The sequence below is a fragment of the Anser brachyrhynchus genome (assembly GCF_964034855.1).
Source record: "Anser brachyrhynchus genome assembly, chromosome: Z".
Taxonomy (NCBI): domain Eukaryota; kingdom Metazoa; phylum Chordata; class Aves; order Anseriformes; family Anatidae; genus Anser; species Anser brachyrhynchus.
Window position 1 is genome coordinate 68381909 of NC_137697.1, and position 144179 is coordinate 68526087.

The 144179-nt window shown below is 42.0% G+C and overlaps 4 protein-coding genes across 13 annotated transcripts; 1 reads left to right on the forward strand and 3 right to left on the reverse strand.

Annotated features, from left to right (window-relative positions):
• The first annotated feature begins 18632 nt into the window (after nucleotides 1-18632).
• On the forward strand, nucleotides 18633-61733 carry TMEM215 (transmembrane protein 215). Of its 5 annotated transcripts, XM_080573942.1 has the most exons (3): nucleotides 46406-46615; nucleotides 46756-46858; nucleotides 47056-61733. In XM_080573942.1, exon 3 carries the CDS (start codon nucleotides 54103-54105, stop codon nucleotides 54820-54822), a length of 720 nt encoding a protein of 239 aa, XP_080430068.1. In that variant the 5' UTR covers nucleotides 46406-46615; nucleotides 46756-46858; nucleotides 47056-54102; the 3' UTR covers nucleotides 54823-61733. The 5 variants fall into 5 exon arrangements, with proteins under 5 accessions (XP_080430070.1, XP_080430068.1, XP_080430067.1 ...); XM_080573944.1 differs by lacking the exons at nucleotides 46406-46615; nucleotides 46756-46858 and adding an exon at nucleotides 18633-18640 and having other exon boundaries at nucleotides 53970-61733; XM_080573941.1 differs by having other exon boundaries at nucleotides 46756-61733.
• On the reverse strand, nucleotides 19695-25433 carry LOC308185602 (E3 ubiquitin-protein ligase Topors-like). 2 transcript variants are annotated; one of them, XM_080573935.1, is made up of 2 exons: nucleotides 25186-25433; nucleotides 19695-23473 (listed from the first exon to the last, which is right to left on the reverse strand). In XM_080573935.1, exon 2 carries the CDS (start codon nucleotides 23390-23392, stop codon nucleotides 20471-20473), a length of 2922 nt encoding a protein of 973 aa, XP_080430061.1. In that variant the 5' UTR covers nucleotides 23393-23473; nucleotides 25186-25433; the 3' UTR covers nucleotides 19695-20470. The 2 variants fall into 2 exon arrangements, with proteins under 2 accessions (XP_080430061.1, XP_080430060.1); XM_080573934.1 differs by lacking the exon at nucleotides 25186-25433 and adding an exon at nucleotides 23656-24057.
• Nucleotides 25851-42662, reverse strand: LOC308185605 (uncharacterized protein). 2 transcript variants are annotated; one of them, XM_080573945.1, is made up of 4 exons: nucleotides 36395-42662; nucleotides 31024-31267; nucleotides 30511-30688; nucleotides 25851-28815 (listed from the first exon to the last, which is right to left on the reverse strand). In XM_080573945.1, exons 1-4 carry the CDS (start codon nucleotides 36411-36413, stop codon nucleotides 28798-28800), a joined length of 459 nt encoding a protein of 152 aa, XP_080430071.1. In that variant the 5' UTR covers nucleotides 36414-42662; the 3' UTR covers nucleotides 25851-28797. The 2 variants fall into 2 exon arrangements, 1 of the variants encoding a protein (XP_080430071.1); XR_013943503.1 differs by having other exon boundaries at nucleotides 25851-30688; nucleotides 31068-42662.
• An 83-nt stretch (nucleotides 61734-61816) lies between the features above and the next one.
• On the reverse strand, nucleotides 61817-102776 carry LOC308185603 (atrial natriuretic peptide receptor 1-like). Of its 4 annotated transcripts, XM_080573937.1 has the most exons (24): nucleotides 102265-102776; nucleotides 99850-99946; nucleotides 95629-95761; nucleotides 93438-93553; nucleotides 93000-93123; nucleotides 90291-90395; nucleotides 89565-89667; nucleotides 88039-88184; nucleotides 85372-85444; nucleotides 82836-82983; nucleotides 81839-81925; nucleotides 81436-81579; nucleotides 80403-80524; nucleotides 78637-78778; nucleotides 75190-75238; nucleotides 74151-74255; nucleotides 73104-73223; nucleotides 72077-72170; nucleotides 71282-71369; nucleotides 70395-70534; nucleotides 69164-69316; nucleotides 68129-68227; nucleotides 66038-66129; nucleotides 61817-65504 (listed from the first exon to the last, which is right to left on the reverse strand). In XM_080573937.1, exons 3-24 carry the CDS (start codon nucleotides 95746-95748, stop codon nucleotides 65340-65342), a joined length of 2535 nt encoding a protein of 844 aa, XP_080430063.1. In that variant the 5' UTR covers nucleotides 95749-95761; nucleotides 99850-99946; nucleotides 102265-102776; the 3' UTR covers nucleotides 61817-65339. The 4 variants fall into 4 exon arrangements, with proteins under 4 accessions (XP_080430063.1, XP_080430062.1, XP_080430064.1 ...); XM_080573936.1 differs by lacking the exons at nucleotides 93438-93553; nucleotides 102265-102776 and adding an exon at nucleotides 100849-101172; XM_080573938.1 differs by lacking the exons at nucleotides 68129-68227; nucleotides 93438-93553; nucleotides 102265-102776 and adding an exon at nucleotides 100849-101172.
• Between the last annotated feature and the right edge of the window lie 41403 nt (nucleotides 102777-144179).

Consider the following 144179-nt stretch of genomic DNA (forward strand, 5'->3'; position numbering starts at 1 on the left):
ACGAAAATACTCGTTCTGTAAATTTCTAAGCATTTCCCAACACCATCAAAACACTTTGTTCTGAAAAGAGAACATTTTATTATAAAAATTTAAAGGTGGAATATTAAGCATATGCTACTATACCTTACTAAATATATATATATACATATAGTACATCAAAATACTATATAAATTGAAGTAAACCAAACCATCTCTTTTGACATTTTAAATGTTCTGACATAACAAAAACATAAAATAAAATAATTGTTAGCATTTATTTATTTTCCTGTATCTTTGGACAAAATTGGACATATTCCTACAAAGCTGCATTTTATTGTGGATTTCTTTTTCCAAAAAGTTTCAGCATGTGCTAAAAATGGAGAAGTACTCACAGAATGTCCTTTGTCAGGTCGTCAATTCAAAATGTACAATATTTCAGATCAACATATGACATCTCTAAAAAGTGATAATACTTCAAAGATACATCATGATAAAATAAAAATAGTTTTCCTTGTTGTTGCATCTTTCAAAATGTGCATGATCACACATATTTTCCAGGCCACGCAGGGGAAAGACAATTTTTTCCTGTTTATTTCAAGGATAACAGTTCCAGTCTAATGGGTTGTCTGCCCCCTCACCTGATGCAAGAGTTATTTGTTGTACACAAGATATGAAATAGTGTCATTTTGGTTTGTATTATGTGATGCATTTCTGCACTTGATGAGTGTTCCAGATGTACTGATATGTCTTGAACCCTTACACACTGTGTTCTGATGGGGTGCTTGCAGTGATTTTCTTTTGTGACAAAAGTTTACTTTGTTTCAATAACCAGCACCCTTGTTTGTTTGTTTTTCCTTTTTGTAATACTATTGCTTTTCCCATCTTATCAGGATGCCACTGAATGCAGGGATATTTTTCTTTCTGTAACCTGAGATGGGACATCCAAGTCCTTTAAAGAGAAGAGAGAACCCCTTCTGAAGTCCGAGCAGGAAATTCACAAATATATTATTTCTCTTCCCTGCTCCTGCAGCTGAGAAAACCAGGATTTTCAAGACCATAAAAGTTAAATAACCTTGAGATGAATTAGCTTGTGGGAGAGAAACATGTAGGAATGAATGGGTAATCAAGCAGTGCTTGATGCAGCTTAACTGATTGCCAAGATACATAGGGGCACATGCTACCATGTGGATTTCAGAACAATAAAGACAATGTCCAGAGCACTGTCTTTGAAATGAGTATGACCATACTGAGCAGGGAGAAAAGCCATGAATTAATGCTACTTTAGAGTTACCAGGAAGACCTGCCAACGCATAAATTATTTCCTATAATTTATGGAATTGTAGGAGAAAGAGCCCTTGTCACTCCAGTTGCAATACTGACCTTCAACAGGATGTTTGAAACCATATTCCAGTCATCTTTCAGTACATATTGTGCTAGCTAAAAAAAATGACGTATTTGGATGACATACCCGAATGACTGTAGTTGTGATGGACAGTCATAACCATGTGGTATTAAGTGTCACCCACTTGGAGGGAGGCCACTCTCATTGTTAACCTGGAATAGTTAGGTTATCTAACCTTCTTTAATATTCACACACGTATTCATTTAAAAAATAAAATAAAATAAAATGAAGTTTGAAAGTCAAAGAAAGGAAAAAGCAACAACATAAAAAGCATAATAACCAAACATAAAATGCAACTATATATTTTAGTTAGAAAAAGTTTTTTTTACACTTCTTTGAAGTTTCACCCCCCATCTGGAAAGTTGATGTTTTGCTCAGGTTTGTAAGGTTTCACAAATGGTGTGAAAACATTTCCTGCCCAGCTCCAATTTTTTTTTTTTTTTTTTTTCAGAGCAGCACTAAGGAGACAAGAACAGTCCCGGGCAATCCACAATATAACTTCAAACTGCTTTGGAAACCATTCAGAACTATAGAGCTGTTCCTCAGCCTGGGTTGCACCCACATGAAAAAATGAGGTCACCTTCAGGCTGTAGGGCCTGTTTCCATATTCCTGGGCTGCTGGCTGGGATATGGCAAGCCAATGTCCAAGGTGGCTTTGCTCCCAAGGAAGACACCAGGACAACATATTGAATCTGGAGGGAGCAAGGGGTGAGACACCTATCCTTAGATAAAAGCTGCTCTCTTGCATGCAGGGAGTTCCCAGGGACAGAGAGCTGAGTCAGCTTACTGAAGACTCTCACAGCAGGAGGTAGGTCTCTACAGCACAGGACAGGTGGATGAGAAAGTCATCATCAAGACCTTCTCTTGGTGTTAATAGCAAGGATTGATCAGCTCAGACATTTTATGCAATTTCACATTTCCAGTCTGGGTTCCAGTTGGCCTGGACGTTGGGAGATACTTGAAAGGTTTCATGCTGTTTGTGAAAGGAAAGATTTTCGGGGAGTTCCACCAGTCTTCTTAAATGCATTCTCCTGATTTAGGTATGCATCAAAAATTGACATAATAAGCAAAGGTTTCTGGTCGTTTGAATACTTTGGCTTCTGCTGCAAGTTGAACTGAAACTGCAGAAATGTTGCAAGCAGTCTGTGGTGTTGCTATATATTTTTCTTTGTTTTTCCTTTTATAGGTCCAGACTCAACAGTGTTGTCTGGTTGGCTGGCTCTCCTCAAATGTCCTCAACTCAGGTTAACTGATTTGAAAGTCTAGATTTATTGTACCAAAATACCAGGATTTATAGCGTTATTGGATACAGCAGATCCTGTCGTCATGTGATGTAGTCATGCTTAACATGCAACAAGTGGAGAAGTGTTTCCAGTAGATGCACAGAGAGCATTTCATTCCATGGCCCTTTATCCTTGCAATGTATTGTGTCTCACTGAAGCCACAGCCTTCCACCACTTGCCTGCTGTCCTTCATGAGCAGAAGTGAGTTTTCAGCAGTACATAGAGCATTTTGCTAGCTAGCTCATCCACTTTGCAGACAACAACCTCTCCCCTGGCTGAATCAGAAGCTGATTTAAGTCAAAAGATGGCATTCGAAACCTTATGGTTGCTGTGCCTGGTGGCTCCTGAAAGTGAGCTGCATGGAGAGCAGCACTAGAGGTTGTATGATTTCTGAACTCTCTGCCATGAACACACTGGACAAAGCAGCCAGGAAGCTGGTGGATAGAGTATGATTTGAGCAAGCTCAAAGATAAGGCAAGACAGTGAACAGGCAATGCAACAGCATCTTGGGATCCCCCATGTGCTTTCGGGTCTTGAATTACACCATTTAGTACATGGTCCCATTGCTCCTGAACAGATCTGAGAAGGAATTAGTAGTTCCTCATTGCACAAGATATCTTTAAGATTAAAAATAATAATAATAATAATAACAAAAAATCTTTCTTACTTTGCACTGTGACCAATTTAAAAGTTTTCTGTATGTGTTTAGCAATAGGATCAGAAAAATGAGGAAACAGGCACTAGCATCTGATTCCCTCATCCATCTTCTTTCAAACTCTTCCCAAATGGCACTTACAGTCACTTTCTTTTTTGTCCCACTGGCTATTTATATATACAATATGGAAAGTCTTCAGGAATGTGCTTCTTGTATAGAGCTTCAGTTTTTGATAAACTGTTGCTTCTTGGGACTAGGAAAAATAAAATAAAATAAAAATAAATCATCTTTTATTTGGAAAATTGCCCAACCCTTCTTACTGTGTCAGAAATAGAAGTGAGGAGAGAAAGAACAGGATCAGATGATTTCTTTGCATTTTGCAATCCAAACTTTTCTCTGAGCTCTCTAACAATATTCAACATTGGAAAGGAAAAGAGTGTTCCACAACTAAGTCCACATGTCAGGAATTGGGCATTTGGAAAAAAAAAAAAAAAAGGAGGGGGAACTGTGCTAAATATGAGACTTGCAGATCTCAAAATATGAGGTGTCAGTCTAGTCCTGTTAAAACATCTGCTTAGAATAGCTTACAGACTAGCTGTAGCATATCATAGAAAGGAATCATGAATATGCAATCAGAAAACAGTTCCAGAGCCTGATCACCATCTCTGTCAATTACAGCAGTCACTCTCTGTGATGCTGGCTTGTCATTTTGACAGTGATAATACCTTTACATGATGCATTGCAGATATTATGCTTCAGTTGTTTACAAATAGAGCTGTATCCTGCACTTTCACTGGAAGAGTAGGACGTTTGAAGTAAGGAAACACTCGTCATGATAATTCTCCTGCCTACATCAGTCATGCATGAATGCGAAAGTTGTAACAAAGAGAATGATTCTCTTCCACTGCTAAGTGACACGATCAAACATTTTAACCACTTTTAAGATACAAAAGTTCAGTCATTCTGGACTTCTGCAGCCAGCATCCAAAATCATTGTGGGGGACTTTTCAGTTCCTACTGGTCACAGAAGAACATCTTTCCCAAGCTAAGCAAGGCGCTTTTATAAACACCGCTAAAATTATAAACTAGTAAAATCAAGGGTTTACAAATAGGATAGAAGCTCTGGTTGTCAAAGTGAACATTATAAATATGTAGAACATTATTGTATTTATAAACAGAAGTGTATATAATACTATACATTAACTATTCAATATTTCACAATAATCTAAAAGTCCACAAGATTTCTACTTTACAGAACACTGAAGAAAATTGCTGAATCATCATAATGAACATTTTTGTAGTGTTTGTTCAATAACTACTTACAAGACTGTCATATGTTTTAACAGAAAATGTTGTATGACCCCACTACTTACTCTGTTTGGGGTGGAGGCTGGAGAATATGAAGGCTAAGTATCTCAGCTATCAACAATGATCATGGCATAAATATCCTCCCAAATTCTAATTAAAACATAGTTTCAGAGATTAGATTGTAGTTCCTGTCAGATAATAAAAACTAAATACAATAAAAGTTTGAGATCCTTTTTCATGTATTTGTTAGAAACTCCTATATTTTATTTATTTATTTATTTATTTATTTATTTATTTATTTATTTATTTGGCTTTTGTTGTCTTTTTGGTATTAAATTGTGAATCTTGATTATGGCTTTAGAGAGAGGCTTCCAGGAACCAAATTCATTTACTGTAGATAAAGTGCCAGGTATATTCCAGGTATTATGTTTTGAATCAGGTGCTTCGTATATTGGTCTGGTAACAATGTATTGCAGACAATATGTGTACCTATATGACCAGCATTTCAGTGAGAAATGCACATCATTCCAGATATTCAGATATCCAAATATTCAGATATCCAAATATTCGAATATTCAAATATCCAAATATCTCAAATCCAAATATTTTTCCATTCAGTGATAGATGTAGTCTCCAAAGTTAACCCCAGAGAAGTTCAGAAAGCAATTAGAACTTCTAAATAATCTCCTAAATAACTAATTTATTAACTAGCTGGTAAAAGACAGGAGCATTTCCCCTTAGAATTTTTAACCTCTTCTCATTTTTTTTTTCATCAGCCCAGCTAAACAGCAACAGTGGAGCCCATGGAGGAAAACAAACTCAGAATGAAACACAAATTTACAAAACCTTCTGGGAGTCTCTATGGACAGTGAAAGAAATCTGCCCATACAGACCCAATGCAGAACAAATCAATTCAGTACTTGTCATCTCTACAAGTTTCTTCCATGTGGCACGAGTTGCCCTGATACCATTTTAACTATCAGCAGTCAGAAGGAAGCACAAAACCACTCTGAATGGTGGACTCCAGAGCACCAATAGTTCATGGAATTTTTCTGCATTTATTGAGGCTAAAATATTCCTGCCCACAAGGACGCTTCTGCATCACTAGGAAGTTTCGTGCTGGTGGTGCTGCCGGTACTCAGGCTTGTTTGTGCCGGCACTTTTCTGCACCTGGTGAAGCAATCACTGGAAAGCCTGACATCTGTAATGTTACTGTGCCTCACCAAAGTATCCCTTGTACCATGACTAGGTGTGACATACAGATGGGTGGAAAGACTTGCTAGCCTCTTATTGCCATCTTCTGGGTCAGTCTGATCTGGAATTGTTAGCCGTGCGGTCAGAGCACTGCCAGCTTAAAGCACAAAGAGGCAGGTGGTGCCTGTCGTGCAGCACGGGCACACAGAGGGAAGGACACCGTGCTCCTTCCAGCCTCTCTTGACCCGAAGCAAATGAAGTGCAGAATTACAGGGCGGTATTGGAGAGATTCAGAGGAAGCAGCACAGCGCCGATGTAGTTGTCATAGATGGCAAAATTCTTCCAAGATATGTCAAGAGGAACTTCTTTACCATGGCACTGCTCTACCAGCTGGAATAATTTTTGCATGCACTTTCCATGGAAAACAACTCTTAAGATTACTTCAGATTCTTAAGAGTTCTTTTACCAAAGGTCATTTTCGGGCAACTTTGCATTTAATTTCTAGAGATGTAGTCATGACAAATTGGCTCAAGGAAATATTTTTTTCCAGAATTTGTTTTCCTCTCTGTGAGGGGCTTATTACTGACCTCTTCTGGGTCAGTTTGTGCAGCTGCTTTAAGCTGTTCACACAAAGGCTTTGCACTTAAGAACTGAGAAGCAAAAAGTGATTATTTAATGCCTCGCCACACACAGAAGGGGGCTAGGATTTAACAGGCTAATAGGGGAGGTGTCAGCTTCCTCAGCACCCCCAGAGGAGCCCCAAAATGTCCTTGCTGGCAGGGAAGACATCAGGCCTGGAGAATATTCCCCAGGGAGCAGCCCCATCTCCACCAGCACCAGCAGGCTGGTGAACTGATGTCCTCACCACCTGCAAAAACCACAGGGAAGGGAAGGGAAGGGAAGGGAAGGGAAGGGAAGGGAAGGGAAGGGAAGGGAAGGGAAGGGAAGGGAAGGGAAGGGAAGGGAAGGGAAGGGAAGGGAAGGGAAGGGAAGGGAAGGGAAGGGAAGGGAAGGGAAGGGAAGGGAAGGGAAGGGAAGGGAAGGGAAGGGAAGGGAAGGGAAGGGAAGGGAAGGGAAGGGAAGGGAAGGGAAGGGAAGGGAAGGGAAGGGAAGGGAAGGGAAGGGAAGGGAAGGGAAGGGAAGGGAAGGGAAGGGAAGGGAAGGGAAGGGAAGGGAAGGGAAGGGAAGGGAAGGGAAGGGAAGGGAAGGGAAGGGAAGGGAAGGGAAGGGAAGGGAAGGGAAGGGAAGGGAAGGGAAGGGAAGGGAAGGGAAGGGAAGGGAAGGGAAGGGAAGGGAAGGGAAGGGAAGGGAAGGGAAGGGAAGGGACAGATAATACATTTTAGACTAACAGATGGAATTGCATTTTGTTACTGATAATTAACTTGTGAAACTCATTGCCAAGAATATTGCTGAGATCAGAAGCTCTGTAACACTTAAAGGCAGTCATCTGCTGGGCTGTAAGAGCACTCACCATTTCGAGAATGACAAAGGGAACAATCTGTCATCCTTTTGTCCATATCAAATCAGATCTGATGAAAGAAATACTTTTTGATGTAGTCCTGCATTTCTCCAGGAAGATCGGTTTTTACACTCCTCTGGTGCAGGTGGTAGTGCCCAGGTCTGGAAATGTGTTGCTGAGCCAGAAGGGTCATGGTATCTACTGTGTGTAGCAGATAAACTATTGGCTCTGAAAACTTTGAGTGAGTTTCAGAAAACAGAGATATATTCTGCAGAAAATCTTAGTTGATTCACAAGGCATATCCAAATACAATTTGTCCTGCCAGTTTAAATTTTAATCTCAAAAAAGTGTAGCCTGGTAGATATTACAAGCAGGTTAACGATGAGGATTTCCAGTAACAGCGATTAGATATTTGTTAAATGTTTTTCTAGTTGTGAAAAGGCACTAGGATTTTCTTAAATAATGAAATAAGTTAATTAGAATATGATTTTGTAAATATTAACTAACCATATGATAACACTTAGAGTGTGAAAAATGAAAATATTGTTACTGTTATCACTTCAAAGAGTTTCTCCCACAAACACAATGTTTTTGCTGGAATGTTTGTTTCAGATTTGTCTCTGGGATGTGCATTCATCAAGCAAAGGCTTCCGCATGTTGCTTAAGGGCATGAAACACCTACTCAAAGAGCTTCAAAGAATGCTCTCTTCCCCCTTAGGAAACCGAAATCTCTCTAGGACCCGTCCTCAGCTCAGGTAAATTGTTTAGCTCCAGAACCGAGTGGAATCATTGCAGCTGATACAAAACATGTCCGTTCTGAATGCTTTTGCTCCCCCTGTGCCTCCTTCACATCTATTCAGGCAAGAAAAGACCATAACTTCGCCCAGTTTGACTTCCACCATAATACAGAGGTACAGTGCGGTTGCAACCTCAGCTCCAGAACCCATCTGTAGCACCCTTATACACATGTGATGCTCTCATACATCAAAGCAGTGTAAAAATCCAGCTTAGCAAGGCAACAAGGAAAGCTATAGATGGTTGGAGGTAAAAGTTTTGTGCTGTACCTGCTTGTAAAGAAGGGAAAAAAAAAAAAGAAAGTGGGACCCAGGGAAAATTTAAAGCATAGTAAAGCAAGCAAAACATAGAAAGAGATACCTACTGGCAGCATATACTTACAAAGCAGCATTAATTCAATGTGTTACAATGCCAGATGACTGATACTGAAACATTTGTCTGTACAGTCAAGGCGAAATGGTTCCAGCTGATCCACGACAATATGAAGCATAAAGAAGTACAGAAAAGGGACTTCTAGTGGTCAGAAGGAGAATATAGACCGACAGCTACTGTGGGTGTAAGTAGCCAAGCAACGAGGTCAGCTTTAACGTCCAAACATTCCCCAAGGCTTCCATTTACTCCTATTGTCAGCAAGGCTCAGTCCTGGTGCAGGACATGCAGGGCTGCTGTGGTCCCTGTGTCATTTCCATCACCAGTGCTGTACCACTTGCTAAGGCAAGGAGCACAGCTTCAGCAGAAAGTGCTTCTCAGTGGGCATGACTTGAAAAGGCCAAACTTGGCAGAAGCAGAATTCTCTGCAAAACAAACCACACGGAAATTGCTGGGTTGTGCAAAGGGCGTTTTTGACCCCAAGGCTTGATAGAAATGGAGAAAAGTCAGCAAGCACAATGAGGGGGACTCCTGTCAGGGCATAAGCATATCATCTCCACAGAGATCTGAGGGACAGAGTTAACTGTGGGGAATCCAGAAGAGTCTCTCCTGGGTCAGCTTTCACTAGGGATGCACCAAAAGCCAGCAGTTGGTGTGTTTTAGGACCTGCTGTACATCTCCAGTGGTGAAACAAGAGATGACATTGCAGTTGCTAATTCAGACTGTTTACCTCATTTAATCTCCAATAAAATAATTGCTACTTGAGTATAACTACAAAAAAAAGTTTGGCCAGTAGACAAGAGATGCCATTTATTCCTCCCTGAACAGCTCTCATGAGGCTGATGCTGCACATCTCACATGAAAACACAACATATTAGGCTGAAGTCGACACCTGTCCAGACCCAGGCTTTTTGCTGTTACAAGCCTGTTGTAGACCCATTGCTTTTGGGGAACAGCTAGTTCCACTCTCGTGCATACAGAACAAGCTTGTGCTAGGCAGGTTTAGCCCAAGATAGCAAACGCTCTGGACCAGATCCTTACTGAGACCCAGGGAGGCCTAAAAGTAATGTTAGGTGGAAGGCTAGCTGTGTGTGGGGGGACAGCCTTCCTTCCTTTCCCTCAACAAGAGAGGCGAGGTGAAGCAAAGTCTTCCCCCACAGCTGGCACGCATGCTGACGCACAAAGATAGGTACATGTGAGTCAGAGCAGTGTTACATGAAGATAAGCCACCAAATGGTCCAGGAGCTGGCACTGGAGAATTATCAGTTGTTTTCCTTTGTAATAGTAATTGTAATTGGGGGTGGGGTGGGGGATGACAGTACGTATTTCCTATATCCATAATAAATCATCTTCCATGTACTGTCTACAATTTCTGAAACTTACAAAAGTGTGTTTTCACTTTTCTAATTGAGGTGGAATAAAAATTTATATGTATTTCAGCGCTGCTTTTTAAACCACGCACTGATATCGCAGCAGGATATTTGTTCCCTTATTTAAATAAGAAAACAAAATGCCAGGTGCTGAAAAGAAAAAGCTTTCCACCCCTGAAATGGCATGCAGCCTGGCACCTGTGAAATGTAAGGTCTTCGGGATATGACATAGGATGACCATATCCTCCAAGAACACTTCTCCAGTTGTATCAGAGTTGCAAACTGTTTGTATCTCTTCCCTCTGTCTAACCTTCAGACTTTACATGGGAGGCATGGGCAGTGATGGCCCTTCTAACCCTAACCCATGCTGAGAAGCTGACATTTAGGGGAGCAGTTAAACACCTGGGTGAGCTTTCAGTGACCCTTCTCTCAGGAAATGTTCTGCTATTCTGACAATCTGTATTTTTGTCACTCTCTCGGCTGCAAGTCTTGCCCACGTCCTGTTGTAGGTCCACCAGTGTCTGGAAGAGGAGTGAGAACTGAAAGCAAATGAACACCTCTGCTTAGAGAGAACTGCAGGCTGTAAAGAAAGGAGAAAGAGAAACATGACAGGCATGTGTGGAAAATCAGACAGAAGAGGAATACTTAATGAAAAATGTACTAATGTTTAGACTGCACAAGCTTAACTTCAAAAGAGCAGCAATCTACAGTTAAATCTATTGAATAAGCAAATTAAATCTTCACCTTCCTTGTTGACTGGTTTTCAGAGCACGATATCCTAACCAATATTTATTTGCTTAGCATTCACCGCTGGAACCAACGGTGACAATTTAGTCAGCCCAAGAAACCAAAACCAACAAATGGAAAACCATATTTCATTCCAATTAAACTGCTATAGTAATTCTTCCCTCTTTGGGTATATTTTTGCTATATTTTAATTATGCTTCCATATAAAAAATGTACCTAAAACTATTTCATATGAAGGCCACACAAAACAACATCCTAAACTAGGGCTCTTTATGGTGACAGTCTGACACATTTTTGTGACTCTTGTGACATTGGGCAGCAAAAGCTGAACAGCAGAGGCTGGCTGTGAGACTTTTCATTCCGCATCCTCTTGCTCACTTACGTGTTCAGGAGGGACAAGAACCAGCAAGACCATTTTCAGGTGAATTAAAACACTGTCACAACTGCACTGTAACAGTGCTGCAGGCCTGGGGAAGGCAGCAAAGCCACAGCTCTGCAGCCCAAGGGAAGGCCCTACAGGAGACGAGACGTGATCTTTCCTGGTGTGGAAGAAACCTGGGGTGAGGATTTCCTCCTGACTCACAGCAGGCTGATCAGGAGCTGGAGTCTGGGCTGAGCTGGAGATGATGCCACTGGGCTCAGCTAAGAAAACACCTTGCCCTCCTTCTTCCTTGTGCTATGAGGTGTGGATTTGGAAGTCCTTATCCATCTCTGCCGCCACTTCTCTGTTCGGGTTGGGAATGGCCTTGCTGTTTCCTTGCTCTTTCTCCTACCTCAGGAGCACCCCAGAAGGCAGCACCTCAGCACCTCTCTCTTGTGGTCCAGGCAAAGCCCTAGCTGCTCACAGGGGAGGCTTAGATACACCAGAGAGAACTGGTACTAGAGACGCACCTGTCTGGGAAAAGAAGAGGTGTTGTCTGCATCAGCTGAAGTGCTCAGGTACACCAAGGCCCTGCAAACATCACTCTCTTGCTTAAACCTACAGCAATGCCAAGGTTGGAAACATCTTGCTGAGAAATAGAACTGCCAGCCTCTGTGTCACCTTCTATCACGGGATTCTCAGGCAGCCCCCACCTGCACACAGAAACACAAGGCAGCAGAAAACAACACAGTTTTCACACAGAAGCCTGAATTAATGCTATATGCTTTTAAGAACACACAGCAGAAGGAAAATGTGGCTCTTGATAAGGCCTCCAAAGACACTGCCATCTGTGTAGAGTTCTCACCGTATCTCCCATGAGCAAATATACCTGTACCTTTTGCTTTTGAAAAGAACAGCAGCAACATGAAAGACTAAATATGGTGTTATATTAAAGGTGCTGAAAAATGATACCATGTCAGCTTTGATGAAAATTATCCAGAGTTTCAAAGAAACTTCTAAAGAATCAAAAATGCTCTAATGTCACTAACTCACCTTACCATGAACTCACCACAAGATGGTAGCACAGACAGCATTAATCAGCAGCAGGTAGGAAATGATACCTCCCTAAGGAAAGATGTCTTATAAAGCAATGATTTGGTTTTAGGGTCGACCATGCATTTTTTATCAGTTTGCTGGCTTGACAGGCCTGCCTTTTCCTTTAATTCTTGGGACCTAGAGCAAGAGATGTGTGATGCTTTCCCAAGATCACCACAACTCTCACTATTTTATGTGTGTAGCTTAAAAGCCAACCAAGTATGTTATTGCAAAGTGCTGATGGAACTAAAATTACTTCATCAATTCAAAGTATCTGGAATTAGAGGGAAGCATCCAAAATATCACTTCTCTCTTATGTCTGTGTCCTGGAAGAGAGAGAAGTAATTCCTTTGGGAAAATAAAATCTGCATCCCCAGGAAAGCTCAACTAAACAGATAGATTCAGAGGAAGCTTGCCAGTCACACTGGAAATTTTAGCAAGTTTCACTCCTGTTCAAAGTACACATTGCAGACATGGTTGCAATGGTGGTCCAAGGTCCCCAAGAGCACTGGAAGAGCAGGACATGTGACAGCATGTGGCAAAAATCTTAATACAAGGTCTTGCAGATTTTCTGAGGAGAAATTACCTTTAAAACTTTGAAAATTTGCCAGATGGAGTATATAGTTCTTCTGACTGGCTATTTATGTAAGGGCAGCCAGTCAATGTAATCTTTTTGGATTTCCGCAAAGCTTTCGATACTTTTCTCACAGTTTGTTCTCAAAAATGTACAGCACATAATAGGATGCAGACCACATGGCGGCCTGCAGCTCCCTCATGAGGGGAGCAGAGGGAGCAGAGGGGCAGGCGCTGAGCTGTGCTGCCCTGGCTGCATTGGGAGCTGTCCATCATCTACAGGGCGCACTGGTGGCCAGCAATGGTAGCAGAGAGCACAATCCTGCAGACCCCGTGCCATGCCGGGCCGGAAAGGAATGTCCTAGTCCAGCAGCTGCTGAGATGCCTGGGGAACAGGACAGAAGCTTTCGTGAATGGACTGGTCAACACCATCGTGTGCCTGTGCAGTGAGGAGGCCCAGAGGCTGCTGGGCCTGCAGGAGCCCCACGTCGACAGGGAGCAGGAGAACAGCCCTGTGGCCATCCCGTGTCCCCCTGGGGAGGAACTCCCACCTCCAGCCCTGGACCTGCCAGCAGCACTGCATCCACAAGTTCCCCAGCACATCCCGTGCTGCTCCTCATTGGGGTACCGGCCACCTCACTGCCTCACACGTCCTCAAGGAACAGGAGTAGCCCCAACAGAACTGGGGCACATGGCAGCAACAGGTCCCTCTGTTAGTGCTGGTGTCCTCACTTAGTTCCCCTTGAAAGTGACACAAGAGCTTGCAAAAGTCACTGGACGGATTCTGTGACATACAAAGAGCTGAGCACAGCAAGGAAGGTGCTGCCATTTCTGAGGTTTCTAAAGTTAGGAGTCCTAGCTCTTTGTTTTAAGGAAAGATACTGCAGAGCACGCAGAGGTGTGGGACGTTTCTAACACCAGGTGTGTCAGAAGTACTTGAGGAGGGACTGTGGGCTGTGCTGAGCCCTGACGTGGACACACCTGGAGATGCACAAGGGGACAGAAATCTTGCAGGGGTCACCTGGCTCCATTTTGTCCATTTTAGGCAAGACGACTTCCACCAGCAATGATGCTGGATGAAGCAGCCCACACAGAGTTAGCTGGGGCCCTTTGATAGTCCCTGTGTGCTCTTTCCGGAGTCCAGGTGCCTTCCAAGGAAGAAGGCTGTGAGCGTCCCGCAGGTCCTGTGCCTTCTCTGCCAGGCTTCAGAGGACCCTTGCAGGACCCAGAAATCTCAGAAGTTTCTGGGCAAAGAAATCTCACTTGAAGGCCGCGTGGTGGCAACTCTGCAGCCCTTTCTTCTCTTAGCAGAGAACCTCTCTTGCCTTACGCACAGCACAGGGCAACAGGACAAATGCAGGAACCTGCCTTAAATGTCGCCTAGGGAGCCACGCCTGTCAGAGTTTCAGTGCCTTCAGGAGGAGTGATGATGGCCTTGGGTCCAACGCACTGCCATGGCCTATTTCCCCTGTCTGAGGGAGGGCTCACCACCTGCCCGCTGGGCTCTTTGCTGCGATCCCAGGTGGATGCAGGGGATGGAGCAGCGACAGGGGTAACCTGGTGGAGCCGCACCAAGCTGTGAGAGAAAATGTCTGCCAGGCACAGACAGGAGAAAATGTCTGCCTGCCTGAAGCCTCCGCTGGGTTGGCCTAGGAACAGGGAGGGGGAGACAGGGCCACCCCTGACGTGTGCAGAGCACCTCACAGCGGTGCAGATGGACGATGGCAGTCATAAAGATGGAGCAGGACACTGGCAAATGGCTTCATCCCGCTTCAGGAAGGGGGAGACAGCTCGAGAAATTAAGCCCTTGCTTTCAGGGAGCAGCAGAAAGCAAGAAACATCCCGTCTGGGCCTTCTCAGGAAGAAGACTGGCATTAACAGCACCCCCTGGTGGCCCCAGTGCCAATGTCCTACACCCCTGGTCATCTCAGTGGTCTCAAAAGGGCCTGATTTTCGCCCGGGATGCAGTTGCTTGCTCTCAGAAACTGCCCATGCTGCATGTCCTCCTGTCTCTCTTCTGTGTCTGTGTTTTTTCTCGCTCCTGAAACAGGATGAAGCTTTGCTGAAATGTCGAGTTACTTAAAAACTATATGATTAATATCTAGATATTCATACAACTCAAAATGTATTTTTATATTCATAAAATTCACAAATTAATGAATAAATAGATATATATATATACGTTATCCTATAAATAGTACTGGAAAATATGACCTCTTGTAAGTCTGACTACTGTTTGAGTATGGAGGGTTTTTTTGCTTTTCAGACAAACCATCCCATTTTCAGGTGGGATAGAGTTAATTTTATTCCAACTCGCACGTATGGTGTTGTGTTATAGATTTAGGATGAGAACAATGCTGATAGCACACCGAGGTTTAGTTGTTGCAGAGGAGCAACAGGGGTAACCTGGTGGGGCTGCGCCAAGCTGAGAGAAAATGTCTGCCAGACACCAACAGGAGAAAATGTCTGCCTGCCTGAAACCTCCCCTGGGTGCCTGGGCCGTTGGCCTAGTGTAGTGGGTTTACATGGCAAGGTTTTGGTAGCTGGGGGCTGCATGTGCTGGCATGTGAGAAGAATCCAGAAACTGCCCCATGTTAGATTAGAGCCAGTTTCAAACGGCTCCAAAGGGAGCTGGTCAAAGCCAAGCCAATAATTGATTATGTTTGTGCTTCTGTGTGAGTATATTTAAGAAAGGGGAAAAAATAAAATAAAACCCTGCTATTCAACAGCAGCTGAGAGAGAAGACTGAGAAATGTGAGAGAGCCAGCCCTGCAGCCCCCCAGGTGAGTGCAGCAGGAGGGCAGGAGGTGCTCCAGGCACACAGCAGCAGTTCCCCTGCGGCCTGTGGAGAGGCCCCTGGTGGAGCAGGCTGTCCCCCTGCAGCCCATGGGTCCCACACGGAGCAGATCTCCACGCTGCAGCCCGTGGAGGAGCCCCCGGTGGAGCAGGTGGATGTGGCCTGGAGGAGGCTGCGGCCCATGGAGAGCCCCCGCAGGAGCAGGCCCCGGGCCGGAGCTGCAGCCCGTGGAGAGGAGCCCACGCAGGAGCAGGGGGTCTGGGGGGAGCTGCAGCCTGTGGGGGGCCCGTGCTGGGGCATTTTGCTCCTGGGGGATGGATGGACCCCGTGGTACAGAGCCGTGTGGGAGTAGCTCTTGGAGAGCTGCTGCCTGTGGGCAGCCCCCGCAGGCTCAGTTCGGGAAGGACGGCATCCCGTGGGAGGGACCCCACGTGGAGCAGGGGCAGAGAGGGACCGTGAAGAAGAGGTGGAGACGAAGTGTCATGGACTGACCACAGCCCCCATTCCCCCTTTTCCCTGCACCAGTCAGGGAGAGGAGGTGGAAGAGAGTGGATGGAGGGAAAGTGTTTGTAGTTCGTTTCCTTTGTTTCTCACTTCTCTAGCTTGCTAGTAATAAGCAATACATTTTACTAATCTCCCTACTCTGAGTCTGTTTTGCCCGTCACAATAATTGTTGAGTGATCCCCCTGCCCTTGTCTCAACCCTTGAGCCCTTTCCATCATATTTTCTCCCCTTTTCCTTTTGAGGAGGGGGAGTGAGAAAGCGGTTGTGGTGGAGCTCGGCTGCCCAGCTGAGTAAAAGCACCACACCGAGGAACATGGAAAGGGAGACAGAGCCACCCCGACATGTGATGAGCAACCCCTGATGTGCGGTAAACCTCCTGTGCTGCACGTCCTCCTTTCTCTCTTCTGTGTCTTTGTGTTTTTTCTTGCTCCTGAAACAGGCTGTAGCTTCGCTGAAATGTCAGGTAATTTTATGTATATGTAGATAGACGCATACCCTATCCTAAACATAGGACTGATATGTATGACCTCTCATAAGTCAGATTGCTGTTAGAGCATTGATAATTTTGTAATCCATAAGTATTTGCCATGCCAGAGTATTCTTGACAGTTTTTTGGAATGTACAGTGATCCCCAAACCCTGTCTGCTGTTATCTTGCTGATGTCCTCACTTCAAATTGCCTTTCTACTACCACCAATTGCTACTGCTGTGACTTTTAAACTATTTCCTGTTCCGTGTTTCCTGGTACTGTCTGTAATAGCGGTTAAATATATATAGCTGTATATTTGCCTTATAATGAAAGTATATTTGCTAGTGGTGATTTGTTTTGATTTGCAACAAACAGGAATCTCTAGTGAACAACACCTTTGTGTCCATGTGTATCATGGAATCCTTTGAGCTCTGTTGTGATCTCTGTAGGCCTGCAGGACAGGTGGCTCCCATCCTTTTTGGATGATGACTGTAGGTGTTTCGGCTTTCAGCCAAGGGGAAGTTACAGTATCTTGGAAGTTCTGGGCTTCTTCATGACAAGAAGTGACTTGCTACAGCCTGGAGTCTCAATTCATCGTTTTGACTTCCAGAGGGTGGAATAAAGAATGCAGACCAGCAGCAGAGTCCCCCACAGATTCTCAGCTGTTTCTCCAACCTAGTTAGAAAAGCAGAGGGGTGTTCCTCTGCTTCTTGCTGACAGTCTTTTACCTTTGTCCAATTTACCATCATTTGCCCTGCTGCGTCTATTGCAGATACTAACCCATTTTAACTGCATCCACCCCTGCCCAAGTCTGGTAATTCTGGTAAACCTGGTTCTTGCTCTAGGCATGCAGTTCTGTCTTGCTGGGCTGCAGCCCTGTCCCTTTGTCAAAATTAAGTTTTGTTTTTTTTTTTCATCCAGAGTAAACAAAGCATCTAACAACTGATAAACATCTGTCCATACTGGATCATATGCCCTAACTATACCTCTAAACATCCATAACACCTTTCCTGGATCTTCCTGTAACTGCAGCATCTGTTGCTGACACCCCATTCTATCTGCCATGCCACAGGCACATGCACACTATGCCCTGCCTTCACAGCACATGAGGTGGGCGGAGACAGTGTGAGCTCCTCTAACAGACCTGGCAGAGCACGATAAGCAGCCAGGGGTGCAGAAAGGGACAGAGAAGAAGAAACCAAGGCCATAGCAGCACAACAGGAGCACTGTCAGCATTAGCAATTGCTTGAGTTTGCAGAGACAAAACCTTTTTCCTGCCACTGTTTGACTTATTTAAATTGACTATTTTGGTTCTCCAAATTGTCCATATTCACCAATAGACCAGCTAGGTCAGGAAACTGGTCCTCCAATAATAATCACAAAAAGTTTAGGTGATGGACATTAAAACTGCCAACTTGTGTCCACCTTTGTTCTGCAGCACCAAATGTGGTTGTAGCGGGCCAAGATGTTTGACACAGTTCCACTGCCTGTCTCTTAGATAACCCCATAGGTGCCACCAGTTTTATGACAGGTTTTTGAAACCTTCACTAGTGGAGTACCTCTCACTATACCTTGTCCCATTTCCAAATTTCAGGATTTATGTGGAATTACAGTAATTTCAATTTGCCACCATGTCATTTCTTTACGGTCAGCTCTGGTGCCCCATGAGAGCCAGAAAACAGGTGAACTCACCCAGCCCCAAAGACTGATCTTCTTCAATAATTAACTTCACAACCTCTGCAAAAATCTCCTATTCTCTGGACAGGACAAGACGGCACCTTTGAAAGTGTGGAAAGCCTTACAAACTGTGGTGTCACCTCGTTAATCCAGAACGGTAATGAAATCTCCGTGCATTGCACATAATGGAGCCTGAAACATATTTTCAGTACCATGCTAAAATGAATCATGTTAGGATTTAGGTACTAAGCTGGAGTTTATCATGCAGTCAGATGCCTCATCGCCATCTTTGCAGACACAACCAACTAGCAATTGACCTGGAGGATCCATATCTGCCAGGCCAAGGCATACTGGGTGTACGTGGCAAGGTTTTGGTTATGGTGGGGCTGCAGGAGCTGCCCCATGCCAGACACAGAGAGTTCTATCTGACTCTAATGCACCTGCTACTGCCCAAAGATGGGTCCAGCAGAAATGATGATGGTACCTCAAGGGAAAACTTTTAAGAAAGGGTAAAAAACACTGTGTAGTAGCTGGGAGATGATTAAGAAAAATCAGAGAGAGACAGCCCTGCAGCCCCCAAGGGCAGTGCAGCAGGAGGCAGGAGGTGCTCCAGGCACACAGCAGCAGTTCCCCTGCTGCCTGTGGAGAGGCCCCTGGTGGAGCAGGCTGTCCCCCTGCAGCCCATGGGTCCCACATGGAGCAGATCTCCACGCTGCAGCCCGTGGAGGAGCCCCTGGTGTTGGAGGTGGATGTGGCCTGGAGGAGGCTGCGGCCCGTGGAGAGCCCCCCGTAGGAGCTGCAGCCAGTGCAGAAGCAGGTTTCCTGGCAGGAGCTGCCGCCCATGGAGAACACACGCTGGATCACCATGTTCCCAAAGGACTGCACCCTGTAGGAAGGACCCATGCTGGAGCAGGTCTTGAAGTGGGTCGTGTTGGAGCAAAGAGAAAGCATGAGGAGGAAGGAGCTGTAAAGACAAAAATCATTACGGACTGACTTCAACCTCCACTCACCATCCCCCTGCACTACTTGGGGGGAAGGAGGTAGAATGATCAGGAATGAAGTTGAGCCTGTGGAGAGTGGGAGTTAGGGAAGGTGGTTTCAGTTTTTTGTCACTCACTATCCTACTCTATTTTTAACTGAGAGTAAATTAAGTTAATCTTCCCCAAGCTGAGGCTGTTTTGCCCATGACAGTAACTGGCAAGTGATCTCCCTGTCCTTATCTCAACCCAGGAACTCTCCCATGCTATTTTCTCAGGCTGTCTTGTTGAGAAGGGGGTGTGAGAGAGCAGCTGGTGGGCCTCTGGAAGCCAGCCAAGGCCAAACCCACCACACAGGAAGGCCCTTACACAGAAGAGACAGCAGGCAACTTCGTATCAGCACCGGGGAACTACTCCTGTGCCCAACCGAGAGACCATGACCCCGCCTGGCCCCATGCACTGTACATACACACAGCAGGACATGTATTGTGAAGGGAGCTGGGGGAGATGCTTTATGCAGCAAGCTCAGGAGGAGCTACAGACAGCTATAACCCCAGGCTCTTCTGGGGTTGCACAGCAATAGGATGCAAGTCAATAGACGCAGGCTGCAACAAGAGAAATACAAAAAGGACATTTGAAACAACAACAGCAACAAATCCCAAGGAAATACTCGGACATTAAAAGAGGTATCATAGAGAGGCTGTGCGATCTCCAGTTTGGGGAACATTCCAAACTGCACAGACCCTGAGCAATCTGACCAAAGGTGTTTCTGCTTTCAGTGAGGGCTAGGATCTGACAACTTCCCAACCTGGAGTACCACCAACAGCACAAATGTTGGATGGTCCGTAAACCCAAAACTGAAAGAGAAATGTTTTGCTGGCAAAGTACACCGTCTATGGATTTAAATTCTTTATAAAAAAAAAAAAAAGTCTTATTGCTTTATTCAGATTTTGACGTAACTCAATTTATGTTACTGGAAGTGTTGTTCAAGATCTATGTAGAAATTGCCAACTGCTTTTCAGCAGAGATCAGCTTAAACCCCACAAATCAAAATACAACACATCAAGAAACATTTTTTTATGAACTAAGCAAGTTTTTCAAGGTACAAGAAGAACAATCCCCATAAAATGTATTTTCTGTCTTTTGGTATGCTTTTGCTGTGTGTTTTGTTTTTAAACACAGCTTTGAAATAACACTGTGGATATATTTTACATACCATGAGAAAATACGATGGCTTTATGAAATTATAGCTTTCAAGCAGTCCTTTAGGAAACCCCAGAAGTTACATACTAACAATGCTCTATCTTCTCCAGTGTAAAAGTGCATACACATTCAAGGGGTTTCCACAGTTCCCAAATATCTTTTAACACACACAAGTTACACCACGTGCTTTGTTCTCACGGGTGAAAAAAAGTTATTGAATTCAGAATTTTAAGAATTATTCAGTGTAAAATACGCTACATGTTTTTTTCTGGGGACTCAGACCAACAGGATCTGTTGACAAATCTCTTTGGCAGCCTTAGTATCAGCGGTGGTCTCTCTGGACACTCTAGTAAGGAAGACTGGGGTAAAGACAGTTGACTGGAAGGCATTGCTTGTGCTCCTTGACCATGGCTAATTACAGTTTCTGTGTGAGTGGTGTTGCTGCTTGTCGTATCCGCTACCAGACTCTTCCCGGCTGCTTCTTGAGGCTCAGCATCAGCATTTCTCATGTCAATGTCACCATCGAAGTCTCTTGCAGTAGGAATACTGTATTTTTCTTCTGCTTCTCCAGTTTCCTCGCTCACTCTGTAAACATCTTCAAAACCTGTCGTTCCCGGAAGGTATGATGGAGACTCATTTTCCCTCTCGTTTAACCTGGTTGCGCCTGTCCAAGTAACGCTGCTGTCACATTCGGTACTTTCTGGCTCCTTGCCACTGTCACTATCAATTGTAATCACCACTGGTGAGGAATGTACGTGATGTTTCCGGTGTTTCTTCTTATGCTTTTTCTTCTTCTTTTTCGTGTGCTTTGTCGGGTCTGTCACTTTTCCTTCATAGACTATCTCCACACTTGGGCTTCTCATTTTCTTCCTCTTTTTCTTAGGCTTTGTCTCACTACTTGCTTGATTGTCTGAAAGGCTATCTTCGTTTTTGTAGCAGTCGCTGTATTTCGAGAAACTTTTCTTGCGGTCGTTTTCTCTCTCTAGACTTGTGCTCTCCTTCACTGCACTCTCCAAGTGCCGAGTTTTGTACTTCCTTTTCCCACCGGGCTTTTCGCTTTTCGTTCTGTCAGTCCCTCCAGACGGGGTCCCTGACCTATCGCTTGACCGACTCCTTGATCTGCGTCGTTCATAATAGTAATAATGTCTCTCATGGACTCCCTTCTGGCTGTGCGGATCTGTCTTTTCAGTAGAAGACTGTAACCTGTACTCTGGACTAGCAGACTGCCTTGAACAGTGAGCACTGGACTGAGTCCTCCTCCTGCAGGAGGAGCCCTCTCCAGGTGTCTTTCGACTGTAGAAAGCATAACCCCGGTGGTATCTACTTTGGTAACTGTCTCTTACATGACACTGGTCACTGTCTCTGCTCCTCGATCTCCTTTTGCCACGGCTACGCGACCGCGATCTGCTTACTTCCCTGGATGTAGTGCTCTCACGACTAAGGGAGCCTCTCTGGCTTTTTTGGGAGACACTAGTGAAAGGAGATCTCGACCTCCTCCTGCTTCTTTTGTTCCTATGTTTGCTCCTATCTCTGCTTCTTGATCGCCTCTTTTGAAGCTGGCGTTTGCTGTGATGCTCCCTCCTATACAGATGGTCATGACTGCCTTGACTGTTCTGTGAACAGGACGGCGGACTCCTGGACTTTCTCCTTCTAGACAATCTGTGATTACAAGGAGAGTACATTGTGTCCCTCTCCGAAGAGGGGCTCCAGATCGAGTCCTGTGGAGACAGAGCTTTTGCTTTACCCTTGTTTTTCTCCTCATCCTTCAACTCTGTTTTCTCGACTGCAGGGGATAAGGAGCTCCTGCAGCTTCCTACATTCTCTTTATACATGGGGGAGCGTGGTGATGAGCTCCTGCTTTGTTCGCTGTCACTCCAGCTACGATGCTGGACTGACTGCTCTTTTTTCACATCCTCCCTTTTCTCCTCCCTGATGGACTCCTCAGAGTCTGAGGACAGCTCAACCAGTTCTGGTGTCCTCTCAGCTAGTGGCTTAACATACCCAACGATAACACAATTGTCCAAAGAAGAATCACTGTCATTTGAGTCAGCATTTGCCTGTAACTGAGTCTGTCGTTCGGTTCTCCTTGCAGCAGAGTCTTCATCAGAACTTTCTGATGTCTCCAGAGGAGAAGCTATGGTTGTACGGACATCATCTGAAATGGAATAGGAAGGCCCTGGAGTTTCATCATCCCAGGGGGCCTGGCCAATACCAGTCATGGATGAACGGTGGTCTGGCCTGTGAGAATCTGCCGCATCGGGAGATATAGTAATGATTGATGACTCTGAGTGACTTCCTTCATCATACGACGGTGCAGGACAGTCATAATTGGCATTGTAATCGTATGCTTCTAAGTTAAAAGGACAACGGGCAAAACTGATGAATTCATGGAGGAAGTGTTCGGTCCGATTCAGCAAAAATGGCTTCAAACTATCAGCGAAGGCCTGGCTCTCCATATCGTACCTGATGATATTCCTGGCGATGACACGGTGCACGATGGTAGCCAGAGCCCCGTGGGAACCGAACAAGACCACAAGCTCTCGCCTCAGCCAGGGAACCAACCTGTGAAAGCAAGCGGCGTTGTGGAGGAAAAACTCTGCTGAAATGTCTCGGTAGCGGCCGCCATCCTGAATGCTACGGACACGCATCCCCGCACGGTACAGGGCCCTGCGGAAGTTGATCATCTCCTGCTCCAACATCGGTACCACATATCCGCCCTCTGCACTCTCCTGTCTCCTCAAGGCCAGCCTCCTTATCATCTGCTGAATCTCCCCATCTCTCTGCTGAACCGGCTGGCTTGACAAATCTTCAAACAAAATCCCAGTATCCGGAGGGGACTGTGTCCTTAGAGATGAGGAACTGCCTTGGTCGTAAGAGGAGGCGTCATGTTGCCTTGTTAAGGTGGTCCGGTAACGAAACCTCTGGCCATCAGGGCTGGCAAAAGAGCCATTTTCTGTAGGCCTGAGTATGTATTCCTCAAAGTCATCCTCGGCACGAACCGTATGGAAAATGGAAAAGAAGGGCTGCTTGCAGAGCGGGCATTCTGCTTTGTTCTTCGACCACTCCTGGACGCAACGGAAACAGAACTTGTGCAAGCAACGATCTAGATAGGCGACATTGTCAAATCTGTCCAAGCAAATGGGGCACTTGGAGTCAGGGGACGCATCGGTTGGCATGGTCTGGTGCAGCTTGCTGGTGCTGGCTTTTGGCAGGAAATTGCTATCCCCTGGGAACTCCTTGGCGGCGGGGGCTGTGCTCTAGAAAAGGAGGAGACAAAGGGGTCAGCGAGGACAGACGGCGCACCAGGCACGGGAACTGACAACAGGTGCTCGTGAGCCTCGGGCTGCCCGAACAAAGGGGCTCCCGGTGATGGGGGGGCACCGCCACCGGACGGACAGACGGACGGACGGACAGACGGAGGGTCCAGGCCCGCACTCACCGCCGCCGTGGCCTCGCTCCGGGCCCGGCCCGGCTCCGCGGCCGCCTTCCCCCTGTGCCGAGCCCGGCAGCGGCCGAAGCCATTCCCGTTCCCGGCCCCGTCCCCAGCGCGTTCCCGGTCCCGGTCGCGGTCGCGGTCCCGGTCCCGATCCCGGTCCCGGCGCTCCTCCCGCCCCGGGCGGCGGCGGCCGCGCTCCGCCAGGCCCCGCCGCGGCTCCGACATCGGCGGCGGAAGTGCCGTTGCCACGGAAACCGGGTTCCAATCCCCCCGCCGCCGCCGCCGCTTCCCCGGCAGCGGGGCAACGGGCCGGTCGCCGCCTCATGGCGTCACTTCCGCTCCCCGCCCCGCCATCTTAGTGTCGGGCAGGCGCCGCCATGACGCCGAGGGACCCGCGGCCGCTGTGCCGCCTGGTGCGTGAGGGGGGGACCGTCTCCCGATATCCCCGTATCGCGATATCCCCGTATCACGCCCTCTTGTCGCTTCCCCCCCCAGGTGCTGGCCGCCGTGGTGCTGCTGTCGTGGGGCTACGTGCTGTACGGGGCGCGGGAGGCAGCGAAGCGGCTGCTGCAGAGCGGGACCGCGGTGCCCTGAGGGGAGGAGGAAGAGGAGGAGAGAGGCCGAAGGACGCCGCCCGAGGAGCTCTGAGGGGAGGATAAAGCGCACGGTGCTCCCTGAGGGAGGGCAACGAGGTGAAGGGTCGCCGCGCTGTTTTGTTACAGGGAGCCGCGGGAGGGGGGGGCGGTGGGGCAGGGCTGGTCTAGCTTGGTGCTCGTTGCTAAGCGGCGTGCACCCGCAGGCACCCGTGGGTCTTCCAAATCGTAGAATAATTAAGGTTGGAAGAGACCCCCAAGGTCATCTGGTCCAGCCATCCCCGTGCCACCAGTATCACCCACTAAACCATGCCCCTAAGCACTACGTGCAACCTATCCTTGAACACCCCCAGGGACGGTGACTCCACCACCTCCCTGGGCAACCTATCCCAATGCCTGACTGCTCTTTCTGAGAAGAAATGTCTCCTCATTTCCAACCTGAACCTCCTCTGGAGCAACTTGAGGCCATTCCCTCTTGTCCTATCACTGTTTATCTGTGAGAAGAGGCCGACCCCCAGCTCCGCACACCTTCTTTTCAGGTAGCTGTAGAGATTAATGAGGTCTCTCCTGAGCCTCCTCTTCTCCAGACTAAACAACCCCAGTGCCCTCAGCCGCTCCTCACAGGACATCAGCACAGGCCTCTGTGCACCTGATAGCCCTGTCTGTTCCCAGGGCAGGCTGGAAGTTTGCTAGCAAATTACATCCATCTGCACACCCACAGTTACCTGTGGGGTTTGGAGGAAGATGCAAACACTTTCGCTCAGCAATACCAGGCACACATGCTGTGATCAGCAGTCCTGGTGCTGGCACTCCCTTTGGGTTTACTCACTCCAGTTATCCCAGTAGCTGCACCTGGGACACACGCACCATTCCTGTCCCGGGGACTGGGGCTGAGCCCTTCCCCATCACCTACCTTCATCGCTGCCACCAGGACTCTTACCTGCTCCCGCGTTTGGCATATCTGAGAGACTGCTGTCCACAAGGGTCCTCTTCAGTTCACTTCCTAAATGCTGCATGCACGTGTCAGCTTTTAGGCAAGGTCAGATCCACCTGGAGAGACCATTTGCAACTCCACAGTCTCCAAAACAGGCAGCTGGAAGCGTCTTTTCCTCACTGTGAGCTGCTTGTGCCTGCTACCTGGTGCTCACTCAAAAACGCCTGGCTCAGGCGAGGACACCAATCGCCTTCATGGGGGGCGATTCACCTGTGAGCTAGGAATAAAGTTCTGAAAGTTAGTGAGATCACAATGTGGGGCGTGGCAGCCCGTTTCTGAGCAACTGGCAGGAGCAGAAGCCTGGTGGCTCCTCGCCCAGAACCAGCCCCAACCTATGCCACCCCCTTAGACCCACAGACCTCCTCAGGCTGGGGAGCAGCCTTCCCCTGCGAGGCTGGGCGCTGCTCCCAGAGCCTCTCGGAGCCTCTGCCAGCAGCAGAGCTTCACCCACCTAGCGGGGGACTTGCTCCCATGCCCCGAGCAGCAGCCGCAGCCCTAGGACTGCCAGCGGGGCTGCTCACAAATACATAAAAATTGCCACAGGCTGCCGCGGTGCCCCTTGCAAAGGTCTCTGTGCAGACAGACAACTCTCTCTGCCTCTCTTTCTCCAGGGAGCCTTGTGCCTTCAGGGTAGCTGAGCTGCTGTGACCACCCTGAACCGCTTTACTCATAAGCGGCCACCAGATGGAGAAGCGCACCGCAGCACCGCTCCCCAGCCCCGGCAGCGCTTCCCTGCCTGCCCCGCGGGTCTCCAGCAGCCTCCGGAGGCCCTCGGCTGCTCCCTAGAGTGCGAAGCAGAGCCCACAGCTCTGTGGAGCTCCAAGTAACCAGAGAAATCCCAGAAACTTGAGGTTTAGAATCAGCTCAGTTTCTCACGCTGGAGAAGATCTTCACTCTGGCTCTTGTGCCCGACGGCTGTGCGTTGTTTTGATGCTGAGGCCATAGGGATCAGTGTCCAGGATTAAGATCCTGAGACCTGGATTGAAAGTAATTTAAGAAATTATTCAGCAGATACCTAGTCTCAGGAGAAAAGAGAATACGAGCTCAGTATATCAGCAGTAACAGTGTTAAAAATTCAGTTCCTATGCAGTTTTGATGCTAGTTGTCTCATTTCTTTACATGCTGACCTCTCCCCTCTAGAGAAGCTCCCTCTGAAGCTGCCCACTTTCAGTGCTACCACCTATGTTGTCTGTTCCATCTCCCCTTCCCTTTCAAACTGTGCTTGGCTTGCTCTCCTGTCCTTGCCTGTGGAAGTCAAGGAGCAGCACGTGCAAAACCCCTCAGCTTGCACTGGGGGTGTTGCAGGAAGGGCCAGGACTCTCCTGACCCACAAAAATGCAGTGAAGATCAGAAAATGTTTCCTGTCCAAAATGGTATAGCAAATAAAAACCCTGCTTTAAGCAGCATTAACCATTCAGATGCAATCACCAGGGACGGCTGTTTTGCTAATGCCTATCATCCCTAAAGGAACATATTCATAATGCTGATGAAATCCCTTTCAGATCTTATTATTATTATGATTATGTTAAATAAAGCTTAGCCTATTTATGACAGCAAAGCTTGTTTGTTGGTCACAAAGTGTTTTGTTTGTTGGTTTAGGTTTCGGGGGTTGTTTGGGAAAATTGTGAACAGCGTGCTTTTGATTAGCATCGCTAAGAGGCACTTTAGCTTAATGAAATGATTAATTGATTCATCCAGGTATGCAGCCACAATAACAGCTGCTTCAACCAATACAAAAGATTCTCCTTCAGATACGACCTTGCTTCACTAACGTGAGGCAGTACCCATGGATACATGTTAATTATAAGGTTGACAGGAATATGTAAGGATAGCTGTAGCTGAATTATTGAATGAAGACTAATGGAAGAAAGTCAAGAAATGGAAACGAAATAATCAGCCAAACAGGAAACTGTGGGCTGAATTCTACCTCAAATCACCTTAATCTACCAATGATAATCAATTTCTCTCGAATTACAGCAGCAAGGAAGCTGGAATGTAATGGCTTAATTCCTGCATTATAGATTGTTTGAAAATGGAGGAATTACACAAGTTCAAGCCACAGTTTAACAGATCCCTGTTGTCTTAATAATAAGTATTTGCTTTCTATTTTCTTGCCTACTTTTTATGCAACACTACCTGTAGCCTAAAAACTGTATAAATAAAGATTTTGGTAAATATACACAAGCTTATAGCATGGTAAATGGAAGCCTAAAAACTTTGTAAAATCCCAGTGGTGACTATATATAAAATGCCTGTAGTCCTAAAGACAGAACTTCAGATTTTTGTGGTGTTAGAGAAAAAATAATTGTATGCATGGTATACCATAAGACACAGAATAAGGACAGGAGAGAGGAACAGCAAATGGAAGACAACACTGAGACCAGCGGAGGGTGGCATGTCAGAGGACCCTGTCTGAGAACAGAAGCCCATGTTATGATGCCCCAGCCACTACAGGTGGCTCCGTAATGCTGCCTCGCATATGAATGTGATCAGCTAGAATGAAGCAACAGCATGCAACAACCTCTGCAGAAGCTAGACGGCAGTGTTGGCATATGCTCCGAGGCACAGGCAAGCTACTGCCTGTATTTTACACAGTGGGTTCCAGTTGTGAGTCCTCCATTTAGAGGAATCAGGTTTGGACCTCCTCTTTTGTCATCTGAAATAAAACTTGTTTAGGATCGGTGAAACTTTAGACTGAAGACCAGCAAACACTCAGCTAGAGAGTGAAAGCAACAGCCAAAAAGTTTTAACCAGTGTTCCCCAAGCATAAAGAATTTATCATTCACGCTAACAGTATAAAGTTGGTTTTTTTGTGTGTGTGTTTTTTGTTTGTTTTTTTGCTATTCACATTTCTGTATGTTGGCAGATTGTCTGATTTACCAGTGACGCACTGTCAAATGAGTTTGTCAATAAAGGAAATGTGCATTATTGGAAATGAGTATTTACATTCAAATGAAATAAAAAGAGAGGTGGAGGGCTTTGCCACAGATGCTGGAAGAGATGAATAGTTAAAAAGATAAAGACCTTCAAAGACCGTATGTTGCCCAAAGCAAGCTTTAATGAATTTTGTTGTGGTTCAGTGAACCTGGTTTTCTTTTAATGGTTCATTTGGCAAGTCGTTGCTGCAGCTATTTCTAATAATAATGTCACAATAATCTTTTAACTGAGTACAGTTTTGTGACCGTACAGGACTGCTCTGAAAGGGATTTCTGGACTTGGTAGGACAAGAGAACACATGCAGTGAGTTCCTTCAGCTTCTTCCTCTGTGATAGGCATCACATGGAAGAACAAGCTGACAGCACCCATGCTGAGGTGCAGCACAAGGAATTCTCTTCCACTCAGATGAGGATTATTTTGAAATGATAACAGCAGCTGAAAGCAGAACATTGCCAGCAGACAGGGAGTGTTTACTTCTTCTTTTGGTGTGACTTCAGTCTTAAAATCTTTTGGTGTTATTGATTGCAATCAATATGTCCACATGTTTTTGGCCAGCATGCTAATTTTTTGGTAGAATTATTTTCCTAGTCCTCTGTTCCAAATGATACTTTGACTCCATACTTACGCTGATTCAAGTAGCTTCATAATAAAAAAAAAAAACCACAACAGTATTTAAGAAGTGATTACATGTAGTTAAGCCTAAATATATGTTGGTTTTCATCATAAAGCATGAGTTCAGTGCCAGCAGTATAACCCAAATGTAGGCAAATATATATATATAAATATACAAATATATATATATATATAAACCCATGCAATTTAAATAATTTGTTAGGCAGCTTCATAACCATACCAGTTTCAGTCATCCTGCTGTAGCTCTATAAAGGCTCTCAAGCACAGGATAAGCACTGTGATTTTTCAGCTGTAACTGTGAGTGGACAACACATTTTGCAGCAGGTTTGAGTACACCTAATGCATGAAGGTGAAATCTGTAGTACAGGGATAGGGGGAGGAATGGGAACAGAGGCTTCTGCTAGCAGATCAAAGCCCAGACCCACACATAATGGCCCACCATGCACTAAACTGGGGCAAATAATCCTATCAAAGTCAACAAAAGCACGCAATCTGAAAAACCAAGCTCTGGGCAAACATCTGCAGTAGGCTTCAGATCAGCGGCAGATGCAAACGTTGCTTTGACCTTGGTAGTTAATCCCAGTGATTTCAACGGGACTGTTCACATACAAAAAAAAGAACTTCATGAACTTCCAGACTGGGACTAAAACCCCATTAATTCTGTCTCCTTAGAAGCAAGTGATCCTTGCAGGGCTGCTATTTATTAAGTAGCACTTATATTTAGCTCTCAGGTGCCTTGTATTCTGGTTGATTCTGCATGCTGTACCTGTTTGCAGAATCAGACCCCAGGGATACGAGCACCCAAGACCAGTATCTATCTCAAAAGAGAGGCTGCACTCCGCCACGCACAGCTGCAGGCAGCAGTGGTCCTGATGGGTTCAGCTGGTCTCATTGCTTCCAGCAAGCCCCCTTCTGGTGGGATTTATACAGAATGTGTGTTCCAGAGGCTTGCATTAGCAGACTTGTGTGAAATTTGTGAGTGAACACATTTGTCCTCAATCATCCCATCACTGATTAAAAGTAAGTCCATAAGGTCAAACCAACACCTCCCACCTTGGTAGATGCTGAGTTCTTTGCCAGGCAGAGGAGCTGCTTGGTTATTTCACCTGGACAGAAATACACAAAGCAACACAAACAGTTCTGGTTTCCATTGTTATGCTGACTGGTGGCACCTGTTAGGTGTTAAGCACCAACCCAAAAGGTTAAACCATTAAAGCACTATGCTTTGCCTCACACAGGCTGCACGGGGCCACAGCCTGCAGATTTTATTAATTGCAGCCAGGAGGGTTCTGCCTCTGTAAAGAGCCAAGGGTCTAGTGATTAAGGTGTCGGCTCCAAAAGGAAACCCTCCTCAGATAATTGCAGTTCACTAGGCCTCGATCCAAAGCACCGTGCAGGTAATGACTTCGGGGATGTCTGCCAGCACCCTTGTACTGGGGGCATATATAATCATAATGGTGAGGTAAACCAAATTTTTGTGAGAGAGTGAAAGGCAGCATGTGGCCCTGTACAGCCTGATGCAGAAAACAGGTGGAAGGAAATATGTGCCTGTTTCCCTGCATGTGGGCCGAGAGGAGAGGAGCTGGTCAGAAAGCTGGCTGGGCTCACAGAGACAACACAGGTGGTGCCTGTGCCCCTCCTGGGGGCCCCGGCACACTCAGGGCTTTAAAAAGGTGTTAAAAAAAAAAAAAAAAGGTATACCTTGCTAAGTCTTGCCAGAACAGTTTGGGCCGTGGCTGTGATGGGACTGCTCACATTAGTTTCACTCCTGAACCAGCTGTCGCAGCAGGGACGCTGCCCCAAGACCAGCCTGTGCATCTTCTCAGACCCTTCTGTTTTCCTCAGAAACTTCCGATTTTCCTTACAACAGACAGCTAACCTGACAAACAGTGAAAAGAGCAAATTTAATCTGCTGCAGATAGTTGTTCCTCACTGATTTTAAGTAATAACCACCCCAGGTGGTTATTTCTGCCAGGGACATTTCTGTTAGTCCCTGCTCTCTCCAGATACTCTGCACCCAGCCAGAATTCTCCTTAATATCTTTCTTGTCTTTCTTCCTGGGCATGGAATATGCTGGAGAAGGTGGGCAGAGGGACAGAATATGCTGGAGAAGGTGGGCAGAGGGACAATCCTGGTCTGAGGTGTGGGACAGGAGAGAGGATGAGGCCTTAGAGGCCTCAGAGGTCTTAAAAGACTTTAGAGGTCTTTTCCAACCTGAATGTTTCTGTGACTGTACCCAGCAGAGAACAGCAAATCACCTTCCTCAGGATGAAGCAGCTCTGTCCAAGCCAAACCAGCGAGAGGTCCTCTTCCACCCTCTCGGTACCCATCACAAGGGGCTGTGCAGGGACAGCAGCCCCCCACAGGGGATGGATCTGTCTCTTCCCCTGCAGAGTGCCTTTCTGTTTGAATGGTCCATTAATTCTTCCTTCCAGCGGCGAAAAAAGTGAAAAGACAGCTGCACAGGAAATGTTGGTTTGGGATAAAAAGAAAGGTTTCACAACAAATGTTAGCAGAGTTGAGAATTCAGAAACAACTGTTTTGTTACTTTTCCGGATACGATAGGGTATATTAATATGTATTAGCACGAAGTCCACGTACAAATATTTAACTTAGTGTGCTTCATAAAGTGGTTGTATATTAGATCACTAATTTTTCATTTGAATGAATAATAACCATAATTTTCAATATTCTCAAAATAGTAAAAAGTTCAGAAAACTGCAATTTCTTAGCAGGGATTTCAGTAGACTTAGTTTCCTGATTGTGCTGTCTGCACAAGATCCACCCACAGCTAATTTATGAATAAGTGAGTTGAATGTTTTGTCATTTTTTTCTTTAGATAAACTGAAATTAGGAAGTCTTTATCCAACAGGAAGAAAGACACATAACTACATCTCAACACGACTTTGATCATAGTGCAGTCTGTCATTGGCCAGCATACCTCTCACAGGCACATTAATGCGTTAATGTTGACAATAAATACTACGTAGTTTGTTCTAGGGAAAGACTACCCAATACATATGTGAGGAATGCACACTCCCAGTTTGGCAAGCAATTTTAGAAATAGCCTAGTAGGATTCTTTTGTTACTGCTTAATGGGCATATGTTCTGTTATTACTGCTTTAGAGTTAAATGGTAGCTCACCTATGCTGTTGTTTTTTTTTGTTTTTTTTTTTTTGCTACTGAAGGCAGACAATGAAAGTGTAAGTGATGCTTTAGAAACCTTTCTAAAACTTCAGTGCTGAATTAAATGGACAATGTCAAGTGCTAAATAAAAGTGAGCTACAATTAACGTTAGGGGAGAGTAAGCTATGCCTGCAGCCTGCAAATAATTTACATTTCCACAGTCACATTTTTCACTAAAATAAATGCTTCTTTCCCTACTGGTGGTATGTGAAAGGCCCAAATGAACAAACAATAAGACTGGTGATATGCATATGAATGTAGAAAGCTGCCAGCATTAAATCAGGCACGTCTCTACCTCTCTGCTAGGGGACAAAGTGCACCAGCAGAGACTTGTGAAACCACCTGCCCCCAACAAAATGAGGCCACCCCCAGCAGCTGAAGGTTGACTCCATTTGCTGACATGATCAGACCAGCACACACACAGTCACCCCTTTGAAAAGAACTAAAAAAATGAAAAAGTTCCTTCCTTTGCTGCATTTATACTAAGTTTAAGCATATGTTGCCACAAATTTAAATCAAAATTTCAAGCTGAATTTGGGGTTTTGGTATTATTAGTATTTGGTATTATTCTCCTCCCACATGAATTGCTGTGGCATTAAGTTGATTTTGCCAACAAAGACAGGATGAATGCCTCATAATATACACCATGCAAAATTTAGGTATCTAGCCTAAATTAGTCAGGTTTCTCACCATACCCTGGGCCATCTAATTTTTACTGGATGATTGTGTGTCCTGTTATTCACTCAAATGTCAGTATCAGCTGGCTTATGGAAGCCAGATCAATGAATTATAGTCTTCTTCTCTAACTTCTTGAAAGCACTTTCAAAGTGTGTATCAGTCATGACTCTTAACTGCATTGATGCCTGTACTCTCATTGAGGCAAGGACATCTCTCATCCAAGGACATACAAGGGGATTCTGCTATGCCAGAACAACGCTAACTCCAAAATCTATTGGTGATTTCAGCTTAAGCAGTGGAAGCAGCGGAGGGGAGGAGGAGGGGAATATGTTTTAACCTGTATGGGAGATCATCTCTACTTTTACTCTCAGAAAACTGCCCAGCGTTGTATATACAAAAGCTGTAACGCAAGAGGGTTGTATTGTGACAGACAAAGGCCAGAGATTTCTCTATACACATGCTCAATGCAGAGGTTTTTATGTCTTCTGAGGCAACAGTTCTGCCAAAAAAAAAAAAAGATCTGAATTAAAGTATTTTTCAAGAGGATCATAGGGCAGAGAGATGCCACTGACTGAGACGGAGCAACCACACTGACAGAAATAGAAGGTGGGGATCTCCTGAGCACCTCATATGTTTGCTGCTCTTCATCGTAATCTATTCATTGATGAAAATAACCTTAAACGATGGCATTTATTAAACTGAATGTGTGAAGAGGATGAAAGCGACACAGAAGTTAACCTGTGCATAGTGTGAGAGTACAGACATTTTTCCTGTTCGTGACTAATAGCTCTCTGAAAAAGGTCAATCACGAGAAATTGGACAGGAGTTCACCTCCTCATTCTGTGTGGATAAGGAAAATAAAATGTAATTTCCAGGAAAAACCTAGACAAGTTTTCCCTCTGTTTTGGAGAGATTAAGATTAAGAAGATTAAGAAAGAAAGCATATGTAAGTGTCTCTCTATATCTGTGAAGACCTACATGGATACAGACTGCCTCCACTCTGCATGTGCCAAACTTCCATATACTGCCAACTTTCCTAAATTTCTTGCAGTATATAACCTTGCAAATTTTTCTTTTTTTTTTTCTTTTTTTTTTCCTGGTAATCTGAAAACTGCTACATGGTTTTCCTTACAGTCCACATCAAAAATCATAACATGCTCTTTCCATGTCCAACTGTTTCCTGGATTGCCTTTAGTTTTTGAGAACACTTAACACATGGAATAAAATCAGCAATTTAGATCTCCAGTTTGCCTTCTTGACTTGCCTCACCCTGAGTTATATATCAGTCTATGTACCTTTTATCCTTCTATTGCGCTTGAAAAAAAGACAACCATCAAGAAAGCCACCTAAATGCTGCAAAATGATAGATGAGCTTCATTGTTCAAATACAAACTCTTCAATTACTTTGTAATGAGAACAAAGGTAACAGAGAATCAAAAGGGTATTTTTTAGCACTAAGCAAACCTAACATACTCCAACACGCTTAAGTACCTACACAGGCATATATTATAAAATAACCAACACTGAAGAACAAATAAAGCCAAAAGCAACATGTGGCATTGTGCAGCAAACTAAGCATGCTGAAAAGCAAAAGTCTCCCTCTGAGTTTTTCTATAAATTCATGCAGCGATATTCTGGCTTTAGAGTTATGGCAATGATGAATTAGCAAGATATAAACAGTCACAGACAAAAAGAAACTGGTCTACCGCTGCACTCTTCACCTATCAATGAACCTGCAGTGCTGGCAGGGAAGGAAAATACCTATTTTATAGATGGCAATCTCAGTCAGAGCTAGGATTAGCTTCAGAGGGGTCATCTAAAGCAACAGAAAACACTCATCATACCCTTCATGCCAGACATTTCCAATGTCTTAGCACACTCCCACATCTAAATCCATTTCAGAAAAATCCGGTCAAGAACAGCAGAAGGCATCTGGTCTTAACAGGACCACGCTGAACTCCTGCCCCAGCCCACTGCATGTTGCAACGCAGCTGACACTGTGCACCACCAGACATTTGTTCCCAGGTTCATGGGGATGCTTCCATTTTAGATGCTTCAAAAGGAAATAAAAATTAAATAACTTCACTTCTCTCTGGGCCACAAATGCAGCATGTGTGCCATATAAATGTCTGTTCTTGCTCTGGTAGTGAGATGGAGCTGGTTAGAAAAGAGACTCTGATTCTCGGTGTGCACAGCACAAAGCCTGTGCCATACATAGAGTGGGATGGTGACCCAACATGCCTTTACTCTTACTGATACAGACACAGCTGTCACAGCTTCTTGACCTCTCTTCCACCCAAGCCAAGCCACTGCCTTATCCCTGAGCATCAGCTCCTGCTCTCACAGGCCATAAAATGGAACCTGGTGATCTATGAGCAAGACTTTCTGAAGGCCATCCTACCTGGGGTGCGAGCAAGAATCACCTACATCTCGTGTTAATCATTAACACCACCTGCCTCTAAGGGAGTTTCCTGCCCAGGGTCTGGACTGACAGTGCAAACATTGGAACTTGCTTGAAAGGGTAGCTTCATTGGAACTTGATGAAAGGGTAAGGAACTTGTTTTCCTTACCCTTTCATCAGGCTCTGCTGATAGTACAGCAGAACGGTGAGTCGAGCACAATCAGACGTCCTTGGCTTCATCGCCCTGCCCCACACCTCTTCTTCCCAACACCGACTGTGGATCCGTCCACTCCCACATCCTCCTGTGCAGCCCAGGCAGGAGGCGTGCCAAGTTCAGATCTTCCTGTGTGAGGACAGGGCTCACATAAGAAGGAAATATCAGGAGTGCTTATCTGGGGTGAGCTGCATTTGCCACTCACCATTCACAGGGGACAGCTGGCATGTGAATTGTGTATCTCTAAATAAAACTTGTGAGGACATAGCGGTGAGGAGATGGGCAAATGCCATGTGAGCTCGGCTTTTCTGCTCTGTTTTTTCACCCAGAGCAGATTGACACTGTGGCAAACTCTGAGTTTGTTTGCCTCTGAAAGCTAGGCAGCATCCCCTAATACCCTCATGCGTTGGAGAGGGAATGAGTAGATTGGTGTTTACGTAGCCGGCAGAACCACATCTTTGCCTAAGAAAAGATGCAGCGCGCTCCAGTCATGCCACAAAGATGTTAACTAACATCAGTTACAACACCTGTGTAAGCATCTCATTAAATTGGCCCAGGTTGTGCCATCCAGCATACCTGATGGGCTTAATCTGGTGTCTTGCCCTGGCCCTTGGGTTATCACTGGGCAGAGAGGCTGTAAGTGACAGAGAAGGCATTTTCCCAGAGGAGCTTGTTTCCCGGAGCTCAGGCATTGCTGATTATTTTCCCTGTGTTGCCCATTCCAGTCTTTCCAATCTTCTTACCCCCTAGAGGGCCTGTGTAGCTTTTTAGTAACTTCAAATCAAAGCATGAAATCAGCAATAGACTGATTACGGACCAGCTCTGAGGACAACACGTGGGCTTATAATAGCACAGTATCAAGCCACAGACGTGGCGGTGCCCCTGCAAATGAGGGAGCTGATTTATCTAAGAGGCCAGATTTTGTTTCCTTATTGCTGCAAAGCCTCAAAATGCGTTACGTGGGGAGGCCATGAGGAGTTTCAGTAATGTGATTGGAATTGCATGTATTTTTACAGAAATTACAGAACTTAATTAACTGTCTTTTCAAAGAAAAGTGAGCCAGCAGGTACACACCCCTCAAGTAACAGAAAGCAGCCAGCACATACCACATCTCCAGATCGCCATTTTGCTAGTCAGGTCACAGCTGATGAGATGCACCTTGCAGCGTGGGTCACATCCTGAGCTGAGAAGGAAGGTGAGTTTGCTCACTGAGGTAAAGGTGCTTTCCAGGCAGAGGGCATCATCGGTACACCTCCCATCTCTGTTCCTGGCACTCCACCAGGAGCGCCCACACAGTCCCAACCTGCGGGAGAAATTAGATTTATTATTATTATTTTTTTAATTCTCTTTGGTTTCCCTTAAGCCTGAAGCACTGGACTCAAACCACCATCTCATTCTGAAGTGAGCTGCAGGCAGCTGTCAGATGGCAACGCTGCGCTCTAGCACGTGAGTGCAAACTGAGTCAGACTTGGAAAGTAAAGGCTTAGCTTCTGTACCTGCTCCTTTAAGCCAGACAAGAAATTTAAAAAAAAAAAAAAAGGAATAAAGGAGTAAGAATAAGGAAAAATAATAAAATTAAATGCTTTTTAAAGTAGAATGATTCTCCAAATTTTAAAATTATTCTTCTCTAAGCACAACCACACACGTTCTGTCTCCTGGACATGAAAGAACATGTAGGATCTAAACCAGCACCATGATGAAAAAGACAAGATGTGTATGGCATGCAGTCCCTCTCAGGAAGGACTGAATGCTTGCAAAATCACACGCTGGCCTTGAGGAGTCCTCTGGGTAACAGCTGGAGGGAAAGTCACAAACAAATACCCTTCAGCATGACAGTATCTGCAGAATATAATCTCTGTTCATGGAGTAGTATTCCCTGACACAGGCTCCCCCCTGCAAGCTCTTCAGGCTCTCCAAGACCCACAGCCTTCGACCAGCAAGCTGCTCACCCTCTGGTCATGCCTCGCACTACCACAGGGATGCACAGGCATCGATTCTGCAGCCTGCTGCCTCAAACAGGCTTCTGCTCAGCACCTGCCCTTTGGCTGGCTGAGGGCAAAGCAGCAAGAGAAACTGGAAAGGTCAAGTGGAAAATGCTGAGCAGAAAGAGCCACGCAGCAGGCACCCAGTAAAGCAGGCAACGAGCTCTCAAGTCCTGGAAACCCTGGGTAGAAAGTGTCAGAAACAGAGGTTGTTAAGCAAAGTGAGAAACCGAGACTGTTATTTCCAAGCTGCTCCACCGGGCAATATTGCCTGTGCTTTGCTTTTCGTGGTGCTCTGCTGAAGACAGAAGGCAGTTTTGAAACTGCAGCACAGCAGGGGTTGTATAAAGGAGGTACAAGTTGCACTGAGAGCAGCATTTGTACACAAAAACAGGCAGGTGAGGAGGAAAAAGCAGGAGCAACCATACTGATAAGGGGAAAGCATTAAATCACATGCTTTTAAAGACAGGCGAGGACAGCAGTGAAAACCTCCCACGCCTGCTAATAGGTAGAACCAGGTGTGCAGAACTTCTCACCTTCCAAATACTCCATGAAAATTGTCCTTGCAGGTCCCTCAGCTTCCATCTGAGGAATGAAAGCAGTGATGACCCCATCCTCCTCACAGCAGGACGCTAGCAGGACAGCCCTTGCAATGCCCTTTAGAGGGCATTTCCAAGCTCACAGGGCACCACTGTGCCATCCCGAGCAGCCTCTGCATGACTGCAATGTGCCCTGAGCGCAGAGGGGAAGAGGTTTGGGATAGGATCCACACAGCAGGCGTGAACAGTGCCGAGACACCTGTGCTTTCCATGGTGGGATGGAGGCAGAAAAAGCATCCCAGCTCCTGGGCTGCGGAAACCGGAGTAAGATGCTGAAGCACGAGCGGAGCCTTGCACTGAAGAGCTCACCTGGACATTTGCATGGAAATACCAAGGGTACAGTGATTTTACTGGAAGCTATAGCCAGACTCATCCTAAAATTCCCCCAACGTACACAGAGCTGGGGCCCATGTGCTTGCCCCCAGACACCTATGGACACCCCCAGCCAGTTCAGCTGGGCTCAAACACCTCCTCAGCACTCCTGTCAAAGGGTGCTTCACCATCTCCCCTAGAAAAAGCCAGCACATGCAGCTCCTGCTCCCTACTACAAGCCAGCACAGGTTTTAACCCCATCCCATGCTCTGCAGGGATGGGCCTCACCTCTTTTTTTTTTTTTTTCCTATTAAATAAATTACGCTTTATATGTCTAAGCAGCCAATATCAAACATTCTGATTGTGGGAGCCTGCATGCTCCACAGCAGAGGCAACTTCTGAGTCAGGCTGATGCTGCAGTGCATGAACTGCATCGATCACATATTTTCCAGTTATACAAGCAACTTGTATTGGAGAATATAATAAATGTTCAAATCTGTTTTTATGCCTTATGCCTGCTTCAGGATTTGGATGCCCAAGTGGAAAACAGCTGCAAAATATTAGTTTTTCAGTCACACCAGTGCAATCCACGCAGTTTGAGTTTTAGATATTTGGGAGGCTAAGAAGGCCTTCCAACGTGAAAATTGGGAACTTTGAAAAGTTCCAAAGTGCAATTTTTTATTTAATTCCAAATTTTAATTTTAGAATTCCTGTAGTTTGGAAAGCTTGGTGTCCAGATGGATCCCTCGGATTCAAACCTTTTCTGTTTTCAGGCAAAATAGATTCTTTTTGACGTCACCAGCAATGCAGCTTACAAACAACTTTAAAGCCCTCTGGAAGTGCTGGACCTTCAGTGCCTGCAATGGGCATGTGGTTAGATTCATTGCCAGTGCAATAGCAAGTAATGATTATAAAGGTTTAAAGTCAGATTGCCAGACAAAACATACAACAAACACTGCCCCCCCCCAAATTTATATGATAAAGTGATACATAAAAGGATATCACTACCATTGAGCAGAAAAGCAACCGCATGGAATAAATGCAGTAAGTATTTGCTTATCCAGCCATTAAATATGGAAAAAATAACCCAGATTGAGGGTGATGAAAAATGGAGCTTTTTTTTTTTTTATGATTCAATCTGTTATTGGAGTCTTGCTTAAACAAACCATGTGAGCAAGAGAAACTTGCAATGCGCTGGGAGGGGAGCACGTGCGCACTCTTGCCATACCACAGCAAATCCGTGGTGTCACGAGGCAGGTGGTCTCACTCCTCGCAGCGCTTATGAAAGCAGGCGAAAACTAGATGGGGATGTGGGGGAAAGGGAATTCAAAATACAGAGCAAAACCCTATAATCCACCTTATATAGTCTGTCATTCTCATTTCCACATGCACAACTGAAAATGCAAGTTTCCCATACCTTCTTTACACACTTCATGGTTACACATTTTCAGTGTGGCCCCAGTCTGGCTGGACACAGGCTGGAGCACGAGTGAGTGATGCCCGCAGCACCGGCTGTGCAAATCCTGCACAGAGAGCCAGGGGCCAGGCTTCCACAGCTCGGTCTGAGGCGGCTGTCATTCAGAGAGGGTAAAAATAGGAAGCGGCATGCTCTGAGGAAGGCATCAGCCTTCTGTAGTGCTGCAGGTTAGCCGTAGTCTGTCAAAGCCACGTGGATCTGGGTCACGCAGGCACGAAGGAGGAAGGAGAAGGGGGCAGGCAGAGGGAGGAAAGCAAGGAGACTGGGAGGAAAAGGAAAGGAAGTGGAGCAGGGGACCCGCATCTCCGCGGGACCGCTGTAAGCACGGACGTAAGGAATTATTTCAGTAGCGGTGCCCTCTCGGGCATGCAGAACACCATGTGCAGTGCGAGCACATAGTGCCACTGTGCCCATCCCCGGGGACCCATGGCACCATTGGGACCTTGTGCCGCCTCCTCCGCTCCTCCAGGAGCAGAGCGAGGAGGAATGAGGTACAAGGGCTTCGCCACAGAGGGCTGCGGGCCCTCAGATGTGCTGGCGACAGCTGCTCATCCACGTAGGGCAGCTGCGTGCAGCCAGCGTGTGTGTGTGTGTGTGTGCGCGCGCTAAGGATGCCTGAATTAATTGGACCTTGGGGGCAGAGTGTAATTATGTGAGCTGGAATTTGTCCAGCCTGAAACAGACAGCTTGTTCTTGGGAGAAAATTGCTGTGGCAACTTCCATAAGGAAATCCGCTGTCCACAGGCACCAAGAATGCTGGGTTGACATTTCCTATTATAAACTATCCAATGCTGCAAAGAAACAAGCTAAAGCCACTTTTCAAAGACATGAAAATTTCAGGGGGTTAATCTCATGTGTCTGACCAGAGAAAGATGCAAATCTATATACACTGACTGACTTTAGCAGAGGGACGGAGCTGCTTATACTGACCGATAAATATGGTGCTTCCAGACAAGTTTATGTTTTTTAGTTTCGTTACAGCATGAGATGGTTATTTAAAATAAATAAGCATTAATTTTTCTTTCATTGCTTTGGCTACCCTGAAGGCAGCTGTCACATTGCAGATGCTCAGAAGTCTGTTAAGAAGTGACCTAGAGCTAACGTCAGACCATGGGCTCGTGAGCAGGCCCACATCTCAATCATGCTGCAAATTTCACAACAGACGTGGTTGGTTTCTTATGTAAATCAAGTCAGTTAAAGAAATACTAAGCTTGTTGGTGAAGTTAAGCCACTATCAGACTGAAAAGTCTAAGTCATTATTAGACTGTGAAAGATGAGAATTGTACATAAATGTAACTAGAACAAGGCAGTGAGGAGAAGCAAGCCCAGTCGATCCTGCTTTTGGGACTGCCCAGAGATATACACCCAAACTCAGTCCTGAGACCTTCTTTTCAGTAGCAGGCTCTTTGGGTCTCTTTACCCTGGACCAAATGCTGTGTGAGCGGTGCTGGAGTCACCAGCGCTGGGGTCTCACCAACAAACCCCATTGCAAAGCATAATGTAGGGCATTTCCTCACTGGGGGAGGCTCTGCTGTTAGGTACAGCAGGCCGTCCTCCAGGACACGGCGTCCCACATCTCCGACGAATAAGACATTGTTATTATTAGAAAGCTACAACCTACCTCTGCAAGCTTCCACCGGGCCTTTCTGCACTCAATCTGTGAAACTAAAACCCTGGTATTACTCATACTGGTCTTTTGTGAGATGCTTTTCACGAGCACAGAGCAGGACCTGACAACTGCAAGTTGAATAACAACAATGTGAAATTTGCAAATAAAATGCTACAAAAATTATTTGCTTATTCACAGACGTCCACATTGAAAATAAATAAATAAATAAAGGGGGAGGGCGATACAATCTCCCAGGATATCTTGATCTCACAGGAGCGCTCAGCTTGAACCACTGAGCTGCAGTTTTGTTTGGCCGGTGGGAGCTGGGTGTGCCATTCATCACTTCAGCTCTCGGATGTACATTTAAGAATTTGATCCAGTTAATGTGTGCTTAAGCTTTGATCCAGTAAACATCTCCCTGGGACATATGGATTGACAAAGCTGATGACACTGTCCCCAAATTGGCTCTGCGGTGACAGTGGGCAGCTGTTACACAACTCCATGCCGAAAGCTGATCTCGTTTCATCAGCAGTCAGCCAGGGAATCGCCTGCCCTCCAAGCACTTCAGCAGAAAGAAACAGGGATTCCAGCCAAAGGAAATGAGAAGGTGATAGGCACAAAAAGAGAAATCGGCTCAAATTCCGGGGAGGGTGATGGATGGAGGCTGAACACAGGCACAGCCCTTCCCACCTGACAGCTTTTTTTTAAGGGGCTAAGTGCGTTCTTCCCAAAGCTCTCTGAACAAGAAGTGAAGTGTTCAGAGGCGTTTCAGGAATGCTAGGACAAACTCAGTGCTGGCATGAAGGGGGAAACGGCTACCACCAGCTAAACATGTGCTCTGCTGGCGCAGTCGTACTGCTGAATTCAGTTCCTTTTCCCTAACTGCACTGGAGACATATTCCAGAGTTATAAATATTGGGCAAGGAAATCACCTCCATGTCCCTTCCTGTAAAAAGTCTGCTAGGAAAAAATAAAAAGGAGCGGAAGTTCAAAGCAGGGTCCTGCAGCAGCAGCGGCTGCACGGACTAGAAATGTACAGACTATCACAGAGGTAACCTTAGCCCACCTCTGCCTGGTACGAGCCGTCTTCCAGACGTAGGGCTAAATATATTACAATGAGAGAAAGGGCCACAGCACGCTCCTCTGACACAACTGGCACCGTGTGTGAGAGCAGGCATCATCCAAAGGGGAAGAATAACGTGTGCCAGCCCCTGTCCTCTGCAAGCAGTGACCCTGCAACAAACCATGGGACAACACAGCAGCTGGTGGCCTCCCTGGGGCAGAAGGGGGAGAAATTCAGGATAGGGTTTTACAGCAGGAGCCCGTAACACAGATAGAGAAATATGGCCACAGTCTCCAGCACAAGCCCCAGGGCTCCATGCTCTGTTTGCAGTGAGACTGGCAGGAGACAGCTCTCCCTGGGACAGTATCACCCACGCAGCCAGTGCAATGCAGCTGCCAGGGACCTGGAGGTACCCAGCAGTCAGAGTTGCAGGTCTAGTGAGGGTCTGAAAACATCCAAAGCTGCAAAGTTGGTCAGTCAATGCATCTGCTGCGGTGGAGCAAACCTCTGCAGAGAAATACGTAGTGCAGTGGGTTGTGGTCACTCGGAGTTTAAATCCAGCTCACCCTTGAGGTCTTGCCTAGACTCATGCTCCCATAACGACTTTCTGATTTGGAAAACGAGCAGCTGAGGAGTTGGCAGCTTCAAAGGCCAGATGGGTTGCTGGCACTGCAGCTTGCCCAGGCAACCCGTCTACTAACGTCCTGAGGCACACAGGGCACGTCAGCCTGCATCCTGGGGGTACTGCAGGCAGTATCCTTAGAAACCACCCAAAATTCCTGGAAACCACCATTTAAAGTTGAAAATAAATAAATAAATAAATAAATAAAAGGCAAATGGTTGAAAATCCCAACTCCCATGTGAGTGTCCCAGGAGACAAATCTGCATTCACCTGGGGCAGGAGCTCGCCAGGGAAGGGTTGGCGCAGCACAGAGGAGAGGCCAGAAGAGGACAATGGTGCAAATTGTACTGACGTAGCACTGACATAAAGCTTCTTCTTGGAAAAAATGCCTTGAAGACCCAGCTTAGTAGGCTCCCCAGAGGCGTTTGGCTGTGAGCACGGGGACAGCTCCTTGTCACCCAGCTTCTGCACTAGCATTTGCTGCAGCACCTCACCGCATCCGGCCTGCATGTCCTCTCATCTGCCCTGGCTTTGGCTGAGCGACCTGGTGCTCCCAGACACCTCCAGACCCAGGGAATTGGGCCTGAAGACTGCAGAGACATCCCAAAAGGATGAGTGAGGGCTGGGGAGAAGCTTTCACAACGCCCAGCCTGCAGCAGGGGGCAAGGCCTGCAGTGCGTTTGGCTTGGCGGAGCCTCTGCTGTGTGGCTGTGTTGCCATGAGACAGGGAAATACTCCTGTCAGGGAAACGTTCCCTTCAGGGAAATGTCCCCAGCAGGGAAATGTTCCCATCAGGGAAATATTCCAGGCAGGGAAATGTTCCGCTCAGGGAAATATTCCCGTCAGGGAAATGTTCCCGTCTCTGCCGGTGCACAACGGCTGGGGGGAGCGAAGCAAAGAATACGCACAATTAGGTGCTGAGAAATGCCGGTCAGCAATCCTGCCAATGTTTTCACTTCCCGTGAGTTAATCTGCATGAGAATTGAGTTGAGGAAGAAGAGGGTGAAAATGTTCCCTGTCATCAACAAACAAAGGTGATCTGGCCACCTCTGGGCAGGTGGCTCTGAGCAGAGGACTCGCAGCGATGCATCCCTTACTTGAGCAATTTCTCCAGCAAAACTGTTCGGTATGCACACCCACAGGGGTAGCACGAGGTTTGATTCCTCAGTCTCCATCATGATGCTGGAATGGGGCACTCCATCACCCCAGGTGATGCTGATGGACACTGTGCATATAAGGTGGGCCAGCCATTAGTCCGTCCCCAAGAAGCAGCACTTACAAGGGGTCACCTTCAGCTTCCAAAGCCTCTGGACTTGTGCTAAGGTAATGTCTGAGAACAAGTGACATGACACACAAAATTAGAAGGAAGCAAGTGTTTTGCCTTGATAAAATTACAGCACACTTCAGCAAAATTGCCTGGGCTTTTGGTGGCTGGGAACTGGAAATGTCCGATCAGGTTCCTGCTATTTGTCCCATAAATTAATCTAATGTGTCGCCTGTGAAATAAACCATTAAAGAAGCCTTTGTTAGTTTGTACCAGAGTAACTGGTTATCTAAAATAGACACCACAGGGAGGTTCTTAATTAGTCCGTTGTCAGCTGGGACTGGAAATGCCCATGGCAGCACGAAGCTAATTAATTACTCATCCCGCCACACTGCAGCTTCCCATCAGGGCAGGAGGTACTGCTCAGCACACGCTGGTGGCTGGCTGCTCCTTTTTGGGGACCACGAGAGCAGCAAATGAGGGTCGAGGACTAGCCTCCGCTCACTCTCTGCAATGGAGGGGGTGGTGGGGTTGGTGCCAAGCCCAGGACGAGCATGTCCTGCAGCTGGAGGCAGCCTGCAGAACAGAAAGCAGGAATAAGTCTCAGGAAGCAGGTATCCTGGAAACTCAAAAAAAAAAAAGTACAAGGATGCACGCACCTGGGGTGAGGGTATCGCTGTGGCACCCGTGGCATGGTGGTCAGGGCAGGGCAGCATGACAGACCCTCCTCTGGCAGCTTGCTCACCCAAAGGTCCTGGGCACAGATCTCCAGCAGCTGTCCTGCTGCTGCTGAGCTCCTGGGGAGCACGGGTGCCCAGACAGAGGGGCTCAAGATGCCTCCAGAGCCCACGGGGAAGAGAAAAGACCCTGTAATTAAGCTGCTGTTACAGTAGTTTCTCTGCCAAAACGTAAGTGGCAGACCACAGCTTTGGCAGCAGCGAGTGACAGGATTTTGTGCTCGGGCATTTCGTAGCAGGCAGCATCCCGCGCGGTGGTCCCGTCAGCCCCTGCTCGGAGGCTCGGCGCACCCATCAGACACAGCCCTCACTCCCGGGGCGGGCTGGAGACCTGCCTGTGCTCCGCTCCTCCTCTGCAACATATGTGGCTGTTTGCACAGCATCCTTCCCCGTGTCTTGAGAGAGACGGGTCTGTTCTGCAGAAAGGGAGTGAATTAGCAGCGTATTTACACCCACGCTTGCAATCAGCAGCCATTTGATATCCTCTCATATTAGCATCCAAGGTTTTCACCAGCTCCGAGTGCTGCAATCACTCCAACCGCACCGCAGCGTAAACTTTAACATTACCCCCTGTGCTGAATGCTCTGAAATAAAAAAATATGGTAGATTACACTGAAAGGTGTGTAACAAAGTCCTCCCCCACTGCCATCCTGCTTCCTCTGTGATTACACATCTCCTCGTCTAGTAAATATACCATCTATTTTATTTCTCAAGCATTTGCATGGCTGCACTCCCAGCACCATGTACAAATATCCTGCCTCTAAATCCTGCTCCCTGACACCGAGCAGTGCCATGGGGGGCTCACTGCGACCATCATTTCTCCATCTGCAAGGTCTTGGTTAATGGGTTCTGTGGGTGAAGCTTTAGGAAAAGGCAGTGTGTCCTTTGGGAGGAGATACTGAAGTCTGTGGAGCCGTCCCCGTAACCACACCATCAGTATGGCACTAAGGTCCCTCAGGAAGATGGTTGGGCACTGCTGAAGCAATGATGGCTCTTGTGGGCAGTGCCCATTCCGGTCAGTTTGGTCTTCAGACAAACCATGGCATGCAAGTCCCACAGTAAGGTTCAGGCATTTTCCTTTGGATAACAGAACTTCTCCTGATGTTATTCCACTCCATCAGAGACCTTACAGCTCCTACCCTCTCCTACCACTTTGTTGCTTTACCCATGGAGGAAGACGCTGCATCTAATGACCACTCCCTCCCCTCCTTCTCCCTAAAACTCCTTACAAACCCAAACAGCATTTGCTCTGCGGGCATTTTCCAGCAGGTGGCAGTGCAGGAGGGAAGCCCAGACATTGTCTGTCCCTGGCCTCGGTGTCCCGTGCCCCCTGACAGGGGATGTGCAGAGCACATGCCCCGTCAGCCCGAGGCCTGTGGTGGTGACGATGGTGATGGCAGCAGGGGGGGTCACCACTGGAGGAAGGCCTGCTGAGACACCTGGCCAGAGGGACGGCGAGGGGTGGCCAGGCGAGGTGGCAGCTATCCCCTGGGGAGCTGGGAGCAACCGTGGTGGCAGATTGTCCCAGAGGAGGGGATGGGGGAGGTTTTGAAGAGGATCAGACAGGCTGCCTGCTGGAAACACAGATCTCACGTTGTTCGGGGACAAAGCTGCCCTGCTCCTTGTGTCGCATCCCGCTCCTCCCCATACACAGAGCTCCTGGTGCGCCGCGCTGAATTCACCCCCTTCAAAGAGATCTGCTTGCACCCCCAATCTCTGGGAAAGCATGCTTTGTTCTCCTCCTCCATCCGCTGCCCCTGCAGTGCTTACCCTCACTCTCACCCATTCCTCTGCCATTGCAGAATCAGAGGATGGCTGAGGCTGGAAGGCACCGCTGGAGGTCATCATTTCCAGCACCCCTGCTCAGGAGGACACCCAGAGCAGGCTGCCCAGAACCACGTCCAGGTGAGTTCTGAGCATCTTTAAAGGAGGGGGAGACTCCACAACCCCACAACACCACAACCCCTCTGGGCAACCCGTACCAGTGCTTCACCACACTTCCTGATGTTCAGAGGAACCTCTGGTGTCCCGGTTTGTGCCCATTGCCTCTTGTCCTGGCACTGGGCATCACTGAAACAAGCCTATTTCCATCTTTTTTGCAGCCTCCCTTTGGAGGACACAGCACTGCCCCCTGGGGCACTCTGCTCATTACCAGCCTCCAACCAGACTTCACACCACTGACCACTGACCTCTGGGCCTGGATGTTCAGCCAGTTTTTGATCCACCTCACTGTCTGCTCCTCCAGCCCATACTTCAAACACTTCTCTATGAAGAGGTTGGTGGGGATAGTGTCAAAGGCTTGATGGAGTCCAGGAAGACAATATCCACTGCCTTCTCCTCATCCATCAGGCTGGTTGTTTCATCATAGACACTTATAGAGCTGGCCAAGCATGACCTCCCCTCAGTGAGTCCATGCTGACTTAGTTTAGTGAGTGACATTGGTGGTAGGGTGATGGTAGATGATCTTGGAGGTCTTTTCCAACCTTAGTGATTCTATGATTCTTCTTGTTTTCCTTGTGCCTGGAAATGTTTTCCAGGGTTACCTGGCAAAGTTACAGTGAGGCGCAAAGTAGTCAGAGGGGACACAACAGGACTGTTATGACAAAGATTTCAACTGTTCATACCTACAGTATGTGGTGATTAAAAAAAAATAAAATAAATACGTTGTTTAAATGAGCTATTGAATAGGCCATTGAGCATGCCCACCCTCTTTTTCATTGGCTTCAAGTTTAGTTGCCTTGGCAAGTTCCGGACTTCCAGAGCCTGCAAATAACATGAAGTACTAGTACTCTTTTGATTCAGCTCCCTTAGTTTGTTACCAATTTTCCCAGAAGAGACAGGAAGAGTACCAGCAAGCCTCCCAGGGAGCACTTGTCATTTCGAGTGCCCTAATATGTGGTCAGTTCTACATGATTATGCTCAAAACTGTTTTAAAGGTTTTTCAGCACATCTGAAATCATTATCTTCTTTTGTAGAGTTAGGTCAAAACAACCTGACATGAGCTATTTTCCCTCCCGCTCCACAGATGTGACTCCAATTAGAGACCCCTTTTAAGAAGCACAGCCTCAGTTTGCTGTGTTCTTTGGGATAAAGCAAGACACCTATTATTCGCCATTGTTCATAACACGCAGTGCTTGTCAGTGACTCCACTGAGATTATTGCGTCTTTTGTCTGAGCAGTTTTAGACATAAGGCATAAAGTGTGTTTAACCAGAAATATATTAAGGGGAAAAAGCACACCAGGCAGAGTGATACAGCTAAACATAATTCCCATTGAATTACATGGGCAGGGTTTTTTGCTCCTATGGAGAAAATTTACTGCCTGGTGCTGTGACTCACACAACAGCCCATACCTCTTCCAGAGCAACCCTGGTGAAGTTCCCGAGGTCACCTCAAGACTGATGCATGACTCATTATCAAGATTTCTGAGCCCTGCTCCTGGCGTGCTGGCTCAGTAGCAAAGCACGAGCCCTTCAGGCATCTGCCACTTCCTTTTTGCCACTTGTTTCTTGAGAGGACCAGCTGAGCCCTACCACATCTGACCGACAGCCAACTGGCCAGCAAGCAGCAATCAAGCAGAAATGATTGCCTGCAAACACCATGACACGAGGGTATTACTGAACAGCCCAAAAATCTTTCCACAGGTGAACTCCTTGTAACTGAGGACATGAGGAGACAGAGAACCACCGGTGGCTTTGAAGGAGGGCAGGAGGGATGGGAGAGCTGTGAGGTCCTGCTAGACAGACCCCCAGAGTGACATAAATAAGAGTATTTTGGTATGTGGCACCAGGTTACCCACAAACTCTTTCAAACAAAGACAAACAAAATAATAAAAAAACAGCTGTAAGTTGAAGAGCATAAGGATTTTAGCACACTTTTGCACAGCACAGAGAAATTAGTGAGTGCTTTCTTCTGCCAACATGGCTGAGAAAAGATAATGTTAAAGAGCACTTAGAGATGGACTTGGCGTTCATCATCCACCTCCAGCACTGGCTACTTGATGTAGATAACAGGCTGGAAGGACTTGGTGAAGCAGCTCTCGAGCAGGTTTGAAGAGCCAGTGACCTCAGCAGAATGACACCAGCATGCTCAAGCTAATGGAGAGGCTCAAGTGTATGCACAATGGCATCAGTGTAAGAGCTTGAAACTTGAGCATCCCTGCCCACACAGAACTTGTCAGCAAAGCAAATCCTGTGTTTCATATCCAAATTACTGCTAGGACGTACATGATCCCACACTCAGAAGTGGTATCAAGTTGTGTCAAGTTTTAGCATCACCACCGAGGTTAGAAGGTGGCAGGTCTCATTTTACCTGCGGTGTTACCAAGGGCTCCTGAACTCTCATTATGGGATGGTCTGGACATTATAGATAGGCCAGCTGTCAGCTGTAATGTGTTAACTTGAAACTACATCTCCCAGGTCTGTTTCCCTTTAGGATGCTAAAAAAATATACACTACACACACTTTGCTCATCAGATGGTTTTTGGTTTCACACAAGGTTCCCGACAGAAGTGGACAATCAGGTCTGCAACAGAGAAGGTTCAGAGCAGGCTCAAGAAAGGAGTGCCAAGAAAATTTGTGTGTGTCACTCAGCCAGTGGCCTTTTAATGGCATCCTTCCTGGTCCATTCTGTTCTGATTTGTACCAAAAAACCTACATAAATACTCACATGATGTAGCACACCTAACTTGTTTGTCTAGACAGCTGTTTCGATTGTTCCATGGAAATTAAGAAATAATCTGCCATTGATCCAAAACATAAATTCAGGCTGAAGCAGTAACCATCCAGAGTGGGCTATTCTTGGTATTTTTTCATCAATGCAACTAGCCAGCAAAGCAGGTTTGAGGATTTCTGCATTCCTGAGGAGGCAAGTGCTGAAAGCACCGGAGATAAAAAAAGAAGTTGGGGTCACCCCTGCCTGAGGGGTCCGACCCTTTGGAAAAATGAGTTACTCCTGTATAGATGCATGCAGCTCACAGCACTGCATGGGATAAGAGCTGCTGAAGACTCTCAGACCTTTAACGTGTTAAAGCTCCTAGCTTCCCAGCATATGCCCAACTTCATTTTATTCATTTGGGATTATTGCAATTTACGTGTTTTACATGTGATGGGTCTGGTTGATGAAAAAGAGGGTTGTGCACTTCTGGGTACCCGCTACATTTAATGGCTGAAGCAACAGTAGTTAGAGCACTTCAAACTAGCTCTTGATTTTAAACCCTCACTTCCAGTTTGCAGCTAGCTGAGGCAGGTGACACTGCTGTAGTAGCTTTTAACTTGGGTAATGCTCGGATATTTCACTAACACTGGCTGTTTCTCTGAACTGCGAACAGTGAGAGAATGATGCACACTACCTGATTAGCAGTTACACCAACATGTTATGTGGCACAGGAAAAGGGTTTTGTATCTAAATGAGCATATGAGGAAATGCATGTCGAACAAGCTGAAATTACTGTCCCAGTCTGGGACATAACAGCTCACCATTTAATACCGCTGTTTACCTATGATGTGCAAATGTGGTTACCCACGTCCAGCCTTTGAATCCTGCCGCCCTGGTAGGGGATGTGTGGTCACCAAACCTCCAGATTTCTCCAAAACTCTCTTCCAGACAGATTAACCTACTTTGAGTCATCCTAAAAAAATACTGGAAAACCACAGAGTAAAGAAAGAACACTAATGTCCCTGAAGTCTGCTTCAGGTTTGCTTTGAATGAACAAATTTTTTGGTAATAGCACTAAGAGAAGGTTAATCACCACTTTGTCTATTCAATTAATCTGAAATAACACTTTGAATTTTCAGTCACGGTGTTAGTTAATCCAAAACGTTTGTGCAAGAAACCACATGGGAGACTCCACAGGAGTCAGATTTTTTTTTTTCTCTAGCTGTGACCAGGAAAGAAAATTCAACTGTTTTCATCGCTGCTCCCCTGTGTAAGTGGATACTTGATGACCTCTTGATTTCTGGCTTGGAGAGACAATTTTCACAATTGTAGCACATTTCCCTGGAACAGGGTGATTGGTTTCCCATCTCCATCTTTCCCCAGAAAGCATAAAATCTCTGTGATTTTAGTCTTGGGAACTGTTCGGGACAAATTGGAGGCGTTTAGTTCCACCTTTGTCCCGACAGCTCCTGTAAGCATCTTCCTGTGTGCTAACATCCTCCCGCTCCAGAGTAGATGTTCTCTCTTCCATCTCAGTAACCCTGTCGCTTACATTTGAAGAGCCATTTTTATTCCTGTTAGATCTTTTGACATGTACTGCCGTTCTTACAGTGTATTTTCCCCTCCACTGATGCCACTAATGACATTTACATTTCTGTGTCATCTACTCAGGCGGTTTTCCTTTCCCTGACGGACCCTGATGAACACACTGGCAGCTAATTGCTATTCCCAAAGAGCATAGTGTATTTTTTCCGCACATCACCAATTTTCCACCCAAAAAGAAGTCGGAGAACTATTCAGACATGTGGGGGGAGGGGAGGAAAGGTTGGGGTGCAGGGAGCAGTGAGTTTCAAGGCGTTTGCTACCGGCGTAACCCTGCGTGGCCTTCGCAGCTCTTCATCTCCGTGGGACAGACTGGCTGGAGGTTAATCTTTTCCCTTCATCCGGAGCTTAACAGAGGGGCAGAAAAGGCATTATTCACTCTAATGTGAGGACATGAGAGCTGTGTATCCAAATAACAGCAGATGGAAACAAGCAGCAAATTCTCACTCCAGAAAATATGAGCCAAGAAGCCACAGCCGTTGCTCGCTCTGCGAAATCCTGCTTGGTGACTGGAGTCAACTTGTGCTGAAATCCGGCTGGGAGGCTTCAGGCTGAAGCCTTTTACATCAAGCACTTTTATGGTGCTTCTAGGAGACCACGTTACTCCTGTCCGAGCCCATCCAGGCACAGCACAGAGGCTGAACCAGTTTTTGTTTTTTTTTTCTGGACGGCTTCCCAGAGAACTTGTTCAAAGGATGGAAGTTTGTTATGGATCATTATTATCAATTTTCATCTCAAACCCAGGCTGTTACCACCAATTCAAGCTCCCTTCCCCAGGAAGCCTACTTCCCGCTCCCTCACACTTGTGCTTCCTTCAAGTTAAGGCACCAACGGCACCAGCACTTGACACCCTGCTTACCAGGGAAGAGGCCAGCGAGGCAGAAGCTGTGACCTTTGCAGAGAGGACATCCTCGGGCTTGCTGCCTGTGAGGCAACGTGGAAATCCACGGCGTGGGAGTGCTTTGTGCATGGTGTGCGGTGGGGAGAGTGCATGAAGATGAGGATCTGTGGTGGTGTTTTTAATGGATTCTCTGAGCTTTGTGCATTCCTACTTTCAACAGTAAGCCGAGGAGAAGGAATCACGTTAATGGGGTAACTCGCAGAAGTTACCCCATTTTTCTTTGCAGCGTGGTTCAGAATGCCCTCGTACTCCCTCAGAGGCTTTCTGGTAGCACTCCTTCCCATCTCCCAGTACCTCTGCTCCAGATGAAAGCATTTACTCCTTTATATCACAATTAATCACAGAATCACAGAATCGTCTAGGTTGGAAGAGACCTCCACGATCACCGAGTCCAACCTCTGACCTAACACTAACAAGACCTCCACTAAACCATATCACTAAGTTCAACATCTAAACATCTCTTAAAGACCTCCAGGGATGGCGACTCAACCACCTCCCTGTGCAGCCCATTCCAATGCCTAACAACCCTTTCAGTAAAGAAGTTCTTCCTAATATCCAACCTAAACCTCCCCTGGCACAACTTTAGCCCATTCCCCCTCGTCCTGTCACCAGGCACGTAGGAGAACAGACCAACCCCCACCTCGCTACAGCCTCCTTTAAGGTACCTATAGAGAGCGATAAGGTCGCCCCTGAGCCTCCTCTTCTCCAGGCTGAACAACCCCAGCTCCCTCAGCCGCTCCTCGTAAGACTTGTTCTCCAGACCCCTCACCAGCTTCGTTGCCCTTCTCTGGACTCTCTCGAGCACCTCCATGTCCTTCTTGTAGCGAGGGGCCCAAAACTGAACACAGTACTCGAGGTGCGGCCTCACCAGAGCCAAGTACAGGGGGACAATCACTTCCCTAGACCTGCTGGCCACACTGCTTCTTATACAAGCCAGGATGCTGTTGGCCTTCTTGGCCACCTGAGCACACTGCTGGCTCATGTTCAGCCGACTATCAACCAATACTCCCAGGTCCTTCTCTGCCAGGCAGCTTTCCTTTTAAGTGTCGAACCAACCTGCCAGAAAATGCTGCCTCCCTCCTCTCCACATCCCCACAGGTTTCGGGTCCTCCCTTGAATTCATTCACACGGCGGGGCTTGTTTTGGGCCCCCACCTCCCGCGTGCACCAAAACCCACAGACACCGAACACGGCCACCAACACGGACGTACAGTGGGACTTCAGCACCACGGGACCCCCAAGGCACACCCCAAAAGCTGGGCTGGGGTCCAGGAGGGGTGACAAAGGGGGTGGCCTTGGTCCTTGGGGTGGGAGCTCAACATCTCCTAGGGCGCTGCCCTCTGCCTGCGCGCACCCCGGTGACATCTGGGGCAAATCCCAACCCACAAAGCTGTGGATAGGGGGCCTTGGGGGGGGAAGGGAACTCAGACCCGGCTTTTGGTGCCCGTCGTGTGGGCGGGGGGGGAGGTCTGAGGAACCCCCCCAGCTGCTGTGTCCAGCGGGACACCCCCAACACACCCCAAACCAACCTTCCTAAAGGCCCCCCGCGCCCCACTTCCCACCGACCCCGACCCCCGGCGGCAGCCCCCCGCGCCCGTGGGGGCGGTGCGCGTACTCACGGCGGGCGGGCGAGGAGGAGGAGGAGGAGGGGGAGGAGGAAGAAGAAAAAGGGCAGGCACCCCTCCGGGCGCCCACCCCTCGCCTTTCGGCAGGCTCCGAGCCCCCTCCCGCGGCTCGGGCTCGCACGGCCGAGCCCACCTGTGCCCGCCGTCACGCGTGGGAGGGCGCCGGGCTTTGGAGAGGGGGGGACGGGGGGGGCGCTCCCTCCTTAGCCCGGCGGCCGGCGCAGCGCGGCGCAGAGCGGCTCGGGGAGGCAGGAGGAGGAAGGCAGGAGGCAGGAGGCTCCCGGCCCCCGTGCCGCCGAGGAGAAGCCGTGCGGAAGCCGTCCCAGCCGTCGGGGATCCTCTGGGGTCCCCACGCACGGCAGCGAGGATGGCGAGGACCATGAGACCCGACGACATCAACCCCCGGACGGGGCTGGTGGTGGCTCTGGTCAGCGTCTTCCTGGTGTTCGGCTTCATGTTCACCGTGTCCGGTATCAAGGGGGAGACGCTGGGGGACATCCCGCTGCTGGCCATCGGGCCGGCCATCTGCCTGCCGGGCATCGCTGCCATCGCGCTCACCAGGAAGACCGACGGCTGCACCAAATGGCCCAAGAACAAGTGTCCGTGCTGCAAGCAAGGCAGGGACCGCGATGTCATGGAGCTGCTGAGGACGCCCTCGGACCTGGAGTCCGGCAAGGGGAGCTGCGACGAGCTGGCCAAGAAGGCGTACCACAGGGACCGCAGGGCACCACGCGGTGAGGACTCGGTGTCCATCTGCACCACCACCACCACCACCACGGCGGGGGAGTGCAAGAGCCTCATCAGGAAGGTGGACCAGGAGGAGATGCTGAGATACCTGGAGACCTGCTACCCGGAGATGCCAGGGAACGTGTTTGTGGGAGACGGCTCCACATACAGTGCCTTGGAGAAGAAGAGCTCTTCTCCCACCAGGAACAGCGATGCTTGCCCAGACGTTGAAGACAACATTTTTGTTGCTCCTAAGGACAGCATCATCGTCTGCTCCTACAAGGAGAACAGCCCTTATGACAGATACTGTTGTTACATAAACCCTACCGGAGTCGCCTCAGACCAGGAGACCATAGTGTGAACAATGCATACTTTATATATATGTATGTATTTATACAAAAACTACAGCTCCAACTTCTTGATAGGGGATAATATAGCTGACTGCACTGCATGGGACAATCCTGATACTATTACAATTTAACCTGGTATGTGACTGATACTCAAACCTTTTGTGCCTGAAATACTCTTTCTGTAAGTAAACAAGCATGTTTAAAGGTTAAAGAATTCAATTTTTCATTTTGGGGGGACAAAAAAAATCCATTTTAATCTTACTTTCTCCCCTCCTCTCCCTTTTGTTTTCCTGCTGTCTGTCGTACACGAGCCCATAGACACGCTGGCAGGAGGTCAGCTGGGAGCAGGAGCTGAGTCAAAACTCTGGAGCTGTCTGCAGAAAACTCTGTGGTGCTCTGAGTGTGTCCTGGTAATAGTATCACCTTGCTTTGGGAGGGACTGAGGGGTGCCAGTGTGCCCTCAACGGCTGGCCGATGTTAGGGAGCCTGGAAGTGGTTTGTCTCTTCCTTCTCCTTCCTGGCAGGATTTTATTTTCCTCTGTTTCAAGGTGTCGATGTGCTGACCCTGTGGGCTCTTCTGGAAGTCTTCTAGGAGCTAGATGAGCTCGGGGGAGATTTCAAAGACTAAGCAATCATCAGTGGCATGAAAGGTACAGGTTTTAGCTCCATGCCTTACCGGTATTGAGTTCACTGGGACGTGTATAACACATTTGGATTTTGAAGGCATACTTGACAAGGGGATTACAACATGACCATGACACAGTTCTTGCAGATGTCAGTGGACTCAGGATCTTAAAGAAATTATTCCAGTACTTCTTAGGGAATAGACTTCTATGGGTTTTGTTGAAAGCTGGATCTGACTCTTTGGAAAATGTCATTTTCATGTGCCTTTTTTAAAATGCCAGATGTTTCTCTGTGGCTCATAAATGGTTACAGTCCATGCAGGAGCTGAGGGAACGGAGGACCTGGCTGGCAGATGTTTTTGTTCACTACTTAAGGATATACAGCATGAGACATATGAAGTGAATAATGAGGATTAATTCAAAATCTAAGCCTGCGGCTTACATACAGCAATGCAAATCCTGCCTCTTCTCCCCAGCAGAAAATTGCATGTTCCATGTAGTGTACAAAATTTTATCTGGCGGCTACGCAGATAATCGAGATGCGACCTTGTGTGATATGTACGCTGCACAGCTACTCTAAGGGTTAAGCTCTTAGGGTAATGGTTTCTAAAGCATGGAGTAATTTGCTAGCATCTCACAAAGTCTCAGTCCCTGTAACTAAACTCTCACACCTACTTCAAAAAGTTCCTCCGTGAGGGCAGTCTTTATAACTGTTCTTACTTTAGCTACTTTCAATCGACCATAAGTTGCAGCAGACAAATACTTTGAAATATCAGTGTAGGAAAGAAAGAGTCTTTCTCTTGTAGCTCGCAGAAATGTTGTATAGGAAGTGGCAAAGAACTTTCCACTGAAAGGAGCCACTCTTTGCAGCCTGTGGAACTGGTTGAGAAGTGGAGGGCAACTTTACACGTCCCTTAGTTTATTTCTTTGGAAACTTGATTGTTGTTGCCAAATTCTTATAGAATAACAGCCTCTGAAGAGGTTTTCAAAATGGGGAAATAGAGTTTTTTATCAAAGGTTTCTTTCTGTCAGACCAAATGAGATGCTTTCTTTGTGCTGTGGCCAAGCTTTGATGGGACGTTTGGATGCTATTAGGAGAAATTAAAAAAATAATGATAATAAAAAATGGTATCTCATCTGAGCCAGGTAAAGCCTCTGAGTAGGTGGTTGTAGGACAGCTTTGCTGCTCTGGCATGTGTTAACAGTACTGTGGGAATGAAAAAAACACTCATACTCTGTGCAACCCACGTTTCGTCCACAGAGCAAAGGAATTTCACAAAAAGAGACCATCTACCAGAAGCGCCGAACTCCCACCATGTCCAGATAAAAGCTCTCTGTCATTGTCAGACAGGCTTTCTCCTGCAGGCTCGGTCACTGCAGGACCTTTTTCTGCAACGTACAGAAGCAGCTTTTTGAAGGCACGGGGAAATCTTAATTTGTAACCTCTGAAGTCAACAGCTGAGCTGCTGCTCAGGTACGTGATTAGGAACGGGGTCTTTAATCACTTTCTGTTCCCAGGGGACATAGGTGAGGGTCTCACCCAGCCCCTGGGGATCAGACCTGCTGAGGGGAAGCGTGCTGCCAGGTAGCTGAACGCTGCCTTTGCCAGGGCTGTGAGCAATCCTTTTGCATTGCATAATAGAGCAAAGCATCAGCCCGCTGGGAGCCTAGATTTGTACAGTTCTGCAAATATATATATAGGAAGAGGTCAAGTTTTTTTTTTTTTTTTTTCCATTTTGTCTAGGATTAGATGTTCTCTGTCAAAAGTTATACGGGGTTTTGCAAGGCAAGACAGCAAACCCTAGTGACAAATGGAACAGTAAATACATAACTTGAGATGCAGCCGTGCAGATCCGAGGCATCTGCTTCATTCCTTTCCTACTCTAAAACCTAAAGAAAATTTTATTAAAGCAAAGTTTATTGGGAGCGAAATTTTCCCTCAGCATAGGAACAGGCATTAAAAAATGCACGTTTAAAGGATATTTATAGGCAATATCTTTCCTCCATTGAATTAACTGAGGTAAGACTTTATAACAAAATATAACTTTGAGCAATATTTCTAGGCTAATCCACCATAATATATTACAGGGCTTTTTTCCAAACACATGAGAGTTTGAAGTTAAATAAATATAGTTGTATGCCTCTGAAATCTCTATCACTACGATTTTTTCCTTTCTTTTCTGCTAGCTAAGCAGAGAATTAAATGTTAATTGATGAATTTGGCCATTTAAAACCAAAGCTTTTTTTTTTTTCTTTTTTTTTTTTCCCCACAAAGTGAGCATTTTTCATACACTATAGTTTTGCCAGTAAAAATCCACTGCTTATTTGATCAGAGACAGCATGACAGCAGCCTCAGGGTTTTTATGCAGATAACATGTCCAGGCCTGAGAATTATTGAGGATTTATTCTCATTCAGCTCATGTGCTCTCTTCTGATGGCTGCTAGAACTTGTATGGCCAGTGCTGATCCTCGAACAAGCAGCAATAATTATGTTGCTTTTCAGAGGCAGCTGCTGCTTGTCCTGAATCTGAATTTGGCTCCAGGATACCACAGTTTTGGGTGCGATTCCAAGCCATGACCTGGAGATGAGAGCTGCTTTCTCTCCTTGCTAACTTTATAATCTCTCTGGATTAAAATTCTCTCCTCAGTGCTATTCTCCAAACAAGGCACTTGTAGTGGAGCTCTGTTTGTGGTCCTGTTGAGGTCAATGGCTGCACATTGCTTGGTCCTACCATAGGGCATATGTTAGCATTTGAGGAAAGACAGTGATTTAGACACTCCTAAGATATATAAAAATGTCATTTTTAGACTAGAATTTATCATAGTGCTACAGTGGAGTTTACCTTCTTTTAAGAAACCATGTGGCAGATCAGTTGTATTCAGGACAATTTTGTCCTGCTTTGTTTAAATATCCATGGGCAGAAGTAGCATTTTTTACAGCCATATGAGCTGATCATTGTAAAGCCTTCAACAGGAAATTGGGATTTGTAATCAGCATGTGGCTTTTCCCTCTTGAGCAGTAAACAATGCTGGTCCTCTCCGACCAGAACCAAATGAGTGGGAGGTGAGCATCCCTCAGGACCGGTGTTTCGTTTTTGATCTGAGTTGGGCAGAAATTGCTTTTCCACAGGCAGTTTTTCCTCTCCATCTGATGAAAACTCGCTGCAATCCCAGCTCCTGTGAGCATTTATCACATTGCAATTAGCAGAGTAACAGGCACGGCAACCCCCTCTCAGCAGATCTGATACATGACAAGACTGTTTGCAGGCAGAGCTCCTGCTCTTGACCAGAGTGGTAGAATCTCAGCCCGCAGCATCAGCCCAATGTAAGAGACATCCTGCTAAATCCTAAATTCTTGCAGCACAGGCCTGGGATTTTGCATCTCTGTGTGTGAATGAATGCCTTTCATTCTAAAGGTGCTGTAGACATGGGTTAAGGAGGGGTGGCTGTCACTCCTCAAAATCACAGCCTGGTTTTCATGACCATTTAGGAACTGATCTATTTATTTGCAGAGCACAGCCTGCACTCAGACACTGGACTCTCAACATGTTGCCAGTAAAGACATCATGCTAGAGAATGCAGTTTGGACAAGGAGCAATTTTCTGAATCCTGTAAGATTTCTATGTAAATACTGTTATCAATAGTATTAAAACGTGTAGGGGATTTTCCTAATATGTAGACTAGAGGAATTTTCTTGACACATTCTTGACACACAGCATGGGGCATCAGCTGCAAAGCAGCTCTGCTGAGCCTGTTTGTAATCTGCAGACAGTCCGAACATGTGATGCCTGCTGGGACAACTAGGTACATTTGCTACTTGTCTGGTGTTATAAGCGCTTTTATGTCTTGTGTTCTGAAACAACACAGAGACCAAATCTAGAATTCACTTGTAATGCTTTCTGGCAAACTTTCATCAGTAAACATTGCCTCTAGTTTATCAGTCCTCTCAGTGGAGGGATATCAGACCCCGTATTTCTTTGCCAGACAGGAAAGTCCAGCTATCATTGCTTTTTAAACCATTTGCTACTTTCTGTTGAGAACAGTTGTGAGGACCTTCCATGACTATCCTATTGTTAGATGCCTGCAGAGAGGTTTATTCTTATTTCTTAGAAACACTGCATCATGCATAGGTGTATATATATCAACCACTTATTTGCAAGAGCAGGTAACAGAATGCGTGGTGGTAAATTCATTTGAGATCTACACACGGGACCCCCTGTCTTTCAGACATCTCACATCAATTTTCTGCCTCAGCCCTATTGCTGCTATTCTGAAAGTTTGAAATTCATGTCCTTTAAAAGAAGAGAATTAATATATTATATATATATGTATATATATTGTGTCTCTTTAAGGCCATCTTTGTTCTACCAACAGGATACAGAGAGTTCAAATGTCCCAGTACCATGTTTTGTCATAGCCCCTTTGGAGTCGCGGCTCCATTACCAATAGCAAACTCAGATTTTCCACTCCTTTGCATTCAGTAATTCCCCAAATCCTTGGTAAAAGCCTTGAGTCCTTGGTCAGTCCTGCTAGATTCAGTACTATTATCTTTTCAACGTGCAGTTTTATTACTTAGGGAATGGAAAAGGGGTGAATACTTTGAAAATCTGACTCTGTACCTTGTCCTAGGGCAGCAAGAGCAGAAAAAGACCCACTGGAGCTATTCATGAAAGCAGAAGAGACCAAAAAGGCTTCACAAACAGTATTGCATTACTGAGTTATATTCTAGTCTCATAAAAATTATGTCTAGTGCATTCTTCATTATGTGTGGCTTCTGTTCGGTAGCTTACCCTGAACAGGCTCCCCAGGAAGGGACAGTGAGCGTTTTTCTGCCTGGAGGAAGAATGCAAGAGTTACAGAAAAAAAATAGGTACGTAGCAGGGGTCTGATTCCAGGAATGCCAATTTGTCTTCAGATTTCATCAAACCTCTTATTTACACGATTTTATTTGACCATTAAATGCATCGATAACCATTACCAATTGTGCCCAATCAAGCACAAAAGGGTGCAATGACAGTAGCTTTGTTTTTAACATTCACTGGCTAGGAAGAACCTGTTCCATTGCCACAGAAATACAAAGGAAAATTCCAAAAGTTGTTAAAAGTAAAAAAAAAAAAATAATGTAGAGATTCAAGGTCAAACTTAGTGATATATAAAAACAGTTAAATCCAACAGTACCAGTTAGTTTCAAAAAGGGTACACATGTGCGTAAGACCTAGGGCAGTGCAAAAATGGGTAAAAATATAGAAGATGGTTCCCTTATTCACTGTCTGAACCAGAGGGCTGTGGTTAGTATGTTATGGGACACCATATAGACTCATGTATGCTCATTTGAAGTTTCAATTATCAGGGTTCCCACACCAAAAAAAATCTCACATTTCAAAATGGTTACTTCATAACTCTATATCAGAAAGTGCATTTTTAATAGGTTTTAAATTAGGAAGAGAGGGAATTTTCCCCCACTTTCCCTGGAGAGAACATTCGGTTGCAAATGATTTTATCTCTGTATTCCTTGCTAGAATGTAATAATGTTTAATCCCGTGTTTTGTACTGCCTGGTGTGAGGTAGGGCACAGTTGAGACAGGAGTTAGGAAGACAGAGTACTCATTATCTGAAAAGCAGATGTTAGCCAGCTGGAGAATAATCAGAATAAACTTGCATAGCCTTGCCTTTTTACTGGTCTGAAAGGACAGCCCCAGAAAGACACTCTTAAAAAACCAAAGACTCTTACTATGGAGGTCAGTTCAGATGGAAGGGCTATTAATTACTATTGGGGATCTAGGTGGGGTGGGAGAGAGATAACTACGTGCTCTGCGTCCTGGGGAACCTCATGCCAATCTCTTCCTCAGACCCAACCTTCAAGACACTGCGCAGTCTCTGACTCCATCGTTAGGCTCAGCACTCATACTATGTCCTCGTACTTTTTTCATTCCATCTGATTTCCTTTCATTTTCTTTAAACAAACTGATGTTTCTGATCGTGCTTCATAGCTGTACGAAGAAGCAGACGGCTTTTCTGTTTACGCTAAAAGGAGCATGGAACTGGAGATATCTGCAAATATCAATAGCAAATTAAATAAAAGATATTTGCTGGGGATAAAGACTAACTTTTCATTGGCAAAATACAGTCTCTTTCCAATGCAAATGGTTTGAAAAAAGTCTAGGAAGTTTTACACCTGGAAATACATTAACCATTTTTTTTAACTTGTTGCGACTTTTTTAAATGTTGTGGTTATTCAATCTATTCCTTAACATTCAAAGTGAAAAAAAAGTGATGGTTTATCAATCCAATTAAAGACTTTCTTAAGTCATTCTTTTGTGTTATGAGATTTATTTAAAGTACATGCCTGCGTCATCACCTGCATGTAGATCGGTCTGCAATGGGCAATAATCATACAATAAACAAACAATAAAACACACAAGCTTTTCATAAGATCACTATATCATGAATACATTATGGGTATCCATTGCATTATGTTCCATAACTGTAGACACTGAAAGGACTGGGATGTGAATCTCTGCAGATTTAATGCATCTCATAGATGTGCATCATGCTGCTTGTCAGACTTCACAGAGCAGACAGCAATCAGTCGACAGAGCTTTTCTGCATTGCCATGGTCACGAGGACTTTAGACAGCAGCTTCCAGGGGAGCCACAACACCTCTCTGTATTTCTCAGGCAGTTAGAAATACTGGGAGCTATAGCAGAACCTTCTGGGGAGCTGAATTTCAGTAGCATTTGTCTCAAGTGAATTCTCACACAAGGACGTAGATTTAGAGCAGCAGAATGGGACAGCACTTCTGTTTTGCAGGTGATACAAAGACCACCTTGCCCTTGTATCTGAAGTTTCATGTTGACAACCATCCTGTGCTCCCTCAGTGAGATCAAACCTGAGATGTCTGCAGTGTTCAAACCTGAGACACTTCTGATATAGCTGTCAACAGTTTTGTGACTTTATACTGGATATTGATTTGCACTAATGTCTCCTTATATAGTTATATTTATAACCAGAATGTTTATATTATATATATTATATTAGGCATATTATATATATATATATGTGCATATATGCTTGTGTGGCCACAATATAGGAAAAAAAAAAAAAAAAAGATCTCTGCAGTTATGTCATCCCCAGAAGGTAAAAGCAGGGCACATCTGACAGGCTTCATGCTGCAACCACCTTTGCTGAGCTAGTTCTGTAGTACAACCTCTGAAGATTGCTGCATTTTATCTAATGCCTGATAAAATCTGTGTAACTCTGTAGTGCACGTCCCTGTAACTTGCCTGTTGTTTTGGTAGGTGGCAATGAAATACGGCTGTAGGCATTGACAACAGCTTCCAAAAGTCTTGAGTTAAATCTTACATACTTGCCAGCTGGCTGAGGACATTTCAGTTTGTATCCATAACTTTCATTACTTCTGTATTCTGGAAAATGATCAGTTGTATCACAGCCAGACGACAACTGACATTAATGAGGACTACTGTTTGAAGTCTCAGGAGAGATACCACAGATTCAAAAGAACTTAGAAAATAATCTGGTTCTCATTCTGGAGATACTCTCTTCAAGAAGAGGATCAAGAGACAGTGAAAAAACTGAGAGTTAGGATGGCACTGGTGCTCCCTGAGCTGCACCTCTTTTGCAAATAGCCATACAGACTTCAAGCCTCTTGAAGTCAACAGGAGTCTGTCCATTATCATCAGCAGAATTTGAATACTACCCAAGGATATCCATGGTGGAGGTTGACCATCCAACAAGATCGCTAATGGTCACTCAGCATTCATTTATATCTAGAAAACTTTAGACTCAGAACACATTCGATTCTAAGCTTTTAATTCTGAGAACATTAAAATAAAGCAGGTGAGTTAAAAGTGCAATGCTTCTCCAGAAGAACATATAACAAAGCACATGCTTTCACATTCATATTTGATAAAAGATCCTTTGATATGCACCCTTCTAGTAAGAACAGAAAGCACGCTAACTCATTAAAGGGATAATGTAAACTATATTATACACCATGCAGTACTATAATATGGCAGAGAGTTTCAAAATATCTATGTAGCCTTGGGATAAAGGAAAAGTTTTTATTAAAGGTCAGCGCTATACTCTGGACAACTGAAAGGTTTATTTTGCTAAGATTACAAGTAAGGTAACTGTACTGCACCAGGTACTAATATGAAATTCAAAAACAGAGAAAGGAACTTTTCAAGTTTATAAAAAAATACGAAATGAATTTAAAATTCAACTTTTTAAAAATTAGGACAGGTTCCATGTTGGGATCTCATGTGCTAAGATCAGCTCTATGCGTGTTCCTTGCCAAAATTGCCAGTATTCCCACAGATTTCTGAGACAGAATTTCACTCAGGATGTTCTATTTTTATTTTTTTTAATTATTATTTCAAATAAGTCTTCTGTAACATGGAAAGATTTAGGTTTCTACTTCCATTAAGCATCTCGGAAAAATCTAATGCTATTGCTGCATTTACTTCCCATAGAAGCTGAAGAAGAAACTGTAATGTCAATCTCTTCTTACTATCACATACCAAATATTCAGCATTAAAACTATGCTGACTTCATCGGAACATGGGCAACTAGTCAGCTGCTTGTTTGAGCTACACAAATTTACAGACAGAAAAACTGCTTTTATATATATGTTTTTGTAAATGTACGTAGGATCAGGAATGGACTGGAGGGTAAGGAAGCAGAAAAAGGAGAGTAAATGCTGCTATGTCACTTATAGTCCTTCCTTTTCTCCTCCTCCCAGTCAGGTTTGGCCAGTCCAGAGGGCGTTATGGTGGAACTGCTGTGACTCTGTGCTTTCTTCAACTATTTTACATATATAATTCTGTTGCACTTTTAATCGGTTCACCTGGACTGCCCAAACTCTTCAAAAATATGTTAGCCTTGGAAAGTAATTTACTGCCATAAATTGAACCCTAAAAAGTACAGGCAGGTTTTACCATACATACACTTTGTCTTTAAAGAAAGTCAATACCAGCAATGCTTACAGACCATGTTCATCAACAGATTACTCCACTTGTAGTAATGCATCTCTCTTTACAGGAAATGCTTGTTCAGGAATGACCTTTTCTAAACCGTGTCCTAAATTACACAGTGACTCAGAGGTCTGCCTGATTTCACAGTCAGATAACTAGCCAGCAATAGGGGGTTCAAAGCCACTTTAGTCAAAGCAACCACATAATACAAGCTAATGTTAAGTGTAGTTTTTCAGAGAAGTCCCAGAGCAGCTGAAGACAAGGGCAGCTGTAATGGACTCTCCTCTGTTTAACAGCTTGAAATGCTTTCCATTGCCGTCCTAAGGTTTTCAGATCTCTGGACAAACATGGAAGGTATTAATGAGTGTTGAATCTATGGAACTATCCCAGACTTTCTTCTTATTCTTTTTATGCTCCTGGCAATGGAGATGAAACTGAAGCAGGAATCCAAATTCTCATTTGGGCTTGTATTGACTACAATTGCACTGCTTCATTCCCTCTTTGACTGGGTCTTGTTTTCTATCACAATCTACATGTCATTTTTTTCCTTTCTCAACACAAAACCAATCACACCCACAAGGTTTATCATACTACTAAACAGCAACACTACTCTGTCTATTTCTTTACTGTCAGAGCACCTACAGGCTTGAATGTCCAGCCGACCGGCTGTGAGGCGATGGTGGCTACTGGCCATTACCCAGTAACGCCCAGGTTTTTTGTTTGTTTGTTTGTTTTTGTTTGTAATATATTTTTTTTTATCTTGCCACTGGTAGAAGAGGAATACCAGTGAATAAAATCTAGGCTAATACAACCACAAGGCCAAAGGGACATACTATCTATTTTCTTGCTTTCTAAATCAGCAGGGTCATCTAACAGGCTGAAAGTCGTATGGATGTTGGAGTCAGTGAGTGGCTAGTAAGCAGGACTTGAGAGAGGATCACCCTGAAAGACACCTGGTATCAAACTAAACGAAGTTCTGTTGGGATCTTGAAGAGTCACAGATGGGCTGGGGACTTCCTTCTGGGTGGCAGAGGCTTTCTTACCTTCAAGCCAGTAAGTTACCATGTCTCCTTTCCCCTGAGGAAGAAAATGAATCATGGGGTTATAATACCAGCCATCATTTTTGTAATAATCTTCTCATATCACCTTAAGTCCCGAAAGGAAGCTGATGTGCCTGTCAGCCATTTTACATATAGGAAAACAGGCACAAAACCTTGCCTTGAAAGACCGTGCTCTAATGGAAGCACCATGGATTAAAGCAATTGTTTGAAGTCCCATCCAAAACTGCGTCCACAAGTATACTAGTCCTCTTATGGAAGTGTTACTATTTATATTTTCTCTTAATTAACATATTTGATTTCATTAAGAAATGACTTGACAAGCAGTACTTCCAAGCTGGGCTTAGTCCTTCACTCTCTGAATTAACATTGTCCATTAACAAGCCCATGGAATTCGTCCTGATTTAAAGCCTAAGCCCCTCTTTTAAGGGTCAGGAAATAAAACCCATGGATTTTGAGATACAGAGGACTGCATGGGTTAAAATTCAGGAACTTCAGAGTACTTTCACACTCTCCTCTCTGAAAAGCTGAGTATAAATGTTAGATACACACCTTGACTTGTAAATTCCCACGGCATACTAACACATACTCTCCAATCTGCTCCAACAGCTGGTATGCACTTGAACTGCACTGTATTTTAAGAGCTGGAAAAAGCGACAATTGTCATATTGTTGTAATGATTTAACCATTCAAGACAGACATATATCCCTCTGCGTGCCAAAGACTTCAAGGCTCATTAATGAACTTCCTCTTGCTTTTTTCATGTCTTTGCTGTCATTCCCCTGTTATTTGAAATGTTCACACACAAGCTCCAATATCCTGGCCTCTTTGTGAGGGCATCTCGGGACAAATACATGGCTGTCAGCAAACTCTACTCTTCACATCCTGCATCCAATATTATTTTTCTACTCCTCATAGCCACCTGACTGAAATTACTGACAAGCACCCTTTTCATCTAGTGAAGAAAGATCTACATGCATAGTTTTACATCATGGTTAATAAAAGCCCAGTGTTGCCTTCACACAAAAAGTTTTCAGCGAAGTCTAACCATAAAGGAAAATGCCATTCTTGCTCTGTTTCCAAGCCTGAAAATAAAAACAGCGGTAAGGGATAATACTACGATACTTCCACTATTTGTTTATCTATTTATCAGTTTATTTTTGACAATGTTTTTTTCCTTAGCTGAGAAACTATCTGTACCTAAACACTGGCTGTTTGCCTTTTGCAAATGAGAGACTAAAGATCAAAGAGGAGGACAGATAGTATGAGTTCAGAATACTCCTGCTTTTGAAACAAAAAAAAGCAGCAAATTTTTGCACAATGTGGAAAATTGCCCCCCAAATCTTTTATTTTCCTTTTATTTTTCTTTTACTTTTCTTTTTTTTTCTTTTTTTCTTCTTTATGAGATACATACAGAACAAAAGATGAAATATCAAGAATGACGGAAGTAGATTTTGAAATCATCACTTTTAAAACACTTTCAATGAGACGATACAAGGAGCCTAAAAAGAGGATGAGGAAGAGAGGAGCTTTTGGGGAGAGTGACAGGAGGAAAAATGCTGCGTGTTCCACTCTAGCTAGCATTTGCTTTGGAAAAAAATGTTTATAATGGTAAGAAGGAATGGATCTGGCTTGATTCTCAAATCCCCAGGCTAATCCTCCAAAGCCATGATGTAGGACCACTCTTCTGTCTTCCTGCTTTGTTTTTAGTGGATCATGCAAAATATTGAGTATCACTCTCTATCCTAAAATTAAATTTGACAACACCTCAGATTTTGCCTAATTCAAAAATTCATTTTAGAAAGCATCACAATATAAGCCATAAAACTATTTAGCTTCATTTCATGATTGAAAGAAACAAAAACATGGCATCCATGATGTCTGGCCTTGATTCATTCCCTCATTCTTTATTATTTTTTATTTTATTTTATTTTATTTTATTTTATTTTATTTTATTTTATTTTATTTTATTTTATTTTATTTTATTTTATTTTATTCTATTTTTTCCAGTTCTTGTTGTTCAGGCTAAAATATTTCAGAAGCTGAGATTCAGATACTCATACTGGCTGAAAATAAAGCTTGTTAGCTATACAAGGGGTCCTTTTATCCCCTGGGAAGAAGTGAAGATACCTCCGTGGTTTAATCTACAGAGATTTCTGTCTAATCTCTTTTTTTGGGAAACACATATATAACCTTCTATATTGGCTAAAGACAGACACAGCTCCCATGGCATCTTACTATCTCCTGTGTTCTTCATGAGATGAAAGTTATCAGTTAAAAAAAGGATTCATGAAAATATTTTTCCTATAAACGCAGCTGGGTGCAAGGAAAGAATATAAACAGTTAACCTACACATTTAACTCTTTCTTTTATCTTCTCCAAAATCTGATTCTTGTACACCATTTCTTATTGTAGAGAACTGCAAAGCCAGGAAAATCCCCCTCTAAGACTTGGGAAATCAAGGGGATGGTTACAAAGGTTGTAGAGAACAGCATCTGCAAATTTGGCTACAGAAATTAACACCATCCTTACAGAACTTGAAGTCATTGAAATAGGACAGGACTCGACATTTCTCAGCATAACATTTTTGCAGTACTCATTAAGGGGTGGTCAGAACTGCAGCTGCAGTTTGCAGCTTGATACCTTCACTGGTAGATTCCATCCTGGAAGCTGTGTTCACGGTATCTCCAAATAAACAATACCGTGGCATTTTGGTCCCAACAACCCCAGCTACAACTGCCCCTGTTAAGAAAATAAAATAAAATATGTTGTGTTTTTAAATCACATACTCAGCCATAGAGCCTCCTGGCTGCTTCCTGCGTTTCCTTATATCCCATTTATTAACAAGATAAGGAAGAAATGCCAGTACTATCTTGGATGGATTATACATCATGTTTACATATGCCTTGCAGAGAGCCATGAAGGGAACTGCAAAAGGGCATCAAAAGAGAATAGTGGAGGAAGTAAGGATGGGATGGAAGTATCATACATGAGTTTCTGCACCTGCAGAAATCATTTTTCAACACTACGAAAAAATATTTTGTAGGACAGGGAGATAGGAATGCTCACAGTAGGAGCTGCCCACAAAACATCCTCTAGTCATGTGGAAAAGTGGGAATAGGAAACAACCTGCTCTTGCTGAAGGCAGAAAATGACCATGTGCTTCAAATATTAGTTTTGATTCCTTCCTGTCAGCCCCAGGGGATTTGAAATACAGAAGATCTGATCTTTGCTGAGATAACATAAGCCACTCAACTTGCAGATGCTGAGCTGCACAATACATGTCCGACTCTGTCTATCAAAAAGGAGCTGCAATCACATATCAGCTTAGATCAGGGAGCTCGGAGTCCGAGAGTGAAGGCTAGAACAAAGACTGAAGAAGCAACTCACTGTTCTGAGAACAGAACAGATGAAAAGGACAAGTAACAGACACAGAATGCAGTCCCCACTTAGATCAGTACCTTAAAGTACTGGGACCATACTGTGTTTCCAGTGTTGGATTCCACACTGTTTTCCCAAAGTTACATGTACCCAATAGCCTATTCTGCTGGGATGACCTCTATAAGGTGCTCCATCCCATGTCAGGAAATTTGCTTCATTTTTAAATGGAAAGGAAATGACAGTACAGAAACATTTGTTAAACCAGAGGGGGATTCTTTCACAGCCCTCTCAACATACCTGAATGTATTCCTGCTCTTATCTTTAGGAGGGTGTTGGGCTTGTGTGGGATCTTAAACGTCTTGCAGACGGCCACAAGGTCTAAAGCCATGCTTGCGATCTCACCGGCATGAAGGATCCCATTCTCTCTGGGTACTCCCGACACTACCATATCTTTAAATAACAATGCAACTGTGTTAACCTTTGAATTACACACATAATTACCAGATGCTGCTAAGTTAGAAAAACATAAAAGCACTATTTCTTCATATCCCGAGGCACAGCTATACCTGCTGTGCAGAGACAGACAGAAACAAGAGAAGTACAGAGCAACAGCTCATGTATGTAATTACACTGCCTCTGAAAAACATTGGATTTCCTTCTTACTTTTCATAAGGCATATCCCTCCCTCCCCCTCCTGAGGATCTTTGGATCTTTCAAATGGGACAGATAGTGGGCAAGTGGCTGCTTAATACCTTTTGTCTTTGGGTATGATTCCCACCAGACCCTGTCCTATACCTACTGGCAGCGACTCTTACTGTGTAGGTGAAGAAACACGTCTCTTCGGAATATCTCAGGTGCATTTTTTCAAGAATTCTGTGCTCTGTAAAGTGTTCAATCAAAAACCTAGCTTGTTTTATTTTGTTTTGTTTTAATTCTCTACTAGCTAAAGAATTCCTGTTTGTCTCATCCAAAACTGCTGGATTCTGCTGGGTTTTGGATGAAACTCAGCTATAATGGTAGTCAGGTGCCAGAAGGTTTCTACAATGACAATTAAAATGCTGTTTTCCTAAAAATCCAAAAGGAATAGGCAGCCAAACCCATACAGACTGGGGCAGAAGGCTGTCGCTGTCTTTGAACAGAGATAGTATAGCTTAGAGAATGTCATTTATGTTCCCATGCAGAAGGTAAATTTTTCAGTCTTGTTCCCGTGAAACAAAAGTTTCCAATTGGGATTAGTCAGTTGCCACGGTTTAAATTCAGACCTTGCAGATCATAGGAACTAAATAAACATCAGGGATTGTTCCCTCAGCCCAAACATCCCATTGACAACATTCACCAACTGTAGAACTGATGAAATGTATGTAGGAAAATGTTGCTAAAGATTGCTAAGGCTGTGCTAGGATTTCTGCCCCAATTGTTTTGTGTCTTCCCAGTGGTAATAAGCTTTGCAAATCTCCTTCATCTGTTCTTAATTGTCATCAGTCTCTACCCTGATGTCCCATCATTGCCCACAATTCAAGGAACTTACAGGCATCTCCTATTGTCTCCACCTTATAGACATCATAGTTATCTATGATTTCATCAAAAGCTGTATAAAGCTTGTTCAAGAGATCTACCACTTGGTAAGGTGTGCTGCTGCTGGAAAGCTGAGTGAAGCCAACTATGTCACTGTAAATCACAAAAAGAATATAGGCATTGTCTTAACCACAGCAAACTGGTAATCCCAGGCACACAATAATAATTTCTCAGTTGAATTTGCTCAATATTAATTTTTTTTTTCAGTACTTCCTTGGCTGAGTATCTTATAGAATAGTTCTATCTTCAAACATTTGCTTAAAATGAAAATAAATGCCTCCCACTTAAAAGGACTGACTGACCTAAGTCTTTCTGCTTACGAATGGCATAAACTTTTTTTTTTTTTTCAGCTAGATTTTAATCTCTCAAAGACTATTTAGTCTTCAATTTTTGATTATGTACAAATGAAGAAGGAGAACCTAATAGCTATCCACTTATGACAGGTTAAGATGTAATGCAATTGTTGCTTCAAGCACACATAACCACACCAAGTGTCAAAACCTGTAAAGGTATGTGGACTCTAAGCAAAGATATGCTTCCTCTACACAGCTAAATACTGGAACCTTTACTTAGGCCTATCCTGTGTACATAGGAGTACATACATAGAGTGATTTTAGAGCTCTGCAGTAGTTTCATTTTTTATCTGCATTATTTTAATGAAAAAAATAAGAACGTGAGAATTTTGAAAGACGTTCATTTGCAGAGTCAAATGTTGCCACCTGGTACAAGCAGTGGCAGTTTTGATAGAGATTTGGTGCTCTGCTAGGAGCTTCACCTCTGCTAAGAGCCTAGATGTTTCTTCAGGAGTCATTTCTATTAATATATTTCATTTTTATTTACCTGAAAAAGATGGTGGCACTTAAGTAACTTTGAGCTTGTGCACGTTTTCCCTGCCTGAGATCATCTGCTACTTGCTTTGGCAACATACCTGTTATAGAAGGTAGCATACTGTTACTATTTTGACATGGATAAAAGAACACAGCAATCATAACATGCTTGTTTAAAGGTATAAAAACAATGTTCATAAAGGTGAAATATTTTTAAGGAGAAAACAGTCCAGCAACAAAATCTACTCTTTTGTAAGGTGAGAATTCACAGTAAATCTCACTGATAACAAATCCAGGTTTTTCAGATGACCCATGATTTTTAGTTAAGATAAATCAATATCTATACATTCCAAGCTTGTTTATTATCTCTTAGATTTTCTTGATCTTCATTATTTCTGATCTTGCACTTTCATGTCCTTTTCCTTTTCCTCTCCTAAGAGTTATGCCTATTCCACATTTCTTTTATCCTGAGGAATTCCAGAATATGTGCTTCCATCAAAAGTAACATCAATCCAAAATTCCCCAATATTTACAACTATACAGAAGGACTGCTAAACAGGATAAAAATAAGCCAGAGCATTGCAGATTATCCAGTCAAAGTCTCCTGATATTAGAGCATTGACTTTTACTGGGGGGAATATAAAAAGCAGTTCAATATCTTTTCAAATTTGCAAGGAACATATGCATCAATTAATCACCAACTAAACATTATTTTTTAAATAATTAAGGCATTTGTCTGTTTGTAATCAGAAATTTAAAATTAAATATTATTGAGAAGAATATCCAGCTTTTTTGCTACAGAACTTACTATACAACAGACGATCAGTCTTCTGTTTTTCATGCATTAAATCCTGAGTTCTCTCACAAACCAGTATCTCCAGGTGTTTGCTATATTTCTCCATCTAAATAACATGGAGAAATGCACAAAATAATCCATTTACTGAAACAGATGCACAGTTGGATAGGATTTAAGCATTTGAATGATATTGCTTTGAAAATATTTAGATAAGCAAACGCCCAGGTCTGAGATAACTAAATTTTTCTTAAAAAATCCAAACACAAGATTTCTCCATAGGTAAATTAATGATTCCAGATTTTAAATTGTTGCTTACACCTAAGAGGGCGGACATCAATCCTAGAGATTTCAGAGTCTATGTAAAAATTAGAGGACAAATCCAATACAGAGATCAAGCTACGGATGCATATTAAAATACGTTACCAAAACCGAAGAAGAATGTAATTCTCAACCTTTTGTCAAAATCTTACAAAGCTCTTTCATAAACTTTCCTGCTATGCTATGCTATGCTACGCTATGTTTTTTGCATCCTTGCTCTGTGGGAGGCAACAAGCTGTGGAGACGAGTCTCTTTTTTCTCCTGGTGGGCTTAAGATGCTCAAAATGCATCTGTAAACATACTTGTGGTATGCAGGGATTCTATATCCCCAGCTCTGTAAAACCAGCCCCTAGCCACAGGGGAGGCTGTAATTTCTTGAAAGTGCATAAAAAAAACAATGGCTTTTGAATGAAGAAACAAAAGTGTTCCCCTGTAAAGAAGTTGAAAAATTCAAGAACTGACAGAAATGGGATGAGAAGGAAAAATGGGCCTCAACAGAACTGCAGCTTCTTTTTTTTTTTTTTTTTTTTTCAGTTTAAATTACAATTAATCTGCTGGAGGTGAGTGAATGACTGAGTGTTCTTATCAAATATAAATGAGATCAAACAAAAAAAAACAAAACAAAAAAAGAACACATACACAAAACCCCACACCAAACAAAACCAGAAGTAGAGAGGTGAAGGCCAGATTAATTTGAACTGGATTAAAAATCTAAAATTACCAGAGTCATCATCATGTCGACAGGGCTAACTTTATTAGGATTCATCTTGTATAACATTTTCTTGACTTGTTCAAACGTAGGCCTTTGGACTGGATTATTTTTTCTGCACTTTCTGATTAGCTGTGACACAGAAAGAGAATGAGAGAAACAAACAGCCTTTTGTCATTTCATGCACAGGTGGTATTTCCAATTAATATTTTTTTCTCAGTGCTAAAACTGTGTGTGAAGCCCTATCTACAGCCAGTGAAAAATAGTAGGACTATACTGAGGTCTCCTGAACTATACAGATCTATACTGTATAATTGAATGAAGAATTTAAGTTCATGAAAATTCACCTAGGGGAAATCATGAAGTAGATGTTCACATTAGTCCTGCCAAACTCTGCTTAAGCTCTTGTCTTGCGTTTTAAGTTATTATGCAATTGGAGTCACATGAAGACTTGTCTGTACAAAATATTCACAAGCATTTAAAAACTAAAATACATCTTTAAAACATTAACTTCCCACTGAAATCCAATACTGCTTATGAGAAGCTTGATACATTTTGGTTGCTACAAGCCACAGAAGATCAATTATTTAGCTCTTAAACTGAAATAAGGATGCCACAATTTTGTTCAGATTTAATTGAACAGAGATGGAGTGAGGTTTCTTTTTAGTCACTTTGAGGCTACTAAACACATAGATCTTTTGCATGAGAATCAAATTGAACTCATACTTTGCCTGAAACATATGCACTTCATCTGTAAGCTAAACAGATATAACTAATATAAATTATGCATGGAACCAACACGTAAAATAAACTGAAATTGCACACAAATCATGACTGAATACTAAGAAAAAAAAAAAAGATTATTACACTGAAAATTTGAGGGGACAAATTGACTTTTTTTTTTTTTTAAAAAAAAGGATATTAAAGAAATTTCATGGTGCTTTGTTTGAGATGTGCTTCTTGATTTCTGAGTTGCTTACATTCATTGCCATGAAAGTTCAGTCACATTTCTTAAGTCTACTTCAATAAAGAATTTTTGTATGTAATATTATATCTCACCTCTATGTAATCTGTGGGACATGGGCAAGAATTCTCAGCCTTCCCTGAAATTAATTCTGCCAAAGGTGGACACCAAGAATATTCAGCTGAATGCACATCATCTTTCTAGAGAAAAAGGGATTAAACAAAGTTGAAAAGGTGGCATGTTTTTACATATCCTTTTGACAATACATTACTGTGATCATCATTACTTTTATGACAACTTCCCATCAGCAGAAGATCACTTCTGTTTTTAAATAAGAGGACAGAGAGAAAGAAAATAACAATAATAATAATTACATATATATACACATATATAAAGTTCACTTTAATCTGAGCAGCCTTGTTTATAAGCTTTTTCATAGCTGGAAGGGTTCAGTCTCAGTATTTGCACCAGGTAAACTAAAAATTAATACCTGGCAAGACATTTGGTGACTTTTGAGAATCAACAAGACCTTTGTTGGTCTGTTGTCACAAAACCTTTGAAGTGGAAGAATGTCAGTTTTGAGTTTTAGTTTTTAGAACTATTGTTGTGCAAATTATTTCAGACAGTACGTTGTTACGTATTCAGAACCTCTGGTCTCACTTTCAAGGTGCATGTTTTTGTTTGCCACTTAGCAGTGATCATGAGACATGCAAACAAGACATTTTCCTTATAAAGAGGTCAGGTGCTCTTTTAAGATATTCTTACCAGTGCAATACTCCACTGAAAGTGTCTATGGATGGCAGGAAGGGCAAGGAACAACTGCATACAAAAGAAAGATGCTAAGGCATACCTTTGTCCTCACATTTAATGTCAGAGAGCTGACACAAAAGCAATTTTGGAAGTACAATTATTTTCTTCATACACTCTTCTCTAAAGTCCTGAAGGGGAGACTGTTAGGTTTATGTGGAAGCCCTAGTTGCATGTTCCATTGGAACTGAATTTGCACCGAAAAATCAAGAGGAAAATGGGTGCTTAAACAAACACAAAAAAAAGGTACAGGTACATTTGATTTGTATCTTCAGCAGAAACAGAATTAAAATTACCAGGCAGACTTCAAAGTTCACTTTTACTTACTGGCATAGGGTCACTTCTTGTGGCAATTTCTAGTAAAATGATGGCATAACTGCAGAATAAAAGGAAACCAAAATCTTAATGAAGTAACAGCTGATGGAGACAGTGATTTTAACTTTGGGGGATTTCCCATTCTTCCCCACTTTATAACTGAAAGCTCAGTATCCCAAAAGAGAGGATGGCAACTTTTCTGCTGTTACTTCTCTGTGTTTTTGGAGATATGTCACTGATAATTTAACAGTAACCTACTTGCACAGTTACCATTCTGAGAGATGAAGCATTTGAGTTTGATGGACAGCAAAGCAATTTTCTTTGGAATTTAATAGAATCCAGAAGGGATATGTGCAGGGACTACATGACACCCACCTATTAAACATACAGAACAGGTCTGTGCTCTAATCAATGGGCAGGAGCAGGTTCATCAGAATCATCATCAAGAAGAGTGGTCCCTTTTTCAGCATAGATCACTGTTCTGGAAAATCTCCGTAAAGTTAACGATGAGACACAGTGTGCAGAGCAGATTGCATACAGAACGAATTTTTTCTGCTTCTTTCTGAATGATATTTTCATCATTGACATCTTCCTTAGATGAACCAAGGTTAAACACATTCATCAAGGGTGAAGAATGGAAAAAATGGATTAACGACTTTGTGTTCAGTCTTGTTGCTGAACTCACAAGAGATCTTTTGGAACAGTGATCTCTGAGAAGCCAACAACTCCTCCAGCCAGCAATACTGATAAAGCTGTTCTTGCCTTTCTGTATATGCAAACTGCGTAACAAATAACACACTATATGCATCTTTTCCTGAATACATTTATTCTTATGGGGAAAACCGCTTTGCGATCTGTTGTACTGCTAATGGTTGCTCTGCTCAGCATGGCATCCTAGCCATACAATGAGTATGGCTATCTATCTTCTGTACTACTGGTAGGACACCACTACCAAACAGAATAGTGTGTATAAACCATACTGAATAATGTAGAATTAATCTGATGAGATTTTTATGTTCTTTTGGGGGGTGATTTGGTAGCAGAAAGGATTACCAGTCCTGGTGAGACAGCAAAGCTCAGATTTTTCATGGAGAATGATTAAATGATGGTAACTCCAAGAAAGCAGTATTGATTTCATTCATCTTTAGCAGCAGTGTTCAAGAAAGGTCCTAACAGAGCGGAAAGTGAGATTCACATAACCATTACAAATCAAGAGAAGCCAATCTAGGAGAAACTGTGACTGGAAACAGCCTCTTCAGCTTGATTAGGAGGTTCTTTCATGTTCCTGTTCTCATTTCCATTTTAACTTTCCCATCTGACCAACACATTCCCTGGAGAACTTTAAAAGCATATGATTCATCTGTAAAAGCACACAAAATTACAAAACCTGCAGTCTTTGCTCTTTCTTTATTTGGGCCATATCTTCAGGAATGTTAACGGAATTTTTGCACAGTAATTTTTGACACTGAGGATTTCAAGACTAGGTCACTACTTCCCAGCTGGTGATCCCACACATTTATCAGGAAGGCTTACCACTTGCTCGTATCAATGAACATAAACTGATAAAAACGCAGAGTTTGAAGACTAAATCAGTTAAATAGAAAAACCTGTTAATACTACAGGATACTTTTTCTTCAGTCTCTTTTTCTTCATCTTTCTTCCCTGACTTTATATTTCATCTCTTTTTGTCATTTTCTTTTTTACCAAGCAAGGATTATCTGCAGTACAGCAAAAAGAGACCTGGACTTTTCAGACACAAGAACTGACAGCAAGATAGGTTCAGAAAGCATTCACTAAACCTGTCAAAAGTTCACTGTGTATTCACCTATGATATGAGAAAATCAGCTGTTAACACTATTTTAAGAGGAGTCCTTGGCAAGAAATGGTTTCCGGAGACCAGGTTGTCTGCAAAGTCAAATAATGTCATCTAATCTGAATATGGGCAAAGAGTATACCAGGCAAGCTGCAAGGAAATAACATTTCCTGAAAAATAGAATGCTTCCTGAATGTGGAGCAATGATAAATTGCAATGCATAAGATAACTTTAAAATTACTGCTTAGTTGGAGCACAGTACTTCTGAAGACCAGTCAATACTGAAAAGAAAGGACCTCCACAGGACAGAACGACAATGGCCAAATATATCAACATAGTGACAAACTGCTTTTTTGAAGCAAATTAAAATGGCATATTTGGACCACACATAGATTAAAAAACAAAAACAAAAACAAAAAGAACTACAGAGACCTCAAATTCTTATTTACATAATCTGACCTGGTAGAATAGATTAAAATAATAATGTCCTAGCAGGTATCGTTATTGTATATGCACATCAGGGAACAACATACATGAATCCAGTAAATCTTGTGTTTATATACAAAATCACATCTTCACACTACATAATGTTTAATGTATCCTAATTGAAAAAAAAAAAAAGGAAGATTTAAATAACATTTTCTGCTTCTGGAACTAAATTTTCACTAAAAGCCCTGCAACAGTCACTTGAGGCCATAAGCATTTATTGTGGCCCAGTGTAGGACTCAGACTTTTTGATAAAAGACGGTAATATCTACCCTTTGGTAAATGTTGTTAATAAACAGTGCTAATAACTATGCCCTTGTCTACTCAATCTGCATTTCAATCTTTATTTGAATTCCAGTAGTTTATGTTCTGCTAGCTACTAAATTTGCCAGATTTTGCAGAGTTGCCAATCTGCTGTACTGGGAAAAGGGAAAAAAAAGGGGGGGGGGGGGGAACAAAAATTTTGTAGTCCCATCTGTCCTACAACTTCTCCTTTGAACTGCTTTTACCTAACTACTGGAAATAAGCACAGAGGAAGTATCACTGTTATGAAACAGCACAGACAAAGAACACATTGATGCTTAATAGAGAAAATATGTGGGAAAAGGAAAAAATATTGATGATTTTTTTTTTAAACGCAGTACGATACCTTTTTTATTAGATTACTATTCTCTGAAATTTCAATAGTAATCCTTTTTATCTGAAAAGTGGTTGGATCTCCTTTATAGGAGATCACTTTGCAATAGCTTGTTTAGCTGACAGGTTTAGCCTTCCATCACTGGCAAGGCAAAACTCGATAGCCAAGTAAGTGATCACAATGATCTCCCACAAAGATTTTCAGAAGGAGAGGGATTGACCAATTCACTTGTACATTCATTCCTCTTCCTAACTCTAATTGTTCTCTGTGAACAAAACTTTGTCACTGTGTGCATGCAGCAAGTGTTTACACAAATTATAGAATGATGGAATGCATAAATATATTATGACTCCTGGAAAATTGATGCCATTAACTCTTTTTAATATTGCCATTATTGAAAAACCTTTTTAAAATGCAATCAAACATACCCCTGGGATGACCACAGAATTACACTGAGACTAATAGTGATGAAAGAATATTTGACTTGAGATTGGATTATTAAGTGAGAGAAACAGGAAATTACCTGTAGACGTCTGTCATAGAATTGGGTTCAAAGTCTGAAAGGGAATGGATTTCAGGAGCTATGTAAACCTGTATAAAGTGCTGCTGGTATGAGCTTGACCCTTCAGGAGAATCTTCTCTTCTGTATGACTGCAAACCATAATCTTACATGGAAGAAAACAAGAAATAAAACTGTTCAGCATTTCTCTGAACACACATGAATTGGTATATAGTGACACAACTTGACAAAGGAATTATTTTTCCCTCTTTGAAATACTCATCTCTATCTCAAAATGATGCGTGCCTGGTGACCTTTTGTCTCTAAAACAAATGTAAGATCTGGACAGCAGATGAGATTGTTTAACAGCCTTTTGAGTAGGACAGTTAAACTAAATGGCCCCTTCCAAGCGGAATTATTCTATGATTTCATAAAACTACATTCAGACACAGTAGGCTCCCTTCAGTGCAAGACTTAGTATGCAAATGTAGTTTTCTGTTCTACTCATCCCCCGACCCTCATCTGTGGCAGGTTGTTAGAGTAATTACAAGTTAGACAGACTAAAGCTACTAGAAATCAGATGGTGAGCTTTACTTTCACACCACTAGCTTGAGAACAAAGGCAGATAAACGTAGCAGCTACACTTTCAGCTTAACACAGAAGAGGCTCTCAACAGCTGACTGCATTGTAGAGGAGAAAAAAAAAACCTGACATCTGTTTTCTTAGACTCAGCTGTCTGCTGAGTGTAGGGTGGGCAGGATGAAGATCTCTGGCTCTTTTATGGAGTGACCTCTAATTAAGACGGTCCTAAAACTTCATTCTTTATATTGGTGCTTATTGGAGTTTTTCTATTAATCACCATATCAGTTATTTGTGAGGTTTGTTTTGCATTATGAAATCTCAATAAGCCAAGAGTATTCAAATTCTCTACAGTGTTACCAGTTAACTTCTCAACAATCTCACACGGACCTCATCTAATTCAGAGAAGCAGTGCTAATATGATGCAGTTGATGTAGTCTAGCTATCTCCATTTTTTATGTTTTTCCTCAGGAAAGGAGCAAAGCAAATATTCCTGCAGGCAGAAGGATAATAACAGAGGTAGAGAAGCAGCCATGGCCTTGTGTAGGGACTGTACTCTTAGGATGAACCTTTGAAAGATAAATCAGTTGCTGTTGTTTTTAAGATAGCTGCAGGTTATAGAGTGTAATAACTAGTTTGGGAAGTGAGTAGGAGAGATGAACATTGCTTCCATTCCCTTTGGCAGCTGTAGAATAAAACACATTCTCCACTGGTTTTTGTGCCCCCATAGACTGCCCTCCTGTACCAGGAGCAGGACAGATCTAAAGCTCCATATGTGGGAGAATAAAATTCAGTTTTGTTTACAGGACTGCAAAGCTCTGCGTCGAGTCTGCTTCTCTCCATAAACCATCTTGTGTTCACCAATCAGCATTATTCCATATCTTCACAGTGAAGACCATGGTTAAGGTTTTCTCTCTGCATCAAAACTGAGAATGAGACAGAGTTTCTGCTCAGACTGTTGTTGATAGACTCCAACATTTAAGGGATCTGATGTGTGCATCAGTAACACGTTACAGGAGAGACTTGACATGATAATGTAACATGAAGTTTGCATCAACACAGGGAACTTTTAGTGAAGGCTGTTAAAGTCAGCACTTCCACCAAAACTTCACATCATCATGAACGTGCTTGTGAACAGTGTTCAGTGTGAAATCTACATGCATTAGTAGGTTATCCGGGCAGTTTTGAAATTTCATTTATCTTCTCTTTACCTGCAATTTTACAAACCCATCGGTCATCTATCACACAGTTATTAGACTTCAACCGTCCATGATAAATTTTGTGGTGGTGAAGATAGGCCATTCCTTGGGCAATGTCAGTAGCAAAAGAAAACCTGAAAGACAAAACCCAATGAGCTAGCATTTCCACTATGCCAGATCTTCACTCAAGAGTGGATACAAAGCCTACTGAAGCTGACCAAAAGGCTCCTCATGAAAGGCTCCTCATGACTGAAATAGCTCTGAAATCTGTCACTGCACGGCTGTTTTTCAGAACACTTGAAGTGGGTGGCTGAAAGCCCTCAACTCTCAATTGTCTGGATTCACAGCCTTCAGCCTTTATTAAGACAGTTCAGTTTACTCTAGAACTTCTAGAACTTCCCAGTATGTTTGTATTCTTGCAACTTCTTTTCAAATGTTTACAAAAGAAACACATTTTTATTAACTTTCTCACTTTTTTGGAGGGTTTCCTCCCTTATACTCTTTTTCTTTGCTGAAGGCAAACAATAGGCAGAAGTATAAAGAGCATGCCAAAAAGGTTATTCTCAAAAAAATGATAGAAGTGCCTTTGTGGAAGTTTCATTAGGATGCTGTGCTCATTTTCTGTATCGGTAAATAAAAAAAAGCATTTGGAGGTATGTTAATCATTTCACTTACGTGCCTTTACAGGGCTTTTTAATTAATTGCAGATGCCCAAGATATTTGGGAAAAGGATGAATGGAAAGGGGGGGTTGAGAACAGTTTTGCAGAATAAACAGGGGTGGGTCGAAAAGTCATTGGCTTAGCATGACCAGCACTCAATGTATGATTGCTCAAAAATCCAGAAGACATGTTAGGTTAGATATTTGAATTCACTCTTTTTTCTTTATTCTCACCACATTACAGTGTAGGTCTATCTCTCCAAGTACTACATTTACAATTAGAATATTGTCCCAAACAGCACATAGCATCTATCAGCATAGTTCGCATCTTTTAGGTTTTCAATTTATTTACTTATTTGTTTGTTTGTTTATTTATTTATTTTTACCTGAATCCCCAGTTCAATGGGATGTCTTCTTTGAGCAGAACATCACTTAGGCTGCCTTTGGGGCAGTATTCTGTCACTATGGCAACATTGGGCACTTCTATACAACCACCAATGAATTTGCAGAGATTGGGATGGTCAAGTTCCCTGTAAAAATTAACATAAAACACAGCACATGAACAATTTTCGTGGATGTCCCTCCTAGTTTTTGCAGAGTAATGGGAAAGCCAAATGCTTTGTATTGAAATATACAAAGAAAAGTAAAACAGTCCTAAGGAGATTTTGATCTAGTATCAAAGTTTGAAGGAAAGAATATGAATTTATAGTAACCTTTGGACAGATTGTAACCTCTAAAGAACTAGTATAAAAATCAAATAGCATATGGTTCTCAGGTTTCCCTTCTTACCTTACTTGCTTTACTTCCTTACGTATGGATTTGGTCAGGGTGAATGCCTTCTTCATTATTTTCTTTATGGCCACTGTTCTACCATCACTGAAACAGAATGAAATGCTGTTCAGAGAGTTTTAGGCCAACTTCATAACTTCACAAGGCTAGGAAAATGGACTGGATATTTTTCCAGAGTGGGCAGCTTCATATGTCTAGAGATGAAGCAGGAAATTTGAGCATGTCCATATGCAGGTATGAATCTGAGTCTGAGTGCATGACAAGGTTCTGCTTCCATGATAAGGGAGGCATTAGTGCTTATATTCAAGCATCCTTGATCTGTATATGCCATTTGAAACATGAGAGTATTAGAATCTAGGCAGCTGGATGATAGAGTAGCAGCAAAGGAAATGTCAGAGTAATAACCCTGCTATCCTTTATTTCTCTGTCTACTGTTTTGGAGATCCACCATTGATATTTAAAATCCTTCTGCTCTCATGGGATGAAGCATTCTCCACAATGAAGCATCTGAGCTTGACAGATACCAAAACAATTTTCCCTTATAAGAATCCACTGCAGATGTATGCAGGAACTTAACTGATACCCACCATATAAATGCACTGGCAAACTTCAGTTCATATAAACTAGCTGTGCTCTACCTCCATTTTAGAGAAAGGGCTGCATCAAAACCTTGATTCCAAATATATTTTAACAGTAGCCATCATTCATTAACATCATTCATTAATGTGCAAGACACATTATGCAGTCATACCCACATAACAAGTCCAAAAAAGAAAAGGAGAAATGATAATAAAAACAAAACCCATCAAGTTACGCTTTCTACAGCCAGTAAGCAGTACAGAGGTCAAATGATGATATTAGCTTTCTGAATTTCACGTAACAAGAGAAGCACAAGCTTTTTGGAATACCTGTTGACAGCAAAGTTGCATGAACCAGAAAGCATGGTGAAACAATAGGATAATAGATATTGCAGAAAATGAGTAATATGTTGACTTACTATCTCCCAGTCTGGGTGAAGTACTGTTTCTTGGACGCATTAGCAACTGCTGTGCAGGAGCTCAGAGCAGTGATAGAGCTGGTATTGGATTCACTAGGTGCTGGGGGAGCACTCATCATGCTCCCTGTTGCTGCCCCTGCTACGGAATCTAAATGAGATGTGGGATTAGTAAAGGCAGCTGAAGATGAATATTATTACCAAGGTAGAGACTCCAGAGGCAGACAAATATAAGGAAATTTCCAAATATTTGCATTCAGAACTGGTCTTGTTAATGCGTAAGACAGAAAACCATTTTTTTTCAGAATGTGACTACTGCATAAAAAGTCAAAACACCTCCAGAGGTGATGCACTGCCAGAGATCTTTCCAACCAAACCTCAGGATTCTATGCAAGTTTCTCTGCTTTCAGTGCTATCAGCCCTTGCTGTTATGGAGATGTAGAGGACAAAACCCAGGGAAGCAGAGCAAGCTCTGTGCCAGATTTTAACAAGTCTATTTGGAGCTCCTAGAGGACTGTAAAGTACAGGGGTGTGGGAAGTGATTCTGACACCAGAAGGAAGTCAGTGAAGAGCAATAATACAGTTAGATGAACAAATCGGTAATCTCAACATTTTCTTTCTTTATATTTTTTAAATCTGTTGACCAGCTCAAGGTAACAAAATGTATTTCAAAGAAGATTTAATGAATTACATATCATTTCACCATCTCCACCAGGTCTGGCCAATTACTCTCAGCATTGACAAAATCTCCCAACTCTCCCTGGTATCATCAGTATGCAATAAAGTGCTGCTGAGGAAGTTCAGCATCAGGACTGTCATGTTCCCACACCACAGTATTATCCACATGCAGTTCAAAACTGCGTTGACATTTGGAGTCTTTCTATGGCATTCCACTTAAAAATATATTAAAGATCCCTGCAATAACTCTGATAATATATATATATAGGTGCAATGGACCTGAAGAGGAGTAATTTTTCACAGCACAGGCTACATACCCTGGCTGCAACACTGCTATGTATTTCCATCTAAATAACTGTACATTTCAGGCCACTGTGGCTATGGCTGGGTAACTCTGTTTGGAGGAGATATACGGTCTATTTCAAAGTCTCTTCACATTATCAGTGCTCATTACTCTAAGTTGTTAGTTATTTTCCTAACTAGGTCTTAAACAAGGAGGTATTTAAAAGATGTTTAGATGTAGAGATTAGTGATATGGTTTAGTGGAGGAATTGTTAGCATTAGGTCATAGGTTGGACTAGCTGATCTTGGAGGTCTCTTCCAACCTAGACAATTCTGTGATTCTATGATTCTGTGAATATTGTTGTTTTGCAGATTATTCCCCAATTAAAAAAAAAAAAAAAAAGTTTTTCATCTTGGATTTTTAAAATTAATTGCCAAGCACTATTTTTTAATCATGTCTCTCATTTCCCTTAGTTTCTTTCTATTGTTTCTCCTCCTTTGTGGTGTTTATGACCTCTTATAATCAACTAACAGCTGGAAATCTACTCATGTTCCTTTTTTACGTATCGAAAGACACTTGTCCTTGAAAGTTCTACTTCCATTTTTACAAAATTGTATTGAAATCCATTTTATGTACTCAAATTAATTTCTAAGCCAAAGTCTGTTCTTGACTGCAACAAAGATATCATATTAAAACTACACAGAAATTAATGTTCAAGTCCAAGGCTGAAGGTATCTCTACTACATTAGCACAATAATGTTTTGATATTTCTACTAGCAGCATGATGACATAACACAGCTAAAGCTGATATCTTTCTAGCAATTCCCTGTAGAGACAGAAAACAAGAGAGTATGTACAGACCTACCAACTTCAGCAAACTACAGATTTACCTCTTCTGAGGGTCTAGGCACTGCTTTCCTCCTCTCTGAGGGTCTAGGCAGTGCTCTCCTCCTCAGTGCTAAAACACTGAACAGCTAAGTGAATTGTATAATCTATATTTATTTTAAGTGCAGCATAGTAAAAGATAAACAACATCTGATTTTATTCTTAACATGTTTAGTTACAACAAATTTAAAATTTACTTTATATCCTGAAGGTAAAATGAAAAACAAAACAAAACAAACCACCTCAGGTCTCAATGAATTACTTTTCGCAACAAGTGTGTCAGAGTTCTCAGTATTCACTGAGAAAAATGAAGATCTTTAATTTTATTTGTGCAAATACAGAGCAAAGTAGTGAGGCTAATTATACAAATCCATGTATCCACTGAAGCAAGTATAATTTATTTTATCCGAGTCCAGAGGTTATCTGTTTATTTTGGGATAAGTCTGTCTTTTTAAATTGACAAATCACCGTAAATAACAAAGAAACTAAAATAGCTTAGATAACTAAGGTTTCAGTAAAGAAAAATGCCAGTAATCAGCTCAGAGAACTTACAGGAATGAATCTTAGGATATGTCTTTCACAAATTTGTACATCCTTTGCAAGACCATTAAAACATGATGTAATTATGATTTAGATTATTTCTTAAAATTATTAATGAAACTGATAATAATAACAAAATGACAAGTTACTGACCTTGTTTGATGCATTTGAAGTCTATAATCCAGCTCTCGTCCCAAAACAACTTTTGTTTCTGATATTGAAACCACTACAAAAGTAAATAACATTCATTCCGGATGTAGCTCTACTGATTTTGAAAGAATTCATCCAGAGATTTATTTTTTTTATATGAAAATTTATAAGTATCCCCCAAAATTATGATGTTTAAGCATACAATATACATCATACGAGTAACGTTAGAACTAATATTCCCAGAGGAAAACAGAATCTAAGATATTTGAAACAGCGTATTCCATACTCCGGAATCTAAGGACATGTAATATTTTGCATTGGCTATAAACTCTTTCCATTATTGTCAATACTTCTTATGCAGTGCATTTAGATCTCAGACTGGATGTCAAATGAGTTGTGTACATCGCCTCATGCCATGGAAATTTTCTGTGCTGCCTAAACGCATGGCAAGAATACTCTAGTGCCCAGCCTCAAGAAAAGCATCAGTACATGTTATACCCTGTAACAAAATTACACCCTCGCCAACAAATAAGACCATGTAATGTCAAATACTCTAGCATAAAGAATATTAGATAGGGAATACTAATAATCAGCTATTTCTTAAAGAAGACATAGGTCTTATAAATAGCTGATTTACTGTATTTGCAAAACACATAAAAAGTGTAAACAAGTACTTTCAGAAGATGAGCAGCAGATTAAATTACACAGCTGCATACATGCAATACATGCAATCAGTAGCAAAATGGCAAACCAACGCCACATTTCACCATCACTATTCCATTTTATATACTGTAGAATTAAACATTAGAAATTATGAATTCACTGAAATGGGTAGCAAAAGTCTAGATAATACTCAAGAAACATGGTGTGGAGACTGTGTCCATATTTTGGCAGAAATTTATGACTGCTATTGAGCTCATTAAATAAAAATGAAGTCATCCCATTTATTTCAAAGGGTTTCTGAGAAAAGATATCTACATTTTATCTTGTAAAGGTATGACTGAACAAAGACACATCAGCTAGGAGTGACCACTATGCTTGTTACAGACACTTAGATCAAAGGAATCCTCTTCTTCGCTTGAATGATTAAAGAAGATATTAGATTCCCAGATGGTTCTTCTTATGTGATATTAATAACTGAATTGGTTAAAAAGATCTTTCCTATATTGTTTATTCATCACCTCAATAATTAAAAAAAAAAAAGCTATTACAGAAGTTAGCAGAATGAATAAGTATATAGCAAAGAAATAAAAATAAAAATCCCCTCCCCCCCCCAAAAAACACACTCAAACCCTACAGAAAAATAGCAAAAATAATAGGTAACTTTTGCTATATAAAGTAACTTTTGATTTAGATAAATCTATGCAAGGTCAGACTCCATTTTCCCTTTGTACAATGCAAGTTGTCTAAAACTGTCTGAACTTCTCATCTGTTCAACCACATATTTCTATCTGAGCATATTGTTTTATAGGACAGTTCCTATAAGCACACTGTCACAGTGTCCATGTGGATTACAAATGCTCAAATAAGAAACAGAGACACAGGGAGATTAAGGCTTGTTTTTCAGAAGTACTTCAGTTCCTAACTTGCAAAGCCAAACAAAGGAACAAAACAGAAAAAAAAAAGAAAAAAAAAAAAAAGTAAATTGCTATTGAGGCTTCCTTCTCCTCCCATTCCTTTTCAGCACATTTAACTACCTCAGATGCTCAGTGCAAATGCAGTATGCAATGAAAACAGACAAAACAAGAGTCTATTGATTTACAGGATCTATAGGCCAGACCCCAAATAAATGATTTTGTAATTACAAAGCCACCATAATGACTCTAACACTGCACATATTCACCTGCTATGTCTTTGTTTTGAAATTCAGATTTTTTTTCAAGATGTGAATACATGAGGAATACAGATCCTCTTCACTGTGAATCAATAAGTCATAATAATTTGCTGTCATCTCTTTATTCCATTCAAAGGGATCCAAAAGTACTTCTATATTCATACACTACTCTCTCATTATTCTTTTTTTTCCATCATAAATCTGTTATAATTGATAAATTTTAAGCAAAATGAATCACTTTCAGCTGAACCAAACTAGTTCAGTTACACTAAGAAAATAACTGAATTAAAAAAAAAAAGAGAGAAAAAGATAGATCTTCTTATTCCTTTTGAACGTCTAGCTATCAGTAAGTTAAAAATATAGTTGAAGGTGCTCCATTACATGTTGTATTTGAACTCTTAGACTTAATGACCTATGGTGGACCTGATGCCTTTATGAACTTATCTAATTTGTTTTAGAATTCATTTATACTTCTTGTCTCCACAGGGTTCTGGAGCAGTTATCATAATATAATTTTATTCTGAGTGAAAAGCACTCTCGCTTCACTGGCAATCCCTCCTTCCAATATTGTGGAAGACTGTTAATAACTACTGCTTCTTCCTTCACCATTATATATCCCTCTGTTACATTCCTCTTTAGTCTTTTCTCTTAGGGTAAGAAATTTCCTAGAACAATTATCCTCCCCTCATAAAGAAGCCAAAAATGGTTTATCTTCTAGTATGCAGGTTCAGGATGCGGAAGAAAATCTATACCTCTCCTAAGAGAACACTCATTCAAATCAGTGAAATAATGGGAGTAAGAGAGAAGAAACAAAAGAGGAGAGAAAGCTTACTTACCAGGACTGTCATAATGAAGGCAGTGCAGACTAAACCTATTGGTAAGGCAATTGCTATCCTAGCATCAGCTGATAGCGGGCATTCCCCACAATCTGCTGGACAGATATAGCAGCCTTCTTCTTCCTCACAAAAGCCATCTCCACAAACTGATTAGAAAAGGAAACCCATATCAGGATATTTTATGGCAGTTTCATCCATCAACATGGTTGAATTCAGATTTAAACACATGGTTCCTGAGGTAACCTCAGAGTACCAGAAAGAATACATTTTGAAGATTCCAGAGATAGTACTACAGCAGCTGAATTTATTTTTTTGGTTTTCAAAGTGATGTAGGATCTCTTTGATCAGATCAAATTGTTAATGACATGAGAATCTTTGACTTTTTTTTCTGTGTATAAATAATTTAATTACTACTCTGTTTCTCATTGTCCATCTGATTTGTTTGTTTGCTTGTTTTTCTGAGACAAGAAGTTCCTCAAGGCAGACATTGTCTTTTGAGTTTTTTGCACATAAGTCAGCCCTTGAGACCTCCAGAAGTAGGTGATTCTTTCTCAGAACCAGCAGACTATGGGTACTGCAGATTGAAACCTTGCTACCCATGCTTCAAGGATTTCTTTTCCTCCAAGGTCTTAAGAAAATTATCAGCAGCATCGGCTGTGATTTAAAACAAAAGCCCCAGAGGACAAAACTCCTTCTCCCATGTTCCGAGTGCTGTTTCAATTTTACCTCTGTGCCCGAACTAATACACTTCTTCACTTCAGCCTCCTGAGACAAGCTCAAGATATTATTCTGTCACTACGAAATATTTAAAAAAAAAAATCCTAAACAAAACAAAATCCACTGTTTTCATCCACTCTGGAGTTTCTTTGGTTCTGTTTGTTTGTTTTTGTGTTTGTTTTTGATTTTAATAACATTGAGGAACATAAACTTCCAGAAGAGTAGCTAACAAGAAAACTTTGATGACGTTTCTGTTTAACCAATATTCTTCTTCAAGTTGTGTGTTTAATTTATTAAATAATACCCACTTTTATATTTTGCTTTGCTAAGAGAATTGTTACTATTATTTCTGCTTCCCTGCATATTGTTATACTAAGTTGCATAGAAGTCTGATGCCTTTGGGAGCAACTGGATTTTAATGTGAACAATGGAACCAAGCTGGGTTTCTACCTTTCCAACATGCTTAAGGCTAATCAGTTCCCCCTCAGATTAAGAATGTCCACATCTTCACAACGTACTGGCTGGAAGAATATTTTCATATCTCTGTCAACTGAACCCATTGGTCATGATATTTGACTTTACATGTTTGGCAAGAATGGCTTCCTACTATTCTAGCTTCTTTCACATGTAAGAAGAAGCTCAAACAATTTTTTAGATTTTCAGCATTAGAAGAATTTTAGGAAGATCTTTGTTTATATATAATTGTAAGGAAGGGTAGGAGTCACTCTTGCTCTTGGTATCCATACATGAATGATAAAAGCATTTGCATTTAATAAGCAATTCCCTCACGTCTTCACTCTATATCATACCTACTGCAGGAAGGACTGTGGTTTTTGCTTCCAGAGCAACTTGCATTCTTCCAACTCTGATGTGTGCGATGAGAGAAGTCACACCCACATGAACCAAAACAACCTGCCAAATAAGTGAACAAAGCTGCAAGGATCAAAACTTCATGTGCATACAGTAAGTCAGTTTAACAAGAATGATCCAATTATGGTGTCTTCCAAAAGAACATGTGCATTTTTTTTCAGAATCAGGAAGGTCAGGGGTGCTTGGCTGGCGAAACAAATAGTACCAGGAGAGGCAAGCCATGTTGGAAAGCCAGGTCTGATTCCTCTCACTGGTGATTGTTCTTTCAATCAGGCAAGGCTTTCAGCCTATGCATCCCTGTCACATTTGCTTCCCTGTTACTTCTGCTTGGTAGAAACCCCTAGAGGTCATGCTAACCTGTAACACAGTCTAGTCAGTAGTGCAGTATTTTGTTAGTACAGGCCTTAAACAAAAAGGTTAGGCTATTTTCTTCTTTCCCATCCCCATTATTTCCACTAACTACATAAGGAGTAGCAGTATGAAAAGCTATTGCTTCCAATGGAGTCAGTTTTGAATTGGTGATACTCAGCCATATGCACTGCTTACATATATAACAGTGACATCAGTTAACATGACAGGGAACATACACATGAATTGTATCAAACTACTAGCAAGTAAGCTTTGAACAGAGCAAACCATTGTTGTATACAACAAATATACCTTACCTTGGCAGTCCAGTTTCTTTGGCTCATTTTGCCAGCTGTAGATAAAGTGTGAGTAAATATCTGGCCATCATCGGGAATCCACGGACCACATATTCCTCCTCTACCCTTTATCAGAGAGATTGGTTATGTCACTAAATGATGACACAATGAAAATCCTAGGTCTCCCTTTTTTACCTTCGTAAAATGTCTTGTATTCTTTTTCAGAAAATAACAAATTCTATTAAAATGCCTAAGTACAAACAACATTGTTTTGTGATAAAATAAAAGATAGTAAGAGAGAAATGCGCTTAAATTAAGTCAAAATCTCACAAAATCTCAATATTGTTTAAAATACATGAACCAAAATCTGGTCCCATATTTTAGCTCCAGTAATTCCATGCAGCTAATATACTTTTTTTCAGGTTTTGCTGCACTAGAACCAGAAACAGAATCATATCCCATATTTTATATTTTTTCTAAAGGTATTTTATTGCAGCTTGACTTTTAGTATAACAGAGCTTTTGTCTTTAACAAATCAGGAAGGGATCTGTTATGTGTCATTGTCTGTTTGCAAAGCATTTCGCACTACAGCTCTGAAAAAGCAAACTTCTCGGCAATTGCAACCACTTAGGATTATTTTGGCTGTTTGGAGATTGTGCATTGTTTTGATGTTTCAAAAGGCTTAAGGTTTCTACTAACCCCAGATATTTCCTCAGGAACTTCTTTCAATGCAGTGTAAAGCACAGACCTAATCCAAAGAAACAGTTTATGCAAACCAAAAAAAAATGCTTTAAAGGTTACAACATTTAAAAAAAAAAAAAAAAAAGCACAACACACCCTCACAAAAAAAAAGCAAACAAACAAAACAAAACAAAACAAAAAACACCCACACAACCCCCTCCTGGAACAATGCAAAACACTCACTTTGAAATGTATGTTTAGTCTTACAGAATGACACTTAACTGGCCAACTAGTTTAGACTTCTAAGAAGGAACTGCAATATTTGCAATATTACAAGGAAGCCAGATGATGCATGTTGGCTACGTGCTTTTATGTTTCACACACAGTAATATCAAGCAGAATTGTGAAAGTAAGAAATAATAGGCAGATGTTTAAGTTCCTCAGTATGGTTCTAGCCAAAAGCTTTGATGTGATGGTTCCAGCAGGGATTCCTCTGTCAAATAAAAGTCCTGGTATCAGCTGAGGTCCTCAGGGAGTCATTAATAAAACAGCTCCATACAAAGAGGGCTGCCATGAAGTAAACTAGAGTTCTTAGGAGGCATTAAGCCTTCACACAGAATGGTGCATGAAACAGCCACAAGACATGTAAGGCTGTGTTTACTATTACACTGTGTTTGATCATGAAGAATGTGTAAAGTTGCCACAAGGGAGATCAACTTGAAAAACTGGGCAACTGCATGAAGGTTATTTTTCTGGGTAAGGCTTTCCTGAGAGGAAAAGGGAAAGGGAAAGGGAAAGGGAAAGGGAACGGGAAAGGGAAAGGGAAAGGGAAAGGGAAAGGGAAAGGGAAAGGGAAAGGGAAAGGGAAAGGGAAAGGGAAAGGGAAGAGGAAGAGGAAGAGGAAGAGGAAGAGGAAGAGGAAGAGGAAGAGGAAGAGGAAGAGGAAGAGGAAGAGGAAGAGGAAGAGGAAGAGGAAGAGGAAGAGGAAGAGGAAGAGGAAGAGGAAGAGGAAGAGGAAGAGGAAGAGGAAGAGGAAGAGGAAGAGGAAGAGGAAGAGGAAGAGGAAGAGGAAGAGGAAGAGGGAGGGGGGAAAGGGGAAAAAGAAAAGGGAGAAAAAGAAAAGGGAGAAAAAAAGAAAAGAAAGAAAAAGAAAAAGAAAAAGAAAAAGAAAAAGAAAAAGAAAAAGAAAAAGAAAAAGAAAAAGAAAAAGAAAAAGAAAAAGAAAAAGAAGAAGAAGAAGAAGAAGAAGAAGAAGAAGAAGAAGAAGAAGAAGAAGAAGAAGAAGAAGAAGAAGAAGAAGAAGAAGAAAAAGAAAAAGAAAAAGAAAAAGAAAAAGAAAAAGAAAAAGAAAAAGAAAAAGAAAAAGAAAAAGAAAAAGAAAAAGAAAAAGAAAAAGAAAAAGAAAAAGAAAAAGAAAAAGAAAAAGAAAAAGAAAAAGAAAAAGAAAAAGAAAAAGAAAAAGAAAAAGGAAGGAAAAGAAAAGAAAATTTGTCACCGTGTATTTACATTCCTTTTTCTTTTATTCTAATCTAATATAGAAAAATCAGTTCATCTTAGCACCTGTGTATACAGGCTTCCATTCTACAAGTCACAGACAGTATGACTCACACCAGTCAATTTTAGTAATTCAGGCAAATCATTCGGGTTCCCTCTATAAGATGCTGAGAGATAGTGATACTTGCAGCTGACAATTAATCCTACTTGTTTTAGAATGAAATGACCTATCTTTCTTTTTCTACTGACTGTAAAGAGATTTGAGTCAAGTAAACTTGAAGAGATGTAACCAGACACATTAAGAATAATGAGTGCTTCTGAATACCAACTTGTACAAAAATACAGCTATTTGCTTTGCAGCCTCAGAATCAAGTGCAAAATTTTCTGAAACTGACAAATTCTCACAATTTTTTCAGTAAACTACAGATTTGGTCTAATTGTAAAAACAAAAAGACCTCACAAAAGTCATTGCAAAAAGTTTTTACAAAAGTTATTGCAATGATGTTTCATCCAATACCACAAACAGAGCACATGAAGTCATACCCTTATACTAACCATGAAGGCCAAAGGACAGGAGTGAATGTTGGCATGGTGGACACAGCAGTTCTCGCTATTTGCATCTTTCCAGCTGGCAGGGCACTCATGCTCCTCACAGAATTCCCTTGCAGCAGTAGCATTGCTGGCCAAGGAGCAGAGGAAAAAGACATAATTTTATATTCATTACTTATTCCTCGAAACTGTAATAGCACAGAAAATCCTGTATAGAAAAATGAGTAACATAAACATATGCAGTGAGAGAAACACTGTAATGCCATTTCTTTCTCTTTTGTTTTACTTCTGATTGAAGCACTCTTAGAGCAATGAAGATTGCTGTCAGCTCTGGTAGATACTAGACCTCAAGCAGCTACCAGCCTCCACTTATGTCTTGAGACTGACTGCATGACCAGATTACTTGGCATTGCTACAACTGGATTAGAAGAACATACCACTTACTGTACTTCCACTATCAGAAATATGTGTCCCTGGTTACTTTCATTCTCGGTGTTTTCAACTGTATACATGAATCTATGCATGTGATTCCTATTTGGCTTCAGTCTTTGCTCCACAACCTGAAGAACCAATGATAATTAGCACACTGGACAACAATATCAGACACAAATCCTAAAACCAAAATCTTAGAGGAAATAATGGTCTATATGTTTAGACTGTTCTGCAAAACAAACACAGAATCACAGAACAGCCCAGGTTGGAAGGGGCCTCAAAAGACCATCAGGTCTGACCATTCGTGGGAAAAAGGAGACTAGATGAAATTCCTTTGGACGCTGTCCAACTGCGTCTTAATAACCTCCAGTGATAGGAACTTGACCTTGTGAAAGTTGTTCCTGTGACTGGTTGTCCTCATTGTAAAAAAAAAAAAATATATATATATATATATTTCTTGTATCAAGATTAAATGTCTCCCAGTGCAACTTTTATCTTTCGTGTTTTTGCCCCTTGTCTTCCCATGTGACTCCTTGTTAGGAGACCTCCATCCTCTTTGTAGCTACCCTTGGAATACTGTCATGAGGTCCTCCCCTAAGCTTTCTCATCTCAAGGGTGTAAAGACCTAACTCCTTCAGTCTTTCCTCATAGCGGAAGGCTTTCTTTAGCGCTTTGATTATCTTTGCGGCTCTTCTTCGGACCCTGACCAGCCTTTTTTGAATTGCAGGGACCAGAACTGGACATAGTACTCCAGGCCTGACAAGTGCTGAGTAGAACTAGTTGTAGGAGACTAGATTTAAAAGAGAAGACTACATTACAAGAAATATATGTAAGTTAGGATTTTTGGAAGTTCATCACAGAAAGATGAATGTAGTTCCCTGGATATGTGTTGCAACACTTCTTTCCAATGTGTTTTCTGATTTACACTTTCAGTTGAGCAACAGCTTCTGTGAAGTTGGTTATGACCATAATAAACTGATTCGGCTTTAAAATAAAATCATTTTCTCCAAATATGGCTTACTCAGCAGATACAGCCAGATTTCATTCTACAGTTTAGTTTGTATGTTATGCACAATAGGTCTCTAAACTGAAAGTGACGCCAGGATTTATATATATTTATTTATTTATTTATTTATTTATTTATTTATTTTTAATGTGAGAACAACTAGCCCATACTGAGTAGATTTAAGAGAGAAGTCTATATCAGAAGAAACAAATATGTGTACGTACTCAAAGAGCAGGATTTTCTGAATTCCTTAGTGATTTAAGAGAGTGGTTCTCCTTGGAAAGACTAGGAAAACTGACTCATTCCAAGCAGTTAAAAAAAATGCTTTTTCGTCAAGTTTTTGGATTATTTATTTATTTATTTATTTATTTTCTATTGCAAATGGATTATATGTCATCTTTCAATCTTAAATAAAATCACCCTGGATAACAGCTTTTACATGAACTTCACCAAGTGAACACTCACATAGACAAAGAACGTGAGTTTTTTTCATAAACATCTCTTATAGTAGCCAAATACAGAACAGACTATGGGGAATTGTGGCTGCAGCCTCTGTCCCAGACATTGCTTTATACGGTTGGAGAACTGGTGTGTACAGTCCACAACTGTAAGATCACAGCGTACTAGCATTTTAGTGATCTAAAGTTGTACACAGACACGTGCTGTACTTAGCCTATGTTGTCTAGTTACTAACAGTCTCTGAAGTGACTGAACTGGACTCCTTTTGGACTGATTTCAATGCCATAGAAATTGAAATAAATTCTTCACTGAAATCACTGGATTCAAGGTTGGGCCAACCCCTTTGTTACATTTATGTTGTGCACTTTGAATATGCTTATTATTAAAACAGACATAGAACACAGTGAGTTTGGGACTCCTGCTAGAATTTCATTAATTTCCTCACGTAGAGAAGCTAACAAGTGACATTTAGAGTTGCACTGACACTGTTATACAGATGCAGGATGACACGTGCTGTCCTTGACATGCAGGTGAGTGTGCCATGATGGGTGTTGTGAAAGCAAAGCCATTCCAGAGGGGCAAATATCAGTGCAAACACTGCTAGAAGAGAACTCAAGAGGTGCAAGGAATTAGATAGGAGCACAAGAACATGTGTTCCAATTATGTTATAGTAAATGTCTGTGCGTACAGAATCCCCATATACCCATAACTATGAAAACATTTTATAGGAGGTAATACCTGTGAGAAAGGATTCCATTTTGCACTGCATATTGATAAAAGCCATCTGAAGCAAAGACTGCATAGGTCACATTGAAGAATTCCCCACTCACAGCCTTTTCTGGAGGCCTTTTCACCCATGCCATCTCCAGACCTAGAAAAAATAAAATTATGAGCCAATATATTTGCCGTACTTTTCTACTTTACAGTTGTATACAAATGTAAATCTTTCTCTGTGGTAGGGAACATTGTGTACTGAAAGGGAAGTACGTGTAATTTTCATCCATTGTTCCTTTTGCTTTTTCCAAGCCCAAAATACTCATCCATTTTAGTGGCTGTATAAGTAAGCACAAATGCTCATTACTACAATTCTGACATTCACTTAGAAAAGATCAAGCACTTGGAGAAATATGATAAAAAGTCTGTTCATCTTATCTATAATAAATTTAGTCTCAGCACAATGCAGTGCTACTTGTCCTGATACATTTGCTTTGATTGGAATGGGTTGCCCAGGGAGGTGGTGGAGTCACTGTCCCTTGGGGCGCTTAAGGAAAGTGGACGTGGTGCTTACGGACGTGGTTTAGTGGGTGGTAGGGGGACACTTGGACCAGATGATCTTGGAGGTCTTTTCCAACCTTAATGATAATGTAATTCTATGATTCCTCTCAGAGCAGGTAATAAGCACTGTTCATCATTCCCGGCTGCTTTCACTGAGGCGCACCTCCTTATTGAAGAAGAACAGATAATTCCAGGACACATGAAATTCAGTCAGAAACTTTAACCTCACTAGATACTACTTATGCTAATTACATACTTAAGAAAGCTTACTCTTTTTATAAAACTGTATAACTTACAGAGCAGAGGACAGTGGGAGTACTGCTGCTCAGACATCTGTCATTTTCCATTTTTACACCCTTACCAGGAAAAATAATTTAACTTGGTCATCTCTCTTGTCCCTGGGACACCTTATTACCTGCTCTGAGCCTGTGAATGAAGTGAGATTAGAGGTGAGAGCTGTTTTTAATTCATATTCTCAAACAACGCTATGTAGTGGTTTGGGCTGAGATGGAGTTAATTTTCTTCACAGTGGCTAGTATGATACCATGTTTTGGATTTAGGATGAGAACAATGCTGACAGCACACCAATGTTTAGTTGTTGCAGAGCAGTGCTCCCACTGAGCCAAGGCCTTTCCAGCTCCTCGGGCTGCCCCACCAGCGAGGAGGCTGGGGGTGCACAAGGAGCTGGGAGGGGACACAGCCAGGAACAGCTGACCCCAGCTGGCTAAAGGGATGTCCCATACCATGAGGCATTGTATGAGACAATAAAATACAGTGGGCGGGTGGGGGAGTGTGGGGGGTAGTTACTGCTGCTCAAGATCTGGCTGGGCATCAGTTGGTAGATGGTGAGCAATTGCATTGTACATCACTTCCTTTGTATATTTTATTTATGTTTATATTTATATATATTATCCCTTTCTTTTTTTATCTTATTAAACTGTTGTTATTTCAATCCACAAGTTTTTACCATTTTTTTTCTGATTTTCTCCCCCATCCCACTGGTGAGGAGTGAGCAAATACCTATGTGGTGCTTAGCTCTCTGCCAGGTTAAACCACAACAACTATAAAAATCTTTCCACTCCTTTCACCAGCCTCTCCGCATGTTGTTGGATGAAGGTTTAAATTTTTGACATGTCAAATAACATATGCAGGCATGCAGTTTGTCAGGAAATATTAAATCCATTCTGCAGAGGATGGGTAAGAGTGTTCCCATCCTGCTCTTCAAGAGATCCTCACTTTTTTGTTGTTGTTGTTCAGTTATAAATTCTCTTAATACTCCGGAGTTGTTTTTACAAGTGTATTCTTCACTTGCACTGTTAGTGAAATAAGACGTTATTTTTTCCCTTAAACATAATTCCCTTTCAGATATAAAGAAGCAAATTCTAAAAGAACCTCTAGGCATCACCTCTCCCTTGCAAAGTAGTTTTGTAAAAAGTAAACAAAGGTTAAAAAAAAAAAAAAAGTAAAAATAGCTCTCGCTACTAAGAGCAATTTGCACTAAAAGGTAAGAGAGCTGAAGTTCAGAGAATGTAAGAGAATGAATGTAGAAGGTCAGCATAAACTTCAGAAAAATTACTTTCTACTCACCTTTAAAGGTCTCACAAAAATAAACAAAACTCTTATTTCAATGATAGATACTCACACATCTAAGTGTTTTGAAGATCTTGTGTTACAAGTAAAATTGACAGCAATGAAGCTGCAGTAGATGCCTTTCACTTTGCTTTCATAAGTGCCAAGGGATTGCAAGGAAGAATCACAGAGAAAGGCAGGATAAAGCTTGGAGTTCATTCTAAAACTGGTTGTAAAGGGTATATGTTAATCAGAAAACCTACACATATTTGTTTCCTTTTACTCAGTTCACACTGATCTATTAATAAGAATAGCTTCAAAAAAGTTATATGTTCTGATAAGTAGTGGTTCCAATGTTAAAACAATAATAAATTCATACAGGAATAAAATCCTTGGTTGACAGCCAACTAGATAGTCTTTCAATTCCTCTGTTCAGTCTGAACTCTTCAGAAAATGTTTGATTATAGTATTGAGTTCAGAGTAGGACCCAGTAATTTATTTCCTGGAGTGTTATATCATTACTAGAATTTCTCAGGTAAACTTGTTTTTTTCTTAAAAAAAGAAAAGGGAAGGGAAGGGAAGGGAAGGGAAGGGAAGGGAAGGGAAGGGAAGGGAAGGGAAGGGAAGGGAAGGGAAGGGAAGGGAAGGGAAGGGAAGGGAAGGGAAGGGAAGGGAAGGGAAGGGAAGGGAAGGGAAGGGAAGGGAAGGGAAGGGAAGGGAAGGGAAGGGAAGGGAAGGGAAGGGAAGGGAAGGGAAGGGAAGGGAAGGGAAGGGAAGGGAAGGGAAGGGAAGGGAAGGGAAGGGAAGGGAAGGGAAGGGAAGGGAAGGGAAGGGAAGGGAAGGGAAGGGAAGGGAAGGGAAGGGAAGGGAAGGGAAGGGAAGGGAAGGGAAGGGAAGGGAAGGGAAGGGAAGGGAAGGGAAGGGAAGGGAAGGGAAGGGAAGGGAAGGGAAGGGAAGGGAAGGGAAGGGAAGGGAAGGGAAGGGAAGGGAAGGGAAGGGAAGGGAAGGGAAGGGAAGGGAAGGGAAGGGAAGGGAAGGGAAGGGAAGGGAAGGGAAGGGAAGGGAAGGGAAGGGAAGGGAAGGGAAGGGAAGGGAAGGGAAGGGAAGGGAAGGGAAGGGAAGGGAAGGGAAGGGAAGGGAAGGGAAGGGAAGGGAAGGGAAAGGGTCTCTGATCTAATCTTTTCTAACATAAACAGAAGTGTTCCTTTACACCAGTTATTTAGCCCTTTATTCCCAGTTACAGAGTCACAGAATCACAGTACAGTTGAAAACGGAAAGCATCTCTGGAAATCATCCAGTCCAGCCTGATCTTGTTCAAGGCAGAGTCACCTGTTGCAAGGCAGAGTCACATGTTGCTCAGTCCTTTGCAAAGCTGGGTTTTGGATATGCCCGAGGATAGAGAAACCACATCTCTGGGCAACCTCTTCCAGTGTTTGATGACCCATAGAGAATAAAAGCTTTTTTTTACATTTAAATTGAATTTCCCATATTTCAATTATTCTTTAATTATTTTTAAATCTCAAGCAATTCCAAATATTAAAAAAAAACCACAAACTATTTTTTATTTTATCATAATGTAGATTCAATTTTGAAACTGACTGGAATACGTGGTTAAAGATCTCAGATTTTAAGTACTCACGGAACAGTGTTGAGCAAGGAGAAGAAAGCACTATGTGCAGAAATGGTGATTTTATTTACTGGCTGGAGTGTTTAAACAGTCCACTTTTGAAATAACACTATAAAATTTCAGGAATGACTCAACAGAATTTGCTGCAATGCAGAACTGACTGCCTGCTTTGTTTGGATTAAGTTGCATTTGGTTTTCTAATGAGAAATGAAATGTTTTCAGTTATTTTCTGGGGGAAGGGATTCAGCTGTTGCTATTCCCTTTTCTTTTGGAATCAATGAATATTGGACAAATAATTACTCAAAACTTTCTTTTGGCTATTTTCTTTCACTTTTTTCTCTACAAAAAAACGTTGTTACTGACTCAGATGCCTTCCACCACGTGAAACATTCATTATGAGTTAGGTATTATTCTGAGTACTTCGATTTGGGTTTCTCAATCTTTCCTCAAGCAAGATATGGTCTTCTATGAGCAGCTTTAGAACTCACCTCCACAGTCCAGCATGTTATACTCATCTGGTTTTTCCAGGGGCCAACAGTCATAGTCTTTGTTGTCTAAATCATGCCATCCCCCTACTAACATCACCTGCCAGAAAAAAAAGTATACAAATTGACCCCATAAAACACACTATAGGAACAGGGGAAGGATGAGTTTCATTTGTAAAGTTTGTATTTCTTCTAAAGAAAATAAAACAAGCATAGAAACAGAACCTGGCATATTTTGATTTGTTTCTTCAACTTCTGAAGCAAAAAGTGACAACTTTTTAGGGATCAGTTTATTACTTTGATCTAGCCAGAAATTAGACCTGAGATAATGTAGTGACTTAACTAAACTGTCTCTTGCAGAAGTTTTCCTCTATAAAAAAATGGGCAGTTCTAGGACCATATGCAGAGAAACATTTTATTTAAAGAGTTTTTCTCCTTGCTTTTAAAATGCCATCTTCCTACACTGAAATTCTTTCCATGATTATTTTTCATTATAGATTTAATAACAAAATATAATTAATTATACAAATGTTACAATATGTAATTATAGACAATATTAAGATTGTGTATGCCTATTACAAGTAGAACACAGCATCATAATAGCATACAGAGTGAATTCAAACAGTTGCCATGATTATGCCTGTATATATATTATACATTTTATACATATTTATACTAATCAGGTATTAAAATAGACATCCTAGGCTATATATGAAGAGATGATAATACACCCTGGGTTTAGTCCTCAATTAGTAAAAGAATTATTTTTCTCTATATATTATTGGAAAACAATAATCTACTGGATTTTGCAATTACTAATCCAGTTATTTAAGGAATAAGATAGAATTATATAATTTTTTTCCAACGTATTCTGCTATTATCCTTGTATAGATGTACATTAATAAAATAGCCATCTCACTGCAATAAACCATCTACCATTCCTACAGTATGCATGGACCAGAGGAATACATTACAGTAAAAGGATCTACATAGTTTACCTACCAATAAACTGAGGAGGCTTCGGAGCCCTAAGGCAAGTGTTTTGATAGCTCTCATACTCCCTAACATGCATCCAGCTCACCAAGTGTCTGGGCTGCTGCTGTTGTTGCTGCTGCTGCTGAATTAGATGCCCCTGCCTAAGAAGGGGGGTTGCTAGGCAAGCCGATCCTAGCAACTCCAGCTGCTGCAGATGTTCTGCCTCCTCCTCCTCTTTTACCCTACCCTACATCTGCTCAGTTCAGGGTGGAAACACTCCACCACACTTTTGCTGAACCTCTCTGAAAAATCAGCAATTGCCTTAGGGGCAGCCCTGCTTTCAGACTGTTGATGTTTGTGCCCCTGTCAGCTCCAACCTGGAAGAGCAATGGGAGGATTTTATTTCACTGCCTTATTGAGCTTGGGTAGCATCTGACCCTTAGACAGCATCCTATAGTTGATGAATCAATATTGTGAAAATAAACACAGACACATAGTTGGGCCTGGGCAGAGAGATCTGTACAAGCAACGATCACCTGTGTAAGACAAACTGTAAGACTACAGACTGAACTAGGTGATCTCCTGAGGTTCCTTCCAACTTGAGTTATCTTAAGTCCAATGACTCCAATTTCACAGTCCCTGGAGGTGACAGACAACTTTTGTTTGAGACATGACCTGCTACACAGGTGAAATAGACCTCTGCCTAGCCATGCTGAAAAGATGTCTCTAGTGCTATTTCTGTCTTCTGAAGTCACGGTCAACACTGAATGTCAGCTATGATTCAGCTCTTCCGGATATTTTCCCTGGAATTCCGGCTCAGCCCAAATTCACCTTAAGAACCTTAGTTGACATGCTTGAACTTCACAATCTGTCGCATCATAAGTGCATGAAAAAGTTATTTTGATGCAACATGTGCCCTATTCATCTTGAAAGTGTTTGTAGGTCAATTAAAAAATCTGCTTGGATGCACTCATAAAAGTTTGAATGAACCAAGAGTGAATAAACGTATGAACTAACACAAAGTTTCGGGTTGGAATTTTGTGTTGGTAATGAAATCGTAAACCTCAGTTGTGTTGTGCTTCCCTGTGCTTCACTATGAGCATTTAACCTAAATCATACATTGCAATATATGGAAACCTTTAGACTATTTCAGCTTAGCTAAATGACAGAAAGAGTTGAAAAAAAATATAATTTTTGGCTAGAATTATCTGATTAGAAGAACTCTACATATATTAACACCAGGAGAGGTTTTACTAGTGATTTGTTTCAGGATATCTTGTGCTTAATGAGGAATTTGTTGGCAGGAAAGCTAAGGATTACAACTTGTTAGATCCCACAGCAGCCAACAGATTACCAGACTGATCCTATTTTCTTTAATAGGGATGCCAAATATTCACATGGCATTAATATCATGATTCAAGGACTGTAAGGATCATACATTACCTTTATAGCTACTTGTCTGTCACAAAGTTCAGAATTACTGGAAGGTGGCCAAGAACAAGAAGCTGGTCTAGGAATCCTGAATTAAAGATGGATGGAAATGAATGGTTGTTGATTATCTGACTTAACAATCTGTCCCAGATATTTGGGAAGCACACTGCTGCCTCTGCATTTAAGTCCTAAAAATTTTAAAAAGAAAACCAGTGGTGACTGTTTTGCAATATAAATATAGGCACCATGCTAAAAAGAAGTGAGAGATTAGTAAGTAAGACATTATTCGGGTCTGTCAACAATTCTATGTATATGAAGGAAATCAGAAACGGATTTGAATAAAGTGAGATGGTCATCTCAAACTTAATATTTTTTCCATTTGCTTTTTTTGTTGTTGTTGTTTGCCCATTATCTGCAGCCCCATAATTTGCATTAATGTTGTACTATGAGTTATTTTATTAACAGTCAGACTCAGTCCAGTATAAATTATTCTGCCTACTGCTACTTGTTTTGCTCAATGCATTAACACATCTCTTTGGCTTCCCCTCTCAGAAGGATTTTGCATCTGAAAAAAAAAAGGGGGGGGGGAATTTCTACTGATTTAAATAAAGTTTCTCTAATAACTTCATGTTTACAGATTTATTTCTATTGGCTGTGCTCAGACGGTCACTTAAGAAACATGGTTTCCATTTAATTCCTTAACTTAATAATAACTTCTAGCATCAAATAGAAGGAAAATACAGATATTTCAAAGTTCCATGAGCAATATCACTGTTGCTATTGATAAAGATGTACATTTTCATTAAAGTTTGTAAAAATGAACAATTCTATATCTAAAATATCCATATGCTGTATACATATAAAATAATAGTAGTTAAAATATTGCTGAATAAAACTTGTTAAATATGTACTTTGAGATATTTTAGAAAAGTAATTTCCAGCAATATACCAGAACAAAACTTTCTATGATGAAACCTTCAAATATCTTTGAAGGTATTTATTTAGTAATTCAAGCTTTCCAGACAGTTCTTGTCTTGATAACAAGCTGCAGTCAAAATAAAGATGTTTATACTATTTATTTTTTAATTGGATTAAATTTTCTAGCAAGACAATTATTTGCCACATAAAACAGTCTCAAAAATCAATACTAGGCTTCATTTGTAATTTCAAAATGATGGAATTTGAAAGACATCTTTTTTTCAGAATTGTTTTTTCTTTGAAAAATTAGCATTTTAAACACAATTCCTTAAAATATGAAACTCTAGTATGCAGATTATGTTATTAGCCAGATGTTATCAGATCATTTTATGTGTATACAGGAAAAGACAGATTTAGAAACTGAAAAAAAAAACTTTATAAATATTTTGATGGAGTACAAAAATGTATTCTGGATTGAATCAAAGAGGGACAATTGAGGGAAAAATGTGAAAAATTGGGCAAGTATTAAGTAAAAGTGAATTGATAGGGTTGGTGAAAAATTTGCATAAACATTTATGTTTCCTAAAGAGAGGTCTTTTATACAAACAGGTGGTTTAAACCTTCTATGCTATATTCATGTATTCACACGCAGGGGTATTATAACTCTAAAGATAACAAATTCCAGGCCGAAGTCAAGCATTCCTGACCAGAACACCACTGTACATTGAGGACTCAGTGAACCTGTGCCATGCTGGGCTGCGTTGGGCTGCACGTCCAGCGTGGCCGCCAGTCCAGTGTTATGCTGCACACACACCTTGGACCCAGTGATTATTCCACTTGTGTGTCAATGCTGTTATCTTTGTACAGAAAGAAGATCTCATGAGCAAGGTGTTTCTGTTTTCACTGTAGAAATGATAAGTAGAGTTGTTTCCTTGAAAGAAAATCAAGTGAACGGTGAATGACCAAAGGAGGACACGTTGTGCTACGTACAAGGTCTGCACGACACACTGCATGTTGGTTGGAATCCCGTTCAATGCTTCAGGGCTTGGGGCTCCCAGCTTCTAAGGGGACATAAGATTATTTTTGGTATTCTCTTTTTACAATCTTAGCTCTAATAAAAAGCATTCTAAATGATACCTTACACGGTCTGATTGCATTTTTTACTGCGACGTACCAGCCCAGCACCACGTGGCACAAATCACAGGCTTCACAGAGTCATCATGTTCGCAAAAAGGCCAGAGCACTCTGAGACTTCCCTCTAGTGGTTTAACAGCAGAACAACGGGAGACCAATTCATCTGTGTGCACAGATTGGTTTAAGTATGGCTTCCTTTTGATGCAAAAGGTGCCACAAATGGGATACCTTCAGTGTCACCTGTCTACGAGCAGCACAGGTACGAGTTTTCACCTGGGAATGAGGTGAGGCAGCAGCTGGTGGCCTTGTACCCTTTCCCTTCATAACAGCAGAGTGATGCAGTGGACAGAGCCACAAGAAATTGCCAGGTTTTGGCGTATTACCTCACATTACCACACATTACGTCAGCATAGCAAGTTATTACACACCCACTGGATCATGGTAACCATTTGTTCACATGTGATTTGCCTGCAGAAGGTGCTTTGCTGTTCTACCTAGCAGCCCACAAAAAGTGTTGATCCTGTGTAGTAGTTCCACATTGACATAAAGAAGTGTACATGTCAAAAGAGACCTTCCAGCATGGGCTTCTTGCACACTCTCCTTATGGTGCTGGTACTCCAGGCTTTCTGCTGGTTATTATTATTATTATTATTTAACTTCCCTTGTTCTGCTGCATTAGTTTTAACTGGCTCAGTGTTTTTTTCCTCCCACCCCCTGTTTTTCCTCATCTGTTCTGTCTGCCAACCAACTCATGTTCAAGTAAAGTAAAAACTGGGTGTGAGCTCATGATGTGGTTCAGTGAAACTCAGATCATAGATGAGCCTGGATTAGCAAGATCAAGAAACAACATCTGATTCTCTCCAGAATTCTTGGTAATTTAATTAAAAGACTAAATATTGTCATACATTTTGTATTGTACATTATTGATTGTCCTCAATTTGTTGGAAATGTTGAACTGGCACCAGATTAGGGTATGGTGAAATTCTGGAGCACAGGAAGCAAGCTTCTAAGCCTTGCATAAAGCACACCATCACATATCTTTGTAGTGTCTTTACATTTCTCTCACTCTCCCAAATATTGGAAGTTTGAAAGAACTCCAAAGAAAGAGGCCTTAGGCTAAAAGAATGATAATCATAAAATAAAAAAGAGGTAATGGCATACTTGTTCCTAACAATCTGAAAGCTTAATGTTAGATGATTAATCTTTGATGACAGTTTAACTCAACTGCAGCAGAAGGAACAAACAGTTACACAGTTTACACAAAGGAATGGAGCTGGGAGGCACTATGAAAGCATGACAGATCAGAGAAAGATTTTTGTGAAAAGGTAATTACAGGACATTGAAAATTACAACTCAGAAACTGCTTCTTTTGACTGCCATCTAGGATGTTATACATACCTCACAACACACATAAACCTTAAAAATGCAAATAACATTCATTGGTAGGGTGACAAGTAGTTTGCACTGGACTCTCAAGTTGCTGTGAATACTGAACAAATTTACACTTTTATAAATGCATTCGTTAGGTCCACTCTAATTGATACAGCATCTTAGGAAGGCTTGTTCTGCTGTTGCAGCAGAGTTTGATCTGCAGCACTACATAAGATTAAATATGTAATTAATCTCAAAAATGATTAAAAAAAATAACAAAACTTCAAGTATGAAGTAGCAGGTATGTGAAGCATGAAATAGCACATAACCTGCAGGTTGTATGAAGGCAGTTGTCTTGGATATATTGCAAACTCGAAGTAGTATTTCCCTTTAAGAGAACACACTGCTGTTTAGAGAATTGACCAGTACATGAGCTGTTGTGGAAGGCATGTAACACTCTAAGATTTTCACTGTGTAAAGCAATCTGTATTTTTTCTTTGTCTAAAGAGAAGGTGGAAGCACTGATGACATCTGGAATTTCACAGAGTACTCATAATGAGAAATCTAGCAAGTAATAGTGATTCTCTAGCTGAAAATTCTGTTGGTCTTCATGATGTGATAAAACACATGATGGAAAACCCTTAAAAAGATTGGATAAGAAAAAAAGAACTTGCAGTTCTCAGAAAATCCAACAGGAATTTCATTTTCAAAGTGATTAACCGTTAGAAAATCTTAGTCTAAGTATATAACTTAAAAGAGATTTCTGCACCAAGGGATTTGCTTGAATTAATCATTGGATTTCTGTTACTGTAATGCAGCATGTCAAGGCTGTATTTGTTGAAAGGGCATTCCATAAGACGGAGAATGTGAGAATGTAGTTCAGTTTGACAGGATGACTGTCTAAGAGGCTTAAGGAGAGTTGGTCCCAGTTCAGCACAGAACAACTCTGTTTGGAAAGAAATTGAGTGGAACATCACTGATGTTCTCAAATGCCTCCCATCTTTCAGTCCTCCTACACAGGCAGAAATGTTATGGATGTCTGCGGTTCTTAAAAACAGCAATCTTGGCTGTTATTAAGACCTACTAGAGAGGATCTACTAGTCGGTGAGTGACAGCAGGTGAGGGATATTTCTGTTCTTACATGCGTCATGCTCCATAGATGCACTGGTCACTCCACCGGTTGCGGTGACATTTGACTGAAATCTACATTTTGCCTTAATGGGGTTTTCCTTTCTTCCTCCTTTCTCACTCCATGACTCATTTCTGTTTACAGAATTCTTGAATGATTTTCTGCCCATATTTTTATCTACATTAGTATTGCACATTTATTGACGTTGCAACCCTTCCTCCACCCCAAATAAAAAGACATCCTTATAACCCACAATAGTCTCTGTATTTCTAGGGACTCATGAGACCAGTAATTCCTAAGAGATGTTGAGAGGTCACTGAGATGGGCATCTCTTGGCCTTTTGTAACTGAAAGATCATTTAATCTTTTGGATGATCTCTTTGGAAGAACCCAGAAATGAAACAGGGGTCCTAAACTATTTCCTCAAGTTATGGCCATTTCTGTATATGTCAGACTAGACAGATGTTTGTTTGACCTGTTTTTAATGACCTTTAGTATGACCTTTATCCGTTCCTTGGTAGTCTAGTCCAAGATGCCTTACACAAAGTTTTTCTCACATTTCTTCCCAAGGAGAAAGGGTTATCCCAGTTTCAGCAACATAATAGTGAAATACAGAGTGATTAAAGAAAACATATAATGGTAAGCAGAATAGATGTGTTGACTGTAGGAATGAGTACATTCCCTATGGACAGAGACTGATGATCCCAAATGCAGACCAGGATCTTAATCACAAGACCCCTTTCATATTGTAATTAAAATAGATGTCACATTTCCAGAAAGAAGTAGGAAACATTCTTTGTTTATCATCCCAGTCTATCTGCTGATGGAAGCTTCATCTCAATTAACTTTGTAAATCTGTGTCTCAAGTGGAGTGAACTTGGTAAATGTCCAGTTTGGCTTAAAGCCATCTTGCAGACTGTTTGGCAACTGACTAGTTGTCAGACCTAGTCCAGTGAGAGAAGGGAGGGTTTTCAAACACTATTGAATGTGAAAAGATTTCCATGCCATCCAGGATTCTCTGCTTCTTTGGGTACACTGCTTCCTCTGCTAAAGTCAGACATGCTCTCCTTCTAGCAGAGAACACTGGACAGCCAGCAACTTCTATTTCTGTCATGTTAGCACCCAAATGGAGATTAATCTACTATTTACACAGTAGCTTTGACATAAGGAACAGTGTCTGAAGTGCTGACAGAAGACATGGGAAAGAAAATTGACTTGAATTTACCTAAATACCCAAGGTAATCTACCTGTAGGGATAACCTAAGATAGGCTTTTGTAAAGTCACATGCGATTATCATCTGATGTAGCACTTAGCCTCAATTTGACTGAAATGGCTAGCATGTATCTTTGCTTATTCCAACAATACGCTAGCCTCAGACTGAAGAACTTGAGAACACACTGCGAGGAAAAATGTAAGCATACTAAATCAGTATTATAAAGAGGATTTGTGTTTTCCATGATTTTACCTTCATATTGCTTAGGGCTACTAGCCAATTAGCTTTATCTACTGCCTCTGGTAGTAGAGCCTTTTGGTATGCCTCCCTTCAGACAGCACACTCCAGAGTGCTGTCATAAATGGTTTCCAGTACAGGCAGGCTAACAAGATACATAGGGTGTCAGTATGATTCTGCCATCATGTGTTTTCTTTGCTCTGCTCTGACAACAATCAGACGGGAATTTAACTGTGTCTTCTCACTTACACCTCCCTCGCTTCCCTTATAATTTGTGTAATTCCTTGGCTAGTAAGCTTCTCAAAACAGCCACCTTGTAGGAGATTCTCAAAGGCACCAATAGCAGCCAGAGGCCTGATGCCCACTGAAACTCCCTATGGTTTACTGTCACTTATTTTTTGGAATAATCTCCTCTCTCTTTATGGAAGTACGTGTACAGTGAGTAATAAACAAGGCACTAACAATCCTGACAGAGGCTATCAGGACACTGGGCATATCCCTCCCTCCTGGAAGCTATGCTGCCCGGGCTCAGAGCCAACACTGATAGTTCAGCTATCGAGCTTTGAAGTTATGTGAGGGAGAGCTGCTTGAGAAGCCCTAGCAAGGGCTCTCCCCCTTTCTCCTATGAGCTGCTTTTAGGATGGGCTCTCATGCTTTGAAAACGAACAAGTAATTGTTTTCATTGTAATTAGGTAATTATCAGCACAGAATTCTATGTATATTTTACTTCAGAAATGGGCATTATCAGAACTTTGGGATTTTCTCGGGTTTCTGTAGTATTTTTAAATGAACAATACCATCACTGATTTATTTTGATTTCCAAGCATACTCCTATTCTAGAATATCTGCTTAAGACTGTCTGTGGAGTTAGAGGTTTTTACTAAATTTACACAGGCATTTTATTTTCTTAACAATGATAGCTCTACACTAATGCATGACCACTATCAATTGTCACATTGGTTCATAATATCACTCTTTCCCCAGTCATAAAAACCATCACAGGGTGTCCTCACCGCATGACAACAGGGAATTAAAGAGCCAGGCTACCTGCAGAAAGGGTAGGAAAATGAGGTACACTGTATAGACAAAAAAAGAATAAAGGAAAAATAGTGCTCTTGTAACAACTCCTAGAGAAAGCACTGCTTTCCAGCGATCATCAGGCTTGTTCACTTTTATTTTGGAGAACAAACACCTGGGACATGCAGACTGGGAGTAAGGAGACCCTGAAATCAGCCTGATGTTAGTACATTCTGCATTTAAAGAAAGAAGAGGTGCATGAAAACCTGAATGCCCAGGGAACTGGTTTATTATTTCTTCTTCTGTGCTGATGAGAAAGGTATGCCATTTTAAATGGTGGCTTGTGATGAACTCATTAGCACATTGAGCGTGACTCATTAAAACAGTTATAGAATATCTTAAGAGATTTTTTCCCTTTACATTTGAGCAAAAGGATGCTTTTCATCTCTGGCTTGGCTATTTCTGATACTAGCTAGGGCATGTTTCAAGGCATTCTTCGTGTTCCATGCAGGGCTTATGAAAAGGCTATTTTTACCACATGACTATTAGCAAGTATCTCCAGCCCTCCTGCTTCCCTCAGGGTCAAATTCTCCCGTGAAAGTGTGCTCTGATTATGTAAGAGATATAAATTGAAATTCCACTGAGGAACTGTGGCTAGGGTAAAGCTGAAGACAAGATTACTTATGTGGTTTTGGTTAAGCACAAGTGGCTCATTCTTTTAAATAACAGGGCTTATTTTTGTTACTTCTGATGTACCAGTGGTTCAGTAAATACCCTGCTCATAAGTTCAGTTCTTAAACAAACTTACACCTGGTTCTTCAGGTAAAAAAAGAAAATGGGGGGAGGGGAAGAAGAAGATGCAAATCTAACTGAATTAGTTTTCTCTTGTGATAGAGTTACATCTTTTTGTATTGTAACTAGAATGTATTTAAACCCTGATCTTTCTAGAGAATTCTTTTCTGTCTGAAAAGCAGTCTGAGATCACTTTCACTTCCAGTCATGGAATGAACATGACCTATCATCGCTCTGTGTTCACAGCAGGCAGCCAGTAGGCCAGACTCTGACTTTCTCAAGAAGCAACACTTCTCACTCCGTTCCTGTGTGCTTGGGAGGCACTTCTGTTTAAAAATAAGTCATGTTATGCAAGATAATCATATTATATATAATATATGGTGCACTGTAGTGTACATATTGTAACTGCACAGAAACCTGGGTTAACCAATGTCGGTAAGTGTGTCCAATAAATGGGGTATAAATGTTAAAACCTGGGAAGATGAAAAAGGTAAAGAAAATATGTTTCATAGTTGCCTAGACATGTATGAAGTCCTACAGGCTATATGTATTCTAACAAAATCTAAAGAGCTCAAATGTTTGTGGTTAAAGGAGCAAGGAACAGAGCAAGAAATACCCAGGAGAGCAGGTGAAGAGTAGCAGGCAGGATCAAAAACCAAAGTTGCAAGGACAATGGTTTACATGTACCTGGCATCACACAGTGAGGAAGTACTTTTACTTCTGTGTTGAACAAATTTGTTTCACTGGATTTCTGGGCTGAAAGTGACCTTGCTGGAATGCAGACATACTCCAACTGCTCTGTTATGCTGTCCTCTTTTTCCTGACTGTAAACTCTGACTACTAGATGAAACAAGCTGACAGTAACAGATTTCCTGAGTGCTGGCCACTGGCACTGCAGAAGACTGGAACACCACCATGTGATTTCATAAAAGCTAGATACTGGGAGGTGGCAATGGGAATTCATGCAGAATGATACTTGACAGGGAAGCAAGGAAGTAGATAGAGGTGCAGGGCTTACTGATCATCTCTGACGAACTGTGGTTCCTACCACAGGGTTCAACACTAGTTTGGTCTGATTTAGCTAAGGACAAAAGGACTTTAAAGGAAGAATGAGTCTCAGTTGCTAGGGAGGGATGGGGAAGTGCTATTCAGAATTCTGAGATATGTATTTACTACTCAGGAGATACATGAAATGAACCAGAGTGACATGAGCCAGGGATGTCTGGACTTACCTCATGATGTCATTACCTCACGATTGTCATCTTCCTTGTCTCTTGTGAGAACTGGCATCAATGTTTGTTACTGCTGCCCGCTGTTCTGAAAGCATGGTCTCCATTCTTCTTTGGGGTTTGCTGAAAGAATTGGCTTGTCTGAGATCTACAAGAAAAAAAGACACCTGCTGATGCAACAGAAGTCTCAGATTCAGGGCAAATTGCCAGAATCCAAGCAATTTAAACATCTTTTAAGAAATGCCATGCAAATTATGTTTTCATGTAGGCAAAAGAAATTCTAGTCACATGCCTAATATAGATTTTTCACCTATGTTTGCAAATCCATGACTCTGCCTGTGCCTTCTACTCTTACTAAGGGATTTGCTTTTAGAATGAAAGAGAAAGATCCATATTCACAGCAGGGACATTTAGACACAACAACCAAAGAGCAAGGCAAGTTTCTACCTGGTCTGCCATGCAAAATCAAAACTATAATTAAAGATCATAAAGGATCATGTATGATCAATGTGTCATAGTGGGTAACTGGTAATAAGGCCTTTTTATACGTAAGTCTTCTGTAATAATTCTTTGAAAGCTCACTGTCTTGGATGTAGCTAGGGTAAATGTTATTATTCCTAACGTGATCATTTTTTTTAGTGATTTCACTAGTCAGGATGTTGGTCTTCTATTAACACTTACTGTTTCTTACTTAAAAAAACAAGCACAAAAAAACAAACAAAAAAACCCACAACAACAAAAAAACTTTTTTTAACTCCTATGGTCCTAGGACGAGAAAAATCACAAACATAATTCTGTAGACGTAACATTCATTCATTGTTACAGGAGACTTGCAGTTCTGGATAAGTGGCAAATTGTGTCTCATTTGTTCGAGGTAAAAATACTGATGGTTAGAACCACACAAAGAAATGACAGCAAGGAAGTGATTTCTTTAGAAATAAGTTTTTTATTCTAGCTTTGTCACAATGTAAAGTGAAAGCATAAAATGAATGTGTATTACAGCAGTGCATTTATAAGATGTAGATAAATAAGAACATAATAACCTTTATATATTCTTATCCTACTCTAAATTCACAAACCTTGAGTTAGTGTTGGCTGCAGAACTGCGAGCCAAATTTCTCCCTCCCTAGATTGCATCAGGCATTCAGCACACCAGGAAATATTTCAAACAATTTCCTTCAAAATTGTTTCCCCCTAGGTATGCTGTCCCAGAATGAATAATTGTGTGACACTGATTGTGTCACACTGATTTTACTTGTTTCAGGACTTTCTAACTTTTTTATTATTATTAGCAGTTGGCCTTTATTACTCTGCTAAATTATGGGGAAAATATAGGTTATATCAATTGCCAGAATTAACTCAATTTTCCTGTCAGCAATTTTCACCTTCATTTAACAATTGGTAGAGTAATGGTAACAAAATGCTTGTACAATAATTCATTTACCACTATTTTTCTATCTCTAACTTCAATGCCTTTTCTTTGGAGGACAGTCATATTTTTAATGACCTCCATCTTCAACTTAGGTCTTACGGATTTCACTTAAATCTTGCTTTTTCACTGTTTCGTTTAAAGATATATTTTTTTAACCTGTTTAAAAGACTGTTAGCAACACTTACTCTAAGAGTTATTTTCTGCAGAAAAGAGGAAAATGAGTTCTAGGAGATGGGGAAGGGATATATTCTAGTGGTGGAAAGAAGCAACAATTTTCTTGCTAATGGAAAATGAACTTCAGAGGACTTAGGAAGTCCAAAAGTATAGTTGTTCAAGGGTACCTCAAAAACTGAATGCACTCTAAGTAGATAGGAGAGGCAGGGCAACACTGACTTTACAACATCTGCTTTGAAGTTCCTAGGGGTATAACAGAATAAACAAACAAACAGACAAAACCCTAGATCCCAGAGGTTAAAAAATAAAAATAAAAGACTCATCACTTCTTTTACTTACAGAACAACAACAATACTACAGTGCTAAGATGTCAGAGGGGCTGATGATTTGGCTGCTACTGAAATTGTGTTAAAGCATGTTCCACCTTTCTCTCTGTAAGCACAGCTGAGTGACAGCAGTACAATTTTAGTAAATCACTCCTGAGACAATGCCAAAGAGGCAGGTAAAAGCACTTGTGCAGACACTTAACATAAACTTACTTATGATGGTTGCTTAAAATAGGACTCTTAAATGCCTGGTCATTATCAATGTGGTCCTGATTTGCCATAAGTGAGAGAGCTACTCAATGGTTTTGCAAAGCAAGCTATTTTTAACCCCTGTATACACTCTTAGAAGAATAGAATCACAGAATCATAGTGTATACCACATTGGAAGGGACCAACAAGGGTCACTGAGTCCAACTCCTGGCTTCACCCAGGAACACCCAAAAACCAAACTCTATGTCTGACAGTGCTGTTCAAATGCTTCTTGAACTCCGGCAGGCTTGGTGCTGTGACCACTGCCCGGGGGAGCCTGTTCCAGTGCCTGACACCCTCTTGATGAAGACTAATTTAAGATATCTTGCAAGTGTTTTACAAGTTACTTGTAAAACCTTACTGGTTTTACAAGTCTCTACTTTTCCTTTCTAACCAAATGATCCGGGTAATTCAAACCCTAAAGTTTCCATTTCAAAAGCTCTAGTCTAAAAATTTCTTATCCAAGTGTGAGCTGAAGGGTCTGTCAGTTTATAAGTAAGGGAAGTCCTTAATGGTGGACAGACCAAAACTCCTTCAAGGAAAGAAAGAGAGGTGGGGAACGACCTGCCAGTAAATAGGCTGATACCACTAACTCAGGTGATTTAAATTAAAATGCTCTTAGGATGCCACTGACGTCAATATCCTTATATGAACAGATTTTGAATGGTCTGGTGATTTACTTCCAGTGACTTTATCTATCTCCAAAATGTAGATGGCATTGTGCTCATATGATGTTATAGGCCAGCAGACATGATGCATATAACTCTGCCATATACCTGCCCTGTACCAGTGTAATTTGCCTAATTTCACTTATCTTCATCTTTCCAATTTTTGAAACAAGGCTGGAAGTAACTGACTAAATAAGAACCTGGAGATTTAAAAAAAAAAAAAATTTATAAGGTGAAAGTATGGTTGTTGCTGGGCAACCAATAAAAGTAAATAGCACTCCTTAAATCTGTGTGCATGTTTGTCTCTAGACAGTGGTTGCATGTTGACATTAAGTAAAATTCAGAAACCTGAATATCCTTTTAGCCTCTTTCCTAAAAATGAGCTGAAATACCAGAGATTCTGAACACAATTTTCAAATTCTAATATCCCAATATTGTTATCAATGCTGGTGTTTCTGCTTCCAGTTAGACTGTGATAAATGTAGATCTAAGTGTTCATCCTCATCTACTTCCACTCCTGTTTAGGAGACAGTTTTTAGTACCTGTGAAATATCTTTTTTTTTTTTTTTCTATTTTTTTTTTTTCTTCAGTACAAGCAGTCAAGTGGCAGCCCTAAACATTGTCAAAGAATCCAGTTCAAAACTCTATAATGCATTGGCCTGCCTGCCTCAAGGTGTTGTATAACCTTGGGAATTTACATCAGTTCTGATTCTTTCTTTTTAAAAAGAGATGGTGCATTGTAAGCAGTGTTGAATTAAGAAAAAGCCCTCTTTTTTTGTATGTTATAGTTTTACCTATAACCTTTTTTGGTCTTCTAATCATGGATCTAGTGTCACTGCCTTCTCTGAAGATACCAGATAGTGAGGCCCCAGATATTTATTTTGGAAGAAAGTAGAAGTTACTTCATAAACAATTGATGATATCAGTTAAGGGCAATTGATCCTACTTTTCAAATCCTTGGCTGCTGTGACTGCTTTGATAATTCCTTCTAATTTAAATCATAGAATCATAATCTTGGGTTAGAAAGGATCTTTAAAGATCATCAAGTTCCAAACCCCCTGCCATGGGACTTGACCTTGAACACTTCCAGGAATGGGGCATCCACAGCCTCCCTGGGCAACCTCTTCCTGTGCTTCACTGCCCTCACAGTAAAGAATTTCTTCGTTATATCTAATCTAAATCCACTCCCCCTTAGTTTAAAATTGTTACTCTTTGTTCTTTCACTATATAACTTGGTAAATAGTCTCTCCCTATCTTTCTTGTAAGCCTTCTTTATGTATTAGAATGCTGCAAGGATGTCTCCCTGCAGCTTTCTCTTCTGCAGCCCAAACAACCCCAACTCCCTCAAGTCTGTCTTTGTAGGAGAGGTGCTTCAACCTGCTGATCATCTTCAAGACCCTCCTCTGGACCCACTCTAACAGGTCCCTGTCCTTCTTGTGCTGGGGGCCCCAGAGACGAACACAGTGCTCCAGGTAGAGAATGAGAATCACCTCCCTCACCTTGCTGGCCACGCTTCTTTTGATGCAGCCCAGGATACAGTTGGCTTTCTGGAATGCAAGTGCACACTGCTAGCTCATGTCAAGCTTTTCATCTACCAGTATCCCCAGGTCCTTCTCCACAGGAAAGCTCTGAATCCACTTGTCACCCAGTCTGTACTGACATTTTGGATCGCCACAACGCAGGTGGCTCCAGATTATAACTCTAGGCTGGAATACACAGTTGCTGTTACTGTGCTGACTTGTCCTTCAGGCAGGCACTTTACTCTTTATAAGACAATATCACCAGATTACGCTATGCCTGCTAACTCCTGCTCAGCAACTGTAGTACCTGGATGATGTCTCTGTCCATCCTAAGATGCTTGTTAATGATGTGCACATCTATACATGAGCTAACATGTTGAGCAGTCTTTTTGAAAATTGGCTCCTTGATATGATTCAAAATAGTCTAGCATGCATTGAAGGTCAATGCTTAATAAAACTTGCCCTTCTTTATGGTCTGTGCTAGCAGATAAGAACTTAAGGCATGGAAATGTGCTGTGACTCGCTAGAGATCACAATGCAGGCTAAGGATACATTGTGAGTGCCATCATTCATTCCTTGGTAAGCAAGACAATTGCCTATGCTGAAAGACACTGGAATTCTGCATAGCTTCAGCGCTTGAAAACTGGAACACTTGAAAGTTTGGTCTTCCAGTCTAGTCAAAAGAAGTCTGTTGAACTTCTTGGCATTCCTAGATTTTGTATCTATTAGAGCTTCACTTTCTTTCTTGCCATTTTATTTTTCAATATTAACTGACACAGTAAGGAATCATGTTCACAGAGTACATGGTATTCTGAATCAACAGCACACTTTCAGGTCTCACTAATATGTTTCAAATATGAATGCACTATTCCAATCCATTGAAGTTGCATTGTTTCTCTATTCACTACGGTGCCTGTGAGATTGAAAGTAGGAACATCTCAAATGAGTAATGAAAATGTTATCCCATTCATACAATGTCCCTACATACTTAAGGACACAGAGCTTGTTAAATATTTGGTAGCAGGTTAAATTAAACGACTAAAAGAAAATATCTTACATAACCTTTTGACCATTTAGCTACAGTACTGGGTTGGAGGAAATGCAATGTGCCTACAAAAATTAACAGATGTGTCAATCAGATATTAAAGAATAAAGAAAGCAAATTACTTGTCTAACCAAAACCAAGCCAAACAAATCAGACAGTTTTCCAAAGTACTGCATAACGTTTCTTGCAAAGATGTTCCTTGAAAACCAGTTCAAAACTTTATACTTCCTTACTTCTTAGAAGATGAATAACAACAAAGGAAAAATGTTCAAAATCATGTAAGACATTGATCCAGTTACTTGGCACTAGTCAGAATTTCCAGAGAACAACTAAGGACTGCATTCAAAAATCTAGAAACACCTGTCAGGAATTTACCAGTCTTGCTGCAATCAGCTGATTTCCAGAACTGGTTTCTTGGTGTCCTGGTGTACTAGGTCTTGTTGGGTCGGAGTTAACTTTCCCCACGGCATCCCATATAGTTTGTGCTCTGCACTTGTAGCTAGAATAGCACTGATAGCACACCAGTGTTTTGTCTGTTGCTGAGCAGTGCTGACACAGCATCAAAACTCTCTCAAGGGTCCCCCAGAGCCAGCAAGCTGGGGTTGGGCAAGAGCTGGGGAGGGTACATCACCAGGACAGCTGACCTAAACTGACCAAAGGGATATTCTACACCACATGGTGTCACACTCAGCAATAAAAGGTGGGAAGGGGAAGAAAAAAGGGGGTGGGACTCTCATCATGGAGCTGTCTGTCCTCCCAAACATCCACTACATTTATTGAGGCCCTGCTTCCCAAGATGTCATCTCTTGTTGATGGGAAGTAGAGAATAATCATTTTGTCACTTTCTTTGCTTCCACACAACCTTTGCTTGTCTTTTTTGTTTGTTTTATTGTTGTTGTTGTTGTTTTCCTCTTTCTTTTTCCTTTAATTAAATTATCCTTATCCCAACCTGTGACCCTGAAAGGAAAGAAAAAGAAAATTTTCTTTCCCATCATAATTTCTTCCCCCCTCTCCCTTTGAAGATGGGGAACGAGAGAGCAGTTGTGGTGAGAGAGCTGTCCATCAGGGTGAAACCACCACACCTAGGCAGCATTTTTGCTGACAGAATGATTGCTAAAACAGTCAAATGTAAATAATGACATCTATATCTGGTAAGAGACCCATAACCTGCAGTTACTCAGTTACCAGGAGTAAATGGAAGCTGTAACAATCTGTAACTGCCACCTGCTGGTTACAAACAAAAGTCTACTCTTTGTCATAAAACATTTAATTTAAATCCATCTATAATCATAGGTGACGTCACTTTTTTCAGATATTGGATTTAGTTCAGTAAAAATTAATATGCAACTATTTGAAATAAAAAATAGACTATTTATTACTGATGAAGTTGGTTTTGTAGACAAATATCTGCATCACAACCAGCATACCTGCAGCTAAAGGGTTGTGGAGAAGAGCTCCAACAGACATGCGGAAATATGATCAATACGCTTCCTTTCTGTCCCAGAGCTACAGCATCACTTCAGGTTAAAAATGAGGAAGGGTTGTGAAAAATGCTTCCATCTCAACATTGTTACCTCCTGGAAAAAAGAGAGAGGGAGAGAGAGAGAGTTACCAGTCAGCAAACTTTTCTCAGCTCATTTTACTAGGCTCGAAAATGTATTTCATCTTTAGTTTCGACAAGCTGTCCTGTGATCAAGGGTAAGGATCTTGCCCAGATTCCTAGGTTATGCTCTTCACTTTCATGGTTCTCATTCTCACAGCATGGTGGCAGCCAGAGGAGAAGACAGGGTGTGCAGTGGGCGCCCCAGAGCTCAGGGGTATGAATCTACGGGGGCACAGAAGCCTTCAAACTGCACCAGAACCTGCAGCCTGATCAGGCAGAGACCAAACTAAAGGGCTGCAGGGTAGCTCATCTCCCAGCTGCATGTCCGAAATGCCAAATCCAGAGGATTTGTAAGAAGTCTGCTGTGAGAGAGAGAGCGTGTGGTATGCTATGTGCACCTCCCAATCTCCACTGCACTTTTTTTCTTTTTTTTTTTGGGGGGGGTGGGGGAAGGGGGAGGCTACTCTTTACTAATTTGCTCAGGCCGGCTCTTCTAAGCATCCGTTTAACACGTTCAACATCGGTGTAACACCAGCAGATGGCAGATTTGCATAACACGTTGGCTGCCCCGAGCTCCCTGCTGCCCGAAGGAAGATGGCGGCCTAGGGCCACCGGGCAAGATGGCGGCGGGCAGCCTGAGGGCATGGCCCGGCGGGTAGCGTGTGCTGTCAGGGCTGCCTCCTGCCAGGGGGGAAGGCTAGAGGAGGCAGGCAGACCGGGTCAGGAGGCAGCTGCCTGCTGGAGCCAGGGGAGGAAGACGCATGTAGTTGGAACTCGGCACACTTGTGGGACAGCTAGAGGGTTGACCTTCATGTTGTCCAGAGCGTGGCTGCTGCGGACTCTCCAAAACGGGTTCCCCCAGTCCACCATCCTGATGGCCTCATTGCGTAGACAGCACTTGCATTTCTGGGGATTTTCAGCTGTTGGGTGGTGGTGTCTCCACCTGTCCTACATCCTGCTTTCCCCTTCTGGCCTCTGGGGTTCAGACAGCTGCTCCTGCTGCTTTCCCCACCTACCCCATACGACAGAGAACTGCTGTTTGCTTCAGTGTATAAAGATCTAGATGACGTGCAGGGAAGAAAAAAGAAAAAAAAAACCACACACACACAAAAAAACAACAACAAGAAGCAAGCAAGCAAACAAGCAAACAAAAACACAAGCATTTTAGACACTCAGGTGTCCCCAGTTTCTACTTACTAAGACCAGTGCTCAGTGCTATGCCTCATGGTTGCCTCCTCCATTCACTGTGGAAGCGTCCGGGTGATCACTGTGGCCAAAACTGTTAAAGTATTGACCACGGGATCAAGGTTAACACTAGAAAACCCATAGCCCTGTTGTGATTTCCTTGCTACTTTCTACTTTGGTGCTTTGCAGCTTAATTCACAGCATGAAAGCAAAATTCAGTCAGTACTCAGGTAGGTCTGTAAGCTGTGTGGCCATATGTCATGGAAAAGGGAAAAACACATCTTTTTTTTTTTTTCCCCCATCTATTTGATCTTTACTGAAAGACAAGCTGATAGAGCTTACATGAGCCAAATGCTTACTGGTTATTATCACACAGTAAAATGTCTTCATGCAAAAATGCATACTGTGTGATGTGGTCTAACTTGCTGAGAGCTTTCTCAGAAAAAAACAAAAGCCATAGGTTCAGAAGTTTTCTTTTTTCCTGGAATTTCTGGAGCATTAGCAGCTGTGACAGTTCCAGTAGACTAAACCAAGTAGAAACAAATATTAAACCAGGAACATGCACTTCACAGGATACAAATATAGGTCCAGTACCAAACATAAGTAACTTATCCCAGATGGCGTTGCTGAACTGAAGTAACACAACATGACAAAAACATCAGTGTCTTCTATCCAGTTCTATTATAAACACATTTTTTAACTAGCACACCCATTAGAGAGTCATTTGGCCCTCTTTTCTGGCCTTTTTCCAGAGAAATGTCCCCAAAGAGAGGTAGAATTGCTCAGTAAAGCAAAGATCTCAAATGCAATTCTTAACTTTATCTGGTTTTGTCATGCAGCATATTGGTAATGTCACCTGCATAGGTGGCCCATGCTCATCCTGTGGTGAAACAGGTTCCTTCTGTGGCATAGTTCCGTTAAACTAAGCTACTGTTTTCCTGTTGATGCCATGAGGATAAATCGGTGAGTTGGGTTTCATAATTAAGCAGACTATCATACTGAAATAGTGTGAATATATAGCCCTGGAAAACTCAGGGAAAAAAATGTTATTAAAGTGAATGGTTTCTAACTGGCAGTACTGATCTATTTAACACTGTTTACTAGTCAGTAAAGTGATTGCTTAGGATGGTTAAAGGCTGCTAATTGTCTGTAGATGGTTCTACTCACTCTGATTTCTGTTGCAGTGTAACCTGGAAGGTCTCAAGGCAGATCTGCAGGCTGTAGTACAGGTTGAAGATCAGTGCATGAGGTATATTGGGGTCCTTCACAGATGTACACAGCTATGGAGTCTGTTAAGTGATGGCTGCATGTCCCTGCTGATTGTGTGGTACAAGGAAAACTCTCCGAAAGCAAGTGCAGGAGGGTCCTGGGGCTTGACATGAAACTGCAGAGCTTTTCTAGCACCTTGAAAATACTGAATTAGACGTAAGTTTTGCAGCTTTCAGTACTCCTTTCTGAATTTGCAATCATTACATTTTCATTTTCTGTATTTCCAGTGCTATATTGATAATGTACATTACTTCTTAAATTTGTAGGAATTGCTAAGCTATATGTTGTACGTATGTGCACTGGAAGGTATTAATGGTTAGAGAAATACTAAGAAAATGATATTTTTCTTATTTGGTAGTAGGTGGTATAAGGTCCTTATACATGTCAAATCAAACTTGTTCAATATAATGAGTTTTTTGGGTGTGAGCGTTTTGACAATTTTGTCATGGTAAACAATGTGTTGGGATTGATCCCGTGAGATTCTGCAGGCAGAACTGTTACACATATCAAAGGGAAGTCATACGTGGTCACGGCCTTTTAGATGTGTGCATAAAAATTATTATGTGCAGTTTCTTTCCTTCTACAGTTAGTCCATCGTTTGCTCTTCAGCTTCCCACCCTTTGCCGAGAAGGACAGGAGAGAAGAAAAGTCTTGAATTGATAGGCATTTGGAGCATGCTCTGAGTCATGACCTTTTGAAGGGTGTCTGAAGTAGCAGACACGAATACATGGCAGATAGAACAAAGGTTTTGGATTTTTTCCTGGGTACTGAGTTGAGCACTTCAGGAAAAATACATATACACTGTTCTCGTGAGCTTTGCACTGAATAGCAGCTACCAGCAAGTTATTCTGAAAACTTTCTGAAGATTCATGGCTTATTTTAAAAGAGGTATTAGAGTATTCAGGGATGTTCTTTACATCCATGAGTATTATAAAACTAGCACAGTCAGTAAGTTACTTGAGTAGTGAATTGCTGTATCTTGCACGTTATATGAATTCTGTTTTTCTCCAAGATGTGGCAGCCTTGGAAACTCTGATTTTGATTTTGAACTGTAAAATGTAAACAGGTTTTTGATTTCAGCTTGGTAGTACATTTGACAGAACCACATAATTTTGTTTAATTCAAATTCATGGCACAGTGCTTGGCTGAGATAATTCTGACATAGCAAGTCTCCCTAAATTACCAGAATGTTGCCTTTCCTTCTGGGTTGCATGGGGAGCACAGAAGTGACTCTGGGGACAGATTTGTTTTCCTCCTGCCTGCAGGAAACATGGGCTGCAAGCTATCTGGCCTCCTCGAGGCAGTCAGGGTGAAGAAACACAGCTATAAAGATGAGAACAGCCAGGAGATGAGCAGGGATGAACACAACCTTTGTGCTAGACCACTTAGCGCAGAACTGTTGTAACCATGCCTGCCCTCAGATCAGGCTGCCATTCAGTTTAGAAAAGTGAGGAATTTCTCATTTCTGGCTAAATGTGTGATGCCCTGTCTGTGCACCTGCCCTAGTGGCACACAGCTGTACCGCACTGTGAAGATATTCTAAGAAAATATTCTGTCTCTGAGCTGTTCCCATGAGTCTCCCATCTGTACCTCCTGACAGGCGGTCACTTTGACAGAGAGCACATAACACAGAGTGACTACATTTTGACCTTACCCAGCTAAGGCAAGACTTGCATTTAGTATGTTAAACAGTTTTCAGGAAAAAGGGACTGGATTTCATAGTGATCCAGTTTGGAGGTCCAGTACGGGGGGGTCAAAAGATGGGTTGTGCTCTGGCACAGAATCCTGCCATGTCACTGAGTGGCTTCTCAAGCTCAGTTTGTCAGTTGCATCACTTTGCTGATAATGCACAGTGATCTCCTGCAACTTCCGTGGTTTTCAAAGCTGCAGCTTTCTGAATTGTAACCTTACAAGCCTCAGTAATACAGTAAAATTTCAAATAGTGGACAAGCAAGACATGTATTCATCATAAAATGAGTAACAGAACCAACCCTTACGTTACAAAATAGGTAGTTTCTGGAAAACTGTATTTAAAAAAAAAGGCACTATTCTCAGTAGCCACGAGAAATCTGTCCAATATTGTCTCAAAAATACAAACTCTCAGATTTACTTGCTTGAAATTACAAGTTTAAGAGGCAAAAAAACAAACAAACAAAAAAGTTCTTTACTAAGTTTTGTTGTTGTTTTTTCTTCAGGACTAGCCAAGTCCTGAAGTAGGTCCCACAGCTCTAAAAAGATACAACCTGGGTTTTAACTTTAATATAGGTTTTTATTTGCTTTGGATTTTAAGGAAGAGTTCAGGCAATATAAAGCAAAGCCATGCTCACCTGTAACAAGAGAAAGAGTTAAGGGAATGGCAATGGAAGAAAAGAAGAAAAAAGAAAAGTATTGCAAAACAAAACCTTGCTTTGCCCTTATCAACAACTGTATGCCCCCCTGATGAATTTAGGGTACAAGTTCTGGATCTGTGTAACATGAAGATTTTGCTACAAGAGCAGGACTCATTCTTTCTGTGTTGATAATTTCTGTAACTCTGTCTGGAAATATATATTAAAGTTGAAGATATCTTTCAGAAAGAACTTAAGCTGTATAAATAATTGGGGCTGCAGCATCTGGCATGAATAACAGAGACTTCAGAACTCATGGCATCTGTTTAATTGCTTGCTTTATGTAGAAGTCTAAATACTCCAGAAAGATTACAGGTTTTCTGTCAAATTCAGTTGCATGACAGCTCACCATTCCACTAATCCTTGCAAATTTATCTCAGGAATACACATTTTAGATATTAACGAACACCACTTCAGACAACAGTAAAATATGTTCCCTTGAAAACACTGGTTTCTTGAATCCTTGTGTTGACTTACGTCTTTCTAATAAAACACAAAAGACAATATATTATAGAAGACAATACATTTTGGCAAATGTATTTGACATTTGACATTTTGACAAGATGAAGCTGTATTTTAATGTTTGAATCTAAGAAACAAAATCCTATATTTATAAATATAATATCTTCTTAAGCCACCGAACACATCCTGTTAAAATCTACTTTTGTCACCCTATGCTTTCTGGTTTGGGATGAGGGGAGATACCGGAACATGAAGGAGACATGCTGTTTAGTGTTTCTTTGCCTTCTGAGCTAAGGAACATTTCTTTACCTGTCCGTGTTATGTACTTTTGAATTCACTGCGAAGCTCATCTGGAGGAAGCTGGAACTGGCTGATCTTTAAGGTCCCTTCTAACCCAAGCCATTCCATGATTCTGTAAGAGGGCACAAACCCTTCATAGGTGCCTGCTTGATCAGGCAATGAGATAAGGAACCTCAAACTGTCAAAGGAATGAGAGATAGAAGCTAAACTAGCATCTAAATTAAAGAGTGTATTAGGATATTGTGTTCAGAAGGATCAGAGCACGCTTGGGCACTTGATGTAAAACTACATGGTTTTAAACTGCCAGGGCTGACAAAGACACTGGAGGCCACTTGCATGAAAGCACTCGCATCCAAATTTTCCAAGACAGACTTTGTTTTGACAAGCTATGCCAAAAGAATGTGTTGTAAACATGAAGACATCTGGTCTCATGTTTGAATGATATTTAATACAGTGGAATTTATAATCCTGAAAACTGTTCAAATGTGAGAAAAAAAAATAACATTTACTCTGTTCTGTTGTTTTTCTAATTAAATAAAAAATTAATCTCTGTCTGAAGGAGGTGTGAGTGCTTGAGCAAAAACAGGAAGAGATAAAACATACACAGATGAAGTGGCCTTGTAACCTTCTGCCCACTGGCAACTGCATTATCTGTTATAATATAGTTTGAGTCTAAGCCATTTTCCTGGAATGTACTCGGGGCTATTGCGTTCTTTCTTTTCTTATGGAAATAAATGGGAACACTTTATATTACTGAGCTGAATCAGATGTGAGCCACTGTGCAAGTGCTTCAAAAAAAAAAAAAAAAGAAAAAGGTAGACATATAGAGGGGGATGTTTCAAGCTGTGGCAAGTCTCATCTTGTAAACTGTGCTCTCCCACCATTCTCTAGCTCAACAGAACCATCCAGTTTTACACTGTTTTACAAGCAGGATAAAGTGATAATTATTTCTCTGTATTGGTTTAAGGCTGGGGTATTTTAGGATTTGACAACTGTTGTAAAGACAGGAATGCCAATGAGGTTTACAGTGTTTATTTTTGTGAGTTATGTAATTTTATTTGCATTGCTCCTTCAGTAAAGATCCCAGTTGAGCAATGCGTTTACATTTGTGAATAAATGTACAAGCATTGAGGGATCAGAATTTCAAATCTATACACTGTTAGGAGATTTACTTTAAGACATACACCTAAAAAGTCACAATTTGGGGACAAAGTTGTTACAAATAAAATAAACACACTGCTAAGTCCGTGATGCAGGTAATGGTCTGCAGAAGCTTTTACACTCATGTTGTTAATAGGTGGAGCCTGGCTGAGTTCTGCAGTGTCCGAAAGATGACGCTGTGGTTGGATGGAGAAGTCCCTACCACAAAACCTGCTGATCCTCTGCTTCAGCCACCCACCATCTCCGAGAGGATGAAGGCATTACCTTGAATGAACTGCTTTCCTACAATCCCAGGTCAGAGTGGCAGGACAGGCAGCAGAGGAAGTTCAGTCTGACACAGAGCACGTGTGTGCACATCCGAGCACGTTCAGCCTGTGTTCGGTATGGAGCAAAGGAGAGCTATCCCCAGAGCTTTCTTGAGGGGCTGCTTCCTTTGCCCACTGCACACAGTATTTGTCTGACTGCTTGAATTCAACTGCAAAGCCATGTGCTTTGGCCAGCTGCGTTGCCTGCTTAATACTGCTACCATCTGCAATTAAGTCCTGCATAAACAAGCCTATGCCTGTGCCTTTCTTTCCTGTGAGTACCCTCACAAGATCTTATTTCCTAGTCCTCTTGGCTGCTCATTTTTTCTGAGGGAAAGTAGGCTTTGGATTGTATCTTGCAATTCAAAGAAGCTACTGCATGCCGAACATATTCTTGACTGCTCCCTTTTGTCTCTGTCAGTGCAGGTTTTTTTGAGTGACATCTACTGGCTCAAGGAGCTTCAAAGAAGTTAAAAAAAAAATGGCTTCCATGTTCCCGTGGCCACAAAAGCACTGAGAGTATAGAGCTTTCTTCTTCAGTCTTCTCTACAGTTGTGACGGTGAGTCCCTGAGTCCTTGGACTCCTTTTGCAAGGAGTGGAGGATGGCTTCCCTCTTTATTTACTCTGTTTTGCCCTTGCAATGTAGATCTCTTCTTCAGTTTATTTCACTGACTAACTGGTCCCCTGCAACTGTGACGGTGTTGTTTGCATAAGTCAACTGCTGAAATTTAGAATTTCTTCTCTGCAACATTGTGTATTCTGTCACAAATAATGGGCTAAAAGTATTTTTCCAATTGTCCCTCATACTCAGAAACTTTCCTTGGAATATTAATAGGACATCTGCATAACTCAAAGGTAATCCACTCCTCTTAGCATAGCACAAAGAAGAAAGCTCAGGGGACTTTATTGTCTTGTGCTGAACACTTTAACAGGCAAACAACAAAATAGAACATGGCATAAGTGTGATTTAAGGACAGGACTACCAGCTCAATGAATCTTCTCACACGGAAAGAAATTAATGCAGAAAACAAGATGTCCTGGTATGGGAACCTGTACAGAACCTGAGGGGACTGGAGGTCCTTGGTCTACCTGTTATGAACTCTATTGGACATAAATACTCCTGCGCCTTCTTATTTCTTCTGCAGCAAATGACATTGTCAAGTGCCAAAACTGAATCACAATTAGTTGAAAAGAAACTTCATGCATTCTTCTTAGGAACAAGTCACAGTCTTTAATCTAGTCTTAACTGGCAAAGTGTGTCTAAGTTTCTTAACCAAGGAGATGCATCAGGAATCTGTTTCACACAACATTTCTAAGAAAACACAGAATACAAACGTGCCCTCCTTATAAAACCACTGGGTGCCAGTGTTGTATTATTATGGCAGTATCATTTCACTTCATTTCTCTCCTGTATGAGTTGTTGCTGTCTGCCTTTAGCAATGGCAATGACATCAAGTCCTTCCAGGTAGTGTTTTGTCCCTTGCATATGAAAAATCTCTGTAATACTAAGTAGGGAGTCCCTTCATGTTTGCTTTGCCTGAACATCTGGAGTTCTCAGGAGCTTCCCTTTTTAACCCCACTGTTTCTGTAAAGTCTTCTTAATAACTAGTGTATGAGAGGACCACTAATAAATGCAAGCACTGCTTTCCCACGCTGCACACCCTGAGGGATGTGCTCCCACCAGGTAGAGCGGATTCCTGCAGCCAAATAGGGTAGGATAGCTAGGGTGGCCCTATGCCACCTTATTTTCCAAGGCAAAGTGCCCAGCTGGCTGCACCCAGGCTGCCACTCATCTCAGGGGATTGCTGTTCACTGTGAGGTACTTGAGAGACAGCCTCTCATTACTTGCCATTGCCTACTGTTTGTTTTCTTCACCACCTACTACAGCTTTCTGCTTCAATGCTTGTACTACATAATCTTACAAGACCTTCTTACAATTAAATGTTGATTTTTTTTTTAAAACACATGCCAGAGTGCCTGTAAAATGGTACCACAACTGAAGTTTCTGTGACATGAAGCTGATACCATCTCTCTGGCTCTGGCTTGGAGAATGATGTTTAAAGGTTGCAGTGTTTGTATTCAGTGTTGTATTTTTTCCATATGTCATCAGTCGGGCCAGGAAAGAGTTCTGCTAGTTTATTAACATGGGGAGTGGATTCGGTTCAAGAGCTCTGTGGTCTCACACTTCAGCTGGTCTGCGTGTCATTCTTTTGGATGCTGTTCCATTAAATTATTGCCTAACTATATTGCTGATGTTGAACACTCTGAAGTTTTTATGAAAGCGGTCGAGATAGATAATAAAAGAAGTTCCACTGGTACAGCATACCTGAATGTGTAGTTGGCAATTAAATTTGATTTTAAGGGATAGCAATGTTTTTGTTTTGTTTTGTTTTGTTTTGTTTTGTTTTTTGTTCTTTTGCTAATGGACAGCAAACAGTAACTAATGTATTCAATGACACCAAGAATGTGAGAAGGCTATTTCTTAGTATTTAATAGCTCATCAAAAATCTAGATCTATTTCTATTTATTATTTTCTGGTCTTGCCCAAATTCCTAGGTACCAGATCTCTTCTGCAAGGCAGTTTAGGATGAGAAAATAAGTAGAACACCCTAAAAACATGATGTTAAATTAAAACAGATATTCTCCTGGGCACCATGCAAGGCAGTGCAACACACAGCATGTCACTAAATTTTTAGAACCATAGCTTTTCTTCTTGTAAGTGTAAATAATGAATTTATGCCCCTCTTCTGTTGAATACTTCTATTTCGCAAATATATGCAGCCTCATTCCTATTCATCTAGAAATTTTAGCTCATAAACTTTCCACTCTCAGTATTTACTATTTGGTATGCAGTTATATTAAGTGCATAATCTTATTTTTGGATAAAATATAAGATGAAAATTCCCATGGTGAGTCAAGTCAGGCCATTGCAGAAGAAAGTCCCCATATTTAGAAGGAAATCAGTGAACAGTGAGGAGAGAGAGAAACACCTAGTTGAACTGAAGCAAACCTGAGGATGCAACTTTGCTACAGCATGCACTCTCACTGTAAAAGAGTTCATGAAGAAATCTGGCACTTTTTTTTTTTTTTAATTTCTGGACAAAATATTTAATCAATTCCATCTTTTGTGTATGTATGTGTGTGTGTGTGTTATCTATTTATTTATTTCCTTGAAATTCTTTATTCAAATTTGCCTGCGATCATGGCTGTTTCAGGGACATATACCCTCACGTTCACACAGACTGCCTCCTGTGAGCTTAGCTGAAAGGACAAAAAGTGTGTTCATGGGGGATTCCTGCAGACACGACTAACCACAGACTTTTGAATGCTTGCTCTCATTTCCTTCCTCTTCAGCCACCTCTAGTGCATGATGTGCTGCCAGACCCACACTGGTGATCATTCTGTTCCTAGTTTTATGCCACCCTTGCCTCCCTCATCTTGGAAGTCAGAGTTCAACCCACCTTGCCCACAACCAGTGGCATGCCATGTAGGAGTCTCATTTTCCCCTGCCACCAGTAGCGACGTGCTTTAATCTCCTCCCAGACAGCAGCCTACGTGCCAAACGTATCTCACAGCAGTGGCTCCATGCCCAGGGCCCCATATGGCTGAACACTTGCTTTCCAAGCTGTTGCCCAGGATCACCTGCAGGAATAGCATGACTTCTTTAAGCAGTGGTGAGGATGCCTGGAAGCTCAGCTGCATGCCGGGGATGGTCAGACTAGCTGGCTGCGATGCTCCTGCCAAGGCACCGGCACTTCCTGCAGAAATGTGCCACCTGCTTCCCCCCGCGGCCTCGGGTTTGTGTTATGTCAGAGGCATGACAGATAACTCGCCCAGCTGCTGCTGCCCGGCACTGCAGGACGTGGCAGGGGGAAGGATTCTCTGGGGTCATTGTCAAGTCCTGCCACAGAGCTGCCAGGAGAGGGGCAGCCATCGTGAGCTGTTACAGGGCAGTGATCCCAAACTCCCTGGTCATGGGTGCATGCTCAAGTCTACCCAGAGAACATTTAAAATTGAATGTGTGGATGACAGTGAGAGCAAGAGAGGAACAGTGGCTCAGCAAAGACCTGAAGACCGCTTTTGGAGATGATCTTAAAGAGCCTGCATGGTTGTGCATCAGAAGTGACGGCACTCTTTAGTTCTATCTGCAATACTTGTTGCTCAAATGCAACAGCAAAAGCAGTTGTGAAATAGGATCAATGAACACCTTTATAGTCAAGAAACAGATATTGACTTTTTTTTTTTTCCCTCCTGCATAAACTCCTGCATAAACAGAATCATCCACAAACTATATTTGCAGAAATCTTAACCATACTGAAATTCCTCTGGATACTATGAAAATGTGCCATGCTGCTCTTCGCATTGTGATCAGAGAACACCCTGAGGTCCAAAATGGCAATCCTATGACCATAAGGTGAGAAGATACCAGTAACGTGAGTGGCAAACAGAGGAAGGAAATCCATTCCAGTTCCTACAAAAATCCAGTGGTTTGTTTCTAAGTTGGTAGTGGGAATAAGTTGGGTAAAGAATGTGATCTGGTGAAAAGTATGGATGCAAATGCAGTTGTAATATTAAGCTATTTACTTTATGCTATTGACTCTTTAAGTATTGTTCTCACTGATGACCTAAACCCATATGTCTTTTTTTTTCTTTTTTCCCCGCTCTGAATGATTCATTCCCTGGTTGAAGAGTTTATTGCTGTGGGACGGGTGATACTGGATCAAACTGTTAGGAGATAATTTGGTTGCTGACGCAGCAGGACTTGCCCTTGAGCCTGCGTTGTGCTGAAGACCAGCTTGCTGGAGAGCAGCAACTTTGGACTGGTTCCACTAGAAAGTTCTGGTAGTGGGTGAAGGTGTTGTGGCCCATGCAACCTGTTGTGCAGAGAACCTCAAAGACAGAGCCAGTTAGGCCAGGAAAATGGGCAAGACATAGATAAAAAATAAAAGCCCCTACGCTTGTATGTCTCTTTGCCCTTACCTATTTCTGAGCTTTGTCAGGAGCAGCAGAGGATACTTGGTGCATTCAAAACATAGGGAACAGAGAGAAGCAGATGACATTTAAAAGCTGCATTGCCCATAACTTTTCTGAACTTGAGAAGAGCCTGCCGGTTATATTCTGAGATGTGCCCACATGCCAAAGAACAGCATCTGTAAAACTGCAAACCATAATCACTTCTGGGTAGTTCATGGCTGTCCTCCACATCTCATTGCGCTTAGTGCTGAGACCATTGAGGATCAGAGCCTGGAAATTTTAATTTCCTCTTGCATGTGTATAGGTAGCGGAAGCACATGATAACCTCAGGATAAAAAGTCATCTCCTGGGTCTCCACAGCAGTGTACACTGTGGCTGATTTCTGCCTTGTCCTCTGCAGTTTGACCCTTAGGCCAGGCTTGTAGGTTGGTCTTCAGAAGAAAACCAGCTCTGGTTTCTGCTGTGCTCTTAGAAAAAGAATTCTTCTTCTCATCAGATACAGAGGAACTACTGTGAAACACATGCCATATGTTGTAGGCATGTGTTTACATACATATTCATTTCTGTGCCTGCTGGAATCTCTGTTAAACAGCAGCTTTGGTTCTTTAGGGCTCTGACTATTCCACACTGTAAGTATTATACACTGGACTGTGCAGATTAGTTCTGTTTATCCCAATATTGCTCTAAATTGAGCTGCTTGTTCTTTCAGAAGTAAGGAGAGTGTGTCTTGAAGGGATTTTTCTTTTGTCTCGTAAAACCCACAGACAGTAGAATAGAAGTTGTCATAGCTACAACTGTGTGAGCTTTAGGTTGCTTCATTTTCTGAAAATGTTTACTCCCACTGACACAGCTGATATAGCTGTGTTATGGGTTATTCTGTCAGTAATCCACAGGATCTGTGAATGTCTTAAAGATCCTCCAAGAATTTTCATTTGTTTTCTTCTGTGCAATTTATGGTTTATAATTTCCTGTTTTCCTACTATTTCCAAAATACATCCTTGAAGTTTCCTTTCAAATGATAAAAAATGTAAGTAACTCACTTAGAGAGAAACTCGCAGTTAATTTGCTTTCTGGCACCTAAAGGTCAAAGAGCAACAGGACCTCATTGCAAGACCATATGGGAAAACTCTTGGCTTGCCTTTTTACCTCTTTCTCAGTAATCCCTGCACTCACGGAGAAGCAAGACACTAAAAAGTGCTCACAGCTTGCAAAATAACGGAGCCAATATATTGGGGAGCAAATTGTTCCATCCTTATATCCATGGCATGATTCACATGACTCGAGTGTTGATGAAGTTTCCTCTGTGTTCTTCCCTGGACCACAAATCTGAAAGACTGCTCTAATTTACAGGGTGTTGAAACAGTCCAAGACAAACCCCAGGCTTAAACTTTGTTAAAGGAACAAAGGAGGTGTTAGGAAGTCCTCTTCAGATTTTGGAGGACGGAGAAAAAAGAGGTGGACTTGTTCTGAGAGGGAAGTGTCTTTTCTGTGTCTTCAGCTGTAGTGCAACAAGTTTGTGAGGTAAAGGGAGAAAATACTAAGTCCTACCCATGTTAAAAAACAGAAATTCATCTGGCTTATTTTTTTCTTTGGAATAATTCTACTGTCACCTTGAAAAGCAACTTAACTTTCATAGAATGAAGGTCTTAGTGTTGAGATAAACTTTCTTGCTAAAATTCTGGTGGGTTTGTCCAATCCCTATTACTATATCTTTGGCCAAGCCTAATAATTCTGTCCTCAACAGCCTCAGCAACAACTGCAGCTGCAGCTGCAGCTGTGGGAGGTATGTTCAGGGAGTTTCTCTTGGCTCCCACTGACCCTACTATTGAGACCGTGTTATTAGAGAGGAAAGGAAGATGCTTTAAACACCAAGGCTACAGGAGCTAAACATCTGTGTGTGTATGGAGACTGTTTAGGACTAGATGCTGAGAGTGAAGGAGACTGTTGGAAAATAGTGGTAGGAGGGTGACAAGATACATATTTGAAGTTTTGGAGTGGAGACACTAGAGTAAGAGATGGGGCTTTGCATTTGAAATGACTTTTCAGGATGACAAGGAACAAGGGGAGATTTGATGGCTGGAGGACTTTGACTTGTCAGGAGAAGAAACTGGAAGTGACCCAAGGAGAGAAGATTAACCTGGATAGGTGAGAGCAGAAGTCCAGGCTCAGTAGAGGTAGATTGGCATGTTGTGCCAAATGCTGATACACTCTGATGGTGTGCTCAGTTAGTGAGTGGGCTATGTGTGATAAGATATCTAACATTTTCACATGTTCTAGATGTGCAGAGGACAGGTTCTTGCTGAAAGTAGTGATTTTCAGGAAACCCAGTCCTGCTTTCTCCCTTCTGCCTCTCCATCTCCAGGTATGCTCTTCTTAGAAGATTCCTTGCATTGACCTGAATTTGGGAGGAAGACACCACCAGGACATCTTTTACTACAAGAGAAATTGCTTCTCGATAAAATATTACAGTACAATTCCAACCCACAGACCTGTCACCAGTTTATTTTGGAGCCATGTAGACCTTCGTACTTCTTACAGTATGGGACATATGCATCCTATTTTACATGAACTGCCAAGACTTAATATCTTGGGCAGCAGTGTGAAAACCTGGTCTCTTATTAAGGAAAATATAGTCCAGAAAACAAGGAGCAAATAATTTTCTTGCAGTTGGTGGCATTGAGCCACGTGTTGCAGAAACCGTAGCTTCAAGCATGTGCATATGTTAAGGAGAAATAGTTTTGGTTACCTGAATCATATCAAGGATGCACCAAAGCTTTGTGTTGAATAGGAGTCACATACCTTGTAGTGGTGCTTGTTACTTGAGCTGATAATTACTGAGAACAATATTTCCAGTGAACACCATGTAAAGTAATTTTGAAATAGTATACAGTAAAAGCTTGTAAGGTGAGATAGAGAGAATTATCCTGCCTGGTTTTATTAAAGCTTACTGCCTGGGTACTTAGTCTGTTGCCACAGTACTTTTCAGATTATTTTCTTTTATCCTGTTGTTTTTCTGTGCACGTCTGCAACTAAATATATAATGGAGTGCCTTGTGAGTGACACTTACCATAGCAAGTTATTTTTAGATCTCACTTCTTGACCTTTGTGCTCTTCTCACCTGCTTTTAGCTGTCCTGCTGTCTGAACACGAGAGGCAAAGTCACATCGCTGAGTTCATGTGTGTGTTACAGTGTGGGTTTATCCTGTTCTGGCTGGGGAATGATGGAGCAGAAAGGCACAAAGGACTTTTTCCACTGTTCTGTTGTCTTCTTGATTTCCTTATCCTGCATAGAGGTACAGTGAGGCTGTTAGGAAACACTCTTTGTGAGACAAAGGGGTACTCCAAGTGTGAAGAATACAAGCAGGCTTAGAAATGGACACTAAATAGTGATGCAATTTTGAGCTTAGGGGTCATAGCCCTTATTTTAAAAGAAGAAGCGATCAACTCACAATAACTTTAAGCTCAATGCATTCATCTGATAACATTCAGTCTGTTCACCAACCCATGTGGTTGTGGTTCAGTGCATTATTTAAAGGGATGCTTGATTTTAAGTTTCTGAAGAATTTGTCATATTTTCATGCTTGAAATTAAGTGAAGACTTTTTGTTTTCCCTTAAGGTATCTGAAGCTGAAGGTTTCACCAGAGCTGAGTAATACTTCTAATTTTTCTACAGGTACAAATTTTTGTCTAGTAACTATAAAACTGCCTTGTCTTTCCTTCTTTCATTGTTCCTTCATTTTGGGAATGTAAATAGCTGTACATGAAGGAGGTGAATGGGAAGTAGGACTGGACTCAGTATAATATCTTTCCTCTGTAACGCACTGTTTCTTGAATATTGGCTGGCGAGGTATCTATATGAATACACTTTTTTCAGTGGAAAACACCATAATAATCTGACATTCTTTAAGCACATGTCTGTGAACTCTGCTGTACTGGCTCACCTGTCCATGTCCTCCTGAGGGTATGCATCATCCTGAGCTGTTTCTCTGCATAAAGATGGACCTGAGCCATCCTGTCTTTAAAGATAACAGTAAGAAGGAAAGCTTCATACTGTGTAATGTGGGTGCTGTCAGTGAAGGACTGAAATCACTGGCTCGTCAAACTCTTTATCAAATGTCCTAATGCCTCACAAATGCCCTGTTGCACCTCCAGTCACAAGCAACTTAGAAAACATTTAGAAACATAGAATCATAGAATCATTAAGGTTGGAAAAGACCTTCAAGATCATCTGGTCCAACCATCCCCCTACCACCAATGTGACCCACTAAACCATGTCCCTAAGCACCACGTCCAACCTTTCTGTGAACATCCCCAGGGACGGTGACTCCACCACCTCCCTGGGCAACCCATCCCAATGCCTGACTGCTCTTTCTGAGAAGAAATGTCTCCTCATTTCCAACCTGAACCTCCCCTGGAACAACTTGAGGCCATTCCCTCTAGTCCTATCACTAGTTACCTGTGAGAAGAGGCCGACCCCCAGCTCCCCACACCTTCCTTTCAGGTAGCTGTAGAGAGCAATAAGGTATCCCCTGAGCCTCCTCTTCTCCAGACTAAACAACCCCAGTTCCCTCAGCTGCCCCTCACAGGACTCGTGTTCCAGGCTCTTCACCAGCTTTGTAGCCCTTCTCTGGACATGCAGGCCTTTTCCAGGGCCTTGATGTCCTTCTTGTAGTGAGGGGCCCAAAACTGAGTACGGTACTCAAGGTGCGGCCCCACTAGAGCAGAGCACAGGGGAACAAGGTCTCGTAGGTGGGGGTTGGTCTGTTCTCCCACGTGCCTGGTGATAGGACGAGGGGGAGTGGGCTAAGTTGCGCCAGGGGAGGTTTAGGTTGGATATTAGGAAGAACTTCTTTACCGAAAGGGTTGTTAGGCATTGGAATGGGCTGCCCAGGGAAGTGGTTGAGTCACCATCCCTGGTGGTCTTTAAAAGACGTTTAGATGTAGAGCTTAGTGATATGGTTTAGTGGAGGACTTGTTAGTGTTAGGTCAGAGGTTGGACTAGGTGATCTTGGAGGTCTCTCCCAACCTAGATGATTCTGTGATTAATTGTGATTCTGTATTTATGTGAGCAATGGTGGTTGGAATGATCCTGTGCTGCTGCAGAAGTCATGAGTTAAAGCTTCATCCTTCAGGATCTTGATTTCTAGTAGGCCCAGCAATTACACCATAGGCTACTGTTAGGTTGCAGACAACCTTATTGTCATCTCTCTTGTGTTAGCATTCTTCAAAACCTCCATTTTATCGTGTCAAAGGATGAAGAAGGAAAAGGACTATATCAAGTGTAAGTTTAGAAAGCAATCTGTTGTGTTTTGGAGGGACACAGTGTTCCACCCTTGCCCCTGTGGGGTTGCAAAGCTCTCTGTTGATACTGACACCAAAAGAGCACAGATGGGCAGGGCTGCTGTAGTGCTGGCACAAGCTCCATCAGTGAGTGGACTCTTCACCTACAAGAAATTAAATCCTTTAAGATAAAGTGTGTTTTCCATGTTATAGATATTGTGTTTGAGCCAGGTTAGCAATCCAGAGGAAGAGAAATCTGTAGAAAAGACAAGTCTTTGTAATTTGTATCAGGGCTATTCTAAAGTTAAAAGCTTCCAAATCTGTCATTTTATCCCTCAGCAAGATATTTTTCCTGGCACTTGTAAGTGTGACACTATGTTGACTGATCAATTCATAGGGCTGGGTCTCAATCAAATTACTCAAAAACTTTCTTCTTCATGCAAGACGTCACTGAAAATCGTGTTCAACTGAAATTGCTTTTCGTGTGGTTTATGGACAGTAGTAAGGAATTAGAATAAATTTAACTTTAGTCTATAAAACAAGTATATGATTTTCGAGGAAAAGGGCTTGACTCTAAGCTAGCTTTCTCTAAGTGCGAGCTATTTTGCTGAAAATAATATAATTGCTTTTTTTTTTTTTTGATAGCTTTCACATCCTTTTTGATATGGCTGTGAACTTCAGTGTTTCAGAATTCTTGAGGCTGATGGCAAATTTCCTATGGATACTTACTGTAGAATATAGAATAACAACAATTGTACTGTGATTAGCTTAATGTGCAGTGATTTTTAGCATTGATCAATACCAAGTCAATATTAAATTTTTTATTATAGAATAACATTCCTCTGCAATAAGTTTTTCCTGACCATTGTAGTAAATGATTGTCCTTGTAGTAAATGATAGTTCCAGAAGCTGACAATTCCAAAGTTCTCTGTATTTTACTTAATTTTTACAGATTTACTATTAGAATTCTGAATATTCTCCCCAGTGTTAACATTTTAATTCTTTGGGGAAATAAGCCTTACAAAACTTCAGATCAATCCTTTTGGAGTTCTCTCTGGCTGCTAGCTTAACATTATTTTGGCTGTTCTGGAGAAGTGTACCCCAGTTAATAAGGGATTTTTGTGAGTGTGCTCCGGCTAATGGAATACAGTGATTTTTGTACTGAACTTTTCTTTACTACTCAGACAAAGGTCCTCTTTGAGCAGAAATGCTTGGAAATACCAGCAAACACTGCTGTCCCTGTCTTCCAGATAATGAGATCTTATGTCATTTTAAATAGGATGGATTTTTTTTTTCCTGCATGGAAGCATCAATTTTGGTGCTTACAGAAAATTAATTTTCAGCTAAGGGTTAAACATGGAGAGCTGACACATATTACTGAATCTTGGCCCTAATAAAGCTGATAAAATTCTTATTGGCTTAGTAGGACCAGGGTTTTGTTATAGCAAGGTTATTCTGAGAGATTGTACCAGGGAGAAACCCTATCCTCTCACCTGATGGAGCCATTGTTAATCAGAGCCAGCTGAGGACTTTCAAGCCTTGGCAGCAAAGCTTTGCTAACCAAAGATGAGAAACAGGTCTACTTTTGCCTCAGGGAGAAAACACAAGGATGAGAAAAGTTAGGACATAAACAGGAGGCAGGGCAGATGTCTGAAGGCTCAGGCTTACCACTTTTTCAGGCTTTAGGGGCTGCAACAGATGCCTGAAAGGGCAAATCATCCCTTAGCTTGACTTTCCAGGTCTCGGGTACCAGCAAATCAGGTAGCAGCACCTTGGCTTCTTTGAATTTTCCAGCACCCTTAACCTCAACCTTGCTTTCTCTGTGTTTAAAGCTGCCATTGTTTGGGCCAACTCATCAGATGGTGGAAGTAAAACTCTTTTCTGAAGTCAGTGCAGCGACCATGGCTTCCTCTACATGAATATCTAGCTCCATTAATATGAGCTTGGGCCCAAAGTATATTATGTTATTACATGACATATAATGTTATCCTTGAAATTTAAGATTACCTAAGTAGGTGGCAACTCTGGCTCTCCTCGGGTAGAGCTGGCTCCATTAAAATGCAAATAAGAACAGTTTGGCTCTGCTGCAGAATTTCAAGACATGAGAGTGCTTGTAAAAGCCAGACATTTACCCCATGGCATGAAGAATAATTGTTTATTCATACCTGCAGTAACGTGGTTGTAGACTGACGCTTGACCCTCGATGTACAAAGAAAAATAGTTTTTGTCCGTAATGGAAATACACTGAAGACAGTACTGTGCTTGCAGAAGGGAAACACAGGTGGCTGATATGATTTAATACTTAATGTTAAAGCTGGGGGCATTTTTCTGTTGTTGATAGCATTCGGTATTGTAGGTCAGACCCTCACAGAGATGCACAGAAACAGAATTTTTCAAATGAGCCACAATTGTTACAAGGAACAGGCATGTCTGGTCTCTCCCAGAAATGTGTCTGAACCACTCACCAGAACAAATAGCCAAGATTATTTAGCAGTGCTTCCAGTCACTGAAGGAAAACTCTTTTAGGAAAGTGTGGCTCATAAAGTGCCCCACGGCTTAAGTGATAATGCACTTAGGATCTAGACCAGGGGAGATATCGCATGCCTTTTCTGAATATATGTAATTTATTCAACCTGCTGCCGGTACCGAGGCAGATTTAAAAGGCTTTCCTTTTACCTCATATTTTGTTTTCTGCTTACTCATCCAGAAACCTTCTTGAGGTCATGTTATGAAGATAATTTATTTGTTGTGAATTTGGACTTTACAGAAATTGTGTTCTTTGTTCTTCTCTTCATGAATGCGTTTAGGGAAGGCTCATAAATGGCTACAGAGAATTGTGCAGTGTGTCTGATCGTAAATTAGCTGTTTGTAAACAAAAGCAACATTTTTTAGAAAGATTGGATATCAGCTTATTTGACAGGGAGCAGTCTGGGGTTTTTAAAAATAAATAAAAATAGAGAGATGAGTAGATTTAAAGGGAGGAAGGAGAGGGGACAATGTAGGAACAATTTCGGAGTGTCTTCACCTCCTTGGCTGAGAGGAGGATTCAGTCCCAATGCTCTCTCCCTTCCTGTCCTTTTCTGTCTTTTTACCATACCACTGAAGACCAGATTATGTCATTACAGAAGGAAATTAATACTAGAAAACTCTAGAGGAGTTCTTAATGTTTATAGTCATGACTGTGTACATACAGCTAGGTCCCTTTCTGGATGCTGAATAACATTCAACAGAAGTGTTTTTTAAGAGAAAAAGGAAAAGACATATGTCTGTTTGTTTTGTCCTTTTGCAGGATTTTATTAGTTGAAGTGGTTGTGATACCCCTCAGGGTATCACAGGTATTTGCTGAGGTAGCAAACTTTATTCATTATAAAGGGCATTTTCTTTTCTTCAGTGTGGAAAATATTGATTTGACCTGAAAACAAACAGATTTACTACTATTGACAAAGACAAGCATTTTTGCTAGAATTTGTACAAATTTGTGTAATGTCTTTGTTCCTAGGTAATGACTTCGATTTGAGAGGACTTGCCTGAAAATGTTTCTTGCTTTCTCAGAAAAATAGTCATATTGCCTTATCTTCCAGTTCTCCAACCAATGCAGTATTTCTAGAAAGTCATGTGGCAACTTCCTATGTGAATCTGAGTTATTCTGAGGAGTCAAAGAGAAATGCATTTATGGTGGAGTGTAATGATTAACAGTTCTCACTGCACACTGAGGCACGCCTTCTGCTTTGTACTGAATACCATAATTTTGTCTCTCTGAGGGGCCCCTTTTGTCTTAATTTAAAATGTCCACTTGAACAATAATAGTAAATGTCCCTTAACCTTATAGCTTGTTGCTCATGCACCTTTAAGTAATAACCTTTAAGTAGGAGTTGGACTCGATGATCTTTGTGGCTCCCTTCATTGTGTGATTCAATAAATCTGATTGGGGTGTGGATAGTAGTCTTCAGTACTTGTTTAACTGTGTCCACAGTCCTCCAATTATTTTTGTGAGGGAGAGGAGACAAGAAGTACTATTCCCATTATATGAGAAGGGAATCTCCTCTCAGAAGGTTTTTGGGTTTGTATCTGGAAGCATCAAATGCATTTGCACTCAAGGTCTCTGCAATTAGCATGAGAATAAAATGTGCTAGAAATGTGTGTTTTAGTAGCTAAATGTGTTAAGTTTAGTTGTTAAATGTGTTTATGAAGATAGCTGTTTACCTTTTAGGTGTTAAAAGAGTTTCTGTATTGAATTGCCAATACTGGTTTGTTATATGAATCACTATGCTACCTAGCAGTTCAAGGACTTAAAATGCCAGAATCCTGTAGAATGCCAGCCACCGTCTAATTAGTTGTGATGCAGTAGAGAAAACATAAATCTACAAAGTTTTTTTTAAATATATATTTTATATTAAATTTTGTATATTACATTATATTAATTTATAGTGTTCTATGTCGTCAAAAACTGGCAGAAACACCAGTGGGTTGTGGTGCCATCCAGAGGAACCTGGGCAGGTTGGGAAAATGGAAACCTCTTGAAGTTCAACAAGGAGAAATGCAAAGTCCATCTTGTGGGGAGGAACAACCCCAGGCACCAGGATGTGCTGGGGGCAACCCAGCTGGGAAGCAGCCTGGCAGAAAAGGTCTGTAAATACCTGAAGGGACGGTGCAAGGAAGACAAAGTCAGGCTCTTTTCAGTGGTGTCCAGTGCCAAGACAAGAGGCAATGGGCACAAACTGGAGGAAACACAGGAGTTTTCTGCTGAACATCAGGAGACAACTCTTTACTGTGAAGGTGACGGAGCACTTGTGCAGGTTGCCCAGAGGCTGTGGAGTCTCTCTCCTTGGAGATCTTCAAAAGCCATGGTCAACCTGCAACATGCTTTAGGTGGCCCTGCTTGAACAGGGGATTGGACCAGATGGACCCAGAGATCCCTTCCAGCCTGAACTATCCTGTGATTCTGTGAAGTGCCATACATAAGGGAAACTGTAAGCCAAAAAAGCAGGGGAGGATAATACAGCATTCCTTTTTCTGACTTAATGCTGACTTCAGACTACAAAACCAGAGGAATCCACCACCACCAAAATGCTGTTATTCAGAGAGCAGGGTAGGCAGTAACCTATAGGACTGAAAGTACTCTGGTAAAACTTTTATTCAGCAGTTGTTCCTGTTCTTCCATTTCATGTTCAAGGACTTACATATGTGTAGCACAAGGTGAAAATTCTGCTGCTGTTAGGTTTCCTACATGAATTATGAGGATCCAGGGTTACACTTTCTAGTGTGTCAGGCAAACTGTGTCATCTGGGGCAGTGAAACAGCAGCACTGTATAGAATGTCATGGAAGTCTGATCTTCCGAGTAACTTGATCACAAACTGAGGTCTATTAAACACATTAAATTCTGTTTTGCTTTGTTATTTAATCTTTCTGCTTTAATAATGTGTTCATGATTAGTTAGTGTTTATTGCCCTTCAGGAGGCTATTTGCCTCTAGAAATACGACTTACTTTAATAGGTAAGAAACAGCAAGTTTGTTATGCATTCATGCTGCAATATTTGGGAGACACTGCACACTCTGAAGAACCCAATTTCTCTCTCAGAACTCAGTCTGCATGTTACATGTTCATGGTCTCAGTTTTGTCCAAGGACGGTAGCTTTTTAACCATTTCTCTGAGTGCGGTTAGAGAGGACTGATATAAATTCATGTAACGGGAAATCACTTTTTCGTGTTCTTCAGAGTGAACTCAGTTTTTTCCTGTTCCCTCTCCTCATTTCCAGGAACAGACCAAAGAGTTGGGGCTTTCTTTGCTCTGTGCTGGTGTCCTCCCTGCTGTGGGCAAGCATTTTGCTTATGCTACTCTCACTTGCCTAGGTGTCCATTACATCTAGTGCATGCACAGGGCAACATCTTGCAAAACTGTTCTGTAGATCTTTGCAACCATCTATTTTTGAAAGCAGCTTTGAGATAAACTTCCCACAGAATAACGATACTGAGGACTCTGAGAGGAGAGTAGGTCAGTTTCTTAAGCAGACAGACTCCTCCCAGATGCTGATTTACAAATAATGAAAAACAGGATTCTTATTTCTCCATTTCCTTTGTTTCAAAGACTGGTAAGCAAGCCAATTTTCTTGTCACGTTTGTAGCTTTTTAACCTTTTCAGACAAAATATGACATGGTACTTGCATGGCAATTGTGGGTTGGAAGCACCTTGTTTTCATTAGGAAATTACATGAGAAGCTCTGATTCTGTGTTTAATTCCAAATGAAATCCGTGTGGCAGTAATGCAGAGCAGCACTGTGCTGGATACTGGTTACCCTGAGCACCTCTAATTGAATTGACGAAAACACTCCCCTCTCTTCCCTTTTCCCCCAGTTCCCCCAAATGAAAAGTATTAACACAAATAAAGAGTTGGCATAAAGCAAGGCATGCTCCAGAGCTCCTGGATAAAGAAAACTTACGGCTTTAGCTAATGCTGCAATACAGATCAAGCAGGAATCAGCTCCACTGCAGAAGAAGCAAAGAGCTGGGCTACTAAAAACAAAACAAAACAAAACAAAACAACAACAACAAAAAACAACACACCATAAAATAAATGAACATTGGAGAGTGTGGCACTAGAAAGACCATAAAATGAAATGTTGGTAAGTGCAAAAGGAATGGAAGTACAGCTGCTGGGACAAACCATGTAGACTGGGTTATTCTAGAGTGTACACCAGCCAGGAGGTGCCCCCAGGAGAAGACTGGCAAAGGCAGAAAGCAGGAAGCAAACCTCTTACTTTGTCTCCATTTTCTCTAGCTGGTACTTTCAGGCTGAGTTATCTGGCTTCTTGGGGATATACAGTAAATCCAAGCTGTCTCTGATGGTAACTTGCCCATTTAGATGTAGATAAATGTAGATAAAATTGTCCCAGTTCTGACTGCTCTAGTGCCTTCTCAGTATTTCCCTTTACTTGTAAAATGACACACATGTTGGTCCTGGGAAGGAATGGTAGTGCAGCTCACTTTTTGCAAGTGAGGAATCACAGTGCACACTCCCAGAAACAACTGCAGTACAGAAAGGAGAACGGGAGATTAATGGGAATATCTTGAAGCTGTTGAATGTCTTCAGGTCCCTGTGAGACATCTGGACTGTGGTCTTGCTGAAGCTGCAGAATTTAAGAACCTTGGGTTTTGTTTCTACTGACAAAACCAATGTCGTCATTGTCCTTTCATTATTGTATCCAAACCCACTGGACAAAGTCTGGAAAAAGATTCCTAGAAACTTTCAACCAATGAGGTATTAAGTTGGTCAGATACAAAAGTGCTGCATCCTGACCCATCCGGCAGTGGTACATGCAACACAAGGTGACTTCCAAGCAAGCTCCACCTTTGGTTCTTTTTGTAGCATGGGCTGTATCTCCTAGGGGTCAGGCACAGCCCCCATACTGTGGGTTGGCAAAGCTGTACTCTCTGCAGATAATCAAAAAATTCTGGTGGGGTGAAATGGGTAAGTGAAACGCTCTGCTGCATGCGAGTCCTCCTAACTTCTAATCACTGTCTCATCGCTATCAGTATTAATGGGGTAGTAGTTGGGTGAGAATTGCTCAAATTAGATTTCTTCACAAGTCCTGTGAAAGGCTTCAACTTCCCTCTGACACTGCCACTCACCTAATGATAGCGTTCTTCTACTTGTCTGCATGACTGGCATTGTGCTGCCATAACATCTATGTAGATGTTGGTGTTACACCTGTGTATCTGGCATGCCTTAAAGATCAGAGACAATCCCACCATCTGACCATTTAAACCTGGACTGGGCACAGCTCTGGAAATATGCTGCCAGGATATATGCTGCTGGACACAATGAGACAGCCTAGCTGGTCTTTTCCATCTTGCAACTTCTGCAATCTGTTGAAAATCCCTTTGCTTTTAATTACTAACCTCTTGCTTTGCATAATTTTCAGAAATTAGTGGTTTTAGCAAACTGTACATCCGTTTGAACTTGGAGTCTTTTACAGTTGTGGTTTTTATCAGTGAGAAGTGGAAGTCCTCTCTTCAGAGATTTTCTCTTCCTTTCTACTTCCCGTTACCTACTCATCTTCACAGGAATGCAGTGACCACTGGTGTTGAGCACATACAACAATTTCAGACAAGGGTGCCCTCTTGTAACCTTCCATGAGAGTACCGGAGGTGCACGAAGGGCAAATCAGCCTGTGAACGAACTGAAGAGCACACACTGCAGTGTGTGTTGCATTTCTCTCTTCTCATTACTCCCTTTCCCTCTTGTACTGTGTACATAACATTTTCATTCAATTACTCCTGACATTTTATCATGAAAGAAAGCATGGAGCTGGAAGATCTTTAGCCTCTGTAACTAAACAAAATAAGTAAATTTGTACTTAAAGACAAAACAAAGTTACACACTTATACTCTTTATATTGTATGCTTTTGGGGGTAGGAAATATAGACCCTGGTATTTGAGAAAACATGTTAGCAGCTGGTTATAGAAACTCGCTCCCTGCCAGAGGAAAACGGCTTCAGTATTTTAGGTGTGATTTGGTTCTGTAACATAATGGAGCTGTTAAACTTG

Bases quoted from the DNA above. Each gene is read 5' to 3' on its own strand.
- LOC308185602 (XM_080573934.1), bottom strand. From the start codon at position 23,877: ATGTCGGAGCCGCGGCGGGGCCTGGCGGAGCGCGGCCGCCGCCGCCCG. The intron at 23,474-23,655 runs GTGAGTGCGGGC...CTCCTTTTCTAG, and splicing joins GGAGCGAGGCCACGGCGGCG to AGCACAGCCCCCGCCGCCAA.
- LOC308185605 (XM_080573945.1), bottom strand. The intron at 30,689-31,023 runs GTTGGAAAAGAC...ACTGTTTGTCAG, and splicing joins ACAGTCACAGAAACATTCAG to GTTAGCTGTCTGTTGTAAGG.
- TMEM215 (XM_080573944.1), top strand. From the start codon at position 54,103: ATGGCGAGGACCATGAGACCCGACGACATCAACCCCCGGACGGGGCTG.
- LOC308185603 (XM_080573936.1), bottom strand. From the start codon at position 100,914: ATGTTAGGGAGTATGAGAGCTATCAAAACACTTGCCTTAGGGCTCCGA. The intron at 90,396-92,999 runs GTTAGTATAAGG...TCTCTGATAAAG, and splicing joins CCTGTCCTTTGGCCTTCATG to GGTAGAGGAGGAATATGTGG. The intron at 70,535-71,281 runs GTAAATAAAAAT...TGTGATTTACAG, and splicing joins AGTGCCACCATCTTTTTCAG to TGACATAGTTGGCTTCACTC.